The sequence below is a fragment of the Engystomops pustulosus genome, chromosome 8, assembly GCF_040894005.1.
Source record: "Engystomops pustulosus chromosome 8, aEngPut4.maternal, whole genome shotgun sequence".
Classification (NCBI taxonomy): domain Eukaryota; kingdom Metazoa; phylum Chordata; class Amphibia; order Anura; family Leptodactylidae; genus Engystomops; species Engystomops pustulosus.
The window spans coordinates 105579732-105723700 of NC_092418.1; the positions used below are offsets into that span (position 1 = coordinate 105579732).

The 143969-nt window shown below is 49.5% G+C and overlaps 1 protein-coding gene across 2 annotated transcripts; it reads right to left on the minus strand.

Moving 5' to 3' along the window:
- Nucleotides 1–29079: 29079 nt before the first annotated feature.
- On the minus strand, nucleotides 29080–84688 carry MARCO (macrophage receptor with collagenous structure). Of its 2 annotated transcripts, XM_072122176.1 has the most exons (23): nucleotides 84420–84688; nucleotides 76733–76834; nucleotides 73925–74167; nucleotides 72423–72494; nucleotides 69490–69579; nucleotides 67901–67945; nucleotides 67458–67538; nucleotides 66107–66160; nucleotides 64615–64686; nucleotides 61854–61943; nucleotides 47786–47830; nucleotides 47155–47235; nucleotides 46425–46478; nucleotides 44922–44993; nucleotides 42462–42551; nucleotides 40853–40897; nucleotides 40222–40302; nucleotides 38958–39011; nucleotides 34686–34775; nucleotides 30458–30502; nucleotides 30297–30386; nucleotides 29966–30142; nucleotides 29081–29746 (listed from the first exon to the last, which is right to left on the minus strand). In XM_072122176.1, the coding sequence occupies exons 1-23, from the start codon at nucleotides 84454–84456 to the stop codon at nucleotides 29616–29618; spliced, it is 1941 nt and encodes a 646-aa protein (XP_071978277.1). In that variant the 5' UTR covers nucleotides 84457–84688; the 3' UTR covers nucleotides 29081–29615. The 2 variants fall into 2 exon arrangements, with proteins under 2 accessions (XP_071978278.1, XP_071978277.1); XM_072122177.1 differs by lacking the exons at nucleotides 73925–74167; nucleotides 76733–76834 and having other exon boundaries at nucleotides 29080–29746.
- Nucleotides 84689–143969: the final 59281 nt, after the last annotated feature.

Genomic DNA, 143969 nt, shown 5'->3' on the forward strand with positions numbered 1-143969 from the left:
CACTGGCGCCCCCTGTGGGGAGAGAGGAGATGTACTGCAGATGATAGGACACTGGCGCCCCCTGTGGGGAGAGAGGAGATGCACTGCAGATGATAGGACACTGGCGCCCCCTGTGGGGAGAGAGGAGATGTACTGCAGATGATAGGACACTGGCGCCCCCTGTGGGGAGTGAGGAGATGTACTGCAGATGATAGGACACTGGCGCCCCCTGTGGGGAGTGAGGAGATGTACTGCAGATGATAGGGCACTGGTGCCCCCTGTGGGGGGAGAGGAGATGTACTGCAGATGATAGGACACTGGCGCCCCCTGTGGGGATAGAGGAGATGCACTTCAGATGATAGGACACTGGCGCCCCCTGTGGGGAGAGAGGAGATGTACTGCAGATGATAGGACACTGGCGCCCCCTGTGGGGAGAGAGGAGATGCACTGCAGATGATAGGACACTGGCGCCCCCTGTGGGGAGAGAGGAGATGTACTGCAGATGATAGGACACTGGCGCCCCCTGTGGGGAGTGAGGAGATGTACTGCAGATGATAGGACACTGGCGCCCCCTGTGGGGAGTGAGGAGATGTACTGCAGATGATAGGACACTGGCGCCCCCTGTGGGGGGAGAGGAGATGTACTGCAGATGATAGGACACTGGCGCCCCCTGTGGGGAGAGAGGAGATGTACTGCAGATGATAAGACACTGGCGCCCCCTGTGGGGAGAGAGGAGATGCACTGCAGATGATAGGACACTGGCGCCCCCCTGTGGGGAGAGAGGAGATGTACTGCAGATGATAGGACACTGGCGCCCCCTGTGGGGAGAGAGGAGATGTACTGCAGATGATAGGACACTGGTGCCCCCTGTGGGGGGAGAGGAGATGTACTGCAGATGATAGGACACTGGCGCCCCCTGTGGGGAGAGAGGAGATGTACTGCAGATGATAGGACACTGGCGCCCCCTGTGGGGAGAGAGGAGATGCACTGCAGATGATAGGACACTGACGCCCCCTGTGGGGAGAGAGGAGATGTACTGCAGATGATAGGACACTGGCGCCCCCTGTGGGGAGAGAGGAGATGTACTGCAGATGATAGGACACCGGCGCCCCCTGTGGGGAGAGAGGAGATGTACTGCAGATGATAGGACACTGGCGCCCCCTGTGGGGAGAGGAGATATACTGCTTATGATAGGACACTGGCGCCCCCTGTGGGGAGAGAGGAGATGCACTGCAGATGATAGGACACTGGCGCCCCCTGTGGGGGGAGAGGAGATGTACTGCAGATGATAGGACACTGCCGCCCCCTGTGGGGAGAGAAGAGATGTACTGCAGATGATAGGACACTGGCGCCCCCTGTGGGGAGAGAGGAGATGTACTGCAGATGATAGGACACTGGCGCCCCCTGTGGGGAGAGAGGAGATGTACTGCAGATGATAGGACACTGGCGCCCCCTGTGGGGAGAGAGGAGATGTACTGCAGATGATAGGACACTGGCGCCCCCTGGTGGAGAGAGGAGATGTACTGCAGATGATAGGACACTGGCGCCCCCCTGTGGGGAGAGAGGAGATGTACTGCAGATGATAGGACACTGGCGCCCCCTGTGGGGAGAGAGGAGATGTACTGCAGATGATAGGACACTGGCGCCCCCTGTGGGGAGAGAGGAGATGCACTGCAGATGATAGGACACTGGCGCCCCCTGTGGGGAGAGAAGAGATGTACTGCAGATGATAGGACACTGCCGCCCCCTGTGGGGAGAGAAGAGATGTACTGCAGATGATAGGACACTGGCGCCCCCCTGTGGGGAGAGAGGAGATGTACTGCAGATGATAGGACACTGGCACCCCTGTGGTCAGAGAGGAGATGTACTGCAGATGATAGGACACTGGCGCCCCCTGTGGGGAGAGAAGAGATGTACTGCAGATGATAGGACACTGCCGCCCCCTGTGGGGAGAGAAGAGATGTACTGCAGATGATAGGACACTGGCGCCCCCCTGTGGGGAGAGAGGAGATGCACTGCAGATGATAGGACACTGGCGCCCCCTGTGGTGAGAGAGGAGATGTACTGCTGATGATAGGACACTGCCGCCCCCTGTGGGGAGAGAGGAGATGCACTGCAGATGATAGGACACTGGCGCCCCCTGTGGGGAGAGAAGAGATGTACTGCAGATGATAGGACACTGCCGCCCCCTGTGGGGAGAGAAGAGATGTACTGCAGATGATAGGACACTGGCGCCCCCCTGTGGGGAGAGAGGAGATGCACTGCAGATGATAGGACACTGACGCCCCCTGTGGTGAGAGAGGAGATGTACTGCAGATGATAGGACACTGGCGCCCCCTGTGGGGAGAGAAGAGATGTACTGCAGATGATAGGACACTGCCGCCCCCTGTGGGGAGAGAAGAGATGTACTGCAGATGATAGGACACTGGCGCCCCCCTGTGGGGAGAGAGGAGATGCACTGCAGATGATAGGACACTGGCGCCCCCTGTGGTGAGAGAGGAGATGTACTGCAGATGATAGGACACTGGCGCCCCCTGTGGGGAAAGAGGAGATGCACTGCAGATGATAGGACACTGGCGCCCCCTGTGGGGAGAGAGGAGATGCACTGCAGATGATAAGACACTGGTGCCCCCTGTGGTGAGAGAGGAGATGTACTGCAGATGATAGGACACTGGCGCCCCCTGTGGGGAGAGAGGAGATGTACTGCAGATGATAGGACACTGGCGCCCCCTGTGGGGAAAGAGATGTACTGCAGATGATAGGACACTGGCGCCCCCTGTGGGGAGAGAGGAGATGTACTGCAGATAATAGGACACTGGCGTCCCCTGTGGGGAGAGAAGAGATGTACTGCAGATGATAGGACACTGGCGCCCCCTGTGGGGAGAGAGGAGATGTACTGCAGATGATAGGACACTGGCGCCCCCTGTGGGGAGAGAGGAGATGCACTGCAGATGATAGGACACTGGCGCCCCCTGTGGGGAGAGAGGAGATGTACTGCAGATGATAGGACACTGGCGCCCCCTGTGGGGAGAGAGGAGATGTACTGCAGGTGATAGGACACTGGCGCCCCCTGTGGGGAGAGAGGAGATGCACTGCAGATGATAGGACACTGGCGCCCCCTGTGGGGAGAGAGGAGATGCACTGCAGATGACAGGACACTGGCGCCCCCTGTGGAGAGAGAGGAGATGTACTGTAGATTATAGGACACTGGCGCCCCCTGTGGGGAGAGAAGAGATGTACTGCAGATGATAGGACACTGGCGCCCCCTGTGGGGAGAGAGGAGATGTACTGTAGATGATAGGACACTGGCGCCCCCTGTGGGGAAAGAGGAGTTGCACTGCAGATGATAGGACACTGGCGCCCCCTGTGGGGAGAGAGGAGATGTACTGCAGATGATAGGACACTGGCGCCCCTGTGGGGAAAGAGGAGATGTTCTGCAGATGATAGGACACTGGCGCCCCCTGTGGGGAGAGAGGAGATGTACTGCAGATGATAGGACACTGGCGCCCCCTGTGGGGAGAGAGGAGATGCACTGCAGATGATAGGACACTGGCGCCCCCTGTGGGGAGAGAGGAGATGTACTGCAGATGATAGGACACTGGCGCCCCCTGGTGGAGAGAGGAGATGTACTGCAGATGATAGGACACTGGCGCCCCCTGTGGGGAGAGAGGAGATGTACTGCAGATGATAGGACACTGCCGCCCCCTGTGGGGAGAGAAGAGATGTACTGCAGATGATAGGACACTGGCACCCCCTGTGGGGAAAGAGGAGATGCACTGCAGATGATAGGACACTGGCGCCCCCTGTGGGGAGAGAGGAGATGTACTGTAGATGATAGGACACTGGCGCCCCCTGTGGGAAGAGAGGAGATGTACTGTAGATGATAGGACACTGGCTCCCCCTGTGGGGAGAGAGGAGTTGCACTGCAGATGATAGGACACTGGCGCCCCCTGTGGGGAGAGAGGAGATGTACTGCAGGTGATAGGACACTGGCGCCCCCTGTGGGGAGAGAGGAGATGTACTGTAGATGATAGGGTACTGGCGCCCCCTGTGGGGAGAGAAGAGATGTACTGCAGATGATAGGATACTGGCGCCCCCTGTGGGGAGAGAGGAGTTGCACTGCAGATGATAGGACACTGGCGCCCCCTGTGGGGAGAGAGGAGATGTACTGTAGATGATTGGACACTGGCGCCCCCTGTGGGGAGAGAGTAGATGTACTGCAGATGATAGGACACTGGCGCCCCCCTGTGGGGAGAGAGGAGATGTACTGCAGATAATAGGACACTGGCGCCCCCTGTGGGGAGAGAGGAGATGCACTGCAGATGATAGGATACTGGCGCCCCCTGTGGGGAGAGAGGAGATGTACTGCAGATGATAGGACACTGGCGCCCCCTGTGGGGAGAGAGGAGTTGCACTGCAGATGATAGGACACTGGCGCCCCCTTTGGGGAGAGAGGAGATGTACTGCAGATGATAGGACACTGGCGCCCCCTGTGGGGAGAGAGGAGATGTACTGCAGATGATAGGATACTGGCGCCCCCTGTGGGGAGAGAGGAGATGTACTGCAGATGATAGGACACTGGCGCCCCCTGTGGGGAGAGAGGAGATGTACTGTAGATGATAGGACACTGGCGCCCCCCTGTGGGGAGAGAGGAGATGTACTGCAGATGATAGGACACTGGCGCCCCCTGTGGGGAGAGAGGAGATGTACTGCAGATGACAGGACACTAGCGCCCCCCTGTGGGGAGAGAGGAGATGTACTGCAGATGATAGGACACTGGCGCCCCCTGTGGGGAGAGAGGAGATGTACTGCAGATGACAGGACACTGGGGCCCCCTGTGGGGAGAGAGGAGATGTACTGCAGATGATAGGACACTGGCGCCCCCTGTGGGGAGAGAGGAGATGTACTGCAGATGATAGGACACTGGCGCCCCCTGTGGGGAAAGAGTTGTACTGCAGATGATAGGACACTGACGCCCCCTGTGGGGAGAGAAGAGATGTACTGTAGATGATAGGACACTGGCGCCCCCTGTGGGGAGAGAGGAGATGTACTGTAGATGATAGGACACTGGCGCCCCCTGTGGTGAGAGAAGAGATGTACTGCAGATGATAGGACACTGGCGCCCCCTGTGGGGAAAGAGATGTACTGCAGATGTTAGGACACTGGCGCCCCCTGTAGGGAGAGAGGAGATGTACTGCAGATGATAGGACACTGGCGCCCCCTGTGGGGAGAGAGGAGATATACTGCAGATGACAGGACACTGGCGCCCCCTGTGGTGAGAGAGGAGATGTACTGCAGATTATAGGACACTGGCGTCCCCTGTGGGGAGAGAGGAGATGTACTGCAGATGATAGGACACTGGCGCCCCCTGTGGGGAGAGAGGAGATGTACTGCAGATGATAGGACACTGGCGCCCCCTGTGGGGAGAGAGGAGATGTACTGCAGATGATAGGACACTGGCGCCCCCTGTGGGGAGAGAGGAGATGTACTGCAGATGACAGGACACTGGCGCCCCCTGTGGGGAGAGAGGAGATGTACTGCTGATGATAGGACACTGGCGCCCCCTGTGGTGAGAGAGGAGATGTACTGCAGATGATAGGACACTGGCGCCCCCTGTGGGGAGAGAGGAGATGTACTGCAGATGATAGGACACTGGCGCCCCCCTGTGGGGAGAGAGGAAATGTACTGCAGATGATAGGACACTGGCGCCCCCTGTGGGGAGAGAGGAGATGTACTGCAGATGATAGGACACTGGCGCCCCCTGTGAGGAAAGAGATGTACTGCAGATGATAGGACACTGGCGCCCTCTGTGGGGAGAGAGGAGATGTGCTGCAGGTGATAGGACACTGGCGCCCCCCTGTGGGGAGAGAGGAGATGTACTGCAGATGATAGGACACTGGCGTCCCCTTGGGGAGAGAGGAGATGTACTGCAGATGATAGGACACTGGCGCCCCCTGTGGGGAGAGAGGAGATGTACTGCAGATGATAGGACACTGGCGCCCCCTGTGGGGAGAGAGGAGATGTACTGCAGATGATAGGACTCTGGCGCCCCCTGTGGGGAGAGAGGAGATGTACTGCAGATGATAGGACACTGGCGTCCCCTGTGGGGAAAGAGGAGATGTACTGCAGATGATAGGACACTTCCGCCCCCTGTAGGGAGAGAAGAGATGTACTGCAGATGATAGGACACTGGCGCCCCCTGTGGGGAGAGAGGAGATGTACTGCAGATGATAGGACACTGGCGCCCCCTGTGGGGAGAGAGGAGATGTACTGCAGATGATAGGACACTGGCGTCCCCTGTGGGGAGAGAGGAGATGTACTGCAGATGATAGGACACTGGCGCCCCCCTGTGGGGAGAGAGGAGATGTACTGCAGATGATAGGACACTGGCGCCCCCTGTGGTCAGAGAGGAGATGTACTGCAGATGATAGGACACTGGCGCCCCCTGTGGTCAGAGAGGAGATGTACTGCAGATGATAGGACACTGGCGTCCCCTGTGGGGAGAGAGGAGATGTACTGCAGATGATACGACACTGGCGCCCCCCTGTGGGGAGAGAGGAGATGTACTGCAGATGATAGGACACTGGCGCCCCCTGTGGTCAGAGAGGAGATGTACTGCAGATGATAGGACACTGGTGCCCACTGTGGGGAGAGCGGAGATGTACTGCAGATGATAGGACACTGGCGCCCCCTGTGGGGAGAGAGGAGATGTACTGCAGATGATAGGACACTGGCGCCCCTGTGGGGAGAGAGGAGTTGCACTGCAGATGATAGGACACTGGCGCCCCCTGTGGGGAGAGAAGAGATGTACTGCAGATGATAGGACACTGGCGCCCCCTGTGGTGAGAGAGGAGATATACTGCTGATGATAGGACACTGGCGCCCCCTGGTGGAGAGAGGAGATGTACTGTAGATGATAGGACACTGGCGCCCCCTGTGGGGAGAGAGGAGATGTACTGCAGATGATAGGACACTGGCACCCCCTGTGGGGAGAGAGGAGATGTACTGCAGATGATAGGACACTGGCACCCCCTGGTGGAGAGAGGAGATGTACTGCAGATGATAGGACACTGGCGTCCCCTGTGGGGAGAGAGGAGATGTACTGCAGATGATAGGATACTGGCGCCCCCTGTGGGGAGAGAGGAGATGCACTGCAGATGATAGGACACTGGCGCCCCCTGTGGGGAGAGAGGAGATGTACTGCAGATGATAGGACACTGGCGCCCCCTGTGGGGAGAGAGGAGATGTACTGCAGATGATAGGACACTGGCGCCCCCTGTGGGGAGAGAAGAGATGTACTGCAGATGATAGGACACTGGCGCCCCCTGTGGGGAGAGAGGAGATGTACTGCAGATGATAGGACACTGGCGCCCCCTGTGGGGAGAGAGGAGATGTACTGCAGATGATAGAACACTGGCGCCCCCTGTGGGGAGAGAGGAGATGTACTGCAGATGATAGGACACTGGCGCCCCCTGTGGGGAGAGAGGAGATGTACTGCAGATGATAGGACACTGGCTCCCCCTGTGGGGAGAGAGGAGATGTACTGCAGATGATAGGACACTGGCGTCCCCTGTGGGGAGAGAGGAGATGTACTGCAGATGATAGGACTCTGGCGCCCCCTGTGGGGAGAGAGGAGATGTACTGCAGATGATAGGACACTGGCGCCCCCTGTGGGGAAAGAGGAGATGTACTGCAGATGATAGGACACTGGCGCCCCCTGTTGGAAGAGAGGAGATGTACTGCAGATGATAGGACACTGGCGCCCCCTGTGGGGAGAGAGGAGATGTACTGCAGATGATAGGACACTGGCGCCCCCTGTGGGGAGAGAGGAGATGCACTGCAGATGATAAGACACTGGCTCCCCCTGTGGGGAGAGAGGAGATGTACTGCAGATGATAAGACACTGGCGCCCCCTGTGGGGAGAGAGGAGATGCACTGCAGATGATAAGACACTGGTGCCCCCTGTGGTGAGAGAGGAGATGTACTGCAGATGATAGGACACTGGCGCCCCCTGTGGGGAGAGAGGAGATGTACTGCAGATGATAGGACACTGGCGCCCCCTGTGGGGAAAGAGATGTACTGCAGATGATAGGACACTGGCGCCCCCTGTGGGGAGAGAGGAGATGTACTGCAGATGATAGGACACTGGCGCCCCCTGTGGGGAAAGAGATGTACTGCAGATGATAGGACACTGGCGCCCCCTGTGGGGAGAGAGGAGATGTACTGCAGATGATAGGACACTGGCGCCCCCCTGTGGGGAGAGAGGAGATGTACTGCAGATGATAGGACACTGGCGCCCCCTGTGGGGAGAGAGGAGATGTACTGCAGATGATAGGACACTGGCGCCCCCTGTGGGGAGAGAGGAGATGTACTGCAGATGATAGGACACTGGCGCCCCCTGTGGGGAGAGAGGAGATGTACTGCAGATGATAGGACACTGGCGCCCCCTGTGGGGAGAGAGGAGATGTACTGCAGATGATAGGACACTGGCGCCCCCTGTGGGGAGAGAGGAGATGCACTGCAGATGATAAGACACTGGCTCCCCCTGTGGGGAGAGAGGAGATGTACTGCAGATGATAGGACACTGGCGCCCCCTGTGGGGAGAGAGGAGATGTACTGCAGATGATAAGACACTGGCGCCCCCTGTGGGGAGAGAGGAGATGCACTGCAGATGATAAGACACTGGTGCCCCCTGTGGTGAGAGAGGAGATGTACTGCAGATGATAGGACACTGGCGCCCCCTGTGGGGAGAGAGGAGATGTACTGCAGATGATAGGACACTGGCGCCCCCTGTGGGGAAAGAGATGTACTGCAGATGATAGGACACTGGCGCCCCCTGTGGGGAGAGAGGAGATGTACTGCAGATGATAGGACACTGGCGCCCCCTGTGGGGAAAGAGATGTACTGCAGATGATAGGACACTGGCGCCCCCTGTGGGGAGAGAGGAGATGTACTGCAGATGATAGGACACTGGCGTCCCCTGTGGGGAGAGAGGAGATGTACTGCAGATGATAGGACACTGGCGCCCCCTGTGGGGAGAGAGGAGATGTACTGCAGATGATAGGACACTGGCGCCCCCTGTGGGGAGAGAGGAGATGTACTGCAGATGATAGGACACTGGCGCCCCCTGTGGGGAGAGAGGAGATGTACTGCAGATGATAGGACACTGGCGCCCCCTGTGGGGAGAGAGGAGATGTACTGCAGATGATAGGACACTGGCGCCCCCTGTGGGGAGAGAGGAGATATACTGCTGATGATAGGACACTGGCGCCCCCTGTGGGGAGAGAGGAGATGCACTGCAGATGATAAGACACTGGCGCCCCCTGTGGGGAGAGAGGAGATGCACTGCAGATGATAGGACACTGGCGCCCCCTGTGGGGAGAGAGGAAATGTACTGCAGATGATAGGACACTGGCGCCCCCTGTGGGGAGAGAGGAGATGTACTGCAGATGATAGGACACTGGCGCCCCCTGTGGGGAGAGGAGATGTACTGCAGATGATAGGACACTGGCGCCCCCTGTGGGGAGAGAGGAGATGTACTGCAGATGATAGGACACTGGGGCCCCCTGTGGGGAGAGAGGAGATGTACTGCAGATGATAGGACACTGGCGCCCCCTGTGGGGAGAGGAGATGTACTGCAGATGATAGGACACTGGCGCCCCCTGTGGGGAGAGAGGAGATGTACTGCAGATGACAGGACACTGGCGCCCCCTGTGGGGAAAGAGATGTACTGCAGATGATAGGACACTGGCGCCCCCTGTGGGGAGAGAGGAGATGTACTGCAGATGATATGACACTGGCGCCCACCCGGGGGGAGAGATGTTCTGCAGTTTATTGGACACCAATGCCTCCTGATTTAACCCTACACTGGGGGCTGACATTATTAGATGTAAAATTAAATGTTTGGTACTATTGCAATTTAATAGGTTTGGTGATCTGTGCCTTTAAGATGTGTCCTCCACTCCTTCAGGAGGTTTGGGTTTATATGGCTGATGACTCAATGTTATCTCCCTCTTTGAGACGACACTCAAGCTGTCCATTTCTCTCCCTATGTTATTGAGATTTTATGTTTTTTTGTAATGTTTTACCTTTGAATTTTAGTTATAATTTCGAGTCACAGCAAGAGGAATGATGTAAGATGTGAGATGGTGGTTGTTCCGTTGGCCGACTTGCCAGCTGGGAGTCCAACTTGACATAAAGCTTCCTGAAAGCTTCTGAAATTCCTGATTTTTGGATATTACGGGTTAATATATAAAAAAAAATAAAGCTGTGACCTAAGTTTCGACCGAGCAAGAAGTGTCTCTTATATTTTGGAATTTACTTTTATGGTTAAAGTTTGCCGATATTTGTGTTTCAAGTGATTTATTTAAGTGCCCTTATAGGTGGTTTACATAAGGTGTTCTGTTGCCCTTCAGTCTTCTTGGGAAGATGCTACAAGCTTCCCAACCTTGGATTTTAGATCCTCTGGCTCTTCCATGCAGATTCTCTCCAGTTCCCTCATTTTAAATGGTGAACATTGGTGGAGGCCATTTTCCAGTCTCTCCAGAGATGATTAATTGGATTTAGGTCCAGGTTCTGCCTGGGCTGTTCAGGAATGGTAAAAGAGATGTTCTGAAGTGGGCTTGGAGTCATTGGGGGATATTTATCATACGATATCATCGCTGATAAGGGGTGTACCTAGCATCTCTGCTGCCTGAGGCGATTTTTAAAAAGATGCTCCCCCATCATCGCACCCACCGAGTTATTTATTGGATTTAGGGGTAATAATCAATTGGGGTACCCATGGATCACATAATTGGGAGAGAAGCCGGTGACACACGTTCCGTGCCATATAATGTGCCATTTCCAGCAGCTCTCAGGAAAAAAGGCCCCTTTCCTGCAGCTGCCCCCCTATCTAGCCCCTCCTGGTGTTTCTTTTTCTGATGTCTGTAGGGGCTACAGACAGCCCCTTGTCTTTGGCCTTTTTTACCTTAAGGATAAAAATATACATACAGTATATACCCAAGTATAAGGGGGGCCAGAAGGCATATTTCTGGAGAACAGAGTGCACATTACTGGGGGGGGCAGAGTGCACATCACAGGGGGCCAGAGTGCACATTACTGGGGGGCAGAGTGCACATCACTGGGGGGGTAGAAGGCACATTACTGAGGGGATATTGGACTCATTACTTGGAGGGCAGAGGGGACATTACTGGGGGGGGGGGGCGGTAGAAGGCACATTACTGGAGGAGAGAGGGGACATTACTGTGGGGCAAAGAGCACATTACTGGGAAGCAGAGGGCACCTTACTGGGGGGCAGAGGGCACATTACTGGGGGGCAGAGGGCACATTAATGGGGCAGCAGAGTGCACATTAATTGGAGGGTAGAGGGCACATTACTGGGGAGCAGAAGGAATACGGGAGGGGGGAGAGTGCACATTAATGAGCAGATAAATAACTTTATTGATTACCAATTTGCTGCAATGAAACAAAGAGTAAAAAATTTAAAGCGGTCTGAATATTTTCCTTACCCGCTGTATACCAGGGGGCTAGTGCAATGACCTTCGGATAAATGTGTGTGGTGCTGCGCTAGCAGTAATTTTATGTTTAAGCCGGCATTTCTTCGACTCGGTGGAGTCTCTGGGTCGCACTGATGTTGTAAGGTGCAGTTGTCACGCCTGCAGCATTGCGCATGTTGTGTGACTTTGTTCCCTATTTTTAGAATTTGTAAAACTTTTCTTTTTAAAAGCAGAAGAGAAGAATTTAGAATGTGACTCGGGAGAGGGGGGGGGGAGGATTTAGCATCACGCACTGAGAGGGACACATTAGGGTGGGGAGCAATTGGTTCACTATCACTGGAGTGATGATTTTAGGACTGTCAATAAGTTGATAAATCTAAGTAACAGTGATGTGAAATAAGCGTTTCCCATCCAATCCACGCTGGCCCTGAAAGCAACATAAATGTGTAATGAAAAAGTATTGAAACATGAAGAAAGTGAGTTGCAAAAAGCCACGAAAGGTCATGACACTGGCTGAATTCTATCAGTAATTAGAGACCAATCCTCATGGTGCGTTCACACCTGGCTTTTTGGATGCCTCAAATGCATTTGGCTACTCTGGAAGCATTTTTCTTCATTGTTGGAAGTGTAAGAAGCTTTGTAAACATTTTCACATCCGCCTACACTTCCAGCAATGAGGAAAAACCCTTCCAGAGTAGCCAAATGCATTCTAACATTTAAAAATTGCATGCGTTCTGATGCATGCGTCCTGACACACACGTGTTTTGCACTGCTGGTAGCCCGATCCCGAAGATGAAACACTTTTAAGTGACGTCCTGGCACTTGCTGGTCCTTCTTGGGCCCCTGGAGCCTTTTTGGCAACAATGGAAACTTTCTCCTTGAATAACTCGATGATGCGATAGATTGGTGACTGAGGTGCAATCTTTCTAGCTGCGATAATCTTCCCTGTTAGGCCAGTTTTGTGCAGTGCAATGATGACTGCACGTGTTTCTTTAGAGATAACCATGGTTATCAGAAGAGAAACAATGATGCCAAGCACCAGTCTCCTCTTATAGTGTCCAGTGGTGTGATTCTTACTTAATCATGCCAGATTGATCTCCAGCCCTGTCCTCATCAGCACCCGCACCTGTGTTACTGGAGACATCACTGACACCATGTTAGCTGCTCCATTTAAGGCGCCTGCAATGAAGTTGAAATGTGTTTTGGGGGAAAAAGTTCATTTTCTAGGCAAATATTGACTTTGCAATTAATTGCTGTTAAGCTGATCACTCTGTATAACACTCTGGAGTATATGCAAATTGCCATTATAATACCTGATGCAGTAGACTTAATTAACATTTGTATCATTCTCAAAACTTATGGCCATGACTGTACAGCCTGCAGGCCCCCCTCACTGTATACAGCCAGCCTGCCCCTCGTATACAGCCATCCAGCCCCGTGCATACAGCCAGCCCCTTGTATACAGCCAGCCTGCCCCTTGTATACAGCCAACCCTTTGTATACAGCCAGCCCCTTGTATACACCCACCCTGCCCCTTGTATATAGCCAGCCCTTTGTATACAGCCAGCCTGCCCCTTGTATACAGCCAGCCAGTCGAAAAACAAACCATGAACTCACCTTTACGTTGTTCCCCCCGAAGCTCCGCTACTTTATCCACTCCATCCGAAGGTGACAGCTCAGTGAGCGCTGGCGGCTCACAGACTGTGACGTCAGGCGCTTGCGACGCCAGCACACACAGAGCTGTTACTACAGGGCAGAGTGGATGAAGTATTGGAGCTTTGGGGGAAAGCCGGAAAGGTGAGTTCATGGTTCGTATTTTTTTCCGACCGGCCCCTCCAGCCCCGGCCCGGCACTGGCCCCAGACTGATCGGCCCACCAGGATTTTTTCATATGGCCAGTCCGTTCCTGGGTGGGGGATGTTGCACATGGAATAAAGTGGTCTCTGAGCCTACAGTCCAGTGATCCAGTGCGGGTTCCTTCTACATCACATGGGTTCCTACCACAACATTATAACTGGCGACGAGGAGTAACTATTATCAAGTAAAGATATTTCAGTAACACAGAAGAGCTACCTGGACTTTAACTAGTGTCCACCATGGCCATCTACCTGAATTTCCTTCCTTTGCTTTGCACCAGGGAAACTTGGGAGCAGCTGGAATAAGTGGCTAAAGAGCTTTGAAATCTTTTTACAGTGATGAACATCACTGACAATGCAAGAAAGAAAGCCATGCGGCTGCACTATGCTGGCACCATCTGCCAAACACAGGAGATGTGAGATACACCTGACTGTTTAAGGAAGGTACCCCTAGACTGTGGTCTAAAATGTGGGAACTATTGCACTTTAATAGGGTCAGTGATCTGTGCCTTTAAGATGTGTTCTCCCCCCTTACCTTCATATTTTAGAGATAATTTCGAGTCACAGCAGGGGGATTGGTGAGATGGTGGTTGTTCGGTTGGCCAATTTGCCACCTGGGAGTCCAGTTGGACATACAGCTTCGAGAGCTAAAAAATGTCTTATTCTATCCCAAGTGCCTGATTTTTAGATATTACGGGTTAATATATTAAAAATTAAAGCTGTGAGTGAATTTTCCACTCAGCAAGAAGTGTCTGTCATATTTTGGAAGTTACTTTTACGGTTAAAGTTTACTGTTATTTGTGTTAGAGGTGATTTCTTTAAGTGCACTCCATTTTGTCTAAGTGGGAAAATTTTGGGACTCCATAGAGAAGGCGCGGACTTCAGGTTGGGAATTTATCACAGTCTTAAACATTTGTATGTGATGTGGAGTAGTAGTATATGATGGGAAACTAATCACCACCGACAGTGAAGCGTGGAAGAGGGATCATTATGGTGGAGGAGGGATCATCATGGTGGAGGTGGGAGCATCTTGGTGGAGGTGGGAGCATCTTGGTGGAGGAGGGATCATCATGGTGGAGGTGGGAGTATCTTGGTGGAGGTGGGAGCATCTTGGTGGAGGTGGGATCATCATGGTGGAGGTGGGAGCATCTTGGTGGAGGTGGGAGCATCTTGGTGGAGGAGGGACCATCATGGTTGAGGTAGAATCATCATGGTTGAGGTGGAATCATCATGGTGGAGGAGGAATCATCATGGTGGAGGAGGAATCATCATGGTGGAGGAGGGATCATCATGGTGGTGGAGAAGGGATCATCATGGTGGAGGAGGGATCATCATGGTGGAGGAGGAATCATCATGGTGGAGCAGGGATCATCATGGTGTAGGAGGGATCATCATGGTGGAGGTGGGATCATCTTGGTAGAGGTGGGATCATCATGGTGGAGGAGGGATCATCATGGTGGAGAAGGAATCATCATGGTGGAGAAGGAATCATCATGGTGGAGGTGGGATCATCATGGTGGAGGTGGAATCATCATGGTGGAGGAGGGATTATCATGGTGGAGGTGGAATCATCATGGTGGAGGTATCATCATGGTGGAGGTGGGATCATCATGGTGGAGGTGGAATCATCATGGTGGATGAGGGATCATCATGGGGGAGGTGGAATCATCATGGTGGATGAGGGATCATCATGGTGGAGGTGGAGTCATCATGGTGGAGGTGGGCGCATCATGGTGGAGGTGGGATCATCATGGTGGAGGTGGGATCATCATGGTGGAGGAGGGATCATCATGGTGGAGAAGGGATCATCATGGTGGAGAAGGAATCATCATGGTGGAGAAGGAATCATCATGGTGGAGAAGGAATCATCATGGTGGAGAAGGAATCATCATGGTGGAGGTGGGATCATCATGGTGGAGGTGGAATCATCATGGTGGAGGAGGGATTATCATGGTGGAGGTGGAATCATCATGGTGGAGGGATCATCATGGTGGAGGTGGGATCATCATGGTGGAGAAGGAATCATCATGGTGGAGAAGGAATCATCATGGGGGAGGTGGAATCATCATGGTGGATGAGGGATCATCATGGTGGAGGTGGAGTCATCATGGTGGAGGTGGGCGCATCATGGTGGAGGTGGGATCATCATGGTGGAGGTGGGATCATCATGGTGGAGGAGGGATCATCATGGTGGAGAAGGGATCATCATGGTGGAGAAGGAATCATCATGGTGGAGAAGGAATCATCATGGTGGAGAAGGAATCATCATGGTGGAGGTGGGATCATCATGGTGGAGGTGGAATCATCATGGTGGAGGAGGGATTATCATGGTGGAGGTGGAATCATCATGGTGGAGGGATCATCATGGTGGAGGTGGGATCATCGTGGTGGAGGTGGGATCATCATGGTGGAGAAGGAATCATCATGGTGGAGAAGGAATCATCATGGTGGAGGTGGGATCATCATGGTGGAGGTGGAATCATCATGGTGGAGGTGGAATCATCATGGTGGAGGTGGAATCATCATGGTGGAGGGATCATCATGGTGGAGGTGGGATCATCATGGTGGAGGTGGAATCATCATGGTGGATGAGGGATCATCATGGTGGAGGTGGAATCATCATGGTGGAGGTGGAATCATCATGGTGGAGGTGGAATCATCATGGTGGATGAGGGATCATCATGGTGGAGGTGGAGTCATCATGGTGGAGGTGGGCGCATCATGGTGGAGGTGGGATCATCATGGTGGAGGTGGGATCATCATGGTGGAGGAGGGATTATCATGGTGGAGGTGGAATCATCATGGTGGAGGGATCATCATGGTGGAGAAGGAATCATCATGGTGGAGAAGGAATCATCATGGTGGAGGTGGGATCATCATGGTGGAGGTGGAATCATCATGGTGGAGGAGGGATTATCATGGTGGAGGTGGAATCATCATGGTGGAGGGATCATCATGGTGGAGGTGGGATCATCATGGTGGAGAAGGAATCATCATGGTGGAGAAGGAATCATCATGGGGGAGGTGGAATCATCATGGTGGATGAGGGATCATCATGGTGGAGGTGGAGTCATCATGGTGGAGGTGGGCGCATCATGGTGGAGGTGGGATCATCATGGTGGAGGTGGGATCATCATGGTGGAGGAGGGATCATCATGGTGGAGAAGGGATCATCATGGTGGAGAAGGAATCATCATGGTGGAGAAGGAATCATCATGGTGGAGAAGGAATCATCATGGTGGAGAAGGAATCATCATGGTGGAGGTGGGATCATCATGGTGGAGGTGGAATCATCATGGTGGAGGAGGGATTATCATGGTGGAGGTGGAATCATCATGGTGGAGGGATCATCATGGTGGAGGTGGGATCATCGTGGTGGAGGTGGGATCATCATGGTGGAGAAGGAATCATCATGGTGGAGAAGGAATCATCATGGTGGAGGTGGGATCATCATGGTGGAGGTGGAATCATCATGGTGGAGGTGGAATCATCATGGTGGTGGAGGGATCATCATGGTGGAGGTGGGATCATCATGGTGGAGGTGGAATCATCATGGTGGATGAGGGATCATCATGGTGGAGGTGGAATCATCATGGTGGAGGTGGAATCATCATGGTGGAGGTGGAATCATCATGGTGGATGAGGGATCATCATGGTGGAGGTGGAGTCATCATGGTGGAGGTGGGCGCATCATGGTGGAGGTGGGATCATCATGGTGGAGGTGGGATCATCATGGTGGAGGAGGGATCATCATGGTGGAGGAGGGATCATCATGGTGCGGGGCTGTTATCCAGCAGAAGGCACTGGGAGACGTGATATCGTTGATTGAAGGAATGGCCGAACCTGAATCTATAGAAAATCTATGGAAGGAACTGAGTCCATAAAAGGAGCCAGCATGTGGTGAATGGGCTGGGATCCCCCCTGAGTGATGCGGAACCCGTGTGTATCCGTACAGGACACTTCATGTGCTCCCTATCAGATACACGTCAGGAACGTGTTTAATGATAACAATTCACAATGGGGCAGATTTACCTACCCCGTCCATTTGCGATCCAGCGGCGCGTTCTCTGCGGTGGATTCGCGTCCGGCCGGGATTCACTAAGGCAGTTCCTCCGACGTCCACCAGCTGCGCTGAAGAGCATCGGACCGTCGTGTGCATGCCGGCGCCGATACGCCACAATCCGATTGCGTGCGCCAAAAACCCGGGGCAATACAGGGAAAATCGGTGCAAATTGGAAATATTCGGGTAACACGTCGGGAAAACGTGAATCGGGCCCTTAGTAAAAGACCCCCATTATGTGGTTCCCATCACATGAATAGAAAGACCAGCCCCTGAGTGCTGGGGTGTCTGTGTGACCCCATATATGAACTGACCTGGAGAATGCAAAGATCTGAAGACTATAGCGTGACCCATCACCCTCATCCTCCTCTGTCACATCCCCCTGGCCGCTCCTTCTTGAATACATCACCCCCTCTTACAGTATAGACCTCGCAGTGTGACCTTCTTCACAGTCGAGACTCCATAGTGTAACCCCCCCTTAAATTATAGACCCCATAGTGTAACCCCTCTTACAATATAGACCTTATAGTGTGACCTCCTCTTTCATTATAGACCCCATAGTGTGACCCCCTTCCTACAGTATAGACCCCATTGTGTGACCCCCCTCCTACAGTATAGACCCCATAGTGTGACCCCTCTTGCAGTATAGACCCCATAGTGTAACCCTTTTTACAGTATAGACCCCATAGTGTGACCTCCTTTTACAGTATAGACCCCAAAGTGTGAACCCCCTTTTTTACAGTATAGACCCCATTGTGTGACCCCTCTTGTAGTATAGACCCCATAGTGTACCCCTTTTTACAGTATAGACCTCATAATGTGACGTCCTTTTAAAGTATAGACCCCATAGTGTGACCCCCTCTTAGAGTAAAGACCCCATAGTGTGATCTCTTTACAGCCAAGACCCCAAAGTATGACCCCTCTTACAGTACAGAACCCAAAGTGTGACCTCCTTTTAAGGTATAGACCCCATATTGTGACCCCTCTTACAGTATAGACCCCATAGTGTGACCCCATAGTGTGACCTCCTCTCACAGTATAGACCCCACAGTGTAACCCCTCTTACAATATAGACCTTATAGTGTGACCTCCTCTTTCATTATAGACCCCATAGTGTGACCCCCCTCCTACATTATAGACCCCATAGTGTGACCCCCCTCCTACAGTATAGACCCCATAGTGTAACCCTTTTTACAGTATAGACCTCATAATGTGACCTCCTTTTAAAGCTTGACCCCCTCTTACTGTTAAGACCGAGACTCCATAGTGTGACCCCTCTTACAGTACAGACCCCATAGTGTGACCCCCTCTTACAGTACAGACCCCATAGTGTGACCCCTCTTACAGTACAGACCCCATAGTGTGACCCCTCTTACAGTACAGACCCCATAGTGTGACTCCCTCTTACAGTATAGACCCCATAGTGTGACCCCTCTTACAGTCTAGACCCCATAGTGTGACCCCTCTTACAGTATAGACCCCATAGTGTAACCCCTCTTACAGTACAGACCCCATAGTGTGACCCCTCTTACAGTATAGACCCCATAGTGTGACCTCCTTTTACAGTATAGACCCCATATTGTGACCCCTCTTACAGTATAGACCCCATAGTGTGACCCCCTCTTACAGTACAGACCCCATAGTGTGACCCCTCTTACAGTATAGACCCCATAGTGAAACCCCTCTTACAGTACAGACCCCATAGTGTGACCCCCTCTTACAGTATAGACCCCATAGTGTGACCCCTCTTACAGTATAGACCCCATAGTGTAACCCCTCTTACAGTATAGACCCCATAGTGTGACCCCCTCTTACAGTACAGACCCCATAGTGTGACCCCTCTTACAGTATAGACCCCATAGTGTGACCCCTCTTACAGTATAGACCCCATAGTGTGACCCCCTCTTACAGTACAGACCCCATAGTGTGACCCCTCTTACAGTACAGACCCCATAGTGTGACCCCCTCTTACAGTACAGACCCCATAGTGTGACCCTTCTTACAGTACAGACCCCATAGTGTGACCCCTCTTACAGCATAGAACCCATAGTGTGACCCCTCTTACAGTACAGACCCCATAGTGTGACCCCCTCTTACAGTACAGACCCCATAGTGTGACCCCTCTTACAGTACAGACCCCATAGTGTGACTCCCTCTTACAGTATAGACCCCATAGTGTGACCCCTCTTACAGTCTAGACCCCATAGTGTGACCCCTCTTACAGTATAGACCCCATAGTGTAACCCCTCTTACAGTACAGACCCCATAGTGTGACCCCTCTTACAGTATAGACCCCATAGTGTGACCCCCTCTTACAGTATAGACCCCATAGTGTGACCCCCTCTTACAGTATAGACCCCATAGTGTGACCCCTCTTACAGTATAGACCCCATAGTGTGACCCTTCTTACAGTACAGACCCCATAGTGTGACCCCTCTTACAGTATAGACCCCATAGTGTGACCCCTCTTACAGTATAGACCCCATAGTGTGACCCCTCTTACAGTACAGACCCCATAGTGTGACCCCTCTTACAGTATAGACCCCATAGTGTGACCCCTCTTACAGTATAGACCCCATAGTGTGACCCCTCTTACAGTACAGACCCCATAGTGTGACCCCTCTTACAGTATAGACCCCATAGTGTGACCCTTCTTACAGTATAGACCCCATAGTGTAACCCCTCTTACAGTACAGACCCCATAGTGTGACTCCCTCTTACAGTATAGACCGCATAGTGTGACCCCCTCTTACAGTATAGACCCCATAGTGTGACCCCTCTTACAGTATAGACTCCATAGTGTGACCCCTCTTACAGTATAGACCCCATAGTGTAACCCCTCTTACAGTATAGACCCCATAGTGTGACCCTTCTTACAGTATAGACCCCATAGTGTGACCCCCCTCCTACAGTATAGACCCCATAGTGTGACCCCCATCTTACAGTATAGACCCCATAGTGTGACCCCCTCTTACAGTATAGACCCCATAGTGTGACCCCCTCTTACAGTATAGACTCCATAGTGTGACCCCTCTTACAGTATAGACCCCATAGTGTGACCCCCTCTTACAGTATAGACCCCATAGTGTAACCCCTCTTACAGTATAGACCCCATAGTTTGACCCCTCTTACAGTACAGACCCCATAGTGTGACCCTTCTTACAGTACAGACTCCATAGTGTGACCCCTCTTACAGTATAGACCCCATAGTGTAACCCCTCTTACAGTACAGACTCCATAGTGTGACCCCTCTTACAGTACAGACCCCATAGTGTGACCCTTCTTACAGTATAGACCCCATAGTGTAACCCCTCTTACAGTATAGACCCCATAGTGTAACCCCTCTTACAGTACAGACCCCATAGTGTGACCCCTCTTACAGTATAGACCCCATAGTGTGACCCCTCTTACAGTACAGACCCCATAGTGTGACCCCTCTTACAGTATAGACCCCATAGTGTGACTCCCTCTTACAGTATAGACCCCATATTGTGACCCCTCTTACAGTATAGACCCCATAGTGTGACCCCCTCTTACAGTATAGACCCCATAGTGTGACCCCTCTTACAGTACAGACCCCATAGTGTGACCCCTTCTTACAGTATAGACCCCATAGTGTGACCCCCTCTTACAGTACAGACCCCATAGTGTGACTCCCTCTTACAGTACAGGCCCCATAGTGTGACCCCTTCTTACAGTATAGACCCCATAGTGTGACCCCCTCTTACAGTACAGACCCCATAGTGTGACTCCCTCTTACAGTACAGACCCCATAGTGTGACCCCCTCTTACAGTACAGACCCCATAGTGTGACCCCCTCTTACAGTATAGACCCCATAGTGTGACCCCCTCTTACAGTACAGACCCCATAGTGTGACCCCTCTTACAGTATAGACCCCATAGTGTGACCCCTCTTACAGTACAGACCCCATAGTGTGACCCCTCTTACAGTACAGACCCCATAGTGTGACCCCCTCTTACAGTACAAACCTTATAGTGTGACCCCCTCTTACAGTATAGACCCCATAGTGTGACCCCCTCTTACAGTATAGACTCCATAGTGTGACCCCTCTTACAGTATAGACTCCATTAGTGACCGCACATAGTACACAATAGTACACACATACCTCCCAACATTTCTGGAAGGGGAAAGAGGGACAAAATGGCGGCACCCCCCAATCACACGCTGGCCACGCCCCAAATTTTTACCATAGTATCATAATAATAATCAACTTCTCAATAATTAATATAATATTGAATAAATTCTGCCCAGCCCGGGGTTCGAATCCAGACCTCACAGCTCCACCTGCCATAGAGAGAGACACAGCATCCAACCCAGGGGTTCCCAAACTTTTTACATAGGGGACCGTTCACTATCCCTGTCAGACCGTTGCAGGGCAGGACTGAAGTTTAAAAATAAATAGCGGTACATGTGACCGCATCTGTAATACACTGGGCCACCCCTCAATTAATTTTTTAATATACTGCACCCCCTTGTGAACTATTTTATATATTGGCCCAATTAATAAATTAATGGGCCAATTAATTATTAAATATACTGGGACCCCTCTCCATTAATTATTAAATAATGCTCCCCCCCCCCATTAATTACTAATTGACTACCCCCCATAATTATTTCCTATGCCCCTCCACCATTAATTATTTCCTATCCCCCCCACCTTTAATTAATTACTATGCTGCCCCTCACCATTAATTGTTTCCTATGCTGCCCCTCATAACTAATTATTTCCTATGCTGCCCCTCATAACTAATTATTTCGTATGCTGCCCCTCATAACTAATTATTTCGTATGCTGCCCCTCATAACTAATTATTTCGTATGCTGCCCCTCATAACTAATTATTTCCTATACTGCCCCTCATAACTAATTATTTCCTATGCTGCTGTGAGGGAATGGAATCCATTTTCTTTTGTGTAACATGTATCTATACAAAGATTTTTGGCTCTATTGATAGAAAAGACTCCTATGTACCATTTCCCACCATCCCCCCGTGTACACGGATCATCTTTCAGTTACATCCTCTTGAAGGCTAATGGAATGTGGGTATGGTCAATAGGCTCCTTTGTCTCAAGAACCTATAAAAACTGTCTGCAACCTAAATAAATTGGAATCCTCTCAAACAACATGTGAAGGTCTGAGTGATTCACCGAGCAGCTCGTACTATACAATGATTTGGACCACCATCACATCGAGATAAAGGGATATTTCCCTGACAAAACATGGCGCCCGAACAGGGACCTGGGTTTGCATGACGCCTACCGGAGAATTTAGGGATCATCCTTTCAGGACAGACAGACCATGCAGCTGCACAAAAAGGTAAGAAGCTTTTTCTTACAAAATTGCTCTGTCGCTCCTTGATTAGATTGTTCCACGTCCGGTGAGTTGCATGCCTATATTGCCCAGTCCAAAGAATCTTGTTAGTTTATTTGAAAACTCCATGTGATGTGTGGTAGTGTATATGGATATTGTGTGAGTTTGAACATGTGTGTTTGATAGCGCTATTGTGATACTGTACTGTACTGGTTTTAAGAACGGAAAATTCTAGGGATTGCCCCTACCTAAAGAGTTTCCTAGACAAGCTGCTTTTTGGAACGTAATTCGCTTGAGACAAAGTAGACTGAGTTTGGACAGTCGGACTTTATAAATTTATTTTGTGTGGTAGGTTCCAGAGCTGCTTCATGGAAGGAGACTGCAGTCATCTCTTGACGGGCAAACGGTTTAAAAAAAAAAAAAAAAAAAATTTTAGAATTAGAAGTGGTTAAAACTGCCCTAAGGAAGAGTGGGGGACTGCGAGGGTGTGCCGGCACTAGAGATATAATATAGGAAAATTATGGGAAAAATTGCTAGGTAGGATGAGAGGCAATTCAGAGGGAAAACCAGACGTACGGATCTTGAATGATAAAAAAAAGAAAAGAAGCTGTAAAATGGATGTCAGAGAATGTTGGAAAAAGGACAAGTATATCAAAAAGATGGTTGTTTGTATGTTGGTAAATGGAAAGGTTCTTAAAAGAACAAAGTCTGGTTGCATAATGATAATGATATGATGGAAATTGCAAGTGGATAGAAGAAAGTTACAGAGGAAGTGACCAGAGGAGGTTATAAAGAAACAGCCATAGGAAATTGTATGTTGTATGAGTGTTATGACGATGACGGACAGAAACGTTGGACAGACAAAAGACAACATTTAGTAGAAAAAATTTCTGCCTCCACCCAAAAATGGTGGATGAATTGATGTATGGAAACAAAGAAACAGACTGGCGGAGACATGTGCATGCAATGTGGCACCTAGACCCAACCCCCACACTGGAATATATCCGGTCAAGACTAGATTTGAAAAAGTGCGGGCTCTGCAGAGAACAAAGACGTAGTGTTCAGATGTTTGTCCTGTAGGGGGCAGATGTTTCTCACAATGATGCATTGCCTAAAGATCTTTGGATTTGCATCCCACAGTCCGCTCAGCTGTATTTAGCTGTATTTAGCTGTATTGTTGTAACTTTGGAAGACAACTAAGATATAGTACCCAGGGAATAAATGTAGGAGACTGTGCCTGCTTATCTAAGAGTCACCTCTCAGAACTACAAGGTCCAAAAACCCGGGTAGTAACATATTTGTTACGGATTTTGGTCTTCTGTGGGGAGAGCTCCTGGACGGTTGTGCAGTCCAAATTGGATTCCCTGAGCTGACCCTTGCCAGATACTGTAGATGTTCTATGAGTTTATTCCTTTATACCGTCCTGCAGATTATGGCAAAGAGATAAATATGTGTTTTGCCTGTATCATGTGTAGTGCTAGTGGTATTTCATCAGTTACCAGATGTGAGGAAAGCACAGCACACAATTGTGGACATTGTTCATTGTAGGCTTGGACCTGAGAAATCCTGTGATTTATGTTTAAAAACATCAGAAATGTAGTGTAAAACTTTATAATACACCTAAAAGTTTGAAGGGTGTGGTCAAAAGTTTTAGCAATTTTGCAATTGGAGTGAACTTAGATGTTACAAATGGTGTGTTGGATTCTTTCTTTGTTCTCTTGGTATGCTGGGACAGGTAGTACTACAGACACCACAGGGAGAAGGAGGGGGCTGCCTCCCCCCTTGTCTCAGTGAACACAGGAGGGGGGGAGGGGGAGCACATGTTGGAATGTTAAGAGAAGAAAGGAACAATGAGAATGTGTGTTCATTATTGATAACCCTCATGGTCCTTAGCAGATTTTGAGTTTGATTCAAATGCAACATCTGTAATTTATTGTTTTAACCAGGAGTAAAAGCTCCCTATGATCCCTACACTATTACTCCTATTCAGCAGCTATGACTGAGATTATTATTAGGAGCTTTTTAGGCAGAAGTTATAACACACCTAGAAGCCTCCTACATCACTGTCTCTAGTGATGCTTCTGCTCAGTAACACTGTCTCCCAGTATGTGCCCCCAGCATGTGTCCCCAGTATGACTCTATAGTTTTATAATTATACAGCATTGATACATCGGCATTGGTCCCAAAACTGTGTTTTTTCTGGAACATATTGTTCACTTTTTATTGTTCTCATTTAAGTTTAAGCCAAGCACCTCAGAGGAGAGGAAACAGGCCGGAAGCTGCTGATCGTGTGTCACATGACAACCTGGATCCTTCTTGGTTTTGTATCCTACTGCTGCCTACGTATAAAAAGCTTCTGTAGTAGTTTTGGATTATCCTGTTACTATCATTTCACCTCTTCATGACTAGAAACCTTGGTTACAATGTGCCCTCTTTATGATGTATTACATTGAATCCAGCTCCACTATTTTCGCTAGATTCAAAGGGGGGAGACATGAGGTAGACGGGTTGTATTTAAAATTTTCTATTAACTTAATGATAAATGAACCAGTTACCTTTTTGTAATGTCAAAACTGAATATATCATTAATCTGCATTTTGAGTTTTTTGTAGATGGCTTTAGAAACCAGGAATGAGGTTAATTCTACATCAGATGTGCAGCGGTCACACAACATGAGGTAACAGCAGCAGAACCACTCCTGACCTACCTGTCTGTACAGGAGGCGGAGGTGAAGGCACTGATGGAGGGGTGTAAAGTGGCAGAGGGGAAGAATGTGAGTCTTGTGGTATTCCTTATGATTCCTAACCTCATATAGTAAGTTTATCAACAACTATGAGACTTTGAAATAGCTGATAGAGGCCTTAGTGTTACATAAAGGTCCATAATAGAAGGTAAAACCTATGAAGCTCTAACACATGAAGTGACCATACTGGTTACTAGAAAGCCTAGGGGAAAGGAGCCTGGATCAGTACAGTCCGTGACCCTCGCTGGCCCAGTAGATTTGTCTATACTTCAGACTTTACAAAAACAGGCTCCAGAAGGTGAGAAACAAGATTGGAGCAAAATAGGGGCCCAAGAGGCGGAGGGTGGACTATGGCAAAAAGGTGACAAGCAATGTCTGCCAAGGGCCCTTTACCCTATGATGGTTCAGTGCACCCACAGGGTGAGACACCAGTCTAAGACTCTATATGCTCCGTGGTGGATAAGTATTGAGTATCACTTAGATTCACTTTTGCTACTGTCCATTTACACAAGTATGTTTATATATACCTAGTACAATGTAGGGAGAGTAGTGAAGACCCTCATATATATACTCCGAAGCCGCTTTACCCCTTCCAGAGGTTGCAGACTATATACAGCTACCAAAGGTAAGTAGCTATGAATATGTACTTGTGTGTGTGGACCTCTTTTCTGGGTGGCCTGAAGCCTATCCTGTGACAAAAGCCACAGCAAAAAAAAAAAAAACACAGCACAGAAGTTAATGAGGGAGCTAGTCTGAAGATTTGGGATTCCAGAGACAATAGAGAGTGATAGAGGTTCCCACTTTACAGGGGAGGTGATGAGGGAGGTAATGGGAGCACTTGGGATTGAACAGGCCTTCCATACCCCCTATCATCCACAGAGTAGTGGGAAGGTGGAGAGGTTAAATGGGAGTCTTAAGTTAAAAATTCAGAAAGCCATGGAAGAGACAGGGATGAACTGGGTTGATTGTCTTCCTTTGGCCTTATTTTCTATAAGGTACACTCCCAACAGGAAAACAGGCCTCTCACCTTTTGAGATTCTCTTTGGATCTGCTCCTAGAATGGGCTTATATTTTCCACAAGTTTTACAGATGTACCATGGAGAATTGACAGGATACGTCCAAGCCCTGCAAAAACATCTAGCTATGGTGCATAAACAAGTTTTTGCTTCTATTCCAGACCATGATGCAGTAGGAGGATCACATAATCTACAACCTGGAGATTGGGTGGTCTTGAAGCGACATGTGAGAAAAAGCCTTGAGCCACGTTTTGAAGGACCATTTCAAGTCCTTCTGACCACATCTACTTCCGTGAAGTTACAAGGGAAGCCTAATTGGATTCACGCCAGCCATTGCAAAAGAGTATTGAATCCAGCTGCTCATGAAGATGAATCTGTATCTCCAAATGTTAATATTACTTAAGATACTATTGATATTACCCCTTGGAAGAACTTTCAACGAGATGTTGAGTGGGGATTGGGATAACTTGCTCATTAAGCATCACCAAGTCCTTTTAAAAGATATGAGAGATGATGTATTACCCAAAGATTGTTGGATTTGCAGGTTTCCTTTCAAATGACACCTTTTTCCAACAGGAAGTGAGTGAAATCCTGAAGGTGAACATGCTAGTCAGATGGGTAGCAGAGCTTTTTAATGGCACTGTCGTTGGAGTACCGAAAAACATATATGTTGTATGTGGCCATCAGGCTTATAAATGGCTTCCTAGCAATTTTACAGGAGTTTGTACACTGGCTCGCCTTACTCCTGCCACTTTTATTGTCCCCCATACCAAATGTGAATCTTATTCCCAAGCACACATTACACAAGAGAAAAGCAGATAATCTTCCTAGACCAGACGGACGCCCACATGTGGTGGAGATGGGAACAGCTAACACAATCTTCAGCACACTTTTTATTTATCCTATGATAATGCAGATGTGGGATAAATTGGTAGAAGCCACAGATTATCTAGATCAACAAATTTTTCAGATTTTGGGGGCTGTGAATAAGACAAATGTCATCCAGAGAGAGTTAATTGTGGTAACCAACCAACATACATTAGTTTTAGATTACATCACTGCGTTCCAGGGTGGCATGTGTCAAGTCATAGGGCCAACATGTTGTCATTACATCGATCCTCAAGGCAACATGCAAATTAAGACAAATTTAGCAAAAATTGCTGATTTTAGAGATAGATGGCTCAAGGAGCATGATAGTAATAAGGACAGCTGGTGGTCTGACACATTCGCATCCTTAAACCCCGCCAATTGGTTTAAGGGTACTTTTGGGTGGCTCATGGGAGTTTTGCAAGCAATATTTCGAATCATTTTGTTATGTGTATTTGTTTATATCTGCATAAGAGTAGTAATCTGGCTTGTTGTAAAACTGTGGCGAAGGAAACCAAGGATTGTGCGATATCAACCTAGGTATACACCTAATTCTACAGAGGGAGTGGTTATACCTATGTACAATTTGGCCAAGAGAGTGTAGAGAACCTACCATTAATATTAGGACCGAATTAATTGTGTTGTGATATAATGTTCAGGATGCTCAGGAGGGAAGCAGGTGAAGGGGTTAGATAAGTCCTGGATGTGTGACTAGCACATGTCAATGTACCACCTGAGCAGTACCTGAAATTATTCACAAAAGGGAGGAATTGTGAGGGAATGGAATCCATTTTCTTTTGTGTAACATGTATCTATACAAAGATTTTTGGCTCTATTGATAGAAAAGACTCCTATGTACCATTTCCCACCATCCCCCCGTGTACACGGATCATCTTTCAGTTACATCCTCTTGAAGGCTAATGGAATGTGGGTATGGTCAATAGGCTCCTTTGTCTCAAGAACCTATAAAAACTGTCTGCAACCTAAATAAATTGGAATCCTCTCAAACAACATGTGAAGGTCTGAGTGATTCACCGAGCAGCTCGTACTATACAATGATTTGGACCACCATCACATCGAGATAAAGGGATATTTCCCTGACACTGCCCCTAATAATTAATTATTTCCTATGCTGCCCCTAATAATTAATTATTTCCTATACTGCCCCTCATAATTAATTATGTTATATATAAGGGCCCCCGGCCGCCACAATCTTTCTCCTGGCCTTTTAGGTGTGCTCACCTCAGTCTCTGACGTCATCGCACGGCCGCGCATCCTAGGGGTTTTCTTCCGGCCACATTGCTCCAATAATAGTGCTCGAACGGCCATTTCCGTCCGCATCGAGCATTATACCGTGATAGGCAAGAGCTTCCTGTCCGGACGTACAGAAACCCCTGCTCGAGTGTCGAAGGCCACAAGGCCCCGGCGCTGGCACTCCAAACGTCAGGGGCTGGTTAGAAATGGTCCACGGGCCGCGTGTGGTTTGGGGACCCCTGCTCTAACCACTAAGCTATGGGCTTAGGGAATGTCTGGCAGTGGATTTTTGGTAACTAAGAGCTGTTACCTGCTACTGTTAAACTGTGACACAGACTTAATGCCCTGGTATATAGAGAGGGATTTTCTCAGAGATTATTATTGTAATTAATGAGACATTTATTATTATTATTATTATTGAGACAATTATTATTAATAATAATAAACGTACCCTGCACATGGTACACACCCTGCACATACTACATACCCTGCACACAATACACCCCCTCCACATAGTGAACACCCTGTACATAGTGTATGTACACAGCGTACATACACCGCGCACCCCCTGCACATAGCCCGCACCCCCTGCACATAGCACACACCCTACACATAGTACACACCCTACACATAGTACACCCCTGCACAAACTACACCTCCTGCACATAGTACACACCCTGCACATAGCACACACCCTGCACATAGCACACACCCTGCACATAGCACATACCCTGCACATAGCACACACCCTGCACATAGCACATACCCTGCACATAGCACACACCCTGCACATAGCACATACCCTGCACATAGCACACACCCTGCACATAGCACATACCCTGCACATAGCACACACCCTGCACCTAGTACAACCTGCACAGGTTTGGATAAATGTGACCCAATGTGGCATGATAGATGCTTCTCATAGTAAGACATTCAGCAGTATGGACCCTCACACATGTTTGGCCCAAGTGGTTGTCTTTTATTAGATGAATATGACTTGTGGAGGGTCCTAGGCACACTCTACCCCCGCATCCTCGCTGTGGCTGCAGTTATGTGTTTCCCATTCTGATTTCTTGCACTGAAGAATACTCTGCTCGCTCCCGCTGCACTGAACATCATCCAGCAAGATCTTCCCAGTCCCTAAAGGAAGAAATGAACAGGGTCAGGGGTGAATACAGGGGGACAAGTGAGATATATATCCCCTGCCTTAGACCAGTACACTCATACACTTAAATGTCATGTGGTGATGGGAGACGCCATGTACCCCCAGTATTTCTTTATCAGCATCAGCCTGCCCCTTTACGCTCCACTCTTTGTATATTTCCATGGGGGATGTGGGGGGGGGGAAGGGCCACTTACCTGCAGCTGCGGTGAACACAGACACAACTCTGGAATACCCCAGCATCCGACAGATGACTCTCCCATCGTTTGTGTCCCAGTTGTCATCGCAGATGGTCCCCCATTCTCCGTTGCGTTTGACCTCCACGCGACCTTTTTGTTTCCCCACAATCCGCACAATGTCACTGCCTGTGGCAACTGGATAGAAGTGAAAACTCAGAAGAAAGGATTATCCTGAGATGCCCGTCCTCCACTGACAGCCATGCTTGCATTATGGCTGTCAGTCACATGACACGTCCCCAGCCTAGTACCCTATTGCTGAGGTCATATGCACCTCCTTTCTTATATCTACCTGATGTTACAGAGGAGCCCATCTCCCCTTTCGGACCTGGTGGGCCAGGGTATCCGGGGTCACCTTTTCTCCCGGGTAGTCCATGGATGCCTGAGAAGAGAGGACAGAGGATAAGTGGGATATCAGTAACACACAGTAGGTGCCGGTATATAGGAACTCACCTGGGCTCCCAGTGTCTCCTTTCTCACCCACTTCCCCTTTTAGTCCTGAAAATACATAAAGAGAAAGTCACCTCTACGTGCAGTCATAAAGTATCTCTTGGTCCTATTAATCAATCAGTTCTCATACACGGGCAGCAGAACTTCCTAACTTCCGTGCCTTTAAGTGTCTCGCTTTGAACATCACCCTACTCCTATGATGTTCCTCAGGTCCCTTGCTCCACATTCTGCTTCTATGAAGCTGATGGGTTCTGGAAGCTTCAATATTCACCACCAATAATCTCTTAGGGCACAGCCAGATACAGTGCAAAATCTGCACCCTCCATGCTGCATCCTCCGTGTGCAACATCCCCCACCAGGCCTAGCCTTTTCTTGGGGCCTGGAGACAGCCGGGGCCCAGAATACCTGAGTGGCTGGTGGTTGCGGGCTAGAGCATGCTGTGGTCACGGTGCTTGGTATGGGGACCGGAGGGCTGTCCTACAGCCTGGCAGGTCTCCAGCTGGTGGTGTGTGCAAGAAATATTTATAAGCAAATGTTAATGAACTGCAGATAGCAGGCAATGGACCACAACGGTCAATCAGCAGATTAGGATTCTGGTTACTGGACTGTGCATGGAGGGTAGTCCGCAGGAATAGTGCACCAGCCACTAGTAGATGCAGACTGGGATAGTTGAAGTGGAACTGTGTTCAAATTGTGGAAGCTGCAGCTATGGGTTAGAGTTTCCTGACTCCGTTCCTGGAATTGGAATCTGTGACAGCACTGAAGGTGTGCTACACACTGGGGCAGATTTACTTACCCGGTCCATTCGCGATCCAGCGGCGGGTTCTCGGACACTGATTAGTGTCTTCCGGCGATTTACTAAGGTAGTGTCCACCAGGTTTAGCTGCTGCGCTGAAGTCTGCCAAGGTCCGCCGGAGTTCACCAAGCTAGGCTGGGTGCAGGTAAGTGCGTGACACTTTTTATTAAATACAGCGGTTTATCCGAATCCGTCTGGTTTTCCGACGGCCACGCTCCACGATTTCCGTTGCGTGCATGCCAGCGACACAATCCGATCGCGTGCGCCAAAAACCCGGGGCAATTCAGGGAAAAACGGTAATATTCGGGAAACATGTCGGAAAAAACGCAAGTCGGGCCCTTAGTAAATGACCCCTACTGTTTCTCTGTTCACTCTGACCATGTGGTAAGACCATGTGCTTCCCGACCTCTGCACAGCCGCCGGCCCCAATACCTCATAGATCACCTGATGTATCCAAAGATTATACATATATATACCTTATGAACTTTAAAGGGCTCTACAATATGTGAGTAAGGGGTAGCCCTGTGCCGAACTGTACTCAGTGACAGTTAGAATATGGGAGGATGGGAAGGATGGGAGCTGTATAAGCATCGCTAAGCTTATCTGGTGCAATATGCAAATAGAATGGCATTTCATAGGTTACAGCACACTGAGGACTCCACCGCCTAAAGATTAGGAGCTACGGTCCCAAAAAGGGAATCTGTTGCGTTAACACTCATAGACACATATAACACTAGGACTATACGTACAACAAGATGAGGGGGAAGAGGAGTAAAGGGAGTACAAAGGAGGAAGCCAAGAAAGAAACCATAGGGAACCAGTAATGGGTTGACGTACTTGGGTGTTCTTGCTCAGCACATGCAATCGAGAATTTGTGGGTGAAAAGAAAGGCTTTAGTCCAGTCTTTCAGAGATAAAGCTGTACTCAAGTCTTTCTCCCAGCCAGCTGTATACGGCAAGTTAGAGGAGTCTGACTCTTTCACTAAGAGGCTATAAATTTGCGAGATACAGTGCTCTGGAAGGGAATGTCAGGTGGAAGAGGTCCTCAAAAAGCGTCAATGGGGCATAGAAAGCTGTCTCACAGCTGGGACGCTTAAGAAAGGAACCCAACTGAGAAAGTTCTAGCCATAAGAGATGAGCAGTCTCAGGATTTGTAGCGAAGTCACTAAACAACGGCAGTGAGGCCTCCCCGAAAGGTCCTGATGGGCTGAGCGGCCCAGACTGAGAGAACTAGAGAAGTCTGGCAGGAAGTCTGGATTACGGAGTAGGGGTGTGTGTGGGCTGAATGGTCGAGAAATTACTTTATTCTGAATAAGGGATCTCCAGAGCTTCAATGTCTGTGCGAAGCAGAGTGTCTGCGACTAAAATTCCATCTGGCGTTGAGAGACCCAAGGGGACAGCCGTAACAGGTGGAACTATATTGCTCTACTGAACCCACTGTTTAGATTCTAGACGGACGGATGAGAAATCGCCAGCCGATCCTAGGGCGGTCTGTGGCCCAGATGAAACGTAACATAGCTGTATGGATGGATTTAAAGAAGGATAATGGAGGCTGTATCGTACCCCTTGGAATATATAGAGAAAACGGAGCAATATGTCCATTTTGATAGCATTAATGTGACCAAACCAAGATAAGTGTTTCTTGTCATATGTGGACATTTATAGTTCAAGGAGTATAGTTTGGAAAGATCGATAGGGACCTGTATTCCCAAGTATGTGATTGATGTAGCATGTCAATGGAATGGACGAACTGGGCGTCAGTGGGGGAAAGCGAAACATTTAAAGCCTCTGATTTGCTATAGCCAATTTTAGAATCACGCAGTTGGCTATAACGTTCAAACTCTTTGAGAATAGAGGGCAGTGATATACCGATGTTGACCTATCTGAATATAGTGGATGTTTAGATTATTCCGAATGGCATCATCACAATAACATCTAGTAAGGGGGAGAGAGGACAACCCTGGCGTGTGCCATTGCAGATTGGAATGGGGTCCGAGAAGTATTTATTAACTTGTGCCCTGGCTGTAGGGTGGGTATAGAGCGCCAGGACCTTCCCTAGGAACAACAGGCCAAACCCCAGCTGTGTTAGAGCCGCCAACATAAAACCCAATGGACCCTGTTGAAGGCCTTTTACACATCGATGGAGAGAAGGCAGAAGGGAACCGGGCATTTATGTCCAGTAAACTGGATTCTTCATCTGCAAACTTTCCCTTGATATTATTTAAATGGGAGTTATAAGAACCAAATTCCGAGCTCATTTCTATGAGTTACTCCCCCTTCCGCAGTGACGAGGTGAGGAATATGTGAGGTGCCCTCTCGTGGGTGCAAAAGATGAGTCAGTGGTCTCCCACATTTGTTGGAGCGATCATAGAGGCAGCTCTTAAACCGCCTGTAATTGGCTTAGGACTTCTGATCTAGCAAGGCCCAAATTTTATCCCGGGGAGCTTGTACTGATTTATAGTTCAGAGTTGAGTTGTTGAAGCAGGTATGTCAACTTGACAGCTTTCTCTCTGTTCAGTCTGACCCCATGATCAACAAATCGACTTCTAAGTTCCCAATTAGGTGCCAGCTTCATGAAAACTAAGGGAAGGAACTAAGGGAAGGAATTAACGGTGTTCTTAATATCTTGAACACAAAGGGTGTCTTTAAGCAGGATGTTATTAAGGTGCCAAGACCATGGGCGATTGAAAACAGAGGGTATTGTGATTGAAAGATATATCAGAGCATGATCCGATAAAACTATGTTGCCAATTGAGGCGGTTGGTTCCCAGGTCGGCCCCCTGTGTTGGAAGAGAAAGAAATCGATGCAACTGTAGGAAGCCTCTTCCTTCCTGTCCTTGCCTTCCTTCCCCTTCCTTTCCATCCCCATCCCTGTCTTCCTTCCAGCTTCTTACTTCCTGTCCTTACCTTCCTCTTCCTTTCTTCCCCTTCCTTTCTATCCCTGCCCCTGCCTTCCCCTTCCTTCCAGCTTCTTACTTCCTGTCCTTACCTTCCTCTTCCTTTCTTCCCCTTCCTTTCCATCCTTGCCCCTGTCTTCTCCTTCCTTTCAGTCACTTACTTCCTCTCCCTGCCTTCCTCTTCCTTCGTTCCTCTTACTTTCAGTCCCTTCCCTCCTCTTACTTTCCATCCCTCACTTTCCCTTCCTTCCAGCCTATTTCTTTCTTTCTTTCTTTCTTTCTTTCTTTCTTGCTTCCTTCCTTCCTTCCTTCCCCTTCCTTTCTGTCTCTGCCTCCTCTTCCTTCCCCTTCCTTTCTGTCTCTGCCTTCCTCTTCCTTCCCCTTCCTTTCTGTCTCTGCCTTCCTCTTCCTTTCCCTTCCTTTCTGTCTCTGCCTTCCTCTTCCCTTCCTTTCTGTCTCTGCCTTCCTCTTCCTTCCCCTTCCTTTCTGTCCCTGCCTTTCCCTTCCTTTCAGCATTGTTTCTAGTCATACTTTCTTACCAGATGGTCCTCTTTCACCAGGATCCCCTTTGTTTCCTTTGGGCCCTAATTCACCTTGGAGGCCTGAAGTTCCTGGAAGTCCTGCAGCTCCTGTGAAGGAATTGTGCATATTACAAATCCTTGAGATGGACGGTATCATCTGAATGTGAATAAAACCTTATACAGGCGGTCTCCTACTTAAGGACACCTGACTTACAGACAACCCATAGTTGCAGACAGACTCCTCTGACCTCTGGTGAAGCTCTGAATGCTTTACTATAGTCCCAGGCTGCAATGATCATCTGTAAGGTGTCTGTAATGAAGCTTTATTGATAATCCTTGCTCCCATTACAGCAAAAAAAATTTAAATTCAAATTGTCACGGAGGCCAAAATTTTTTTTGTCTGGATCTACAATTATAAAATATACAGTCCCCAGTCCTGGAAGATGCGTGTCACCTTATTTGTGGGAGTAGCAGGTCCTTATGTCTTGCATCAGTATAATGTCACTTATTACCAGCTACACAATGGGGCAGATTTACTTACCCAGTCCATTCGTGATCCAGCGGCGCGTTCTCTGCACTGGATTCGGGTCCGGCTGGGATTTAATAAGGTAGTTCCTCCGCCGTCCACCAGGTGGCGCTGCTGCACTGAAAAGCATCTGAACGCGCTGGAGTTCACCGGCTTGGGCTGAGTGAAGGTAAGCGCGTCCCGAGCGACACATTTTCCGTTCTTAAATGCGGCGGTTTTTCCGAATCCGGCGGGTTTTCATTCAGCCACGCCCCCGATGCGCCACAATTCGATCGCGTTCGCCAAAATCCCGGGGAAATCGGCGCAAATCGGAAATATTCGGGTAACACGTCGGGAAAACGCGAATCTGGCCCTTAGTAAATGACCCCCAATAAGTTTTAATACGTTTTTGGTAGTATTCAAGACCTTAAAGGAAACCTACCATTTCAAATGGTAGGTTTAAGCTGTAAACACCGAGCACCAGCTCAGGCTGAGCTGGTGCCGGTGCTTAGTTTCGTTAGTGTTAAAACCGCGGTATCGCGGTTTTAACACTTTTTAAACTTTATAGCATAAACTGCTTCGGCGCTGCGTGCGCACGATCGTGCGCGCGCCTACATAGGAAATGCCGCAGGCGTCGCGCGCGCACGGTCGCGCGCAGCGCTGAAGCGGCTTCTGCTATAAAGTTTAAAAAGTGTTAAAACCGCTTATAATGAAAAAGTTTACGTGCAGTTATTGATTTATGTTACATTGTAGCGTTAGGGTTCATTCCAAGAAGCTCATTTATCCCCCTGGAAATTGTTTAGCTGGAGCTTAGATCCCTGTATCACACGGTATTACCGGTCAGGAGGTGAAGGCACGGTATTATGCCACCTGTGTTTATTATATGGGACAATAATTCAGCACAAGATGGTTGTACATTAATATCCTTCATTCAGGACGTTAAATCAGTTTTACTCTGGTAACATCCCACACACTCAGAGTAATCACGTAGTCTCACCCAGTACAACTTTTCTAAGTGCAACTATTTAAGTGTACAGAATTTATCCAGAATTGAACCAGGTAATAAAGGGACACTATGGGGCATATTTACTAAGGGTCCGAGCGCCGCACTTTCGTCGGATTTCGCAATTATTTCCGGTTTGCAGCGAATTGCCTGGCGTTTTTGGCGCACGCGATCAGATTGCATGCGACAGAAATTGGGGGAAGGGGGGGGGGTTTGCTTCGGACAAAAAAAAAAAGCTGTGACCTAATTTTTCACTAAGCAATAAGTATCTGTTTTAGAACTTACTTATACAGTTAAAGTTTACTGATATCTGTGTTACGGGTAATTCATTAAATTGCCTTTACAGGTGGTTACATAAGGTGCTTGTTGCCCTCCAGTCTATTGAACCCCATTGCCATTTTGGAATACTATTTGGGTACATTACTTCTGTGAGATAAATACCTTATACAAAACATCCAGTGTGATACTACCCTGTACCATTTTGTGCTGGTGCTTTGGTTATTTTGAGAATACAATCTCTTTACTTTATGAATACATTTTTACTTGGTATCCTATTGAAAGGAGTGCTTGTATTACTTTTTACTTGCACATATTGGGGGAGGGAACCCTAGTTCTGTAACGCACACATTAATTCTTGAGGTACGACTGCAGAATTTGGATTATTATACTGATAAGTTTCGCAAGATCATCACCAGCAGATGGCAGCAGAGTCCCAGTACACTCCACACAGTCCCCTATTGCTCTCTGCCCCCCATTAATGTGCCATCTGCCCCCCCCCCAGTAATGTTCCCTCTGCCCCCCAGTAAGGGGGCGGGGGGGCATAGGATTTAACTTAAAAATTGGGACACATTTACTAACCTGGTCGTGTCGCCATCCCCACTGTGCGTTTTCCCGAAATCATGGACTCCGGCACAATTCACTAAGATCATGTGCCGGATATCCTGCATGTGTCGCTTCCCTGCTCAGGTCCGGCCCCTGATTTGTGTCGTGTGAAAGCCGGCGCGATTGCGATACAATCACCGTGCGTGCGACACAATCCCCGAAAAGTTGGGAAACCGTCAAAAATGCGGCCACGGAACCCTTCGTAAATAAGCCCCATTGGGGCACATTTACTTACCCGGTCCAGTCGCGTTCCAGCGGCGGGTTCTCCGGCGCTGATTCGGGTTCTGCCGGGATTCACTAAGGTCCGTGCGCCGATATTCACCAGGTGTCGCTGCTGCGCCGAGGTCCGCCGGAGTTCTCCTGCTTTTTTCTGGTGTATGTGAGTGCTTGATCTTGCGACACAAATGGCTTTTTAAATTCTGCGTTTTTTTCGAATCCTTCGGGTTGCCCGGTGGCCACGGCCCCTGATTTTTGTCGCGCGAAAGTCGCCGCGATTGCGCCAAAAATCAATCGCGTGCGCCACAATCCCGTGAAATACAGCGCAAAGAGGAAATATTTGGGAAAAACCCGACGGATTCGCGGCTGAGGACCCTTAGTAAATGTGCCCCCATGTGCCGGATATCCTGCATGTGTCGCTTCCCTGCTCAGGTCCGGCCCCTGATTTGTGTCGTGTGAAAGCCGGCGCGATTGCGATACAATCACCGTGCGTGCGACACAATCCCCGAAAAGTTGGGAAACCGACAAAAATGCGGCCACGGAACCCTTCGTAAATAAGCCCCATTGGGGCACATTTACTTACCCGGTCCAGTCGTGATCCAGCGGCGGGTTCTCCGGCGCTGATTCGGGTTCTGCCGGGATTCACTAAGGTCCGTGCGCCGATATTCACCAGGTGTCGCTGCTGCGCCGAGGTCCGCCGGAGTTCTCCTGCTTTTTTCTGGTGTATGTGAGTGCTTGATCTTGCGACACAAATGGCTTTTTAAATTCTGCGTTTTTTCCGAATCCTTCGGGTTGCCCGGTGGCCACGGCCCCTGATTTTTGTCGCGCGAAAGTTGCCGCGATTGCGCCAAAAATCAATCGCGTGCGCCACAATCCCGTGAAATACAGCGCAAAGAGGAAATATTTGGGAAAAACCCGACGGATTCGCGGCTGAGGACCCTTAGTAAATGTGCCCCCATGTGCCGGATATCCTGCATGTGTCGCTTCCCTGCTCAGGTCCGGCCCCTGATTTGTGTCGTGTGAAAGCCGGCGCGATTGCGATACAATCACCGTGCGTGCGACACAATCCCCGAAAAGTTGGGAAACCGACAAAAATGCGGCCACGGAACCCTTCGTAAATAAGCCCCATTGGGGCACATTTACTTACCCGGTCCAGTCGTGATCCAGCGGCGGGTTCTCCGGCGCTGATTCGGGTTCTGCCGGGATTCACTAAGGTCCGTGCGCCGATATTCACCAGGTGTCGCTGCTGCGCCAAGGTCCGCCGGAGTTCCCCTGCTTTTTTCTGGTGTATGTGAGTGCTTGATCTTGCGACACAAATGGCTTTTTAAATTCTGCGGTTTTTCCGAATCCGTCGGGTTGTCCGATGGCCACGCCCCCTGATTTCTGTCGCGCGAAAGTTGCCGCGATTGCGCCAAAAATCGATCGCGTGCGCCACAATCCCGTAAAATACAGCGCAAAGAGGAAATATTCGGGAAAAACCCAACGGATTCGCGGCTGCGGACCCTTAGTAAATGTGCCCCAGTGTGTCCCAAGACTTGCACTTACATACACCGGGAGGAAGATGGTGAACTCTGTTGGACCTGAGCGGGGAAGCGACACATGCAGGAAATCGGGCGCACGATCTACGGACAATGCACTTTCGGGAACTCCTCCGGACCGGGTAAGTAAATGTGCCCCTATTTACCTGTTTCTCCTTTCTGTCCCTTTTCTCCGGCTCCTCCGGGAATTCCTGGGGATCCTGTTCAGGGGAGAGCGGAGGGTTATTACCGTGTAGAGATGTGGCCCCGGGTCATCTGGACCTGATACCAAGTCTCTAGGGTCCAGATCACACTCACCCCCCTCTTACCTCTCATTCCTTGCATCACCCCCTCTTACCTCTCATTCCCTGCATCACCCCCCTCTTACCTCTCGTTCCCTGCATCACCCCCCTCTTACCTCTCATTCCCTGCATCACCCCCCTCTTACCTCTCATAACTTGCATCACCCCCTCTTACCTCTCATTCCTTGCATCACCCCCCTCTTACCTCTCATTCCCTGCATCACCCCCCTCTTACCTCTCATTCCCTGCATCACCCCCCTCTTACCTCTCATTCCCTGCATCACCCCCCTCTTACCTCTCATTCCCTGCATCACCCCCTGTTACCTCTCATTCCTTGCATCACCCCCTCTTACCTCTCATTCCCTGCATCACCCCCTGTTTACCTCTCATTCCTTGCATCACCCCCTCTTACCTCTCATTCCCTGCATCACCCCCCTCTTACCTCTCATTCCTTGCATCACCCCCTCTTACCTCTCATTCCCTGCATCACCCCCCTCTTACCTCTCATTCCCTGCATCACCCCCCTCTTACCTCTCATTCCCTGCATCACCCCCTGTTTACCTCTCATTCCTTGCATCACCCCCTCTTACCTCTCATTCCCTGCATCACCCCCCTCTTACCTCTCATTCCTTGCATCACCCCCTCTTACCTCTCATTCCTTGCATCCCCCCCTCTTACCTCTCATTCCTTGCATCCCCCCCTCTTACCTCTCATTCCTTGCATCCCCCCGTCTTACCTCTCATTCCTTGCATCACCCCCTCTTACCTCTCATTCCTTGCATCACCCCCTCTTACCTCTCATTCCTTGCATCCCCCCCTTATTCCTTGTATCACCCCTCCCTCTTACCCCTGATTCTTTGCTTCACCCCTCCCACCCTTCAATCCTTGCATCCCCCCCCTTATTCCTTGTATCACCCCTCCCTCTTACCCATCATTTGCTTGCATCACCCCTATCTTACCCCTCATCCCTTGCATCATTCCCCACCCCTAATTCCTTGTATGACCCCCTCCCTCTTATACTTCATTCCTTGTATCACCCCCCTTACCCCTCATTCTTTGTAGCACCTCCACTTACCCCTCATTTCTTCTATGACCCCTCACTCTTACCCCTTATTTTATGCATTTCTTACCTGGGGTACCATTCATTCCATTTCCCCCCTTAATTCCTTGTGGCCCTTGTGCACCCGGGGGCCCGGAAGGACCACGATCTCCTGCATGTCACATAATAAGAGGATGTATTACAAACAGGAGAAAACTGGAGGCTCCAGGAGCCACCTCCCACCACCTACAGGTAATTTCTCTACCAAGGTCATGTATCTGTTACTTTATGTCTAATGAAGGATTGATAGACTAATCAATATGGGCCGAAGAAGAGACACTGCGTGTTAGGGCAGGACACGGACATGTGACCCCCAAAACAAAACCCTGCTTGCCTAAAGGGTGCACCTTAAACTGTGGCCAGTAACTGGGCGCTGGTCCCTACCTGCACAAAAGTGAAGAAATGTAATAACACAGACAAACAGATAACACAAGGAGGAGTCCGACAGTCCGGGTCACAACAAGACAGCAAGTAAAGTACACAATCGAATACTCGTACTACGTTTTGGCGTGCATACATCGTGTGAGTGCAGCCTTATATGGTTAAAGTAGAATGGTATTTTTTGTTACGGTAATTTATTAAAGTCTCACGGTATACTACGACCCCACCACACACAGGTGCTGCATGTCCCCAATGCCCCCCACAGTCACCAGGCCTCTTACCCTTTGCCCCATCTTGTCCTGGATTTCCCATCTCGCCCTTTATACCTAAAGAAAACAGAAAGAACGTTTATTCTGTACAGTGCAGAGAGTTTGCAGTGCCATAAGACACCACCAGGGAGCAACAGGTGCCCCTTACGTGTGTCTGGACATCTTCCCCCTCTGATGCTTTAGTGTCTTTTAGCAGCAGGCCGTTGCCTCAGTGCAGACAGGACCAGGAGGGCAACTCCATGTGCAACATCCCCCACCAGGCCTAGCCTTTTATTGTGGGCCTGGAGGCAGCCGGGGCCCAGAATACTGGAGTGGCTGGCGGTTGTGGGCCGCGGCGCACTGATGCTTGGTATGGGGACCGGAGGGCTGTCCTACAGCCTGGCAGGTCTCCAGTAGGTGGTGTGTGCAAGAAATATGGAGGGAGAGGCTGATGTACTGGATCTCCCTGGGGAAACCCCTGAGTGTCTGTAAGATATGTTGTCCCTGGGTAATGGATGGGGAGCCCGTGGTGGTAACAGCCATATCCAGGGATTAGACGGAGGGAATCTTGTGCAAATCAACTTACAGTTCTTTATACAACAGCAGACAGCAGGCAACGGGCAAACAGCAGTAGATTCTGCAAGCTGGTGAGCTGGTGGGAGGTAGCTGGTCCGCAGGATGTAGGTAGAACTGTGTCCAATAATGGAAGCTGAAGTTCCGGGCTGGAGTCTCCTGACCCTCTGGGATCAGGCAGCAGCCTTGGGTACGGCTTCTTCCTGGCAGTGGGTCAGGACAGCAGCTCTTGGAGGGAGCTACACACTGGACCTGCTTCTCTATGTACTCACTGAATTCCAAGACCATGTGCTCCCACCCAGCAGAGGTTTTTATACTCCCCTGGTCAGGTGGTAGCACTCCTCCAACCAGCTTCCAGCTTGCTTAAAAGGTACCTATTTGGACAATACAAAAAACCTACAGAACCTACAGCTGCAATAACACCATGGGGCTTATTTACTTAACCGGACTTGCGCAGTTCACGAAAGTGCATTGTCTGGCTATAATGCACTGTGCCGCAATTTACTAAGATCGTGCGTTCCGAAATCCTGCATGTGTTGCTCAGGTCCGTCGGAGTTCACCTTCTCCTTCCTGGTGCATGTAAGTGCATTGTCTTGTGACACAATTTGAAAGTTAAATCTCACGCTTAGTCCGAATCAGTCGGATCGTCCAATGGCACGCCCCCTGATTTATGCCGCATGAAATCCAGTGCAGCATGCTACACTATCCCAGTGCAAACTCCTGTGAAATACCTGTCAAAGCAGCGCAAATCCCCAAAACCGCGAACAGTCCGACAAAAGTGCAATCTTACTCTTACACTTAGTAAATAAGCCCCAATGTCTAGATTCCAGAACCTTCGAAGAGAGGTGATGAGCCTCCCTAACAGCTCCTAGCCTAAAGAGGCTGCTATTCATAACTTCCCACATGCCTATGCATTGGCAGGGGTGTTGCACATGAATGCTCCCTTCCCCATCCTTCCATAGGTCGCACTGAGCAGGGACTATCTTGCTGTGTTGGCACTATTTGGGTTGCAGTTTACTCATCACTTGTCATCACTGCACTAATTCACAAACTCAATAATAATTCTCACCATCTTTCCCCGGAGAACCACTAAGTCCTGGTAGTCCCGGGGGGCCCACCATACCGCTACTCCCCACTTCTCCTTTCAGGCCAGCAGAACCTATGATAAAATATTGATGAACAAGCAAAAGGAGGGTACCGGTCCCACGCACAGCAACCTCCACCACACACCATGTGCAGTGCCCCCTCTACTAGACACACAGCGCTGCCCACCATACACATAGTGCCCTCTACCACACACACAACGCCCTCCACCACACACAGGGCCTCCCACCACCACACACACAACGCCCTCCAACACACACACAACGTCCTCCACCACACACAACGCCCTCCACCACACACCATATACATAGTGCCGTCTACTACACACACAGTGCCCCCACCATATACATAGTGCCGTCTACTACACACACAGTGCCCCCACCATATACATAGTGCCGTCTACTACACACACAGTGCCCCCACCATATACATAGTGCCGTCTACTACACACACAGTGCCCCCACCATATACATAGTGCCGTCTACCACAAACACAACGCCTTCATCCACACACAGCAACCTCCAGCACATGCGTAGCGCCCTCTCTACTACACACACAGCAACCTCCACACCATACACATAGTGCCCTCTACCACACAAACAGTGCCCCCGCCACCACACACAATGCCCTCCACCACACACAGCAACCTCCACCACATGTGTAGCGCCCCCTCTGCTACACACAGTGTCCCCCACCATACACATAGTGCCCTCAACTACACAAACAGTGCCCCCGCCACCACACACAACACCCTCCACCAAACACAGCAACCTCCACCACATGTGTAGCGCCCCCTCTACCACACACACACAACACCCTCCACCAAACACAGCAACCTCCACCACATGTGTAGCGCCCCCTCTACCACACACACACAACACCCTCCACCACACACAGCAACCTCCACCACATGCATAGCTCCCCCTCTATTACACACACAGTGCCCCCCACATACACATATTGCCCCCCACCACACACACAACGCCCTCCACCACACAAAGCAACCTCCACCTCATGCGTAGCACCCCCTACCACACACACAGTTTCCCCCATCATACACATAGTGCCATCTACCCCACACACAGTGCCCCCCACCAGCACACACACAACGCCCTCCACCACACACACAGTGCCCCCCACATACACATATTGCCCCCCACCACACACACAACGCCCTCCACCACACAAAGCAACCTCCACCTCATGCGTAGCACCCCCTACCACACACACAGTTTCCCCCATCATACACATAGTGCCATCTACCCCACACACAGTGCCCCCCACCAGCACACACACAACGCCCTCCACCACACACACAGTGCCCCCACTATTACCACACACACAGCAAGCTCCACCACACACCTTGCGCCCCTGTCTACCACACACAGAGTCCTCTCCCCCATTCATAGCAACATCCACCACACACACAGTGCCCCCAACATACACAGTAACCTCTACCACACACACAGTGCCCACACCATACACAGCAACCTCCAGCACACACACAGCAACCTCCACCTCACACACAGAAACCTCCACCACACACACAGCAACCTCCACCACACACAGTGCCCCCCACCATACACAGTGCCCCCCACCATACACAGTGCCCCCAACATACACAGCAACCTCTACCACACACACACAGTGCCCCCACCATACACAGCAACCTCCACCACACACAGTGCCCACACCATACACAGCAACCTCCAGCACACACACAGTGCCCACACCATACACAGCAACCTCCAGCACACACACAGTGCCCACACCATACACAACAACACCCACCACACACACAGTGCCCCCACCATACACAGCAACCTCCACCACACACACAGTGCCCCCACCATACACAGCAACCTCTACCACACACACAGTGCCCCCCACCACACACAGAGTGCCCCCACCACACACACAGCACCCTCCACCACACACAGCACCCTCCACCACACACACAGCACCCTCCACCACACACACAGCAACCTCCACCACACACACAGCAACCTCCACCACACACACAGAAACCTCCACCACACACACAGCAACCTCCACCACACACAGTGCCCCCACCATACACAGAAACCTCCACCACGCATACAGCAACCTCCACCACACACAGTGCCCCCACCACACACACAGCAACCTCCACCACACACACAGCACTCTCCACCACACACAGCACCCTCCACCACACACACAGCACCCTCCACCACACACACAGCGACCTCCACCACACACAGCGACCTCCACCACACACACAGCAACCTCCACCACGCATACAGCACCCTCCACCACACACACAGAAACCTCCACCACACACACAGCACCCTCCACCACACACACAGCAACCTCCACCACACACAGTGCCCCCTACCATACACAGCAACCTCCACTACCACAATGGCAACACCATGTCCCTCACCTTTTTCTCCTTTGGGTCCTGGTATTCCCTGGGGTCCTCGCTCCCCTGGTCTCCCATCTCTTCCCGGATGCCCTGAAATAATACATGTGTTATCATATGAACAAATCCCAGTCCGCCATGTGTATAAATGTGATACTGTGTTTCCCCGAAAATAAGGCAGCGTCTAAAGAGGCGCAAGGTCTTATAGCAGGGGACGTCTTATCTTCCATGACCAAGAATTCACTTTTATTGTTAAAGAAAAACTGAATATATATGAATCTACTGCAGTCATGTGATCACCTGAGCCCCAGCAAGTCCTGTGCCTCTATGTCCCGGTACCACAATCTCTGGCGCATTTATCAACAACTTCTCTCACGTCTTATACGTCTCGTAAATAAGCCCCATTGGGGCACATTTACTTACCCGGTCCAGTCGCGTTCCAGCGGCGGGTTCTCCGGCGCTGATTCGGGTTCTGCCGGGATTCACTAAGGTCCGTGCGCCGATATTCACCAGGTGTCGCTGCTGCGCCGAGGTCCGCCGGAGTTCTCCTGCTTTTTTCTGGTGTATGTGAGTGCTTGATCTTGCGACACAAATGGCTTTTTAAATTCTGCGGTTTTTCCGAATCCTTCGGGTTGCCCGGTGGCCACGCTACCTGATTTTTGTCGCGTGAAAGTCGCCGCGATTGCGCCAAAAATCGATTGCGTGCGCCACAATCCCGTGAAATACAGCGCAAAGAGGAAATATTCGGGAAAAACCCGACGGATTCACAGCTGAGGACCCTTAGTAAATGTGCCCCCATGTGCCGGATATCCTGCATGTGTCGCTTCCCTGCTCAGGTCCGGCCCCTGATTTGTGTCGTGTGAAAGCCGGCGCGATTGCGATACAATCACCGTGCGTGCGAGACAATCCCCGAAAAGTTGGGAAACCGACAAAAATGCGGCCACGGAATCCTTCGTAAATAAGCCCCATTGGGGCACATTTACTTACCCGGTCCAGTCGTGATCCAGCGGCGGGTTCTCTGGCGCTGATTCGGGTTCTGCCGGGATTCACTAAGGTCCGTGCGCCGATATTCACCAGGTGTCGCTGCTGCGCTGAGGTCCGCCGGAGTTCTCCTGCTTTTTTCTGGTGTATGTGAGTGCTTGATCTTGCGACACAAATGGCTTTTTAAATTCTGCGGTTTTTCCGAATCCGTCGGGTTGTCCGATGGCCACGCCCCCTGATTTCTGTCGCGCGAAAGTCGCCGCGATTGCGCCAAAAATCGATTGCGTGCGCCACAATCCCGTGAAATACAGCGCAAAGAGGAACTATTCGGGAAAAACCCAACGGATTCGCGGCTGCGGACCCTTAGTAAATGTGCCCCAGTGTGTCCCAAAACTTGCACTTACATACACCGGGAGGAAGATGGTGAACTCTGTTGGACCTGAGCGGGGAAGCGACACATGCAGGAAATCGGGCGCACGATCTACGGACAATGCACTTTCGGGAACTCCTCCGGACCGGGTAAGTAAATGTGCCCCTATTTACCTGTTTCTCCTTTCTGTCCCTTTTCTCCGGCTCCTCCGGGAATTCCTGGGGATCCTGTTCAGGGGAGAGCGGAGGGTTATTACCGTGTAGAGATGTGGCCCCGGGTCATCTGGACCTGATACCAAGTCTCTAGGGTCCAGATCACACTCACCCCCCTCTTACCTCTCATTCCTTGCATCCCCCCCTCTTACCTCTCATTCCTTGCATCACCCCACCTTACCTCTCATTCCTTGCATCACCCCCCTCTTACCTCTCATTCCCTGCATCACCCCCCTCTTACCTCTCATAACTTGCATCACCCCCTCTTACCTCTCATTCCTTGCATTATCCCCTCACCCCTCATTTCTTGTGTCACCCCTCCCTCTTACCCCTGATTCTTTGCTTCACCCCTCCCACCCTTCAATCCTTGCATCCCCCCCTTATTCCTTGTATCACCCCTCCCTCTTACCCCTGATTCTTTGCTTCACCCCTCCCACCCTTCAATCCTTGCATCCCCCCCTTATTCCTTGTATCACCCCTCCCTCTTACCCATCATTTGCTTGCATCACCCCTATCTTACCCCTCATCCCTTGCATCATTCCCCACCCCTAATTCCTTGTATGACCCCCTCCCTCTTATACTTCATTCCTTGTATCACCCCCCTTACCCCTCATTCTTTGTAGCACCTCCACTTACCCCTCATTTCTTCTATGACCCCTCACTCTTACCCCTTATTTTATGCATTTCTTACCTGGGGTACCATTCATTCCATTTCCCCCCTTAATTCCTTGTGGCCCTTGTGCACCCGGGGGCCCGGAAGGACCACGATCTCCTGCATGTCACATAATAAGAGGATGTATTACAAACAGGAGAAAACAGGAGGCTCCAGGAGCCACCTCCCACCACCTACAGGTAATTTCTCTACCAAGGTCATGTATCTGTTACTTTATGTCTAATTAAGGATTGATAGACTAATCAATATGGGCCGAAGAAGAGACACTGCGTGTTAGGGCAGGACACGGACATGTGACCCCCAAAACAAAACCCTGCTTGCCTAAAGGGTGCATCTTAAACTGTGGCCAGTAACTGGGCGCTGGTCCCTACCTGCACAAAAGTGAAGAAATGTAATAACACAGACAAACAGATAACACAAGGAGGAGTCCGACAGTCCGGGTCACAACAAGACAGCAAGTAAAGTACACAATCGAATACTCGTACTACGTTTTGGCGTGCATACATCGTGTGAGTGCAGCCTTATATGGTTAAAGTAGAATGGTATTTTTTGTTACGGTAATTTATTAAAGTCTCACGGTATACTACGACCCCACCACACACAGGTGCTGCATGTCCCCAATGCCCCCCACAGTCACCAGGCCTCTTACCCTTTGCCCCATCTTGTCCTGGATTTCCCATCTCACCCTTTATACCTAAAGAAAACAGAAAGAACGTTTATTCTGTACAGTGCAGAGAGTTTGCAGTGCCATAAGACACCACCAGGGAGCAACAGGTGCCCCTTACGTGTGTCTGGACATCTTCCCCCTCTGATGCTTTAGTGTCTTTTAGCAGCAGGCCGTTGCCTCAGTGCAGACAGGACCAGGAGGGCAACTCCATGTGCAACATCCCCCACCAGGCCTAGCCTTTTATTGTGGGCCTGGAGGCAGCCGGGGCCCAGAATACTGGAGTGGCTGGCGGTTGTGGGCCGCGGCGCACTGATGCTTGGTATGGGGACCGGAGGGCTGTCCTACAGCCTGGCAGGTCTCCAGTAGGTGGTGTGTGCAAGAAATATGGAGGGAGAGGCTGATGTACTGGATCTCCCTGGGGAAACCCCTGAGTGTCTGTAAGATATGTTGTCCCTGGGTAATGGATGGGGAGCCCGTGGTGGTAACAGCCATATCCAGGGATTAGACGGAGGGAATCTTGTGCAAATCAACTTACAGTTCTTTATACAACAGCAGACAGCAGGCAACGGGCAAACAGCAGTAGATTCTGCAAGCTGGTGAGCTGGTGGGAGGTAGCTGGTCCGCAGGATGTAGGTAGAACTGTGTCCAATAATGGAAGCTGAAGTTCCGGGCTGGAGTCTCCTGACCCTCTGGTATCAGGCAGCAGCCTTGGGTACGGCTTCTTCCTGGCAGTGGGTCAGGACAGCAGCTCTTGGAGGGAGCTACACACTGGACCTGCTTCTCTATCTACTCACTGAATTCCAAGACCATGTGCTCCCACCCAGCAGAGGTTTTTATACTCCCCTGGTCAGGTGGTAGCACTCCTCCAACCAGCTTCCAGCTTGCTTAAAAGGTACCTATTTGGACAATACAAAAAACCTACAGAACCTACAGCTGCAATAACACCATGGGGCTTATTTACTTAACCGGACTTGCGCAGTTCACGAAAGTGCATTGTCTGGCTATAATGCTCAGCCCGCAGGCTGTATAAGCGTGGGGGCTGCAGGACTGGCCGTGCTCTGCTCCTTTAAGGGGCACGGACCCTCCTGCTCTCCCCCTCCCCTTTTCCCCCGCTGTAAGTTCTCATTGGTGGCCAGTGAGTTCCGCTGGCCACTGGGGGGCAGCGGGCCAGGATACTTATTCTTGAGCGCGGAGCTAGCCAGCCTCTTTGACTGCTCCGCGCTCAAGAGATCCTGGACCCGCAAGTATAATGGCGGACCCCGCGTTGTTGGCTTTATTGGAGGAGAAGCTGAGGAGAGAGGGCTCCGGCTGGTTAACTCCGTTGCTGTCCCAGCCGGCTCCCTCTCTCCCCGTGTCGGCTCCTCCGGTGCCCGATCCCCCCGCTGCCCGGCCTGCACGGCGCGGTCGTGCGCCGTGCAGGCTTAGTCCCTCCCCCATTAAGACTCGGAGCCGAGCGCGGGCTCCGTCTCGGAACCCTGCCTCGGCTCCGCGGCCGGCAGAGCGCATGTCGCGCTCTGCTAAGGCCAGTAGCCGTGCGTCGGCCGCAGCAGGCGGGCCGACGCCGGCAGTGACAAGGTCCCCGCGTGGGGAGGAGATGCAGGGCACGCCTGCTCCTGCGTCTCCTCACCCAGTTAACCTGGCTGTGCCTCCAGGCGCAGCACAGGTTGCAGCAGCTCCCCCTGCTGGTTCCCTGCCCAAACAGCCTGGCCGTTTAGCTAGGTGGTTTGGGCTGGGTGCCAGCAGTGATACAGTTACAACAACACATACTGACACAGCCCCCGCTTCCGACACACGCATGTCACATAGTGCGGTGGCTCAGCAGCCACCGTTTGCACCAAGCACCACACACCCCCCTTCGTCCACATTCACCCCCCCCGCCCCCCTCCTACCCCTCGGGTACTGCCTTGGCGGGTGACGAGGTCGATAGTGATGAGCCCGCGGACCGCCGGCACGCTGTTTCGGCGGCCGGCGCTCCGCGGGACCGGCGCGACAGGGGTCATAGCCGCTCCAGCGTGGCCTGCAGCTGTTCGGAATTTCCGCAGCGTGGGTACCGCTCGGGGGCTGGGCCTCGGCCGCACAGCCCGGAGGGACGGTGTAGACACCGATCCCGATCTTCCCGTTCCTTTTCCCGCGCAACTTGGGTGAGCCGTAAGCGGTCCAGGTCTCGTGACAGAGACAGCAGGCGGTCTGGTAGATCCAGCTGGGGCCGGACTTATTCCAGGCGCTCTTCATCCTCGTCCAGCGGTGGTCACACCCGCTCCAGAGAGAGGCGGTCGCGGAGACGGCAACACTCTTCTACACCTCATGGGGTGGAAGAGGCGAGGGTACCGCCAACGGTCCCATCCTCAGCGCTGCCTAGCGCACCCATGGCGCCTCCTCCTACAGTGGTTCTACAGCAGGTCGTTCCTCCAGCGGGTGAGTTGTCCTGTGAGACTGCATGGAAAAAATCTGCTATTGCTGGTGATGATGTGGTGGGCGCCCTTAAGGCGGTTGTGGCAAGAATGGAGGCTGGTGCCTCCGGGTCGTCCCCAGGGGTGACATCGTTGCCGCCTGTGCAGGCCCTGGGGTCAGCAGGGATGCTTTTTAGAGATTCCTTGTTTTGTGGCGTAGCTCCTTTGGGCACGCGGGTGGCTGCTGACCTCCGGGAGAAAATTGTTAATTTTGAGTATATTGATATTTGGTCATTGTTATCTCCTGATCAGTTGACAGTAGATAAGGAGAAGCGTTTTGAGAAGGGTGATGACAAGAAGCCTAAGGTCGCAAGGACCTTTGGTAATTGGCTTCAAGCTTTTGCGGTTATGTCGAGTATCATTGTGCGACAGAAGCCGGCCTGTGCGCAGGATATGTTTGTGTATTTGGATACTATATATACTGCGCATAAGTTGCATGGCGGTTCAGCTTGGTGGAGATATGACGAGGAGTTCCGGCGTCGCTTAGCGGCGAGTCCGGAGGTTGGATGGGCGACTAAAGCGACTGATGTTTGGATTCAGTTTATGATGACACAGAAGCCGCAGGCTCCCTTTCCTTCGGGAGCCGTCTCGGGCTCACAGTCCGGGGCGGCTTCCAGGCGTCCGGGATCCTGTTGGTTGTTTAACGAAGGCCACTGCCGCTTCTTTGCATCCTGTAAGTTTAAGCACGAATGCTCCATTTGTGGCGGGGCCCATTCCGCTCTCCGGTGTTTTAAAAGGCAGAGAACCCCTGCGAAATCTTCCACAGCTGTCAGGGGGGAGGACGCCGGTCCGGGTGCAAAGGATGCGGCCGTGGTTAGACAGTTACCACCTGAAACAGGAGGCAAAAGTGCTGCTTGATGGTTTTACCTTTGGTTTTGTGATTCCGTTTGTGCCGCGTGACGGTTTGATGTTGTCAAACAATCTTAAATCGGTTAGGGACAACGAGTCACTGGTTGAAGAAAAGTTGTTAAAGGAGGTTGAGTTGGGCAGGATGGCGGGCCCCTTTTTGTTGCCGCCTTTTGAAAACTTGCGGGTCTCCCCGCTTGGTTTGGTCCCGAAGAAAGAATCGGGTAAGTTTCGCCTGATACACCATTTGTCGTATCCGGAGGGTGACTCAGTCAACGATGGTATTCCCCAGGAGGAGGTGGCTGTTTCTTACACTTCTTTTGACAAAGCGGTTCTCCTGTTGAATAAAGCCGGTCCGGGGGCCCTTATGGCTAAGTCGGACATTGGGGCACATTTACTTACCCGGCCCATTCGCGATCCAGCGGCGCGTTCTCTGCACAGGATTCGGGTCCGGCTGGGATTTAAGATGGTAGTTCCTCCGCCGTCCACCAGGTGGCGCTGCAGCGCTGAAAATAATCTTAACGCCCCGGAATGCACCATCCCATAGAAGGTGAAGGTGAGCGCTCCCCAAGCGACACATTTTCGGTTTTTAAATGCGGCGGTTTTTCCGAATACGTCGGGTTTTCGTTCGGCCACGCCCCCCGATTTCTGTCGCGCGCATGCCGGCCCCGATGCGCCACAATCCGATCGCGTGCGCCAAAAACCCGGGGCAATTCATGTACAAGCGGCGCAAATCGGAAATATTCGGGTAACACGTCGGGAAAACGCGAATCGGGCCCTTAGTAAATGACCCCCATTGAGTCGGCTTTCCGCCTCCTCCCGGTGCATCCGTCCTGTTTTCATCTACTGGGTTGCAAAATTAACGATTCTTTCTTTGTGGACATGTGCCTTCCCATGGGTTGCTCTATATCCTGTAGGTTTTTTTTTTTTTTAAAAGTATTTATTTTTGCAGTTTTTTGAATTTTTATACAAACATAATAAACAAAACCGAAGAACAAGATTGTCTGTTACATATTTCCTTCCCCCCAATACAGGATTATTATACAACAGCCATGGTAACAGTCAGGTTCTTACTGCGTTTCAAAACTAACTGAGGGATATTACACTGTAGATAACAGCAGGATACTGTAGCCAGACATCTTGATACAACACAAATAACTATTGACACATAGACAATCAGTCACACACACACACACACACACACCAGCACGCTCAGTCTCCTTCATCATGGAGAAGAGTATATATCACACGTGATTATAAGGCTGTATGGGGAGTCACGCACCATCTGGACCAGATGCGATCAAACTTCTGGGGACACTTCCGGTTGGTATACAGAGACCGGTAGTGGGGAATGACACTATTAATGAGTAGTATCCATCTTTTTAATGGAGGGGGCTCCTGGTCCTTCCAGGTCATCACCACCACTTTTCGGGCGTAGTATAGGACAAACCTAAAGAAAATTTTGTCATAGTGGCCATTGACAACTTCGTTTATGATGCCGAGGAGACACACAGAGGGAGACAGTAAGCGTGGGAAATCAAAGTGTAGATTAAGGAACTCCAGCACTTCGGACCAGAAGACATGGACCCTAGGGCAGGACCATACACAATGCAGGAAGGATCCGACTTCAGCCTGACAGCGAAAGCAAAGGTCATTGGGCATTGCTCCCATGCGGAATAGTCTAGCAGGGGTGAAATATACTCGATGGAGGAATTTAGATTGGATCAGGAAGTGCCTCGCGCTCACTACAGATGTGAAGTAGGACAGTTCGACCTCCCTCCAGTCATCATCTGACAGGTCAGGGATATCCTGTCTCCAGCGTTCACAGGCTCTATCAAACGGTCTGGACTTTTGCTCTTGTAGAAGAGCATAGCACTGAGTGAGTGGCTTAGGGAGGTCCGGGGTACTCATCAGAGTCTCTAGTTTGGAGAATTTCACTGTCAGGCTGAAGGAGCCGAATTGGGCTTTGAATGCGTGTCGCAGTTGCGTGTAATGGAAGCTAGCCGTATTGGGTACCGTATGTCTCTCCCTTATCTCGTTGAAGCTGAGTAATTCTGCTTCCGGGGATAATAGCTGGCCTACAAATTTCACCCCCGCCGCCCCCCACATTGTCCAGCCCGGGAGTGAGAGGAAGTGAGAGAGCCACGGATTGAGCCACAATGGAGTCCTGGGCGAGAGAGGGGGAGGGCTGCCTATTTCTACCAGGGATTGCGCCCTACGCCAGCACACCGCTACCGTACGTAGGGGAAGTGGGGTATCAGATGGGGACTTGTATCTGTACAGCAGGTTTGTAAGGGCCTCGTAGGAACCCACCAGGGCACCAGCCAGTGCAGTAGCTGCATTACCCATGTCTATATCTATCCACCACTGGGCATATACTAGCTGGGAAGCCAGGTAATAAAGATACAGATCCGGGGCAGCCAGTCCACCCCTAGACTTGGGAGCCTGAAGCAGCGCTAAACTGAACCGCGGGGCACTACTCTGCCAGTAGAAGGACCTGAGAATGCCGTCCAAGCGTTTAAACAGACTCTTAGGAAGTAGTATAGGGCAGGCATGGAAAAGGTATAGAAATTTTGGGAGAAAAATCATTTTAAATATATTAATACGCCCGTACAAAGACAAGGGGAGAGTGGACCAGGCTTTTAGGCGCGATTCCGTTGCAGCTATCAGGGGTGTAATGTTTAACTCCGTAAATGCCTGGACCTTGCGTGACACCTGGACTCCCAGATATTTAAAGGTGGACACCACCCGGACTGGGACGGGGAGGGAGTGTACCCCTACATCAGATAAGGGAAAGAGGGCCGATTTGTCCCAGTTAACCCGAAGGCCTGAGAACCCCCCATAACGTTCTATCAGGGACAGAAGGGATTCCAGAGAGGGGCCCACGTCTCCAAGGTATACAAGTGTATCATCAGCATATAGAGATACCTTTTCAATAATAGTACCTCTAGTTATGCCCTTAATGCCCTCAGAGTGGCGGATCGCCAAAGCAAGGGGTTCAATGGCGAGTGCAAAGAGAAGGGGAGATAGTGGGCAACCCTGCCTAGTGCCCCTGGCCATAGGGAGAGTAGGTGAGATGTTAAGATTAGTCCGTACCCTAGCCTTGGGGTCGTTATACAGTAGCTTAACCAATGCTGTAAATCGAGGGCCAAAACCCATTCTAGGCAAAAGGGTCCACAAATAGGGCCACTCCACAGAATCAAATGCCTTACAATTATCTAAGGATAATATAAACCCAGGGTCTGGAGACCGCTCTGCCTCTGCAATGTTCAGGTGTAGTCTTTGTATATTTATGTCAGTTCCCCTCCCAGGCATAAAGCCCGTCTGGTCCGGGTGAACCAATGATAGTATTACTTTGTTAAGCCTTGTTGCCAGAATTTTTGCTAGTATTTTAACATCTGAGTTTAGGAGGGAAATTGGGCGGTACGAGTCAGGAAGCAGGGGATCCTTGCCAGGCTTAGGAAGAACTACAATAAGGGCCTCTCGCATGGAGTCGGGGAGGGAACCGCTATCAAGCGCATCGGAGTACAGGCTGAGGAGAAGGGGGACCAGAGTCTCACAGTTATCCCTATACCACTCACCTCCCAGCCCATCAAGTCCAGGTGTCTTACCGGGGGGCAACGATTGGATGGCCAGTTCCACCTCCTCTGCCGAGAGCGGAGCATCAAGCTCCGATGACTGTGCCTGTGTGAGCCTCCAAAGTGGAAGACTGTCAAGGAATCCGGAGATCTCGACGGAAGAGGCGGACAATCTGGAGCTGTAAAGAGATGAATAGTATTCATGAAATACCATGTTAATGGCCCGGGGTTCTGTGATCAATGTTCCGTTACCATCAATAATAGAGGGAACGGAAGCACAGGGGCGTTCAGCCCGCGATAAATACGCAAGCAGCTTCCCGTTTTTATCTCCAAATTCAAAGATGGACGCTTCCCTGGCTAGCAGGCGTTTGCTGGTGCGCTCCTTCACCACAGCTAGATGGTTCCTCTGCGCCTGAGCCCAAGTCTTTTTTTTCCCCGGAGTAGGTTTCTCTAGATACTCCTTTTCTGCAGTCACCAGTACCGCCGTCAGCCTTTCCTCCTGGGCATTTAAGGACTTCCTATGGCCAGCTACCCCCGACATGAATGCCCCCCGCACAGAGGACTTGTACGAGTCCCAGACTAGAAGAGGATCAGGATGGGTTGAGTGTACATCCCAGAACTCGCCATGCGCTGCCCTAACAGTGCTCTGGACCGCAGGGGACAGGAGCCAAGCCGGGTGCAGGCGCCATAAGCGGGAGTCGCTGGGGGGGCCTATAAGGAAACTGATGAGCAAGGCGGAGTGGTCTGACGCACTGCGCGGGCAATAGGATACCTGGTCAACGTGCGGCAACATATCAGGGGAGACAAAGGCCAGATCAATCCGAGAGAAGCTCTTATGAACAGAGGAATAGAATGAATATTCTCTCTCTTGAGGGTGTTTACTACGCCAAACATCGGCGAGGTCTAGAGAGGTGAGCCACTCATTCAGACGGACCGAGCCTGTGTCAAGACCACTTGTACGATCCAAGGAGGGGTTAGGGACTGCATTGAAGTCACCAATACATAGTATCGGACTTGGAGGCATAGCAGCCAGCTTACTGGATATTAGGTGCAATACAGCTGGATCAAAGGGAGGGGGGACATAAATAGACGCAATAGTAAAGGTAAAGCCCCACAAGGCACAATGTATGACTACGTAACGGCCAAAGTGATCCGGTGCTACCTGTATGACCTCTATGGGAAGCGCTTTGGATATGAGTATGGATACTCCCCTAGCGTAGACAGAGTAGGAGGAATGGTAACCTCTAGCCACCCAGGCCCGCTTCAGAGAGAGGACCTTCTGACCCGTAAGGTGTGTCTCTTGGATACATACAATATGGGGGGCCTGACGCTTAATGACATCTAACATCAGAGCCCTCTTGAATTTGGAGTTAAGTCCCCTCACATTCCAACTCATTACCTTAAGTGAACACATCTTAGCGGAAGGGAAAGGGGTGTGGGGAAGTAGACGTGAGCAACCAAGCATTCATCCTTTCATACCACAGAGACATAGACAGACAGACAACAGTGAGCATAACAACTATAACAGAACTGAACTAACAATCCCAAGAATACAAACCCCCTGTCTAACACCCTAACAGCAGTAGTGTAGACCTATACCCACTAACAGTCAAATAGTAGAACAGTGGTCCCTAACTCAAGACAAACCTACACCATTTGTCCCGGGACCTTCAACCCTTAATGAATAGATGATCAGGAGGTTATTAGGCAGCCATATTTAGAGAGAACCAAGGGGAAATAGGGGAGGGGGGGGGAAAGGAGGAAGACGCAGGGAGGTAATGGTAAGGGGGAGGGGGGGAGGGGGGGGGGAGGGAGGGGAAGGGGAGGAGGGAGAGAGTGGAGTGCCATAAATGGCGCACTGGTCAAGATGACCAAGAAGAAAGCGCAAATCAATCACAGGGTACATTTGTGAGGCACGTAAAGTGTAAACAAATATTAGAAAACTGTAACAGTGATTTGGGACCCCTGGATAACTATTCAGGACTAAGTCTAGCACTGTCATTGCATATCAGATAAAAGGATATATGAGTCCAGTCACTCAGGAGGTGCGGGCCTTCCAGCAGGAGCCCGAGGGGCTGCATCAGCCCAGTGAAGTGCTTCGGTTGGGCAGGTGAAGAACCGAGTCTTCTGGCCATCCACAATTCGGAGCTTGGAAGGGTACATCATGGAGTATTTATACCCCTTGTCACGGAGCCGGGCACGGACCTCGGTGAATTGTGCTCGCTGTTTCCTGACGGATGCAGAGAAATCAGGGTAGAAGGACACTCTGCTGTTGGCATAGAGAATTTCTCCCTTGGTACGGACAGCCCTGAGGATAGAGTCCCTGTCCCTAAAGTGCAGCAGCCGGGCCAGGAAGGGTCTTGGATTGCCCCCTGGGGGGCCAGGGCGGGATGGCACACGATGGGCCCTTTCCACTGTGAAGAACGGGGAGAAGGTATCTGCAGGCAGCATATTTTTGAGCCAATTTTCAAAAAAGGATACAGGGTCAGACCCCTCCACTTTTTCGGGGAGGCCAACCACTCTGACGTTGTTCCGTCGCAGGCGGTTTTCGAGGTCATCAGCTCTGTCGATGGAAGCAGACATTTGGCGCTGAAGCTCTCTGATCTGTGTCGGCATGGGCCTCTGGACATCTTCCACCTCAGATATTCTGCGTTCAGTTTCAGTAATTCGCTCTTTAGCTTTGTGGACATCATGTCGTAATAGAACAAAGTCCTGTCGCAGCTCATCCACCTTGGTGACCAGTTTGGATTGGCATCCGTTAATGGCCGCCAGCACCTCTGCAAATTTCCGATCCAACTCCGTGGCCGCGTCAGACGGATCAACACCCTCTTCATAGCTTACAAGCTGCGGCGGACTCTGGGAGCCTTCAAAGAGGGAGGGAGAGGAGTTTGGGGACCCCTGAGGAGAGCAAGGCTGTGTGCGGGAGAATCTCCCTAACTTTTTGGCAGCGTTCGACTGTATCTGTGCAAGAACGGCTTGGGATGTGGAGCAATCCTGCGCGTCCAGGGGTTCCAGGGACTGGAATGGAGGATCTTCATGGACGGATTCATCATCCGATGGAGGCGCAGACACCCCGGACGCTGTTTTGAGCATTTTAGCCGTCCTCCTCCGGTTACCCATGGCGTCTGGGCAGGGGGGGGGCCAGTGATAAACAATCAAGGAGCCTAGCGTCCAGTAGTTAGCAGAGATACAGTCCAAACCCACGTGGAGTATTGCAGCGGCACTGCAAGGGTTAATATAAAACAGAACCCAGGAGCAGGGGATCACTGGGAGTATGGAGGACTCAGTGCTGGGCTGTATAGCTTGGGGTCCCCAGGGCAGAGGTGGGCAGCAGCAGGGGAATTTCTTCCCTACCTGGTCCTGGATCGGTCCAGCAGTGTCAGGGTTAACCCTGCGCGCCTAGGCCTCAGGCAGCGCAGGGGAGTCCACAGGATGGCGCCTCCAGCAGGATGCAGTGCTAGCTGGAGCGCTGTCACAGTGCCTCCGGTAGTGGGAACGGCGTCTCAGGCTGCCGGAGAGGAGGATGATTTCCCCGGTGATCGTTACAGCTGCACCGGGCGGCTAGGAGCGGGCCGCCGCGCGGGTCACGTGGTCGGCCGCGGCGAAGTACGGAGGAGCGGCGCGGAGTCCGCAGCCGCCTCCAAATCGGGACCGGAGGACAGCGGCAAGCGTGTGGGGCACCCCGGAGCTGGAGGGAACAGGTACAGGTGGGGGATGGCTGCCTTAGAAGGGAGATGGGGTGTCGGGTCCCGGGAGCTCCGCGGCGCACGTCTCCTCAGTCCGGCATCAGGCCACGCCCCCCATCCTGTAGGTTTTTTTGAAATGTTTAGCAGTTTTTTGGAGTGGGTTCTTCGTTTTGAGGCTGGTTCGAATTGGGTCATTCATTATTTGGATGATTTTTTGTTTGTGGGTCCGAAGGACTCTCATGAGTGCTTGAGACTATTGAACATGTTCCGTCACTTCGCAGAATTTTTTGGTGTTCCTTTGTCAGCAGAGAAGACGGAGGGTCCCACTCACCGTCTGACCTTTCTGGGTATTTTGATTGACGCAGAAGGAATGACTCTCAGCCTCCCTGCTGATAAATTGGAACGTTTGCGGGGTGACATTGACTTGTGCCTTTTGTCAGATAAAGTGACCTTGCAGCGACTGCAGTCCGTGCTGGGCCAGTTGGCCTTTGCGTGTAGAATTTTTCCCATGGGTAGAGTTTTTGCCAGGAGGTTGTCGCTGGCTACGGCCGGTGTTGCGAAGCCATATCATCATGTGCATTTGACGGCGGTTCTGAAAGACGATTTGCGGGTCTGGAGGTCTTTTTTGACGGATTATACTGGTGTGTCAGCATTCCTTGAACAAGAGATTGACAACGCTGACTTGCAGTTATTTACGGACGCGGCAGGATCGGTGGGGTACGGTGCCATATTTGGTAAGCAGTGGTCAGCGGAGCGGTGGCCGCCACAGTGGTTGGAGAGGGATTTCACAAAGAATTTGACCTTGCTAGAGCTCTTTCCGGTTGTGGTGGCTGTGGAACTTTGGGGTCATGAGATGGCAAATAAAAGGATTCGTTTTTGGTCGGACAACGAAAGTACGGTCCGGGCCCTGAATGGTCTCACCTCCAGTTCTTTGCAGGTTCTTGCCCTGCTTAGGCATTTGGTTCTGCGATGTTTGCAGTTGAATATAGTCTTCAGGGCTAGGCATGTTCCTGGCGAGTTTAATGTGGTTGCTGATGTGCTATCTCGTTTTCAGCTACAGCGTTTCAGGGATTTCCACCCCCTGGCGGACCCGGAGGGGTCCCCCTGCCCCCCCTTCCTGTGGGACCTGGTGGTGAACAGTTGACACCGTTGATCCAATCCTCATTGGCGGAGAGCACCTGGAACAGTCATGGTAAGGCGTGGGGCGAGTGGTACAGCTTGCTGTCAGAAGAACGAGGGGATCGGGTAACAGTAGCTAAGACTACTACACTGCGCTACCTGTCCTGCCTACGTGCGCAGGGTCTGTCGTTCACAGCAGTTAGAAAACGATTGGCCGGGGTTTCCTTTGTTTTTAAATTGTGGGGTATTCAGGATGTCACTTAGGATGTTCAAGGACTAATTGTTTTTTCTTTTTAGGTTTTCCCCGGCCTAGGGTTTGGCTGGTCGGCCACTCCTATATATATTGGGCGGCTCGGCGAGCAGCAGTTCGGCCGGGAGGTTTAAACCTGGGGTTCACCAATGCGGATCTGTCCTGGAGGGGAATCAGGGGCCTGAAATGGCTGCAAGTGCTACCTGAGGTGGTGGCAATCAGCAAGTCCTCCCCGGGTCCGACGGTGCTTGTGGTGCATGCCGGAGGGAACGACATGTGTTCAACACGTCTGGCGGAATTGATTTCAGTCATGAAGTCGGACTTTGAGCGTTTCGCAGTTTTCTTCCAGGACTTGGTGGTGGTATGGTCGGAGATCGTGCCGCGAGGAATCTGGAATGGTGCCCGTAACCCAGAATCCATCGAAAGGGCGAGGAGGATGCTGAATATGAGGGTTGCGCGTTTTGTTAGGTCCAGGTGTGGGGTAGTGGTTAGGCATCGGCAGTTGGAGGGAGATAATGCAGGCCTCATGAGGGAGGACGGTGTTCACCTCAATGACATCGGCCTGGATATTTTCCTTTCTGGTTTGCAGGACGCTATCGAGAGGGCCTTATTCCTTTTGTGTGGGGGTCGGAGCACAGTGTAGGGTTACACTGTTCTCCTAGTGGCCTGTGGTGGAATCTTGACCCTCTCGGCGGTTAGTTAAATCACCTGACGGAACAACTAGGACATGCCCCCGCGGAGGCGGGGCCAGGCATGCAAGGTGAAGTTAGGGTAAGGGTCAGGGTTCTTCCCACAGGTCATTTAATTTTTGTTATGTAAATAATAAAGCTGTGGCCGACCCCCTGTTTTTTATCCCAAGAATTGGTAGTTGCGTTGGTTTTTGGGAAGGGGGGAGTGGGGTACATTTTTGGTTGGGTAACGTTAATACGGTCAGTCTGCTCAGCCCGCAGGCTGTATAAGCGTGGGGGCTGCAGGACTGGCCGTGCTCTGCTCCTTTAAGGGGCACGGACCCTCCTGCTCTCCCCCTCCCCTTTTCCCCCGCTGTAAGTTCTCATTGGTGGCCAGTGAGTTCCGCTGGCCACTGGGGGGCAGCGGGCCAGGATACTTATTCTTGAGCGCGGAGCTAGCCAGCCTCTTTGACTGCTCCGCGCTCAAGAGATCCCCACCCACCCTCCCTATGTTCATATTGTGTTATTGTTTTTGTTAATTTTTATTCGATCTTTGTTATTCTGTTATTCATGTTTGTTGTTGGTAGTCACAGCTTGGCCTGTGGTGGAATCTTGACCCTCTCGGCGGTTAGTTAAATCACCTGACGGAACAACTAGGACATGCCCCCGCGGAGGCGGGGCCAGGCATGCAAGGTGAAGTTTGGGTAAGGGTCAGGGTTCTTCCCACAGGTCATTTAATTTTTGTTATGTAAATAATAAAGCTGTGGCCGACCCCCTGTTTTTTATCCCAAGAATTGGTAGTTGCGTTGGTTTTTGGGAAGGGGGGAGTGGGGTACAATTTTGGTTGGGTAACGTTAATACGGTCAGTCTGCACTGTGCCGCAATTTACTAAGATCGTGCGTTCCGAAATCCTGCATGTGTTGCTCAGGTCCGTCGGAGTTCACCTTCTCCTTCCTGGTGCATGTAAGTGCATTGTCTTGTGACACAATTTGAAAGTTAAATCTCACGCTTAGTCCGAATCAGTCGGATCGTCCAATGGCACGCCCCCTGATTTATGCCGCATGAAATCCAGTGCAGCATGCTACACTATCCCAGTGCAAACTCCTGTGAAATACCTGTCAAAGCAGCGCAAATCCCCAAAACCGCGAACAGTCCGACAAAAGTGCAATCTTACTCTTACACTTAGTAAATAAGCCCCAATGTCTAGATTCCAGAACCTTCGAAGAGAGGTGATGAGCCTCCCTAACAGCTCCTAGCCTAAAGAGGCTGCTATTCATAACTTCCCACATGCCTATGCATTGGCAGGGGTGTTGCACATGAATGCTCCCTTCCCCATCCTTCCATAGGTCGCACTGAGCAGGGACTATCTTGCTGTGTTGGCACTATTTGGGTTGCAGTTTACTCATCACTTGTCATCACTGCACTAATTCACAAACTCAATAATAATTCTCACCATCTTTCCCCGGAGAACCACTAAGTCCTGGTAGTCCCGGGGGGCCCACCATACCGCTACTCCCCACTTCTCCTTTCAGGCCAGCGGAACCTATGATAAAATATTGATGAACAAGCAAAAGGAGGGTACCGGTCCCACGCACAGCAACCCCCACCACACACCATGCGTAGTGCCCCCTCTACTAGACACACAGCGCTGCCCACCATACACATAGTGCCCTCCAACACACACACAACGCCCTCCACCACACACCATATACATAGTGGCATCTACTACACACACAGTGCCCCCACCATATACATAGTGCCGTCTACTACACACACAGTGCCCCCACCATATACGTAGTGCCGTCTACTACACACACAGTGCCCCCACCATATACATAGTGCCGTCTACTACACACACAGTGCCCCCACCATATACATAGTGCCGTCTACCACAAACACAACGCCTTCATCCACACACAGCAACCTCCAGCACATGCGTAGCGCCCTCTCTACTACACACACAGCAACCTCCACACCATACACATAGTGCCATCTACCACACAAACAGTGCCCCCTCCACCACACACAGCAACCTCCACCACATGTGTAGCGCCCCCTCTGCTACACACAGTGTCCCCCACCATACACATAGTGCCCTCAACTACACACGCAGTGCCCCCACCATACAAAGCAACCTCAACCACACACACAACACCCTCCACCAAACACAGCAACCTCCACCACATGTGTAGCGCCCCCTCTACCACACACACACAACACCCTCCACCACACACAGCAACCTCCACCACATGCATAGCTCCCCCTCTATTACACACACAGTGCCCCCCACATACACATATTGCCCCCCACCACACACACAACGCCCTCCACCACACAAAGCAACCTCCACCTCATACGTAGCACCCCCTACCACACACACAGTTTCCCCCATCATACACATAGTGCCATCTACCCCACAAACAGTGCCCCCCACCAGCACACACACAACGCCCTCCACCACACACACAGTGCCCCCACTATTACCACACACACAGCAAGCTCCACCACACACCTTGCGCCCCTGTCTACCACACACAGAGTCCTCTCCCCCATTCATAGCAACATCCACCACACACACAGTGCCCCCAACATACACAGTAACCTCTACCACACACACAGTGCCCACACCATACACAGCAACCTCCACCACACACACAGCAACCTCCACCTCACACACAGAAACCTCCACCACACACACAGCAACCTCCACCACACACAGTGCCCCCCACCATACACAGTGCCCCCAACATACACAGCAACCTCTACCACACACACACAGTGCCAACACCATACACAGCAACACCCACCACACACACAGTGCCCCCACCATACACAGCAACCTCCACCACACACAGTGCCCACACCATACACAGCAACCTCCATCACACACACAGTGCCCACACCATACACAACAACACCCACCACACACACAGTGCCCCCACCATACACAGCAACCTCCACCACACACACAGTGCCCCCACCATACACAGCAACCTCTACCACACACACAGTGCCCCCCACCACACACAGAGTGCCCCCACCACACACACAGCACCCTCCACCACACACACAGCAACCTCCACCACGCATACAGCACCCTCCACCACACAAACAGAAACCTCCACCACACACACAGCAACCTCCACCACACACAGTGCCCCCACCATACACAGAAACCTCCACCACGCATACAGCAACCTCCACCACACACAGTGCCCCCACCACACACACAGCAACCTCCACCACACACACAGCACCCTCCACCACACACAGCACCCTCCACCACACACACAGCACCCTCCACCACACACACAGCACCCTCCACCACACACAGCGACCTCCACCACACACACAGCACCCTCCACCACACACACAGCAACCTCCACCACGCATACAGCACCCTCCACCACACACACAGAAACCTCCACCACACACACAGCACCCTCCACCACACACACAGCAACCTCCACCACGCATACAGCACCCTCCACCACACAAACAGAAACCTCCACCACACACACAGCAACCTCCACCACACACAGTGCCCCCACCATACACAGAAACCTCCACCACGCATACAGCAACCTCCACCACACACAGTGCCCCCACCACACACACAGCAACCTCCACCACACACACAGCACCCTCCACCACACACAGCACCCTCCACCACACACACAGCACCCTCCACCACACACACAGCACCCTCCACCACACACAGCGACCTCCACCACACACACAGCACCCTCCACCACACACACAGCAACCTCCACCACGCATACAGCACCCTCCACCACACACACAGAAACCTCCACCACACACACAGCACCCTCCACCACACACACAGCAACCTCCACCACACACACACAGCAACCTCCACCACACACACAGCACCCTCCACCACACACACAGCACCCTCCACCACACACACAGCACCCTCCACCACACACAGCGACCTCCACCACACACAGCACCCTCCACCACACACACAGCAACCTCCACCACGCATACAGCACCCTCCACCACACACACAGAAACCTCCACCACACACACAGCACCCTCCACCACACACACAGCAACCTCCACCACACACACACAGCAACCTCCACCACACACAGCACCCTCCACCACACACAGCGACCTCCACCACACACAGTGCCCCCTACCATACACAGCAACCTCCACTACCACAATGGCAACACCATGTCCCTCACCTTTTTCTCCTTTGGGTCCTGGTATTCCCTGGGGTCCTCGCTCCCCTGGTCTCCCATCTCTTCCCAGATGCCCTGAAATAATACATGTGTTATCATATGAACAAATCCCAGTCCGCCATGTGTATAAATGTGATACTGTGTTTCCCCGAAAATAAGGCAGCGTCTAAAGAGGCGCAAGGTCTTATAGCAGGGGACGTCTTATCTTCCATGACCAAGAATTCACTTTTATTGTTAAAAAAAACTGAATATATATGAATCTACTGCAGTCATGTGATCACCTGAGCCCCAGCAAGTCCTGTGCCTCTATGTCCCGGTACCACAATCTCTGGCGCATTTATCAACAACTTCTCTCACGTCTTATACGTCTCGTAAATAAGCCCCATTGGGGCACATTTACTTACCCGGTCCAGTCGCGTTCCAGCGGCGGGTTCTCCGGCGCTGATTCGGGTTCTGCCGGGATTCACTAAGGTCCGTGCGCCGATATTCACCAGGTGTCGCTGCTGCGCCGAGGTCCGCCGGAGTTCTCCTGCTTTTTTCTGGTGTATGTGAGTGCTTGATCTTGCGACACAAATGGCTTTTTAAATTCTGCGGTTTTTCCGAATGCCCGGTGGCCACGCCCCCTGATTTTTGTCGCTCGAAAGTCGCCGCGATTGCGCCAAAAATCTATCGCGTGCGCCACAATCCCGTGAAATACAGCGCAAAGAGGAAATATTCGGGAAAAACCCGACGGATTCGCGGCTGAGGACCCTTAGTAAATGTGCCCCCATGTGCCGGATATCCTGCATGTGTCGCTTCCCTGCTCAGGTCCGGCCCCTGATTTGTGTCGTGTGAAAGCCGGCGCGATTGCGATACAATCACCGTGCGTGCGACACAATCCCCGAAAAGTTGGGAAACCGACAAAAATGCGGCCACGGAATCCTTCGTAAATAAGCCCCATTGGGGCACATTTACTTACCCGGTCCAGTCGTGATCCAGCGGCGGGTTCTCCGGCGCTGATTCGGGTTCTGCCGGGATTCACTAAGGTCCGTGCGCCGATATTCACCAGGTGTCGCTGCTGCGCTGAGGTCCGCCGGAGTTCCCCTGCTTTTTTCTGGTGTATGTGAGTGCTTGATCTTGCGAAACAAATGGCTTTTTAAATTCTGCGGTTTTTCCGAATCCGCCGGGTTGTCCGATGGCCACGCCCCCTGATTTCTGTCGCGCGAAAGTCGCTGCGATTGCGCCAAAAATCGATCGCGTGCGCCACAATCCCGTGAAATACAGCGCAAAGAGGAAATATTCGGGAAAAACCCGACGGATTCGCGGCTGCGGACCCTTAGTAAATGTGACCCAGTGTGTCCCAAGACTTGCACTTACATACACCGGGAGGAAGATGGTGAACTCTGTTGGACCTGAGCGGGGAAGCGACACATGCAGGAAATCGGGCGCACGATCTACGGACAATGCACTTTCGGGAACTCCTCCGGACCGGGTAAGTAAATGTGCCCCTATTTACCTGTTTCTCCTTTCTGTCCCTTTTCTCCGGCTCCTCCGGGAATTCCTGGGGATCCTGTTCAGGGGAGAGCGGAGGATTATTACCGTGTAGAGATGTGGCCCCGGGTCATCTGGACCTGATACCAAGTCTCTAGGGTCCAGATCACACTCACCCCCCTCTTACCTCTCATTCCTTGCATCCCCCCCTCTTACCTCTCATTCCTTGCATCACCCCCTCTTACCTCTCATTCCTTGCATCACCCCCCTCTTACCTCTCGTTCCCTGCATCACCCCCCTCTTACCTCTCATTCCTTGCATCACCCCCCTCTTACCTCTCATAACTTGCATCACCCCCTCTTACCTCTCATTCCTTGCATCACCCCCCTCTTACCTCTCATTCCTTGCATCACCCCCCTCTTACCTCTCATTCCCTGCATCACCCCCTGTTACCTCTCATTCCTTGCATCACCCCCTGTTACCTCTCATTCCCTGCATCACCCCCCTCTTACCTCTCATTCCTTGCATCACCCCCTCTTACCTCTCATTCCTTGCATCACCCCCCTCTTACCTCTCATTCCTTGCATCACCCCCTGTTACCTCTCATTCCTTGCATCACCCCCTCTTACCTCTCATTCCTTGCATCACCCCCTCTTACCTCTCATTCCTTGCATCACCCCCTCTTACCTCTCATTCCTTGCATCACCCCCTCTTACCTCTCATTCCTTGCATCACCCCCTCTTACCTCTCATTCCTTGCATCACCCCCCTCTTACCTCTCATTCCTTGCATCACCCCCCTCTTACCTCTCATTCCTTGCATCCCCCCCTCTTACCTCTCATTCCCTGCATCACCCCCCTCTTACCTCTCATTCCTTGCATCACCCCCTCTTACCTCTCATTCCTTGCATCACCCCCTCTTACCTCTCATTCCTTGCATCACCCCCTCTTACATCTCAATCCTTGCATCCCCCCTTACCCCTCATTCCTTGCATCACCCCCTCTTACCTCTCATTCCTTGCATCACCCCACCTTACCTCTCATTCCTTGCATTATCCCCTCACCCCTCATTTCTTGTGTCACCCCTCCCTCTTACCCCTGATTCTTTCCTTCACCCCTCCCACCCTTCAATCCTTGCATCCCCCCCTTATTCCTTGTATCACCCCTCCCTCTTACCCATCATTTGCTTGCATCACCCCTATCTTACCCCTCATCCCTTGCATCATTCCCCACCCCTAATTCCTTGTATGACCCCCTCCCTCTTATACTTCATTCCTTGTATCACCCCCCTTACCCCTCATTCTTTGTAGCACCTCCACTTACCCCTCATTTCTTCTATGACCCCTCACTCTTACCCCTTATTTTATGCATTTCTTACCTGGGGTACCATTCATTCCATTTTCCCCCTTAATTCCTTGTGGCCCTTGTGCACCCGGGGGCCCGGAAGGACCACGATCTCCTGCATGTCACATAATAAGAGGATGTATTACAAACAGGAGAAAACAGGAGGCTCCAGGAGCCACCTCCCACCACCTACAGGTAATTTCTTTACCAAGGTCATGTATCTGTTACTTTATGTCTAATTAACACAAGGAGGAGTCCGACAGTCCGGGTCACAACAAGACAGCAAGTAAAGTACACAATCGAATACTCGTACTACGTTTTGGCGTGCATACATCGTGTGAGTGCAGCCTTATATGGTTAAAGTAGAATGGTATTTTTTGTTACGGTAATTTATTAAAGTCTCACGGTATACTACGACCCCACCACACACAGGTGCTGCATGTCCCCAATGCCCCCCACAGTCACCAGGCCTCTTACCCTTTGCCCCATCTTGTCCTGGATTTCCCATCTCGCCCTTTATACCTAAAGAAAACAGAAAGAACGTTTATTCTGTACAGTGCAGAGAGTTTGCAGTGCCATAAGACACCACCAGGGAGCAACAGGTGCCCCTTACGTGTGTCTGGACATCTTCCCCCTCTGATGCTTTAGTGTCTTTTAGCAGCAGGCCGTTGCCTCAGTGCAGACAGGACCAGGAGGGCAACTCCATGTGCAACATCCCCCGCCAGGCCTAGCCTTTTATTGTGGGCCTGGAGGCAGCCGGGGCCCAGAATACTGGAGTGGCTGGCGGTTGTGGGCCGCGGCGCACTGATGCTTGGTATGGGGACCGGAGGGCTGTCCTACAGCCTGGCAGGTCTCCAGCAGGTGGTGTGTGCAAGAAATATGGAGGGAGAGGCTGATGCAATGGTTTCTCCCTTGGGATATGTTGTCCCTGGGTAATGGATGGGGAGCCCGTGGTGGTAACAGCCATATCCAGGGATTAGACGGAGCGAATCTTGTGCAAATCAACTTACAGTTCTTTATACAACAGCAGACAGCAGGCAACGGGCAAACAGCAGTAGATTCTGCAAGCTGGTGAGCTGGTGGGAGGTAGCTGGTCCGCAGGATGTAGGTAGAACTGTGTCCAATAATGGAAGCTGAAGTTCCGGGCTGGAGTCTCCTGACCCTCTGGTATCAGGCAGCAGCCTTGGGTACGGCTTCTTCCTGGCAGTGGGTCAGGACAGCAGCTCTTGGAGGGAGCTACACACTGGACCTGCTTCTCTATCTACTCACTGAATTCCAAGACCATGTGCTCCCACCCAGCAGAGGTTTTTATACTCCCCTGGTCAGGTGGTAGCACTCCTCCAACCAGCTTCCAGCTTGCTTAAAAGGTACCTATTTGGACAATACAAAAAACCTGCAGAACCTACAGCTGCAATAACACCATGGGGCTTATTTACTTAACCGGACTTGCGCAGTTCACGAAAGTGCATTGTCTGGCTATAATGCACTGTGCCGCAATTTACTAAGATCGTGCGTTCCGAAATACTGCATGTGTTGCTCAGGTCCGTTGGAGTTCACCTTCTCCTTCCTGGTGCATGTAAGTGCATTGTCTTGTGACACAATTTGAAAGTTAAATCTCACGCTTAGTCCGAATCAGTCGGATCGTCCAATGGCACGCCCCCTGATTTATGCCGCATGAAATCCAGTGCAGCATGCTACACTATCCCAGTGCAAACTCCTGTGAAATACCTGTCAAAGCAGCGCAAATCCCCAAAACCGCGAACAGTCCGACAAAAGTGCAATCTTACTCTTACACTTAGTAAATAAGCCCCAATGTCTAGATTCCAGAACCTTCGAAGAGAGGTGATGAGCCTCCCTAACAGCTCCTAGCCTAAAGAGGCTGCTATTCATAACTTCCCACATGCCTATGCATTGGCAGGTGTGTTGCACATGAATGCTCCCTTCCCCATCCTTCCATAGGTCGCACTGAGCAGGGACTATCTTGCTGTGTTGGCACTATTTGGGTTGCAGTTTACTCATCACTTGTCATCACTGCACTAATTCACAAACTCAATAATAATTCTCACCATCTTTCCCCGGAGAACCACTAAGTCCTGGTAGTCCCGGGGGGCCCACCATACCGCTACTCCCCACTTCTCCTTTCAGGCCAGCGGAACCTATGATAAAATATTGATGAACAAGCAAAAGGAGGGTACCGGTCCCACGCACAGCAACCTCCACCACACACCATGTGCAGTGCCCCCTCTACTAGACACACAGCGCTGCCCACCATACACATAGTGCCCTCTACCACACACACAACGCCCTTAACCACACACAGGGCCTCCCACCACCACACACACAACGCCCTCCAACACACACACAACGTCCTCCACCACACACAACGCCCTCCACCACACACCATATACATAGTGCCGTCTACTACACACACAGTGCCCCCACCATATACATAGTGCCGTCTACTACACACACAGTGCCCCCACCATATACATAGTGCCGTCTACTACACACACAGTGCCCCCACCATATACGTAGTGCCGTCTACTACACACACAGTGCCCCCACCATATACATAGTGCCGTCTACTACACACACAGTGCCCCCACCATATACATAGTGCCGTCTACTACACACACAGTGCCCCCACCATATACATAGTGCCGTCTACTACACACACAGTGCCCCCACCATATACGTAGTGCCGTCTACTACACACACAGTGCCCCCACCATATACGTAGTGCCGTCTACTACACACACAGTGCCCCCACCATATACATAGTGCCGTCTACTACACACACAGTGCCCCCACCATATACGTAGTGCCGTCTACCACAAACACAACGCCTTCATCCACACACAGCAACCTCCAGCACATGCGTAGCGCCCTCTCTACTACACACACAGCAACCTCCACACCATACACATAGTGCCCTCTACCACACAAACAGTTCCCCCGCCACCACACACAATGCCCTCCACCACAGACAGCAACCTCCACCACATGTGTAGCGCCCCCTCTGCTACACACACAGCAACCTCCACACCATACACATAGTGCCCTCAACTACACACGCAGTGCCCCCACCATACAAAGCAACCTCAACCACACACACAACACCCTCCACCAAACACAGCAACCTCCACCACATGTGTAGCGCCCCCTCTACCACACACACACAACACCCTCCACCACACACAGCAACCTCCACCACATGCATAGCTCCCCCTCTATTACACACACAGTGCCCCCCACATACACATATTGCCCCCCACCACACACACAACGCCCTCCACCACACAAAGCAACCTCCACCTCATGCGTAGCACCCCCTACCACACACACAGTTTCCCCCATCATACACATAGTGCCATCTACCCCACACACAGTGCCCCCCACCAGCACACACACAACGCCCTCCACCACACACACAGTGCCCCCACTATTACCACACACACAGCAAGCTCCACCACACACCTTGCGCCCCTGTCTACCACACACAGAGTCCTCTCCCCCATTCATAGCAACATCCACCACACACACAGTGCCCCCAACATACACAGTAACCTCTACCACACACACAGTGCCCACACCATACACAGCAACCTCCACCACACACACAGCAACCTCCACCTCACACACAGAAACCTCCACCACACACACAGCAACCTCCACCACACACAGTGCCCCCCACCATACACAGTGCCCCCAACATACACAGCAACCTCTACCACACACACACAGTGCCAACACCATACACAGCAACACCCACCACACACACAGTGCCCCCACCATACACAGCAACCTCCACCACACACAGTGCCCACACCATACACAGCAACCTCCAGCACACACACAGTGCCCACACCATACACAACAACACCCACCACACACACAGTGCCCCCACCATACACAGCAACCTCCACCACACACACACAGTGCCCCCACCATACACAGCAAACTCTACCACACACACAGTGCCCCCCACCACACACAGAGTGCCCCCACCACACACACAGCACCCTCCACCACACACAGCACCCTCCACCACACACACAGCACCCTCCACCACACACACAGCAACCTTCACCACGCATACAGCACCCTCCACCACACACACAGAAACCTCCACCACACACACAGCAACCTCCACCACACCCAGTGCCCCCACCATACACAGAAACCTCCACCACGCATACAGCAACCTCCACCACACACAGTGCCCCCACCACACACACAGCAACCTCCACCACACACACAGCACCCTCCACCACACACAGCACCCTCCACCACACACATAGCACCCTCCACCACACACACAGCACCCTCCACCACACACAGCGACCTCCACCACACACACAGCACCCTCCACCACACACACAGCAACCTCCACCACGCATACAGCACCCTCCACCACACACACAGAAACCTCCACCACACACACAGCACCCTCCACCACACACACAGCAACCTCCACCACACACACACAGCAACCTCCACCACACACAGCACCCTCCACCACACACACAGCACCCTCCACCACACACACAGCACCCTCCACCACACACAGCGACCTCCACCACACACAGCACCCTCCACCACACACACAGCAACCTCCACCATGCATACAGCACCCTCCACCACACACACAGAAACCTCCACCACACACACAGCACCCTCCACCACACACACAGCAACCTCCACCACACACACACAGCAACCTCCACCACACACACAGCACCCTCCACACACACACAGCACCCTCCACCACACACACAGCACCCTCCACCACACACAGCGACCTCCACCACACACAGCACCCTCCACCACACACACAGCAACCTCCACCACGCATACAGCACCCTCCACCACACACACAGAAACCTCCACCACACACACAGCACCCTCCATCACACACACAGCAACCTCCACCACACACAGTGCCCCCTACCATACACAGCAACCTCCACTACCACAATGGCAACACCATGTCCCTCACCTTTTTCTCCTTTGGGTCCTGGTATTCCCTGGGGTCCTCGCTCCCCTGGTCTCCCATCTCTTCCCGGATGCCCTGAAATAATACATGTGTTATCATATGAACAAATCCCAGTCCGCCATGTGTATAAATGTGATACTGTGTTTCCCCGAAAATAAGGCAGCGTCTAAAGAGGCGCAAGGTCTTATAGCAGGGGACGTCTTATCTTCCATGACCAAGAATTCACTTTTATTGTTAAAAAAAACTGAATATATATGAATCTACTGCAGTCATGTGATCACCTGAGCCCCAGCAAGTCCTGTGCCTCTATGTCCCGGTACCACAATCTCTGGCGCATTTATCAACAACTTCTCTCACGTCTTATACGTCTCGTAAATAAGCCCCATTGGGGCACATTTACTTACCCGGTCCAGTCGCGTTCCAGCGGCGGGTTCTCCGGCGCTGATTCGGGTTCTGCCGGGATTCACTAAGGTCCGTGCGCCGATATTCACCAGGTGTCGCTGCTGCGCCGAGGTCCGCCGGAGTTCTCCTGCTTTTTTCTGGTGTATGTGAGTGCTTGATCTTGCGACACAAATGGCTTTTTAAATTCTGCGGTTTTTCCGAATCCTTCGGGTTGCCCGGTGGCCACGCCCCCTGATTTTTGTCGCGCGAAAGTCGCCGCGATTGCGCCAAAAATCTATCGCGTGCGCCACAATCCCGTGAAATACAGCGCAAAGAGGAAATATTCGGGAAAAACCCGACGGATTCGCGGCTGAGGACCCTTAGTAAATGTGCCCCCATGTATATATGAATCTACTGCAGTCATGTGATCACCTGAGCCCCAGCAAGTCCTGTGCCTCTATGTCCCGGTACCACAATCTCTGGCGCATTTATCAACAACTTCTCTCACGTCTTATACGTCTCCAAACTGTGAATTTCTTGTGACTCCATTTCTATTGGAATCTTTGTCCCCATCTCTCATGTTCTGCGCTGGCCGTCTTCTTAGATGCCCCCTTCTACTCCGGGCAGCTGCCCGTAGCACATGTGCACTGTAAAAGCCAGCGAGGGGGGGGGGGTATTATCTTAAGGCTTTGTTTATGTTTCGTTGTTTTAGCGCAGTTCTGGTACAAATGCCGTTTTGCATTTCCATTGCACTAAGTGAACACAGGCTGGTCCCTGTGACCCTGCTGTTTTTCACAATACCACTAAATTCATGATTTGTGATTTGGCGCAAATTTCTGTGTGGGCGCAAGTTTTGGAGCAAATTTACGCTCTATGTTGTGACTTTTGTTGTATTTTTTTGTGACTTTTCATGCGACAGTTGTAAACAACTTACACAGCAAAAATCACAGCCAGCAGATTAATCAAGGGCCAGAGCCACTTTGCTGAATGTGAGAGATAGACGTGTTGTGAGGAGTCGCCTAATGATAAATGACCCCCAGTGATTCTATCTTATGAAGGTCTTATTTTCAGGGAAATGGGTAGTATCCTGCAGGGTGTGTATCCCTCCTGCAACTCCTCGTTACCGGTCAGTGATGTGACGTTGTTGATTCTCATGTCCAGCTCCATGTTCATAATATGTATAAGGCGAATCTCCTGCTCCAGAGCTGACAGAGAACTTCTGTTCAGACTGTGCATTGTCTCCTCCACATCAATTTTTATAGTGGACTCCTTTGCTTCCCTTCTGTGGGCCCACGAGGACCCTTCCGGACATTTCTGGCTGCAAACACCTTCTCTGAAGGCTGCTAGTTCCTTCTCTAGAGCAAATTCTGGAAAGAGCAAAAAGAAGACCATATGTGTGTAACAGTGAGGTTCAGCCATGATGTACAGTGTGTGTGTGTATGTGTGGTGTAAAGTGTGTGTATGGTGTACAGTGCATACGTGTGGTGTACAGTACCTATGTGTGGTGTACAGTGTACATATGTAATGTGCAGTGTGTGTATATGCAATGTACAGTTTGTGTGTATTTACGTGTGGGGTGTGTGTAGATGTGGTGCACAGTGTATGTGTGCGCGATGTATGTGTGGATGTGGTGCACAGTGTATGTGTGCGGGATGTACGTGTGGATGTGGTGCACAGTGTGTGTGTTTGCGTATGCGTGGGGTGTGTGTGTAGATGTCCACGGTGTGTGTGTATTTGTGGGTTGTGTGTGTAGATGTGGTGTACAGTGCGTATATGCTGTGTACAGTGTGCGTTTGTGTAGTGTACAGTGCATGCATGTTTGGTGTACAGTGTGTGTATATGGTGTACAGTCGTATGTGTACTGTAGTGTGCAGTGTTTGTATATGCAGTGTGTGTATGTGTTGGTGTGTGTGTAGATGTAATTCACAGTGTGTGTGGGATGTGTGTAGGTGGGGGAGGAAGTGTGTGTATATAATGTACATATTTGTAGTGTAAATGCAGTGAGTATATGTTGTGAACAGTGTGTATGGGGTGCACAGTATGCATGGAATGTGTGTAGGTGGGTGCACAGTGTGTGTGGGGTGTGTGTAGATGTGGTTCGCAGTGCATATGGTGTGTGTGGGGTGTGGGTAGTTGGGTGCACAGTGGGGGTCATTTACTAAGGGCCCGATTCTCGGTTTCCTGACGTGTTACCCGAATATTTCCGATTTGCGCAGATTTTTCCTGAATAGCCCCGGGATTTTGGCGCACACGATCGGATTGTGGCGCAACGGCGCCGGCATGCACGCGGCGGAAATTGGGGCCGTGGCCGAACGAAAACCTGGCGGATTCGGAGAAACCGACGCATTTTTAAAAAAAAGTGTTGCTGGACACGTGCTTACCTCCACCAGGAATAGGATCGTGAACTCCGGCGGTCCTCGGTGGACTTCAGCGCACCTGGTGGACGTCGGAGGAACTGCCTTAGTGAATCGCCGGAAAACCCAAATCCACCGCAGAGAACGCGCCGCTGGATCGCGAATGGACCGGGTAAGTAAATCTGCCCCAGTGTGTGTGAGGTGTGTGTAGGGTTTGTGTACATATGGTGCACTGTATGTGTGAGTGGGTTGCACAGTGTGGGTTGCGTGTAGGTGGGGTGCACAGTGCGTTTATGTGGGTGTGTAGAGGTGGGGTGGGTAGATGGGGTGTGTGAAGTTGGTTTATGTGTAGGTGAGATGAACATTGTGTGTGTGTAGGGTTTGTGTAGATGTGGTGCACAGTGTGTGTGAGTGGGGTGGACAGTGTTTGTATGTGGGGTGTGTGTAGGTGGGTGTGCACAGTGTGTGTATGTGGGGTGTGTAGAGGTGGGGTGGGTAGATGGGGTGTGTGAAGTTGGTGTATGTGTAGGTGAGATGAACATTGTGTTTAGGTTGGGTATGTGTAGGCAGCGTGTAGAGTGTGTAGGTGGATTGTGTGTTGGTGGGGTATGTGTAGGCAAGGTGTGTGTAGGTGCAGTGCAGTGTGTGTAGGTGGGGTGCACAGAGTGTGTAGGTGGGGTGTGTAGGGGGCATGTGTGTAGGTGTGGTGCAGTGTCTGTCTGGGTGGGTGGGACATGTGTAGGTTTTGTGTGCATAGGTGTGGTGCACAGTTTGTGTAGGTAGGGTGCACAATATGGGTGTAGGAGTGGTTCACAGTGTGTATAAGTGGGATATGTGTAGGTGGGGTGTGTGTATGTGGCGTGTGTGTAGGTAGGCTTTGTTTAGTTGGAGTGCACATTGTATGCAGGTTGGGTATGTGTAGGTCAGGTTTGGGTATGTGGGGTGAAAAGTGTGTGTAGGTGGGGTGTGTGTAGACTGGGTTTGTTTAGGTGGGGTACACAGTGTGTGTTGGTGGGGTGCACAGTGTGTGAAAGTGGGGTATGTGTCGTGGAGTGCACAGTGTGTGTAGGTGGAATGTGTGTCATGGGGAGCACAGTGTGTATGGGCGGTTTGTGTAGGTTCATGTAGGTGGGGTATGTGTAGGCGGGGTGCACAGTTTGTGTAGGTGGGGTGTGTGTAGGTGGGATGGACACTGTGTGTAGGTGGAATATGTGTCAGTGGGGGTATGTATGGTTGGTTTATATAGGTGGGGTGTGTGCAGCAGAGGTGTGTGTAGGTGGGTTGTGCATATTAGGGTTGTGTGTAGGTGGGTTGTGCATAGGTGGGGTTTATGTAGGTGGAGTGCACAGTTTGTGTAGGTGGAATATGTGTCAGTGGGGAGTATAGTGTGTATGGTTAGTTTATATAGGTGGGGTGTGTGCAGGAGAGGTGTGTGTAGGTGGGTTGTGCATAGTAGGGTTGTGTGTAGGAGGGTTGTGCATAGGTGGGGTTTATGTAGGTGGAGTGCACAGTTTGTGTAGGTGGGGTATGTGTCGGAGGGGAAAACACAGTGTATAGATGTTGTACAGTTGTTTATACCTTTATAAGCCAAGTATACAAGTCCCCCTGTCAGTAGTAGTAGATATACAAACTGGAAAACTGGCAAAAATTTAATTTTATGGGATTTGTGCGGCTTCACATCTACAAAAAAAAGGAATATAATTATCAGTATTATATCCCTATCATCACAGGGTTATTACTATCAGTATATTATCCCTTTTATCAGGGGGGTATTACTATCAGTATTATATTCCTATCATCAGGGGGGTATTACTATCAGTATTATATTCCTATCATCAGGGGGGTATTACTATAGGTATTGTATCTCTATCATTCCGGAGGTATTACTATCAGTATTAGATCGCTATCATCAGGGGGTATTATGTTCAGTATTATATTCCTATCATCAGGGGGGTATTACTATAGGTATTGTATCTCTATCATTCCGGAGGTATTACTATCAGTATTATATCTCTATCATCAGGGGGGTATTACTATCAGTATTATATCTCTATCATCAGGGGGGTATTACTATCAGTATTATATCCCTATCATCACAGGGTTATTACTATCAGTATATTATCCCTTTTATCAGGGGGGTATTACTATCAGTATTATATTCCTATCATCAGGGGGGTATTACTATCAGTATTATATCTCTATCATCAGGGGGGTATTACTATCAGTATTATATTCCTATCATCAGGGGGGTATTACTTTCAGTATTATATCTCTATCATCAGGGGGGTATTACTATCAGTATTATATCTCTATCATCAGGGGGGTATTACTATCAGTATTATATCTCTATCATCAGGGGGGTATTACTATCAGTATTATATCTATATCATCAGGGGGGTATTACTATCAGTATTATATCTCTATCATCAGGGGGGTATTACTATCATTATTATATCTCTATCATCAGGGGGGTATTACTATCAGTATTATATCTCTATCATCAGGGGGTATTACTATCAGTATTATATCTCTATCATCAGGGGGGTATTACTATCAGTATTATATCTCTATCATCAGGGGGGTATTACTATCAGTATTATATCTCTATCATCAGGGGGGTATTACTATCAGTATTATATATCTATCATCAGGGGGGTATTACTATCAGTATTATATCTCTATCATCAGGAGGGTATTACTATCAGTATTATATCTCTATCATCAGGGGGGTATTACTATCAGTATTATATCTCTATCATCAGGGGGGTATTACTATCAGTATTATATTCCTATCATCAGGGGGGTATTACTTTCAGTATTATATCTCTATCATCAGGGGGGTATTACTATCAGTATTATATCTCTATCATCAGGGGGGTATTACTATCAGTATTATATCTCTATCATCAGGGGGGTATTACTATCAGTATTATATCTCTATCATCAGGGGGGTATTACTATCAGTATTATATATCTATCATCAGGGGGGTATTACTATCAGTATTATATCTCTATCATCAGGGGGGTATTACTATCAGTATTATATCTCTATCATCAGGGGGGTATTACTATCAGTATTATATATCTATCATCAGGGGGGTATTACTATCAGTATTATATCTCTATCATCAGGAGGGTATTACTATCAGTATTATATCTCTATCATCAGGGGGGTATTACTATCAGTATTATATCTCTATCATCAGGGGGGTATTACTATCAGTATTATATCTCTATCAGCAGGGGGGTATTACTATCAGTATTATATCTCTATCATCAGGGGGTATTACTATCAGTATTATATCTCTATCATCAGGGGGGTATTACTATCAGTATTATCTCTCTATCATCAGGGGGGGTATTACTATCAGTATTATATCTCTATCATCAGGGGGGTATTACTATCAGTATTATATCTCTATCATCAGGGGGGTATTACTATCAGTATTATATATCTATCATCAGGGGGGTATTACTATCAGTATTATATCTCTATCAGCAGGGGGGTATTACTATCAGTATTATATCTCTATCATCAGGGGGGTATTACTATCAGTATTATATCTCTATCATCAGGGGGGTATTACTATCAGTATTATATCTCTATCATCAGGGGGGTATTACTATCAGTATTATATCTCTATCATCAGGGGGGTATTACTATCAGTATTATATCTCGATCATCAGGGGGGTATTACTATCAGTATTATATCTCTATCATCAGGGGGTATTGCCATCAGTTTTATTAGTACATCTTTCGCCTTCCCGTTTTGGGGGAGTCTTGTGTTACATAGAGGATATAATTTTAATAATTGTCTTTTCCTTTATTCTAAGTTCAGTCAGAATTATTGGGGAATGATGGCTCTTCCCAGCATGCTCTGGGCTGCAGTTCCTCCACACTCAGTGACACATCTCATATACTTTCTCTTCTCACTTCTTTCTACACTTTTATGGTTCTGCTTTCCAGGATATCTCTGGAGTCTCGTCCCTACTGTCCCCCGCTATTTCCTCTTTTTGTCATTTCCAGATGATGGGGGTCATTTACTAAGCGCCCGAATTGCGTTTTTCCGCCGGGTTACCCGAATATTACCGTTTTGCGCCGATTTTCCCTGAATTTCCCCCTGATTTTGGCGCACGCAATTGGATTGTGGCGCCAACATGCACGTGATGGAAATGGGGGGGGGGGGGGGTGGCCATAAGAAAACCCGACGGATTCGGAAAAACCACCGTATTTTTTTTAAAAAAGTGTCGCTTGCCACGCGCTTACCTTGCCAGTGAGCTCCGACGGACTTCAGTGCAGCAGCGACACCTGGTGGACATCGGGCGCACTACCTTAGTGAATCGCCGGAAGACCCGAATCCTCCACCGAGAACGCGCCATTGGATCGCGACAGGACCGGGTAAGTAAATCTGCCCCGATGTGTTCCACCACTGGCCAGGGAGCTGACACTAGATATTGGAACCCCTAGAAGGGGCACCAGTGACCTGGGAGCTCCAAATAGAGGTGCTTGTGCACTGGGAACCCTATATAGAGGTGGTGGTGACCAAAGAGCCACTTAGAAAGGTGCTTGGAGCTTGGAACCTTCAAGAGAGGAGCCCGCGACCTGGGAATTCCTAATAGAGGGGCTAATAAACTTGGAACTCCTAATATAGGCACAAACATAGAGCATGTAAAAGAGCAGCTGAGAGAGAGGCGCAAGTGACTGAGGACCCCCTTAGCGATATGCCAGTCACCTGAGGATCCTGTCGCCAAGGAACCCCTAAGAGAGGCACCAGTAAACTTGGATCCCCTAATAAAGGCTCCAGTGAGCTGGGAACTCCTAAGAGAAGTGACCTGCGAACACCTGAGAGAGGTTCCAGAGAGTTGGAACCTCTAAAAGAGGCGCCAATGACCTGAGAACCCTTAAAGGACATCTACCACCAGGATGTAGAACAAGCACTGACATACTGGTGTGTGCCCCTTCTGGCAGGGTCTGCTCTTCTTTAAGCCGGCACTAGTAAGTTCTCTTCATCTAGTAGTGCTGGCTCGCTGCAGTACACAGCTGTCCCGTGGTAAGGCTTGATCGACCAGGACTGCTGTGAAGCTACTGCGCATGCCCAGCAGCCATCCTGATCGAGCGAGGTATATATGAACTGCGCGTGCACTAGCTGAGTGCGTTCACACACTCCGTGCGTTCAGAGAAGCCACATTCTAAGCGCTTGCAAGGCCACTGCTGCTGAAGGGCGGTGGTGGCCGCATCTAGTGATAGCAGAGGGCCGTTACTAGGGGGCAGGTAAGTCCCATTTACACTGTTTTGGGAATAAAGGTAATTTTTTTTTTAAATAACAATGCATTGAAGAAATGTTTTTTTTTGAGTAGGGTTAGGGATTAAATTAACTGTAGTAGCTGAGGTGGTAATACCACTTTAAATGCATTTTTTAATCATTTCAGTGAATCCGCAGAGGATGGAACCCAGATTTAGGAGTGTTGTAGTAAGGAGCTTGCAGTTACATTGAGGGAGTAACTGTAGGGTACATAATGAGAATGAGGCATATTTACTTACCCGGTCCTGTTGCGATCCCCACTGTGCATTGTCCGACAATCATGCACTCCGGCGTGATTCGCAAAGATCGTGCGCCCCATCTCCTGCATCCGTCACTTCCCCACTTAAATGTGATGAGTACAGGCGTACCATAGATAGATACAGGGGTACACAAACTATTCAGAGCCCCTAAAATTTTTCACTATTTGTTTCATTGCAGCCAATTGGTAAGATCAATAAAGTTATTTTTTTGCTCAGTAATGTGCCCTCTTGCACCCAGTAATGTGCACTCTGCCCCCCCCAGTAATGTGCACTGAGCCCCCCCAGTAATGTGCACTCTGCCACCTAGTAATGTGCACTCTTCCCCACCAGTAATGTGCACTCTGTCACCCAGTAATGTGCACTCTTCCCCACCAGTAATGTGAGCTCTGCTCCCCAGTAATATGCTCTTCCCCCTGGTAATGTGCCCCCTGCCCCCCAGTAATGTGCCCTTTACTCCCCAGTAATGTGTTCTCTTCCCCACCCCCAGTAATGTGCACTCTGCCCCCAATAATGTGCCCTCTCTTTCCCCAGTAATGTGAACTTTGCCAACCTGTAAGCTGCCCTCTGCCACCCACTAATGTGCACTCTGCCCCCCAGTAATGTGCACTCTGCCCCCCCAGTATTGTGCACTCTGCCCCCCCAGTATTGTGTGCTCTGCCCCCCCAGTAATGTGCACTCTGCCCCCCCCAGTAATGTGCACTCTGCTCCCCACTAATGTGCACTCTGACCCCCAGTAATGTGCGCTGCGCCCCCAGTAATGTGCACTCTGCCTCCCAGTATTGTACGCTCTGACCCCCCAGTAATGTGCACTTTGCCCCCCCATCAATGTGCACTCTGCCCCCCCAGCAATGTGCACTGCTTGAGATGGCTCTACTCCTTCATTGGAGTTTAGTTGTGTTTAATTAAACTAATTGGATTTGATTAGGAAAGGCGCACACCTGTCCATATAAGACCTCATAGTTCACAGTCCATGTTAGAGCACATGAGAATCATGAGATCTAAGGAACTGCCCAAGGAGCTCAGAGATAGGATTGTGGCAAGGCACAGATGTGGCCAAGGTTACAAAAGATTTTCTACAGAGCTCAAGTTTCCTAAGAGCACAGTGGCCTCCATAATCATTAAATGGAAAACGTTTGGGACAACCACAATTCTTCTGCTCCCTGGCCGTCCAGCCAAACTAATCAATCCTGGGAGAAGAGCCTTAGTAAGAAGTAAATAAGACCCCGGGATCCCTGTGTCTGAGCCCCAGAGATGCAGGAGGGAGATGGGAGCCTCCTATCACTGCAGCCTCCAGCAGTCGGGGCTTTATGGCGGGGTTCGGAAGCTTCTCCTCAGTACAAGACATATGAATGCCACATGCAGGGCACTTTTACACATTTCCGTCGGGTTTCCCGACAACTTCCAAATTGCGCCGCATTTAACAGGGGTTTTTGGCGCACGTGATCGGACTTTCATGCTACAGAAATGGGGGGGGGGCTGGCGGACACCCCTAAGCGAGGTGCAAGTGAACTAATAACCCATAAAAACCCCTGAAAGAAACTACAGTGATTGGGAAACCCCTAAAAGAGGTGCCAGTAACTTGAGAAACCCTTAGAGAGGCACGAGTGACCTGGGTACCTATAAAATGGGTGCCAGTGATCCGAGAACCCCTAAGACAGGTGTCATTGACCTAGTAACCCTTAAGTGATGCGACAGTGGCTTTGAAACCCTGAGGAAAGATGCCACAGACCACTGAAAAACCACATGAGTGGTGCCAGTGACCAGAGAACACCTAAACGAAGTGCCAATGACCATGAAACTCCAATAGAAGTGCCACTGAGCAAAGAGAGGCTCCATTGACCTGGGAACCCATATGACTGCTGCAATGTGAGGGCCTCAGGACAGATGCTGAGTGACACATCTCTTCTCACTTTTTGCTACACTTTATGGTTCTGCTTTCCAGGATATCTCTGGAGTCTCGCCCATCCGGTTCCCCATTATTTCCTCTTTCTGTCATTTCCAGATGATGAGTTTCACCACTGGCAAGAGAGCTGCCACAATTGACAACCCCTAAAAGAGGCCCCAATGAAATTATAACCATATAAGTTGTGCCAGTGACTTGATAACCCCTGAGAGTGGCACTAGTGACCTAAGAAACAATAAGATACCTGGGAACCCTTAAAAGAGGCACCAAAGACCAGGATACTTCTAAGAGAAGCACCATTGACCTGGAAACCTTTACAAACAGCATCAGTGAGCTGGGTACCCTTAGGAGAGGTGCCAGTGACCTGTGAATCCCTAAGAGAGGTGCTAGTGTCTGTGAACCCCTTAGAGAGGTGCCAGTGACCTGGGAACCCCTATGTAAAGTGCCAGCAACCTGGGAACCCCTAAGAGCGGTGTCAATGACCTGTGAACCCCTAAGAGAGGTGCCAGTGACCTGGGAACCCCTATGTAAAGTGCCAGTGACCTGTGTACCCTAAGAGAGGTGTCAATGACCTGTGAACCCCTAAGAGAGAAGACAGTGACCTGGGAACCCCTATGTAAAGTGCCAGTGACCTGGGAACCCCTAAGAGAGGTGTCAATGACCTGTGAACCCCTAAGAGAGAAGACAGTGACCTGGGAACCCCTATGTAAAGTGCCAGTGACCTGGGAACCCCTAAGAGAGGTGTCAATGACCTGTGAACCCCTAAGAGAGAAGACAGTGACCTGGGAACCCCTATGTAAAGTGCCAGTGACCTGGGAACCCCTAAGAGAGGTGTCAATGACCTGTGAACCCCTAAGAGAGAAGACATTGACCTGGGAACCCCTATGTAAAGTGGCAGTGACCTGTGTACCCTAAGAGAGGTGTCAATGACCTGTGAACCCCTAAGAGAGAAGACAGTGACCTGGGAACCCCTATGTAAAGTGCCAGTGACCTGGGAACCCCTAAGAGAGGTGTCAATGACCTGTGAACCCCTAAGAGAGAAGCCAGTGACCTGGGAACCCCTATGTAAAGTGCCAGTGACCTGTGTGCCCTAAGAGAGGTGTCAATGACCTGTGAACCCCTAAGAGAGAAGACAGTGACCTGGGAACCCCTATGTAAAGTGCCAGTGACCTGGGAACCCCTAAGAGAGGTGCCAGTGACTTGTGAACCCCTTAAAGAGAAGCCAGTGACCTGGAAACCCCTATGTAAAGTGCAAGTGACCTGGTAACCCTGAGAGAGGCGCCAGTGACCTGGGAGCACCTAAAAGAGTCAATTTAAAAAGAAAAGTTCCTTTTACTGAGAATTTTCTCTGCCTCTATAATAAGAGGTCAAGAAATAAATGTGTATAGGAATGGGAAATACAACTTACCTTGGGCAATAATAATAATAGATCTACACTGATTATCATATATAATAATTGCAGAAAAGTAAGAGAAGATAAAACTATAATAACTACATTTTCAGGATGAGGATAAAAATGAGATCAAGTCTAAGTACAAAACAATAATGATAAAATTCCTGACCATAACTATATAATTATATAACTAAAGCCCAAAATAACCTAATAATAATAATAAAGCCAAAGGTCATATTATGAGCTATTCTAATAACAATATGATCAAATCACAGATTATATGTATAAAATTAGAAGAAAGAAAGCCGTGATTGCTCTGCGTTGGATCGTTGATGGGGTAACAACTTTCCTTATCCCCTCCTTATTAGCTAATAATCTTCTGTACTGAAGCATTTTGTATGATTACCATTTATTTCGAATGTCGCCATGTCAGACGTCGCCATGCTCCCGATCTTGGATCTGTACTGATGGGTCACCACAAGGACCAAGAAGACTTGGGAGACAATCAGGCGCTGTTAAAGCCTCTTCTGCTCCACCCAAAAGTAAATCCCAACCAAGAGTCAGCATCTCGGAAATAGGAAGAGAGGAACTTCTCAGAGTCGGGGATTTTCCACTCAGCATTGGGCGACACACACTGCGGCTTTCACATCTACCGTCCAGAAAAGGTCTTACTCCCCAACTTCTGCTATTGATGAGTATGAGATAACTGAGAAACAACACACTGTGAGAAAAGCCCCACAGGAGGGTAAAAAATGGGAACAGAGGAGGTGAGTGCTAAGATAGGGAAGGAAGGGAAGGGCATAACAGAAGAGAAATATAGGAGGGGGTAATAGTATGGAAAGAGAGGAGGAGGATACTAAAGGAGTAATAGAGGAGGGGGTAATAATATGGAAACAAAGGAAGAGGGTAATAAAGGAGTAGTAGAGGAGGGGGTAGAAGTATAGAAACAGAGGAGGAGGGTAATAAAGGAGTAATAGAGGAGAGGGTAATAGTATGGAAACAGAGGAGGAGGGTAATAGAGGAGTAACAGAGGAGGGAGTAGAAGTATAGAAACAGAGGAGGAGGGTAATAAAGGAGTAATAAAGGAGAGGGTAATAGTATGGAAACAGAGGAGGAGGGTAATAGAGGAGTAACAGAGGAGGGAGTAGAAGTATAGAAACAGAGGAGGAGGGTAATAGAGGAGGGAGTAGAAGTATAGAAACAGAGGAGGAGGGTAATAAAGGAGTAATAGAGGAGAGGGTAATAGTATGGAAACAGAGGAGGAGGGTAATAGAGGAGTAACAGAGGAGGGAGTAGAAGTATGGAAACTGAGGTGGAGGGTTGATAAAGGGGTTTGGGTTTAGGTTCCTAGAGGTTACCTTAGTTCTATCGAGCCCCTTAGTCTTTGCTATTTATCCTAGGCCCCCACTCCAGTCCTGCATACAGCACAGGAGTAACATACAACTCTTGCAGATATTTATATATAAAAAGACTTTACTAATAATATACATGGGACAAAGTAACTACATAAAATACAATACAAAATACATAGAAAACAACTACACACAGAGGCCTCCTTTCCTGCCCCTTCTGGACCCCCCAGTTATGTGTATATATATATATATATATATATATATATATATATATAATATAACACTACAGCAGCTCCTGGATATATCACATCCAGTACCTGACCCTATACATGTACATATAGAGGCATCTGCAACATTCCCCTTTCTTGGGGACTGGAGGCAGCCGGGGCCCGCAGTACCTGAGTGGCTGGCGGTTGCGGCCTGAGCACGCTAGTGTCACGGTGCTTGGTATGGGGACCGGAGGGCTGTCCAGGTCTCCAGCAGGTGGTGCGTGCAAGAAATATGGAGGGAGAGGCTGATGTACTGAATCTCCCTGGGGCAACCCCTGAGTGTCTGTAAGATAAGTCCCTGGTTGATGGATGGGGAAGCCCGTGGTGGTGACAGCCGTATCCAGGGATTAGATGGAGGCAATGTTGTGCAAATCAACTCCCGGTTCTTTATTAAACAACAGGTAGCAGGCAACAGGCCAGTACGATAAAACAGCAGATTTGGATTCTGGTACTGGAGTGATCATGGAGAGTGGTCCTCAGAAATAGTGCACCAGCCTGGTAGTAGATGTAGGCTGGGAGAATTGAGATGGAGCTACCTTAAAATGTGCTGTGCAGACCCTTGGTAAATGAGCCCCAATCTTTCAGTGCTAGAAACTTACTAGAGGGTTCATGACTCCCTCTGACAGCTCCTATCCTGGAGAGAGCGATATTCGCAACTACCAGCCTGCCTATGTATTGGCAAGGGTGTTGCACATCTATATCTACTCCTCCAATACACGTGCAGGGCACAGATCCACCTGTGAATGGGATACGGCTACAGGTTATAGTTACACTGATATATACACTCACTGCAGACCCTTTTGTATATATGATAGAACACAGAACACATGGAATATCTATAGGTACACATATAGAGTGTCACACAATATAACCTGGGTCTTTGGGGTAAGTGCTTGTCCAGGAGGGTCAGGAAGCAGAGCCCAAGATTTCTGGTTTCACAAGCCTAAATATCCCTCTGGGCACCTCTGCCCAGCCCCATAACTTCACCCTAAGACCCCTCTGGATGGACCCCCCAGTGTGCACTTGGTTTATGGTGGCTTCTTCCTGCTGAAGGCCTTTGTGATACTAATGACCAAATAGCCTCCGTACACACTGACATCTCACTACAGAATATCAGTGACTGCTGTCAGTATATACTGTATCCATTTACCCTGTATGTAATATACATAATCATAGAGCAGAGGGTCCAGCTAGGGACAATGTTCCCCTATAACTAAGATAATAAAAAAATTCATAGAGGAGGGAATGATAGTATAGAAACGGCTGAAGAGGGTAATAAAGGAGTAATGGGGGGGGGGGATAATATGGAATCAGAGGGTAATAAAGGAGTAATAGAGGGTGGGTAATAAGAAGGAAACAGAGGAGGAGGTAATAGAGGAGTAATAGAGGGGGTAAAATATGGAAACAGAGAAGGAGGGTAATAAAGAAGTAATAGAGGGGGGTAATAATTTGGAAACAGAGGAGGAGGTAATAGAGGAGTAATAGAGGGGGGTAATAGTATGGAAACAGAAGAAAAGGGTAATAAAGGAGTAATACAGGAGGATGTAATAGAGGAGGGGGTAATAATATGGAAACAGAGGAAGAGGGTAATAGAGGAGTATTAGAGGAGGAGGTAACAATATGAACAAACAGATCTCCTGCAAGCAATTATATCATTAAAAACTCTTTACATTTATTTCACTTTTCTGTAAAAAAAAAGGGATAATACATCATCAAACGTCTTTTCACTCATCGTCCATAGTTTTATGGTAACATATTCTGGGTATAGTGTCTAAGTGTTCATGAGGCTTCACAGATTGAACAGGTGTGGTGAAGACTACGGGAGCCTTGAATGTATAGCCGGATTGAGTATAGCGTCCAGAAAGACTTCTTACTGTTGTTTTTGAAATGGTAATAATATGAAAACAGAGGAGGAGGGTAACAGAGGAGTAAGAGAGGAGGGGGTAATAGTATGAAAACAGAGGAGGAGGGTAACAGAGGAGTAAGGGAGGAGGGGGTAATAGTATGAAAACAGAGGAGGAGGGTAACAGAGGAGTAAGAGAGGAGGGGGTAATAGTATGAAAACAGAGGAGGAGGGTAACAGAGGAGTAAGGGAGGAGGGGGTAATAGTATGAAAACAGAGGAGGAGGGTAACAGAGGAGTAACAGAGGAGGGGGTAATAGTATGGAAACAGAGGAGGAGGGTAACAGAGGAGTAACAGACGAGGGGGTAATAGTATGAAAACAGAGGAGGAGGGTAACAGAAGAGTAACAGAGGAGGGGGTAATAGTATGAAAACAGAGGAGGAGGGTAACAGAGGAGTAACAGAGGAGGGGGTAATAGTATGAAAACAGAGGAGGAGGGTAACAGAGGAGTAACAGAGGAGGGGGTAATAGTATGGAAACAGATGAGGAGGGTAACAGAGGAGTAACAGACGAGGGGGTAATAGTATGAAAACAGAGGAGGAGGGCAACAGAAGAGTAACAGACGAGGGGGTAATAGTATGAAAACAGAGGAGGAGGGTAACAGAGGAGTAACAGAGGAGGGGGTAATAGTATGAAAACAGAGGAGGAGGGTAACAGAAGAGTAACAGACGAGGGGGTAATAGTATGTGTTAAGGAGGTCGCACTTGTTTCGGACGCCATCTTGACTACTGTCTGCCATCTTAGATACAGCGGCCATGTTCCCTAACCATTGTCAAGTTAATGTCATGATTCAAACTTCATTTTATGTAACCTGTTTGCTCGCCTGTCAGCTAATACCCTGTGACATGTAATGAGAAGCCAGTCTGTCCTCGAAGCTGCATAATAATATGATTCTGGAGCCATCTCCTTCTCAGCAAACTAGTATAAACAATATCTGTGTACAAGGTCTCTGAGAACTGCGCACAATTAATTCACTTTCTTTTCCCAGAATTTGCTGATGACCAATAGCTTTGCAGTATACTATTCACGCCCCTTTGATGATTCTTGTGTTTGATATATATTATGCATTTTCATTATTAAAGTAGAAGATCTTGACTAAGAGATTGACGTATGTCTTGGTCTCTATGTTCAATCATGAAAGGGTTAATTAGGACTCACCTTACAAAAGTCAAGAGGGCTGTTGGGGCCCTGCATAAAAATCCCTAACAATATTTGGCGTCCCTGGGTGGGCTTAGGAGTAAGCAACAACAACACCGAGACAGCCTCCGTGAAGTGTCCCCGCCGGCTCGGAGAACAGAACTGACCAGAGTCAGACCAGAGGATAAGCTGTTTTTTATTGTCTACCTTGATATGTCACTTCTGGTTCACTGGTTGGACGGATCGGGTAAGACTGTCTCTGTGTTATGTATTTGCCACTGTTGTTCACTGTAACCTAAGCTCATAGTTTTTGGCAAAGAACCACTTTGTAAGGTGATGGACAGAGACTGGACAGAGACTGGACAGAGACTGAACAGAGACTGGACAGTGACGGATGGTCAGACAGTCTGTGATGTTAGCTGAAACTGTGGGACGGGAGGGAGTAGCCCTTAGAGGTCCGCACTGCTAAAGTAGGAGATACTTTGTTGTGATTGTCGGATTATCATAGTGTCTATAGTACTGTTTGACTAGTGTCAATAGGGTTACCCATAGAGGTAGAGAGCTCAATTTGTGCACGTACAGCGGAGACCCACTCTGATCAAGTGTGCGTTTAGCTTCATTTTGGAGTCTGAACGACTTTGTGGATGACTGTAAGAACTAGTAGTGACTTGGTAAAGAGTCAGTAAGAGAGTTGACTTGGTAAAGAGTCAATAAGGGAGACTTGGTAAAGAGTCCTCTGTGGAAGTCTGGTATCTAGTTTCTTTGGGGTCGGTCACACAAGGTGTCGGATTCGTTGTATCTGTGGGGGACAGGTTTGGCAGTGTTGCAGTTGTAGACATTTGTGATGGGAAGTAAGCAAAGTAAAGTAAGCCAAGGGTGCGGACCTAGAAAAGCTACTCAGATTGTGTCCCACATGATGTGGAAAGATGCACAGAGATAGAAGGTTGTTGAGTTCAGTAGGACTGATGGAAAAGTGCAAGTTGACATGATCGGACATAAGGGCTGGTAGTTTTGGGTTTGAAGTAGAAAGTATTGAAGGTTTGAAGGTTTTGGGATGTGTCAGATGATCTGATGATTGTACAAGTGAGAAAACTTGATCAGATTTGCAAAACAGACACTTATAGCCTCTGACTTTGACGGACGGACCAGGACAGAGTGACTGGGATTCTTCTGAGTGCCCAATGAAGAAAGAGACAGGCGATAAGGGACATTTCAAAGTTTTTGATGTGGAAAGAATTTGAGGAAAAAGAGATTTTATTATATTTTCCTTGGAGTGAAAAATGGCCCCTGTAATCCAGACTCCACCCCTGTATCTGGTGGTTAGAGAAGATGACACGCCCTACCATTCTTCAGTGGCGGCCATCTTAAGACAGTTTATTTTTCAGTGGCGGCCATTTTAAGTTATATTCCCTTCAAGTCGATGAAAGTTGATTGCTGTTGGCAACCATAAAAGTTGTTGTGGGGCTTTGTAGGAGAGCAGCTGACCATGCTTGGGGCGTCTGCTAGGGGTCTTGGAGTGTGGGAGGTTGTTTGAGTATTATTAAAATTTATTGATCCCGACAATTAGAGAAAAATTTCTATAAAAAGTGTTACAATGTCTCCGGTACCTGCTTTCTGGCATTAAAGGGGTTAACAAAAGGGTGGGGGCTGTTGGAGCTGCGTTTTGTTTTGTGAAGAACTGACATGTGCTGTGTCTTATCTACGAGAGAGACGATAGTGACCTTGATGTTCACGGAAAACTGAATTTCTCCATATTGAGTTGCTTGGAATCTGTGTTCTGTTATCTCGTGGTTTACAGGCTAGTGAGAACATTTACATTTGGGAGGGGCAGATCGCTGCGTTTAGACTTCTCCCTGACAATCTAAAAAAAGACTTGAAGGAATTTATTTGGTTGTGGAACAAGAATACAGTATGATGTGATGTCCTCCTGTGTACCCCATGAACAGACTAAGCAAGAATGAGCCCCCCAACTGTATTACATAGCCTATGACTGACTTTTGTTCCTTTTTGATTAACAATCAACACAAGTGTACCGGGATTTTATTGAGACGTTGGAGTCTGGCCAGAACTTTATAGGTAGCACAGAACACTGGGCTGGAGATGTGGTGGAGGGACTCTGACACATTGACGTACAGAGGGAATAGAGGATGTTTCACATACCACGCCGAAGTGAGATTGACAACATCTCCGGAAGTCTCAACCGACCAACCCAAGTGGGCGTTGCGGGGAGGAGACATTACTTTAGTGAGTGGCGGAGACGGCCCCCACAGGGCAGGACAAGGGGTGGTTACGGACAAGGATGTTAGCGAGAACAGTCCCCCTTCTGAACGGCCCCCCCAAACAGAGTTATCGCCTTTCATTGTAGAACTCTCCCCTGCTAGTCCGATGATGATTTTAGCCCATTCCCGGTCAAGAAAAGACTCAGAAAGAACAGCTGGATACATGTTGGATGGTCCATGACCTTTAAGTTGCCAATGAGTGCACTGAAGCCCAGTGGTCCCTAGCCCAAACTGGCAGCAGTCCCTGAGAGTGACATATTATTCACTGTTATTGATTTGGCAAATGTTTTCCTCTCTGTGCCCCTACATGAAGATTACCATTACCTTTTTGCCTTTACCAGTTCAGTATTCCAGTATACCTGGTGCAGATTCCCACAAGGGGGGGTAAAACTCACCCAGCCAATACCCCACGGCCCTACAGGGAGTAGACTGACAGACTAGCCCCTTACTGGATGTTCTCCTTTCAGTATGCGGAGGACCTACTGTTTTTGTTTGCCAGGATGCATTTATTAACCATATGTGTTTTCTGTTTCAGAAGGGTTGCAAAGTTTCCTGAGACAAACTCCGGTACTGCCAGGAGAAGGTGGTCTTCCTAGGCCACTGCTTCTCAGCCACAGGCAGATACCTGACAGAGGAAAGAAAGCTGGCAGTCCAGAATGTGCCCCTGCCCTGAGGCCCTAAGCCTCTTCACATGTTTCTAGCACTGGCCAGCTCCTGCAGCCTGGGATAAGGTCTGCTGCCCCCAGCCTGATGCTGCCCCTTTCTGACTGAATTGCCTCTTCCCCATTTGCCCTTACTCAGGAGGCAATTGATGCATTCCATATCCTTAAGCTGGTAAATCCTGTCTGCCCCGGCCCTAGGCACATGCCACTGAACCAGACCTTTTATTTTATTTTGCACGGAGTATCTAGGCCACAGGTGTCCTAGCCCAGGAACGTGGTGGCCTCCCCAGTGGCCCACTATTAGGCCCGGTTAGACTCAGTTGTGAGGGGAGTCCCGCATGTGTCAGTAGCTGCAGCCAGCAATCTGCTCAGCAAGGCCAGTGAGTTGATCGTAGATCACTCAGTTACAGTGCAAACCCCACATACCTTGCACATTGTCCTCACCCAAGTACAGCCCAAGCATCTGAGCAAAGGCCAGACAGCTCAGACTCCAGTGTGCACTCCTGATGCCCCAGGATACACTGATAAGGTGCACAGCTCTGAATCCTTCGTTCTATCGCCAGTCTTCCAGGATTCAGAGAGGGGGAGAGAAGGGTGATTAACGCAGATGTTGAGTTTTTTCTCATAGATGGCTCCAGGTTTGCAGGAGAAGACAGACGGTTCTACACTGGATATACAGTGGTCAGTGGTGCACATGAGGTAGTACAAGCAGAACCATTCCCTCCACACAGGTCAGCGCAGGAGGTGAAGTGACGGCACTCAGGGAAGTGCTACAGCTGGTGGAAGGTAAAAGGGCGAACATCTATACTCAAGGTATAGTTCTGGGGTCTAAACACGACTATGAACCCTTATGGAAGGCTAGAGATTTCCTCACCTCTGCAGGGACCCCCTTTAAGCATGGCACGCTGGTTAAAGAGCTCACGGATGCTCTCTTACGTCCACAAGAGGTGAGGATAGTAAAACTAAAAGCACACACAATTTGGTAACTCCACAAGCCAAGGGCAAGTATGTGGCTGACGGGATGGCGAAGGCGGCTGCACAGATGGAGCCTGGAGACTGTCCTGAAGTCTCAGCGGTGAGTTCTGAGCTAAAAGTTTGATCCACAGGTGTTCCAGTCCCTGGTGGCCCAAGTGTCATCAGAAGTGAAGGAAGAGTGGAGGAAAGCTGGAGCCCAGATGCCAATGGGACCTGGATGCTGGGAGAGAGGGTGTGCCTGCCAGGAGCCCTGCACCCGACAGTAAGTCAAGTAGCCCACGGACACACACACACATCCAAAATGGCCATGCTAGTGCTCATAAACCACCAGTGGTTTGCCCCGGGTATTACTACCCCTGTCACTAGACTAGTGAAAGCCTGTATAGTCTGTGCCCGCCACAACCCGGGTAAGGTGGTAAAGACCCCACGGAAGGTGACACCCAAGCTGCTGTATCCCTTCCAGAGACTGCAGATGGATTTTATCCAGCTACCAAAAAGTGGTACGTAGGAGTACGTGCTTGTGTGCATTGATCTCTTTCCAGGGTGGCAAGAAGCTTCTCCCATGACCAAGGCTACTGCCAGAGCTGCAGCCAAGAAGTTGGTGAGTGAGATTTTTCTGCAGGTTTGGACTTCCAGAGACCATAGAGTCCGGTCGCAGAACCCACTTCACTGGACAGGTAAAGACCTGAAACCTTGTCCCTCCTGGGTGTAGAACAGGCCCTGCACACCCCTTGCCCTTCCCAAGTTGGTGGTGCGTTTGAGATACTTTATATGGCAGTTAGAGATGTGGGAGGCCATGGAAGTAACAGAGAAACCATGGTGCGAGTGCTTTCCTGCTGCCCACTATTCAGTTAGGACCACACCCAACAGAAAGATGGGATTGTCCCCCTTTGAAGTACTTTTCGGCTGTGCACCCAGACTAGGCCTCTACTTCCCACAGACTCTCTATAGCTGATGGCAGGAAACCAGGTGGAACATGCCACACAGTTGAGCCAGGCCTTGGAAAAGGTCCGCAAAAGTGTTTCTGATTCCTTTTTCAGATCCGGACAGAGACCTCAGGATGCATACTCTGAAGCCTGGAGACTACGTGGTGGTGAAGAGACACCAAAGAGAGAGTCTGGAGCCTTGCTACGACAGTCTTTTGCAAGTCCTGCTGACCAGCGCCACGTCTGTGAAGCTAGAGGGAAGTCAGCATGCTTCCACGCTTTCTATTCCATGCTTACTTATTCTTCTTGCTAGCTGGTCTCTTCTGACTGACTGTATGCTCAGGGACACCCCAACCATGACTATCACTGTATCTATAGGGCTGACCAGGATGCCCCCAGGGTAGGAGACTTTACCTACGGTTGGAGCAACAAGACAATGACCTTCTTTAACATTGGCAGCACAGGTAACCCTGTATTAGCAGTGTCTGATGTGTACAGGATTTGTGGGGATAGGAGAGTCAGGTCAGGCCTAGAGGCTGGGAAGGTGAGTGTACTGTGATAAGATTTGTGCATCCCTTCCTCGTGATCCCCAGGGATAAGGTTGATCAGACACATAAGAAAAGGTGGAGAATCCTAAAGGATTCTGGAGGTCTGAGAGAGAAGCACCTAGATGACAACGTTTATATAGATACAGTGGGAGCGCCAAGGGGGGTCCCAGATGAGTACAAGGCCCACAATCAGATATGGACAGGTATTCCCCATGACAGATCATTATTTCCCAGATAGCTATAAGCAAAGATGTTGGTTGGGTAACTGTTTTTTATTGTAATCAACAGAGATATGTGAATTATATCGGAGATGCTTCCCAGAACCGCATGGCTTTGGACATGACCCTTGCTGAGAAGGGAGGAGTCTGTAAGATGGTGGGAGTGGCTTGTTGCATATACATCCAAGATGACATCGCCCCCTATGGATCCATTACCCATGCTCGTGAAAAGATTGAAGGACTGTCCAGGGAACTCAAAAGAAACTCTGGGGTGGACACTTTGCCCTTCACTTTGTGGGTGGGGGATTGGAAGGGTTTCCTGTAAGTGGGGGTGATATTGGGGATTGTGATTTTGCTCTTGTCACTTATGGCGTGCTGTGTGGTCCCCCCCATCAAGTCCACCATGTCCCAGATGTCCGTCCAGGTGGTAAGAACCACGACAGGAGAAGTGCCCGGAGCGGAGGATGATGCTGCCTGTGTACAAACCTATGGACTATGGGGACTCAGTGATGCGATTTGAGTGTGCAGGCCTGTAACCCCTGAGTGACCAGCCTCCAGGGGATCTGGTGAAGAGTTAACAAGTCCAGCAGGTACGGGCTTAGCCTACCTGTGGGTACCTGGAGCTTGAGGAGGTCGCTCGGGATGGAGTTACAGGCCAGCAAAGCTCAAAGGGGGGAATTGTTAAGGAGGTCGCACTGGTTTCGGACGCCATCTTGACTACTGTCCGCCATCTTAGATACAGCGGCCATGTTCCCTGACCATTGTCAAGTTAATGTCATGATTCAAACTTCATTTTATGTAACCTGTTTGCTCGCCTGTCAGCTAATACCCTGTGACATGTAATGAGAAGCCAGTCTGTCCTCGATGCTGGATGATACTAGGATTCTGGAGCCACTTATCATATTCTTAGTATAAACAATATCTGTGTACAAGGTCTCTGAGAACTGCGCACAATTAATTCACTTTCTTTTCCCAGAATTTGCTGATGACCAATAGCTTTGCAGTATACTATTCACGCCCAGGGGGGGAACTAGGAGAGGAAGGGCCCCATAGCAGACTTCTGAATAGGGCCCCCCTTATCCCTTAACTCACACATGTAAGTTACAATCAAACACACAGGGGAACATTTACTTACCCGTCCCGTTGAAGCTGCCGATCCGGGATGTCCGACGAGGATTCGGAGCTGCCGCGATTCACTAAGATCGTGCGTCCAATTTCCTGCATGTGTCGCTTACCCCGCTGAGGTCCGCCAGAGTTCACCTTCTTCTTCCTGGTGATGATCTTGCGACACAATTTTGAAAGTTAAATTCCGTGGTTTGTCCGAATCAGTCGGGTTGTCCGATGTCCACGCCCCCCGATTTGTGTTGCATGCAAGCCGGCGCCACAATCCGATCGTGTGCGCGAAAAACCCAAGACAATTCAGCGCAAAACGGAAAAATTTGCAAAACCCAACGGAAATGCGTCCAACGGGCCCTTAGTAAATGTGCCCCAGTGTATACATACCATATATACATACATACAGCAAGTAAATATATACAGAAATATAGCATATACATATCACATATGAACACACATATATAGCATATACACATCCCATATGCACACACATATATAACATATACACATCACATATGCATATACAAACAGCACATACACACATGCATTCAATACCATATATTCAGTATATGCACAGCCAAAACCCCAAAAGTCAGGGCCCCCTGACACTGTGGGCCCCATAGCAGCTGCTATGGCTGCTACCCCTGTAGTTACGCTCCTGTTCATGCCCCTTTGATGATTCTTGTGTTTGATATATATTATGCATTTTCATTATTAAAGTAGAAGATCTTGACTAAGAGATTGACGTGTGTGGCTTAGTCTTTATGTTCAATCATGAAAGGGTTAATTAGGACTCACCTTACAAAAGTCAAGAGGGCTGTTGGGGCCCTGCATAAAAATCCCTAACAGTATGGAAACAGAGGAGGAGGGTAACAGACGAGGGGGTAATAGTATGGAAACAGAGGAGGAGGGTATCAGAAGAGTAACAGAGGAGGGGGTAATAGTATGAAAACAGAGGAGGAGGGTAACAGAAGAGTAACAGAGGAGGGGGTAATAGTATGAAAACGGAGGAGGAGGGTATCAGAAGAGTAACAGACGAGGGGGTAATAGTATGAAAACGGAGGAGGAGGGTAACAGAAGAGTAACAGAGGAGGGGGTAATAGAATGGAAACAGAGGAGGAGGGTATCAGAAGAGTAACAGACGAGGGGGTAATAGAATGGAAACAGAGGAGGAGGGTATCAGAAGAGTAACAGCGGAGGGAGTAATAGAATGGAAACAGAGGAGGAGGGTATCAGAAGAGTAACAGAGGAGGGGGTAATAGTATGAAAACAGTGGAGGAGGGTAACAGAAGAGTAACAGAGGAGGGGGTAATAGTATGAAAACAGTAGAGGAAGGTAACAGAAGAGTAACAGGAGGGGGTAATAGAATGGAAACAGAGGAGGAGGGTAATAGAAGAGTAACAGAGGAGGGGTAATAGTATGAAAACAAAGGAGGAGGATAACAGAAGAGTAACAGAGGAGGGGGTAATAGAATGGAAACAGAGGAGGAGGGTATCAGAAGAGTAACAACGGCGGGGGTAATAGTATGAAAACGGAGGAGGAGGGTATCAGAAGAGTAACAGAGGAGGGGGTAATAGTATGAAAACAGAGGAGGAGGGTAACAGAAGAGTAACAGAGGAGGGGGTAATAGTATGGAAACAGAGGAGGAGGGTAACAGAAGAGTAACAGAGGAGGGGGTGATAGTATGAAAACAGTGGAGGAGGGTAACAGAAGAGTAACAGAGGAGGGGGTAATAGTATGGAAACAGAGGAGGAGGGTAACAGAAGAGTAACAGAGGAGGGAGTAATATTATGGAAACAGAGGAGGAGGGTAACAGAAGAGTAACAGAGGAGGGGGTAATAGAATGGAAACAGAGGAGGAGGGTAACAGAAGTGTTAGGGATTTTTATGCAGGGCCCCAACAGCCCTCTTGACTTTTGTAAGGTGAGTCCTAATTAACCCTTGATTGAACATAGAGACCAAGACATGTCAATCTCTTAGTCAAGATCTTCTCCCCTTTAATAATGAAAATGCATAATATATATCAGACAGAAGAGTCATCAAAGGGGCGTGAATAGTATACTGCAAAGCTATTGGACATCAGTATATTCTGGGAAAAAAGTGAATTAATTGTGCTCAGTTCTCAGAGACCTTGTACACAGATATTGTTTATACTAAGAAGAAGATAAGTGGCTCCAGAATCATATTATTATGCAGCTTCGAGGACAGACTGGCTTCTCATTAAATGTCAAAGGGTATTAGCTGACAGGCGAGCAAACAGGTTACATAAAATGAAGTTTGAATCATGACATTAACTTGACAATGGTCAGGGAACATGGCCGCTGTATCTAAGATGGCGGACAGTAGTCAAGATGGCGTCCGAAACCAGTGCGACCTCCTTAACAATTCCCCCCTTTGAGCTTTGCTGGCCTGTAACTCCATCCTGAGCGACCTCCTCAAGCTCCAGGTACCCACAGGTAGGCTAAGCCCGTACCTGCTGGACTTGTTACCTCTTCACCAGATCCCCTGGAGGCTGGTCACTCAGGGGTTACAGGACTGCACACTCAAATCACATCACTGAGTCCCCATAGTTCATAGGTTTGTAAACAGGCAGCATCATTCTCCGCTCCGGGCACTTCTCCTGTCGTGGACGGACATCTGGGACATGGTGGACTTGACGAGGGGGACTACACAATGCGCAATAAGTGACAAGAGCAAAATCACAATCCCCAATATCACCCCCACTTACAGGAAACCCTTCCAATCCCCCAACCACAAAGTGAAGGACAAAGTGTCCACCCCAGAGTTTCTCTTGAGGTCCCTGGACAGTCCTTCAATCTCTTCAAGTGCATGGGTAATGGATCCATAGGGGGCGATGTCATCTTGGATGTATATGCGACAAGCCACTCTCACCATCTTACAGACTCCTCCCTTCTCAGCAAGGGTCATGTCCAAAGCCATGCGGTTCTGGGAAGCATCTCCGATATAATTCCCAAATCTCTGTTGATTACAATAAAAAACATTTACCCAACCAACATCTTTGCTCATAGCTATCTGGGGAATAATGGACTCTAGACCTGCCCATATCTGATTGTGGGCCTTGTACTCATCTGGGACCCCCCTTGGTGCTCCCACTGTATCTATATAAACGTTGTCATCTAGGTGCTTCTCTCCGACCTCCAGAATCCTTTAGGATTCTCTACCTTTTCTTATGTGTCTGATCAACCTTATCCCTGGGGATCACGAGGAAGGAATACACAAGTCTTATCACCGTACACTCACCTTCCCAGCCTCTAGGCATGACCTGACTCTCCTATCCCCACAAATCCAGTACATCAGACACTGCTAATACAGGGTTACCTGCACTGTCAATGTTAAAGAAGGTCATTGTCGTGTTGCACCGACCATAGGTAAAGTCTCCTACCCTGGGGGCATCCTGGTCAGCCCTATAGATACAGTGATAGTCATGGTTGGGGTGTCCCTGAGCATACAGTCAGTCAGAAGAGACCAGCTAGCAAGAAGAATAAGTAAGAATGAAATAGAAAGCGTGGAAGCATGCTGACTTCCCTCTAGCTTCACAGACGTGGCACTGGTCAGCAGGACTTGGAAAGGACCGTCGTAGCGAGGCTCCAGACTCTCTCCCTGGTGTCTCTTTACCGCCAAGTCGTCTCCAGGCTTCAGGTTATGCGTCCTGAGGTCTCTGTCTGCATCTGAAGAAGTAATCAGAAACACTTTTGCCGACCTTTTCCAAGGCCTGGCTCAACTGTGTGGCATATTCCACTTGGTTTCCTGCCATCAGCTATAGGGTCTGTGGGAAGTAGGGGCTTAGTCTGGGTGCACAGCCAAAAAAAAAAGTACTTCAAAGGGGGACAATCCCATCTTTCTGGTGGGTGTGGTCCTAACTGAATGATGGTCAGCAGGAAAGCACTCGCGCCATGGTTTCCCTGTTTCTTCCATGGCCTCCCGGATCTCTAACTTAAGAGTGCTGTTTAAAGTATCTCAAATGCACCACCAACTTGGGAAGGGTATGGGGTGTTCAGGGCCTGTTCTACACCCAGGAGGGACAAGGTTTCAGGTCTTTACCTGTCCAGTGAAGTGGGTTCTGCGACCGGACTCTTTGGTCTCTGGAAGTCCAAACCTGCAGAAAAATCTCACTCACCAACTTCTTTGCCTCAGCTCTGGCAGTAGCCTTGGTCATGGGAGAAGCTTCTGGCCACCCTGGAAAGAGATCAATGCACACAAGCACGTACTCCTACGTACCACTTTTTGGTAGCTGGATATAATCCATCTGCAGTCTCTGGAAGGGATACAGCAGCTTGGGTGTCACCTTCTGTGGGGTCTTTACCACCTTACCCGGGTTGTGGCGGGCACAGACTATACAGGCTTTCACTAGTCTAGTGACAGGGGTAGTAATGCCCGGGGCAAACCACTGGTGGTTTATGTGCACTAGCATGGCCATTTTGGATATGTGTGTGTCCGTGGGCTACTTGACTTACTGTCGGGTGCAGGGCTCTGGGCAGGCACACCCTCTCTCCCAGCATCCAGGTCCCATAGGCATCTGGGCTCCAGCTTTCCTCCACACTTCCTTCACTTCTGATGACACTCGGGCCACCAGGGACTGGAACACCTGTGGATCAAACTTTTAGCTCAGAACTCACCGCTGAGACTTCAGGACAGTCTCCGGGCTCCATCTGTGCAGCTGCCTTCGCCATCCCGTCGGCCACATACTTGCCCTTGGCTTGTGGAGTTACCAAATTGTGTGTGGTTTAACTTTTACTATCCTCACCTCTTGTGGAAGTAAGAGAGCATCCATGAACTCTTTAACCAGCGTGCCATGCTTAAAGGGGGTCCCTGCAGAGGTGAGGAAATCTCTAGCCTTCCATATGGGTTCATAGTCGTGTTTAGACCCCAGGACTATACCTTGAGTATAGATGTTCGCCCTTTTACCTTCCACCAGCCGTAGCGCTTCCCTGAGTGCCATCACTTCACCTCCTGCGCTGACCTGTGTGGAGGGAGTGGTTCTGCTTGTACTACCTCATGTGCGCCACTGACCACTGTATATCCAGCATAGAACCGTCTGTCTTCTCCTGCAGACCTGGAGCCATCTATGAGAAAAAACTCAACATCTGCGTTACTCACCCTTCTCTCCCCCCTCTGAATCCTGGAAGACTGGCGATAGAATGAAGGATTCAGAGCTGTGCACCTTATCAGTGTATCCTGGGGCATCAGGAGTGCACACTGGAGTCTGAGCTGTCTGGCCTTTGCTCAGATGCTTGGGCTGTACTTGGGTGAGGACACTGTGCAAGGTATGTGGGGTTTGCACTGTAACTGAGTGATCTACGATCAACTCACTGGCCTTGCTGAGCAGATTGCTGGCTGCAGCTACTGACACATGCGGGACTCCCCTCACAACTGAGTCTAACCGGGCCTAATAGTGGGCCACTGAGGAGGCCACCACGTTCCTGGGCTAAGACACCTGTGGCCTACATACTCAGTGCAAAATAAAACAAAATGTTTGGTTCAGTGGCATGTGCCTAGGGCCGGGGCAGACAGGATTTACCAGCTTAAGGCTATGGAATGCATCAATTGCCACCTGACTAAGGGCAAATGGGGAAGAGGCAATTCAGTCAGAAAGGGGCAGCAGACCTTATCCCAGGCCTGCAGGAGCTGGCCAGTCCTAGAATCATGTGAAGAGGCTTAGGGCCTCAGGGCAGGGGCACATTCTGGACTGCCAGCTTTCTTTCCTCTGTCAGGAAGACCACCTTCTCCTGGCAGCACTGGAGTTTGTCTCTGGGAACTTTGCAACCCTTCTGGAACAGAAAACACATAAGGTCAATAAATGCATCCTGGCAAACAAAAACAGTAGGTCCTCCGCATACTGAAAGGAGAACATCCAGTAAGGGGCTAGTCTGCCAGTCTACTCCCTGTAGGGCCGTGGGGTATTGGCTGGGTGAGTTTTACCCCCCTTGTGGGAATCTACATCAGGTGTACTGGAATACTGAACTGGTAAAGGCAAATAGGTCCTGGTAATCCTCATGTAGGGGCACAGAGAGGAAAACATTTGCCAAATCAATAACAGTGAATAATATGTCACTCTCAGGGACTGCTGCCAGTTTGGGCTAGGGACCACTGGGCTTCAGTACACTCATTGGCAGCTTGGAGGTCATGGACCATCCTACATGTATCCGGCTGTTCTTTCTGAGTCTTTTCTTGACCGGGAATGGGCTAAAATCATCATCGGACTAGCAGAGGAGAGTTCTACAATGAAAGGCACTAACTCTGTCTGGGGGGGCCGTTCAGAAGGGGGACTGTTCTCGCTAACATCCTTGTCCGTAACCACCCCCCTTGTCTTGCCCTGTCGGGGCCGTCTCCGCCACTCACTAAAGTAATGTCTCCTCCCCGCAACGCCCACTTGGGTTGGTCGGTTGAGACTTCCGGAGATGTTGTCAATCTCATTTCGGCGTGGTCTGTGAAACATCCTCTATTCCCTCTGAACGTCAATGTCAGAGTCCCTCCACCACATCTCCAGCCCAGTGTTCTGTGCTTCCTTCTTGCCTATGTCTGCAATGCACTTGGCTCTATTCCAATTCACTCTGCTGTGCTCTCTGTATCTACAACTATGATACCGTTACAGGGACACATCCCCAAAGATTCAGCGGATGCCAACATCTCGATTTATTGACAAACAAAGAAACTAGCTACCAGAGAATATCTCACAAAGGACGCTACACCAAGCCACTGCCTGACTAGACTGACTAAAACATGCCGCCATCCTCCACTAGTTCTCACAGCCACACGAGACCGCTCAGACTCCCGAAGAAAGTCTAGCGCTCACCTGATCAGGGCGGGTCTCCGCAATCTGAACTCTGTCACAATCTATGGGAAAAACCAGTCCCAAACAAACAGTATCCCAGACACTATGATAATCCGACTATCACAACAGAATATCTCCCACTCTAGCATTGCAGATGCAACACCCTCGCCGATGCAATGGCGAGGGAGGGTTTGCGAATACGTCCCACCTGCATGTAATCCCATTACACTACATGGTCCTGACAGGACATAGGGATATTGCAGTGGTGAATCCTGCCTGGCAAGGCAGAGGTTAAGTATTTTGTATAATGCCAGATGCTGTTTGTCCAATGATCTGTGTTACATCCTGTGCTTTGTGAGCTGAGATGTGATTGGAGGAGCAGCCACCACCTGACCAAAGGGAGGTAATAAAACCTCTGGCCAGGAATGTTCTGGATTATTCTAGTGTGGAATCCTAGGAGAATCAGTGAGTGAGTGAGTAATCTCTGTCTAGCCCATACCAGAGCAGGAAGAGCCTAGCCCCTGCCTCTGAAGAGTGGAGCTAATAGAATAGAGTTAGTGTAGTGAGGAAAAGGGGTATCATCTTACCTTTAAAGGTGATACCTGAAGCCCTACAGGACAAGCTGAAGCTTCCTACCAGGACACAGCTGCCTCCCAGCCTGCCCTCTACATCCAGGCTGGTGAACTATCTCCTGAGGCTCCCTCCAACTCACATCTCAGCACTCCATCTACCTGTTAAAGGCACGTTGCTGCGGTTCCTGCCGGTTCAAATAAAGAACTGTAAGTTGTTTTCTTCAACTTCTGTCTCCGTCTGGTCCCTGCTAATACGGCTGCCTTCATCACCGGCACCCTGTCCATCACCCAGAGACTCACACTCGGGACATTAAGGGGTTGCCCCGGGGAGATCCGCTATAGCAGCCTCTCCCTCATCATTTCTTGCCAACACCACCCTGCTGGAGACCTGCCAGGCTGTAGGACAGCCCTCCGGTTACCCCGTACCAAGCACCGTGACAATAGCGTGCTTAGGCCGCAACCGCCAGCCACTCCGGTACCGCGGGCCCCGGCTGTCTCCAGGCCTCACCTCAAGGGCTAGGCCCCGGTGGGGGATGTTGCAAGTGGCGTCACGAATCACAGGATATTTACTTCTGTGCCTTATCCTGGCACTAAAGACTGTACTTTATTAAGAAAAAGACTGTGCTGCCTAACCCTACTGCCATCCGGGTTTAGGCCCAAGTGATTGTGTGTTTCACATTGAACTGTTATACTGCTGCCACGTGCTGTCGAGCGCCGCTCCAGCACTCAAGAGGTTAATTCCTGCAAGAACTGTTTCAGCTCTGCTACATCCGGCACTGCTGCGCCTGAAGCATTTACCTCAGAGGCGTGTGGCGCAGCAAGTATTTCAAGCCCGCCAAATCTTCACTGGCGGGAACTCCAGAGGTGTCACTAGGCTCCGCCCCCTGCGCGAGTGGCGCGAAGCACCGTGGAGGAGGAGCTGGAGCGTGTGCGGCCGGCAACGAAGAGGGTTAATCGGCCATCTTGGATTTCGGCGCAGGCCGCGCCTGAAGCCTGCCAGCAGTGTGCGCCTCATCCGGAGTTCCGGCGCACGTGTCCTGCGACTGGAGAACACCGCTGAGCATCACCAAGCCCTGCTGCCTGCCGGACATCGGGAACGGAGATCTTCGTGCACCGGAGCTGTCCTGTCACCGCGGCTGATCCTGAGTGAGTACCGCTGGGGAAGTTAAAGGGGGGTAGAGATTGTTTCCGACGCTAGGTTATTGGCTCACCTCCCAGGGAATAGTGACTGTGTCTTAAAGTGCCCACGTCCCATTCTAGCCATCGCCCATAGCAACGGACATTGTGTAACCCTACAGACTTCCCTCAGCTAGGCCAGTCATGTCCACCCAGGACGAAGATACGGGACTGGCGCAAGTCCCGTCCCCTGGTCCCTCCTCAGGGTACCGGAGCATGTTAAGTCCTCCAGAGAGTCCCTTCAGCCCTGCTACAGCTAGTGTCCCTGGGACTCCCACCATGATGCCTCTGACTATGCCCTACTATCTGGGGGCCCCCTGGTTACCCTACTACGAGGGAGAAGCACATACTCTCCCTGAATTCAGGGACAAGTTGTTAGCCACCTTCGCCTTGCTCCCATTCACAGAGGAACAGAAAGTGGGCATCCTCATCGGGCAGTTGAAAGGACCCGCTCTCCGGGAAGTCAAGTCTTGGCCCCGAGAACAGTGTCAGAATGTGGTCCAGATTCTTGATAGGCTACGTAACACCTTTGACAAGTGTACTGTCTCCGAGTTGAAGCAGAAATTCTTCGGGAAAAGGCAGAAGCCCCAAGAGTCCCTCCGAGACTTTGCCCTCTCCCTACAGGAGACATGGAAGGCCATCACCTGCCTTGAGCCCAAAGATGCTGAAACCTCTGATCAAACCTTAAGGGAACAATTTATTAATGGACTTGTTGATAGAAATCAAAGGTGTCAACTAAAGATCATCTCTTCTCAACATGCCCAGGCCTCTTTCCTTGAGTTTAAGGAAATTGCCATTGACATATTAGGAGACCGACCACCTACTGGGCCGCAGAAAGAGTCTGAATCCGTGGAAATGGAAGAATCTGCTCTCGCTTGCCATCCCACGCAGTCAGCATCACCTACTCCTGCGGCTATGGAAGTTATTGGCATATCAGGACCGGTCCCTAATCTGGCGGACACCCTGCATCAAATCCTCGATCGGTTGACCCAGTTGGAAGTAACTGTCTCCGCTATGAGGAGGAAACCTCCAGAGAACCCGGTACGGTCAGCTACTCCTCGTGAATCTCCGACTAAACAGCGCCCAAAAGAAGCGAAGTCGTTAAGCACCTGGAGTCAGAAGAAACCCCGCCAGCGGTGCAGCTACTGCCATAAATATGGGCATGAAGAGAATGACTGTCGTCAGTTAAACGACAAACCCTTGGAGCTAAGGGACGACCTCCAAGGGAAGAACTTGTAAGTCCCCGAGATGCTAACTGGATGCCCAGGTTCGTGGGGACTCGCCCCATGGTTCATGTAACCATCAATGGAGTTACCCTACCGGCCTTAATTGATACCGGCTCTCAAGTGACCACCCTCCGGAGTGCTGCCTTCGAGAAATGCCGAGGAAAAGCATCCTTAATCCAACCTCCCAAGGCTTACTTGAACATCATTGCTACGAACGGAAAACCCGTACCCATCCGCGGCTACTGGGAGCCCACGCTAACCATTGGAGACACTGAGTTAACCAGACAGGGCGTAGTGGTGACACGTGTGCCCGAAAACGGTAACTTCTCCCTGGTACTGGGTACCAATGTCCTCCGCAACTGCTACCCTGAAGTGCTGAAGGCTCTCCACGACTCCCTGCCAACAGTGCCCAACGGTTCCCGGAAGGTAATTCAGGAGACTATGCAGGTTCTAGCGGCGCAACAGAAGTTTGCTGTCCCTAATGGGGAAATCTGCAGAGCCCGGATCAAGGATCCCCAACCTGTCCGCCTTCAACCTGGGACTGAGACGTTAGTATGGTGTCATACAGCCAGATGAAGACAGCCAACGTTATCCGGGAGAGTCGCAGCCCATGGGCTGCCCCGCTGGTCCTTGTGAAGAAGAAGGATGGAACCCTTCGATTCTGTGTTGACTATAGGAAGATCAACAATATCACCCACAAGGACGCCTATCCTCTGCCTCGAATCGAGGAATCCCTCGCAGCCCTAGGGTCAGCTGCCTACTTCTCTACCCTGGACCTGACCAGTGGCTACTGGCAAGTGGCCATGGCGCCGGAAGACAGAGAGAAGACGGCTTTCACCACCCCAATGGGCTTGTTCGAGTTCAACAACATGCCGTTCGGGCTATGCAACGCCCCAGGCACATTTCAACGGCTGATGGAGAGATGTTTGGGTCATCGCAACTTCGAGACCGTCCTGCTATATTTGGACGACATTATCATCTACTCCAAGACTTATGAAGACCACCTCCACCATCTGGCTGAAGTCTTCCAAATCCTGACCCAACATGGGTTGAAGGTCAAGCCATCCAAGTGCCACCTGCTACAACCTAGCGTCAAGTACCTGGGACATGTGGTGAGCGCTCATGGAATTGAGCCAGATCCAGAGAAGATTGCAGCTGTCTACGACTGGCCTACCCCATCCACCGTACGGGACATCAAAAGCTTCCTGGGATTTGCCAGTTATTACAGGCGTTTCATCCCGAAGTTTGCCCAGCTGGCGGCTCCCCTGCAAGAGCTTCTAAGGGGCCTGCCAAAAGAGAGCCAACGTTCCCGAGTAGCCATTGAGTGGACGGCCGAACGAGAAGCTGCCTTCCAGATGCTCAAGCAACGGCTGACTGAACCTCCGGTGTTGGGATATCCAGACTATAGTCTGCCTTTCACCCTATACACTGATGCCAGCAAGCAAGGTCTAGGGGCGGTACTATCCCAGCTCCAAAACGGAACTGAAAGGGTCATAGCCTACGCCAGCCGTTCCCTCCGAGAACCGGAGCAAAACGACCAGAACTATAGTTCCTTCAAGTTGGAGTTTCTGGCGTTAGTCTGGGCTGTGACCGAAAAGTTCAAGGACTACCTAGCTGCATCATCTTTCACTGTCTTCACAGACAATAATCCGTTGGCGCATCTGAACACCGCACGTCTTGGAGCACTGGAACAACGGTGGGCCTCCAGACTTGCCAATTTCAGCTTTACCATCAAGTACCGGGCTGGTAAGACCAATGACAACGCCGACGCTCTGTCCCGTCTCCCTGACCAGTGGGAGGGACCCTCCACGGATGCTCAGTGGGAAGATGTCGAGATGCCCGCATTCTATGCCCGGTTTGTGCGTCAAGATGCCCAGAGAGTTTACTCCCTACCGACAGAGGCAGCGCCAGCTACTCCTCAAGAAGAGTCAGAGCCCCCTGCGGAAAAGGACCTCTGGATGAGTCTTCAGGCTGATAGCCGTGCCATAGGAGAAGTAATGGACTATCTCTCTAGTGGGCGAGTGCCTGAAAGAATCCGGCGCAGAAGAGCTGATGGAGAACTGTCTCAATTGTGGCGCCAGAGAAAGACTCTGAGCATGCACCAGGGTCTGCTAAAGAGAAGAACTCTGGACCCTATCACTTATGATCGGATATACCAGATTCTGATTCCCAGGAGGGACGCCAAGATAGTACTGGAAATGTACCATGACCAGTCCGGACACTTTGGCGCTCAGAAGACTGAAGCCACCCTCCGAAGGCGATTCTTCTGGGTCAACATGAAGTCCGACATTGAAGCCTGGTGTCGAGAATGCCCAGCCTGCGCCATCGCTCGAGGAGAGCGACACAATCAAAGGGCCCCTCTACGTCCCATTGTGAGCCAACGGCCCTTGGAGATCCTGGCATTGGACCACGTGAAGTTGGAGCCCAGCAGATCCGGTCACAGTTATGCCCTTACTATCATCGACCACTATACCAAATTTGTGGTTGCAGTACCTGTCAGAGATCTGTCTGCAAGGACTACCGTAGCGGCCCTGTGGAAGAGCTTCATCCTCCCTTATGGCTGTCCGGACCAGATCCTTACAGACCAAGGAACAGCATTTGAGTCCCAAGTCTTCCAGGAGCTGTGCAATCTATATGGCTGCAAGAAGCTGAGGACCACAGCTTATCATCCCCAAGGCAACGGGCTTTGTGAAAAGATGAATCAGACTCTAATCAATATGCTGAGGACTCTGACCCCTGCAAAAAGGGCTGACTGGCCAAAACTATTGCCCGAACTAGTGTACCTGTACAACAATACCACTCATTGCTCCACAGGGTACACCCCGTACTATCTGATGTTCGGGAGACACGGACATCTCCCTGCTGATATGACCTGGGACATGGAGTCCCCTGATTCCCAGTCTTTACTCCCCCAGACTGACTGGGTTCACGAACACCAGAGGCGCCTGGCGGATGCCAGAGAAGTTGTGGATCTGCGGTTGGAAGAGGCCCGAGAGAAACAAAAAAGGGACTTTGATCGTAATGCCTGTGCTGAGCCTTTTGCCCCAGGAGATCGAGTGTGGCTGCGCAACAACCATCCTACCAGTAAGCTAGATGGGCGTTGGGAGCGTGAGCCATACCTAGTTAGGGACAGTCTCTCCCCTGAAGTCTACGAGATTTCAAGAGGAGACCGTCCATCACTCCGGGTACATAGGAACCGGCTGAAGAGATGTCTTCGTCCTTTTGCCCCTATGTCCACACCTCTCACCTCGACTCCCAACTTACAGACCTCCTTGTGTTCACCTACCCCCAGTTTCTTGGAACTTGTGACTGTGCCTCAATTCTGTTTTGTTTCCACTCCAGTAAGAGGTACCCCAGAGAGACCATCATCCCCGCCGCAGTCTCCAATACTGCTGCCTGTGGAGGATGATCCGGCTCCAGTGTCTGCAACCCCTGAAGCATCAGAGGCAGCTGAGACTCCGACTCCAGCGCTTGACTCAGAGGAGGACGATGAGGAGGTTGTTATCTTCTCCAGGCCGGAACTTCGAAGGTCTCAAAGGGAAACAAAAGGTAAAGCTCCTGCGTACCTGCAGGAGTACCAGCTGGTGACACGCAGAAGCAGGAGGCAGGTACGCTTTTCTGACACCGAAGTACTTACCACCGAAGAAGATGCAGAGTAACCCCTGAAGGGCTGTAGCCCACTTCAGGTATTGTACATATTGTGTATACTTCTGTCCTTTCCCCAAAGAGCCAGAGACTTTCCTGAGACTCTTACCCTTATTTATCTCAGTCAAGAGACATACCTTGAACTGATTATTGTCCTGTGCTATGATAGCACCCCTTCCTCTGCCACAGCAGAGATTCCTCAAAGGACTCTGTCCCTCTACACAAAGAGGAGACCCTTTGCTTCTCAGTGCACTTTTCCCCACATCAAGGGCTGTACCCAGAAGATGGACTTTGCCATTAAAGACCTTCTGTGAGACTTTTGCCAACTCTAAGGAAAAGTTGCTACTTCATTGACTTATTATCATTTTGCACTTAATGCCTTCCTTTTTAGGTATGGACATTCTGCTTGCACTTCCATGCCTTTTCTTTGCAGGAAAAGAGACATTTGCTATCGCGCTACCCTGAGTAGCCTATCCACCTCTGTAACGTTTGCAATGTTATAAGATGTGTACCCATTGGGCTCCTAAGCCAATGTGAATTAACCTGTTTGCACACTGTCATATATGCCAGTAGTCTGCATTAACCCTTTCATAGGCTTTTCAGGTTGTAGTGTGGCTGTGTCGGACCGTCTTTTTGTGTAAAACACTGACCGCTACCTGATCCCTCAAACTGAGGTTTGCACATGGGGGTAGTCCGTAAACTGCGGGTCTTTAGGGGACCGGGGGTGTTACAAAGATAGCACCTGGATACCACCCATACATGGGTAAGGATATCAGTCAGGAGGTACTTGTGTCGCATATGCTAACGCAATGCAGATAGACACCTTATATAATTGCCGCCAGGGAAGAAGCGTTGATAAAACAAATATACAGGCCTTGGTGCAAGGAGTGGATTACAGGACATGACACCACACCTTTCCTACTGTACAGTTCGGTTTAATGGCGTCAGCGACCAACTGTCATACAGCTATATGTTTTGTCTTAGTCCGACACCAACCCAGGTGCCTGTCTCCAGGACCATGGGCGGTTTGTCCCTACACCTCACATAGCCTGCACTTCCCAGAAGTGCCCTTAGCCCCCTCTGTGCCCCAAACCATCTGTAGTCGAGCCGAGGGCGGCTCTTTCAATTGCCCCCGGGGTATGCAACACCCTCGCCGATGCAATGGCGAGGGAGGGTTTGCGAATACGTCCCACCTGCATGTAATCCCATTACACTACATGGTCCTGACAGGACATAGGGATATTGCAGTGGTGAATCCTGCCTGGCAAGGCAGAGGTTAAGTATTTTGTATAATGCCAGATGCTGTTTGTCCAATGATCTGTGTTACATCCTGTGCTTTGTGAGCTGAGATGTGATTGGAGGAGCAGCCACCACCTGACCAAAGGGAGGTAATAAAACCTCTGGCCAGGAATGTTCTGGATTATTCTAGTGTGGAATCCTAGGAGAATCAGTGAGTGAGTGAGTAATCTCTGTCTAGCCCATACCAGAGCAGGAAGAGCCTAGCCCCTGCCTCTGAAGAGTGGAGCTAATAGAATAGAGTTAGTGTAGTGAGGAAAAGGGGTATCATCTTACCTTTAAAGGTGATACCTGAAGCCCTACAGGACAAGCTGAAGCTTCCTACCAGGACACAGCTGCCTCCCAGCCTGCCCTCTACATCCAGGCTGGTGAACTATCTCCTGAGGCTCCCTCCAACTCACATCTCAGCACTCCATCTACCTGTTAAAGGCACGTTGCTGCGGTTCCTGCCGGTTCAAATAAAGAACTGTAAGTTGTTTTCTTCAACTTCTGTCTCCGTCTGGTCCCTGCTAATACGGCTGCCTTCATCACCGGCACCCTGTCCATCACCCAGAGACTCACACTCGGGACATTAAGGGGTTTCCCCGGGGAGATCCGCTATAGCAGCCTCTCCCTCATCATTTCTTGCCAACACCACCCTGCTGGAGACCTGCCAGGCTGTAGGACAGCCCTCCGGTTACCCCGTACCAAGCACCGTGACAATAGCGTGCTTAGGCCGCAACCGCCAGCCACTCCGGTACCGCGGGCCCCGGCTGTCTCCAGGCCTCACCTCAAGTGTTGCACAGACATCTAAGGGTTACTCCCTCCCGTCCCACAGTTCCAACCATATAACACCACAGACTGTCTGTCCATCCGTCACTGTCCAGTCTCTGTCCAGTCTCTGTCCATCACCTTACAAAGTGGTTCTTTGCCAAAAACTATGAGCTTAGGTTACAGTGAACAACAGTGGCAAATACATAACACAGAGACAGTCTTACCCGGTCCGTCCAACCAGTGACACAGAAGTGACATATCAAGGTAGACAACAAAAATTAATCTCTTACCCTGAGAGTGCTCTGGTCAGTTCTGTTCACCGAGCCGGCGGGGACACTTCACGGAGGCTGTCTCGGTGCTGTTGTTGCTTACTCCTAAACCCACCCAGATGGACGGCAAATATTGTTAGGGATTTTTATGCAGGGCCCCAACAGCCCTCTTGACTTTTGTAAGGTGAGTCCTAATTAACCCTTGATTGAACATAGAGACCAAGACATGTCAATCTCTTAGTCAAGATCTTCTCCCCTTTAATAATGAAAATGCATAATATATATCAGACAGAAGAGTCATCAAAGGGGTGTGAATAGTATACTGCAAAGCTATTGGACATCAGCATATTCTGGGAAAAAAGTGAATTAATTGTGCGCAGTTCTCAGAGACCTTGTACACAGATATTGTTTATACTAGTTTGCTGAGAAGGAGATGGCTCCAGAATCATATTATTATGCAGCTTCGAGGACAGACTGGCTTCTCATTACATGTCACAGGGTATTAGCTGACAGGCGAGCAAACAGGTTACATAAAATGAAGTTTGAATCATGACATTAACTTGACAATGGTTAGGGAACATGGCCGCTGTATCTAAGATGGCGGACAGTAGTCAAGATGGCGTCCGAAACCAGTGAGACCTCCTTAACAAGAAGAGTAACAGAGGAGGGGGTGATAGTATGAAAACAGTGGAGGAGGGTAACAGAAGAGTAACAGAGGAGGGGGTAATAGTATGGAAACAGAGGAGGAGGGTAACAGAAGAGTAACAGAGGAGGGAGTAATAGTATGGAAACAGAGGAGGAGGGTAACAGAGGAGTAACAGAGGAGGGGATAATAATATGGAAACAGAGGAGGAGGGTAACAGAAGAGTAACAGAGGAGGAGGTAATAGTATGGAAACAGAGGAGGAGGGTAGCAGAAGAGTAACAGAGGAGGAGGTAATATTATGGAAACAGAGGAGGAGGGTATCAAAAGAGTAACAAGAGGGAGTAATAGTATGGAAACAGAGGAGGAAGGTAACAGAAGAGTAACAGAGGAGGAGGGTAGCAATGTAGCAAAAGGGTAAGAGTGGAGGTATATATGGGGAGGAGGCTAATAAAGGGGGTAGACAGAAGCAGAAGATAATACAAGAGTAATAAAGGCGGAGGAACTTACCTCAGAAAAGAAAACAAATAAGGATGAAGGTCCCGCGCTGAGGAGCCTCCAATCCTGGTCATGTCTCGCCATCTAGTGGAGGAGATGAAGATTATCACTTACATTTACTGCTGCTCTGTGTCCAATGTTTATACAGGGGTATATTTATGCACCTATAAAATGGTGATGTCAGCTCCCTGTTTGTGGCATATTAGGATTTGGGAGGGTGAACTTTTCAGGATGGTGACCTGGGAAGAAGGTCATGTCCCGCATCAAACTTATTGAGACTTTCACAAGTAAAACGATGGTTCTGGGTTTCTCTTTTGCCCTGAATTGCCCCGAGATTTTGGCGCACGCGATCAGATTGTGGTGCCACAAGCTTGCATGCGACAGAAATTAAGGGGAGGGAATGTGTTGCAAGATCAGCACCCACATGCACCAGGAAGAAGCAGGTGAACTCCGATGGACCTCGGCGTAGAAGCGACACATGCAGGAACTCGGACGCACGATCTTAGTGAATCGCGCCGGACCCAAATCCTCGTTGGACAATGCACCGCGGGATCACAACAGGACCGGGTAACTAAATCTGCCCCATCATGTGTATAATACATGGGAGTCACATACATGATGTGTATAATACATAGGGTCACATACATGGGGGGTCATTTACTAAGGGGCCGATTCGCGTTTTACCGACGTGTTACCCGAATATTTCCGATTTGCGCCGATTTTCCCTGAATTGCCCCGGGATTTTGGCGCACGCGATCGGATTGTGGCACATCGGCGCCGGCATGCACGCGACGGAAATGGGGGGGGGGCGTGGCCAAGCGGAAACCCGACGGATTCGGAAAAACCGCCGCATTTAAAAAAAGAAATGTGTCGCTTGGGACACGCTCACCTTCACTTGGTCCGGCCTGGTGAACTCCAGCGCGTTCAGATGCTTTTCAGCGCAGCAGCGCCACCTGGTGGACGGAGGAGGAACTACCTTGATGAATCCTGGCCGGACCCGAATCCAGCGCAGAGAATGCGCTGCTGGATCGCGAACGGACCGGGTAAGCAAATCTGCCCCAAGATGTATAAAATACATGGGTTCACATACATGATGTGTATATAACACGGGGTCACATACATGACGTGTATAATACACGGGGTCACATACATGATGTGTATAATACACGGGGTCACATACATGATGTGTATAATACACGGGGTCACATACATGATGTGTATAACACACAAGATCACATACATGATGTGTATAATACAAGGGGTCACATACATGATGTGTATAGTACATGGGGGTCACATACATGATGTATATAATACACAGGGGTCACATACATGATGTATAAAATACAAGGGGTCACATACGTGATGTATAAAATACACTGAGTCACATACGTGACGTATAAAGTATACAAGGTCACATACATGATGTGTATAATACACTAGGACATATACATGATGTGTATAATACACTAGGACATATACATGATGTGTATAATACACTAGGACACATACATGATGTATAAAATACACTGGGTCACATACGTGACGTATAAAGTATACAAGGTCACATACATGATGTGTACAATACACAGGGTCACATACATGATGTGTATAATACTCGGGGTCACATACATGATGTGTATAATACACAGGGTCACATACATTATGTGTATAATACACAGGGTCACATACATGATGTGTATAATACACAGGGTCACATACATGATGTGTATAATACACAGGGTCACATACATTATGTGTATAATACACAGGGTCACATACATGATGTGTATAACACACAAGATCACATACATGATGTGTATAATACAAGGGGTCACATACATGATTTGTATATAACACAAGGTCACAAACATGATGTGTATAGTACATGGGGGTCACATACATGATGTATATAATACACAGGGGTCACATACATGATGTGTATAATACACTAGGACATATAAATGATGTGTATAGTACACAAGGTCACATACATGATGTGTATAATACTCGGGGTCACATACAAAGATGTGTATAACACACGGGGTCACATACATGATGTGTATAATACACGGGGTCACATACATGATGTGTATAATACACGGGGTCACATACATGATGTGTATAATACACGGGGTCACATACATGATGTGTATAATACACGGGGTCACATACATGATGTTTATAATACACGGGGTTACATACATGATGTGTATAACACACAAGGTCACATGCATGATGTGTATAACACACAAGGTCACATACATGATGTGTATAACACACAAGGTCACATACATGATGTGTATAATACACGGGGTCACATACATGATGTGTATAACACACAAGGTCACATACATGATGTGTATAACACACAAGGTCACATACATGATGTGTATAATACACGGGGTCACATACATGATGTGTATAATACACAGGGTCACATACATGATGTGTATAACACACAAGATCACATACATGATGTGTATAATACAAGGGGTCACATACATGATTTGTATATAACACAAGGTCACAAACATGATGTGTATAATACAAGGGGTCCCATACATGATTTGTATATAACACAAGGTCACAAACATGATGTGTATAGTACATGGGGGTCACATACATGATTTATATAATACACAGGGGTCACATACATGATGTATATAATACACAGGGGTCACATACGTGATGTATAAAATACACTGGGTCACATAGGTGATGTATAAAATACACTGGGTCACATAGGTGACGTATAAAGTATACAGGGTCACATACATGATGTGTATAATACACTGGGACATATACATGATGTGTATAATGCACAAGGTCACATACAGGATGTATATAGTACACAAGGTCACATACTTAATGTTTATAATACACAGGGGTCACATACATGATGTGTATAATACACGGGGTCACATACATGATGTGTAAATTACACAGGGTCATATACATAATGAGCATAGCTCCCATCTGTCCCAGATTTGGCGGGACAGTCATGGTTTTTCACCCGCCGTCACGGGCAGCAGGGAGATTATTCCCTCCAGGTTCCACACTGGCTGCGGTTGTCTGGGTGGTCCCCCCATGGTTTCTGTCAATTGATTCATACACACGGCCCCGATAATGAGCCAACGGCGCAAACAGCAAAAATGGGAAGCAATAGGAGCGGAAGTTAATTTTGTGGCTTGGGCAGTTGGCTTATGGAAACCCTTGCACTTACTAGGGTCATTGACGTGTGGGCATCTGAATCACAGCATTAATATCTGGAACTCATGCAGTTGTATTTATAATAATTCTAGATGTAGCCGCATGTAGAAAATACTATTCAGAATCGAATGGAGCTGTAGCCACATGTTGCCTTAAACCAGGAATGCACACTCTCAACTCACAAACTGGCTGTGTCCTAAAAGGGTTAATGGCCATGGCCAAAACCAAAGAGCAGGACAGAAAGCCGCGATATGCTGCAGGGCAATAGGCAACTGAGAATGGAAGAAACACAACATGATGTCGGGGCCCGGAATACCTGAGTGGCTGGCGGTTGCGGCCTAGGCACGCTAGTGTCACGGTGCTTGGTATGGGGAACCGAAGGGCTGTCCTACAGCCTGGCAGGTCTCCAACAGGGTGGTGTTGGCAAGAAATGATGAGGGAGAGGCTGCTATAGCGGATCTCCCTGGGGCAACCCTTTGGTATCTGGAGTATGAGTCTCTGGGTAGTGGACAGGGTGCCCGTGATGGGGACAGCCGTAGTAGCAGGGACCAGACGGAGGCAGACGTTGAACAAAAATAACTTACAGTTCTTTATTGGATCCGACAGGAACAGTAGCAACGTGCCTTGACAAATGGTAGAATGCTGGAGATGCAGTTGAAGGGAGCCACAGGAGTAGATCACCAGTCTGGATGCAAAGGCAGGCTGGGAGGTAGCTGTGTCCTAGTAGGATGCTTCAGCTTGTCCTGGGTTGCTTCAGATATCACCCTTGAAGGTAGGATGATACCCCTTTCCTCTCACTAACTAACTCTTCACTCCACTGAGGCAGGAAGCTGAGCTCTCCTGCTCTGGTCTCACTTGCTAGCTGTACTGAGTCCAGCCTAAGACTGACTCACTTGACTGGATTAACTCTTATGCTCTGTTCAGACTCCCTGGTCTGACTGCACTCTAGAACTTTCCTGACCAGGGGTTTTATTACTCCCACTGGTCAGGTGGTGGTTACTCCTCCAATTGCATCCCAGCTTACAGATACAAGGTATAACACATGTGATTGGTTGCTGGAATTGCATCACATAAATAATTAACTCCTGCCTTACCAGGCAGACTCTACCGCTGCAGTGTTCACCTGTGTTATGTAGTGACATGCTGTGGGGCTGACCAGACCCTAGACAGGCTGCAAGCTACATGGTGGGATGTATTCGCAACAGCCCCTCTGCCTTGCATCGGCAGGGGTGTTGCATAAGTAAGACCTCACCTTGTGCGTCTCACAGATTACTGCTCGTAACACACTACAACATCATGGATTTCAATCCTGCAGGAAGCTTAAGGTCCCTGTGCTAACACCATGACCAGATCCAATGATTACCTGGATGATCCAGAGGAGGCCATGGAGAAGGTTGTGTGGTCAGATGAGACCAAAATAGTACTTTCTGGTGTCTGCTCCAATCGCTGTGTTTGCAGAAAGAAAAAGGATGCGAACAACCCCAAGAACAGTGTCCCAACTGTGAAGCCTAGGAAGAACATCATACTTTGGGGGGTGGATAGGCTGACTGTACTGTAAATGTAGGATTGATGGGGCCAAGTATCTAAAAATTTTGGTCAACAACCTTCCCAAGAGCATTAAAGATGGGTCATGTCTGGGCCTTCCAGCATGAAGATGGGTCGTGGCTGGGCCTTCCAGCATGAATATGGGTTGTGGCTGGGCCTTCCAGCATGAATATGGGATGTGGCTGGGTCTTTGAGCATGAAGATGGGCGTGGCTGGGTCTTCCAGCATGAAGATGGGTCGTGGCTGGGCCTTCCAGCATGAATATGGGTCGTGGCTGGGCCTTCCAGCATGAATATGGGTTGTGGCTGGGTCTTCGAGCATGAAGATGGGAAGTGACACACAGACAGGACAATTAAGGAGAGCCCCATAAGAGACATCCTAAGGTCCAGGAGTGGCTCTGCAGTGCCCAGACCTGAACCCATTCCAATGTCTATGGAGGAGCTGGACCTCAATGTTACCTAGTGACAGCCCTAAAACGTGCAGGATCTCGAGATGGTCCTGTATGGAGGAAAGGGCCAAGCTAAAGAAATACGGGAGAAGTCTGACTTCAGGAACCACAAACAAAGGTCTGGACCAAATATTACATTGTTTTTGTATTGTATCTGTGCTTATTTCATGGAATAAGACATAGAATTGTAATTTATATATCCTACAATGTGATTTCTGGATGTTTTGAGATTCTGTCTCACAAGTGAAGTGAACTATGATGGTGCAGGGGGTTTGCGGGTTCATTATCTACATGTAACACACTTGGTGCTGCTCCTAGGACGCTCTTCCCTGTCGCATCATCCAATGGAGTCAAGACACATCAAATAATAAGGTGTGAATGCAGCCTCAGGACCGGACCTCCATGCCAGGCTGTGTGTTTTCTCTTTGGCACATAGAGGGTTAAGGTGTATATTTGGGAGCGCAGGGTGCATTGTGCTCAGATGAATAGGGACATTTATCATCCCATTAGCCCTCCCCAAACATGAAGGGGAAATGAATCACTGGCCCCAGCGGCCGTCACTCCCGTCACCCGTGTGAATGCGCAGCTTTTATCTACATGGGGGGAGCCGTGCGCCCACCCTGCGGATACTGACAGCTCCTCTATCCAACGCACTGACGGACGGGAGTAATTAACACCTATAATAAATGATCATCCTCCTGCTCCGGAGATAACACCCCCCAGACGCCACAATTAGGATACCCCATAACAACATCATATTACCTGCAGGATGAAGATTTCACTTCTCTTCCCGCTCCAAAACATCACCCCAACAATCTCCAGAAGATGGTGACCCCACCAAATCACCAGACCCCAGGACATGGATAATGGCTCTACATGGAAGCAGTGTATAGAGAACTATGATACAGAAGATACAGTAAATATATACTGTCTGTATATATCAGGCTGCAGTGTATACATGAATGCAATACAGAGGATACAGTATGTATATACAGGCAGTCCCCGGGTTACGTACAAGATAGGGTCCAGAGGTTTGTTCTTAAGTTGAACTTGTATGTAAGTCGAAACTGTATATTTTATAATTGTAGATCCAGACAAAAAAAATTTTGGCCCCAGTGACAATTGGAGTTTAAGCATAAAGCTTTATTACAGACACCTTACAGCTGATTATTGCAATCTGGGACTATAGTAAAGCATTCAGAAAGCTTCACCAGACGTCAGAGGGGTCTGTTTGTAACTATGGGTTGTCTGTAAGTCGGGTGTCCTTAAGTAGGGGACCGTCTGGATCTGGCTGCAGTGTATACAGGACTGTAATACAGAGGATACAGTATATATATAACACACTCCACACTGCTAGCCCCACACTCCTCACTGATGCTGACACTGCTAGCCCCACACTCCTCACTGATGCTGACACGGCTAACCCCACACTCCTCACTGATGCTGACACTGCTAACCCCACACTCCTCACTGACCCTGACACTGCTAGCCCCACACTCCTCACTGATGCTGACACTGCTAGCCCCACACTCCTCACTGATGCTGACACTGCTAACCCCACACTCCTCACTGACCCTGACACTGCTAGCCCCACACTCCTCACTGATGCTGACACTGCTAGCCCCACACTCCTCACTGATGCTGACACTGCTAACTCCACACTCCTCACTGACCCTGACACTGCTAACCCCACACTCCTCACCGACCCTGACACTGCTAACCCCAGACTAATCACTGACATTAACACTGTTAACCCCACACTCCTCACTGATGCTGACACTGCTATGCCCACACCCCTCATTGACGTTAACACTGCTAACCCCACACTCCTCACTGACCCTGACACTGCTATGCCCACACTCCTCACTGACCCTGACACTGCTAACCCCACACACCTCACTGACCCTGACACTGCTAACCCCACACTCCTCACTGATTGTGACACTGCTAACCCCACACTCCTCACAGACCCTGACACTGCTAAGCCCACACTCCTCACTAACACTGACACTGCTAAGCCCACACTCCTCACTAACACTGACACTGCTAACCCCACACTCCTCACTGACCCTGACACTGCTAAACCCACACTCCTCAATGACCCTGACACTGCTAAACCCACACTCCTCTCTGATGTTGACACTGCTAGCCCCACACTCCTTTCTGATACTGACACTAATAAACCACTCTCCTCACTGACACTGACAAAGCTAACCCCACCCTTCTTACTGATGTTGGCACTGCAAACCCCACATTACTCACTGACCCTGACAATGCTAACCCCACACTCCTCACTAACACTGACACTGCTAACCCCACACTCCTCACTAACACTGACACTGCTAACCCCACACTCTTCACTGACCCTGACACTGCTAACTGCACACTCCCCATTAACACTGACACTGCTAACCCCACACTCCTCACTAACACTGACACTGCTAACCCCACATTCCTCACTGACCCTGACACTGCTAACTGCACACTCCCCATTAACACTGACACTGCTAACCCCACACTCCTCACTAACACTGACACTGCTAACCCCACATTCCTCACTGACCCTGACACTGCTAACTGCACACTCCCCATTAACGCTGACACGGCTAACCCCAGCCTCCTCACTGATGTTGACATTGCTAACTCCACACTCCTCACGAACACTGCTAAATTCACCCTCCTCACTGACATTAACACTGCTAACCCCACACTCCTCACTGACCCTGACACTGCTAACCCCACACTCCTCACTGACGTTAACACTGCTAACCCCACACTCCTCACTGATGTTGACACTGCTAACCCCACACTCCTCACTGATGCTGACACTGATAACCCCACACTCCTCACCGACCCTGACACTGCTAACCCCACACTCCTCACTGACATTAACACTGTTAACCCCACACTCCTCACTGACCATGACACTGCTATGCCCACACTCCTCACTGACGTTAACACTGCTAAACCCACACTCCTCACTGACCCTGACACTGCTATGCCCACACTCCTCACTGACATTAACACTGCTAACCCCACACTCCTCACTGACCCTGACACTGCTAACCCCACACTCCTCACTGACCCTGACACTGCTAACCCCACAGTCCTCACTGATGTTGACACTGCTAGCCCCACACTCCTTACTGATACTGACACTAATAAACCCACTCTCCTCATGTCAGAAGGTGGGGGGGAAGACAACCAGACAGTGAGCCCTGAAGCTGAACCCCCCCCCACTGTCCCTACCTACTTGCCTCAAGACAGTTCTAGCAACTGCGGACAACCACGGTGGCGGTCCCTATACTATGTAAGTGACACACGTAACTGGACAAGACAGACAACACAATAAGGGGTAGTCGACAAGCCAGAATCAAAACCAGAAGAATCGCAGTACAAATACAGTAGGCAAAAACGGTAGTCAAAGTCAGGCAGAGGTTCGGCAACGATAACAGAAGGTACAAAGAGGTCACAGGGAAATATGGGGAGCTGGGATATCCAGGTAAGAACTAGACAATAGCCAGCCTTGAGCCACTGGCAGCCTTATAAGTAAAGCTGGAGAGACAGACAAGAAGCTGATAGGACTAGTGCTGATTGGAGCTGAAATCAGCTGCATCAGTCCAGCAAAGACCAGGTAACTCATTAACTGCTGGACCATAGTCATCGGGTGTGTCCAGACTCCAGAGGCACAATTCACACTGAACGGTTCTGACAGTACCCCCCCTCTTATGAGGGGCCTCAGGACCCTTAATCATTGGACCAGGCTTAGAAGGATTATGTAAATGGTACCGCCGGACCAGACGGGGCGCATGCATGTCCTTAGCAGAGACCCACGTGCGCTCCTCCGGTCCGAAACCCTTCCAGTGGACCAGATACTGTAAGGAGTCCTGTACCCAGCGGGAATTCAAAATTTTCTCCACCTCATACTCCAATTCCCCCTGGACGATGAGTGGAGCCGGAGGAGGTGAAGGCAACACCGGTGGCACATATCTTTTAAGAAGAGACTTATGAAACACAGGATGGATACGAAGAGCATTGGGTAGTATCAACCTAAAGGTTACCGGATTAATGATTTCCACAATGGTATAAGGTCCAATATATTTGGGTGCCAGTTTCCCTGACTGCACCCTAAGTTTCAAATTTTTAGCTGAAAGCCAGACCTTCTCACCTAGTACATATTGCTGACCAGATATACGTCTTTTATTAGCATGTCTTTGATAAGCCTCTTGGGCTTTTACCAAGTTCTGATGAGCTTGGGCCCAAACTGTGCACAGTTTAGAGAAAATGGCCTCGGCTGAGGGATTAATAGATTCTGCAGAATGAACAGACGAGTACCTGGGGTTAAAACCATAATTACAGAAGAAAGGTGACATCTTAATAGAACGTTGTTCATGATTGTTTATAGCAAACTCTGCTAGAGAAATGAAGTCTTTCCACTTATTCTGAGTATCAGCCACAAAACATCTTAGAAATTGCTCTAACGATTGATTGGTCCTCTCTGTCTGTCCATTTGTCTGAGGATGGAATGCAGACGAGAAGGACAGAGAGATACCTAATTTGCCACAGAACTCCCTCCAAAACCTAGCCACAAACTGGACACCCCTGTCGGAAACAACATTCTCAGGCACCCCATGAAGACGTAGAATATGATTAATAAAAAGTGTGGCGAGTGTGCGAGCGTTAGGCAGTTTACGTAGTGGAATGAGATGACACATCTTAGAAAATCTATCCACCACTACCCAAATGACTGTCTTACCCTTAGATAGTGGCAAGTCGGTAATAAAATCCATAGAAAGATGCGTCCAAGGTCTCGTAGGAACCGGTAGAGGATGTAACAGACCCTCGGGTGGTCTACGAGGGACCTTGGACCTAGCACAAACCTCACAAGCTTCGACAAAAGCCTTGACATCTCGAGCCCAAGATGGCCACCAGTAATGGCGTGAGAGCAGATACTTAGTACCTGCCACACCTGGATGACCAGACAAAACTGAACTATGAATCTCTTCAAGAACTCGGAGTCGAAGGTTAGGCGGTACATACAACAAAGAGTCTGGAGTGTTATGAGGTGCTTGACCCTGAGATTCTGCAATCAGGGTCACCAAGTCAGGTTGCAAAATAGACACTACTACCCCGGGTCTTAAAACAGTATCAGATTGAGTCCTGGGGGAACTTTCTATATCAAAGCTACGAGACAAGGCGTCAGCCTTGATATTACGGGAACCAGGTCGGTAAGTGACTTCAAAATCGAATCTGGTAAAAAACAAAGCCCATCGGGCTTGACGTGGCGAGAGACGTTTAGCATTGTCTAGGTAAACCAGATTCTTATGATCAGTGAGTACCACTACCTTATGTTTGGCACCTTCAAGGAAATGCCTCCATTCATCAAATGCCAACTTGATGGCCAATAGTTCTCTATTACCGATATCATAGTTACATTCAGCTTGAGAGAACTTCTTTGAGAAGAACGCAATAGGTCGCAGGTTAGTAAGAGTGTCCGATCCTTGGGACAACACCGCTCCTACCCCTACCTCTGATGCGTCCACCTCCACAATAAATGGACGTTCAAAATTAGGTTGAGTCAATACTGGGGCCTCTGAAAAACACTTACGGAGCTTGTCAAAAGCTCGGATAGCCTCATGAGACCAGTTGACAAGATCTGCCCCCTTCCTGGTGAGATCAGTAAGTGGTTTGGCTATAACAGAAAACCCCTTAATAAATTTCCTATAATAATTAGCGAACCCCAGAAATCTTTGTAAGGCCTTCAAATTATTGGGACGTTCCCACTTTTCGATGGCCACCACCTTAAGGGGATCCATACGGAAGGAATTAGGGGTGATGTAGTAACCTAAAAAAGAGACCTCCTGGATACCAAACTGACATTTAGACAACTTAGCAAACAGACTGTTTTGTCTAAGCAGTTCCATCACTACACGAACATGTTTTATGTGTGAAGCCCAGTCGGGAGAAAAAATCAAAATGTCATCTAAGTAGACCACAAGAAAACGACCTAGATGCTGACGAAATATATCATTCACAAAATGTTGAAAGACCGCCGGGGCATTACATAGACCGAAAGGCATCACTAGATATTCAAAATGACCCTCTGGTGTATTGAAAGCGGTCTTCCATTCATCACCCTCTCTGATTCTAATCAAATTGTAAGCCCCTCGCAAGTCTATCTTGGAAAACCATTTGGCCCCCACAATTTGGTTAAATAAGTCAGGAATCAGGGGTAGAGGGTGTTGATTCTTAACAGTGATTCTGTTAAGTTGTCGATAATCTATACAGGGTCGTAATCCCCCATCCTTCTTTCCCACAAAAAAGAACCCTGCTCCCAATGGGGATGAAGATGGGCGAATGTGACCCTTCTGGAGACTTTCCTTAATATACTCCCGCATAGCCTCCCTTTCCGGACAAGACAAGTTAAAAATACGACCTCGAGGAAACTTGGCGCCGGGAATTAATTCAATGGCACAGTCGTATGATCTGTGTGGCGGCAATCCGTCCACAGTTTTTTCATCAAATACATCCGCATAATCGGACAAAAAACTCGGAATACCCTCTTCCATGGAAGAGCACTCAGCAAAAGAAACCACCTCACAATGGGAGTCACATTCAGTACCCCATTTCACCAGTTCCCGGTTTGCCCAATTAAAAACAGGATTGTGCTTCTCCAACCAAGGCAAACCTAAGATCACATCAGACGACAGGTTATGCAGACACAAAAACTCCATACGTTCCACATGAACTGCCCCCACCTTAACCTCAAGGCAGGGAGTGATGTAACGTATATCCCCCTGAGCAAAGGGGGCTGAGTCTGCTCCTGTGACATTAACAGGAGATTGGAGCAGAAGGGGACACACCTCTAGACCGGAAAAGAACATAGGGTTAACAAAATTAGCAGAAGACCCCGAGTCAATCTGAGCATAACCAGAGATGTTTCTCCCTCCCAAAGACAATGAAATAGGCAATAATAACTTATTCTTATTGGTGAAGGTTACCTGGTCGCCTGAGTGACCCCCTCGATAGTCACTCAGGCGTAGAAGTTTTCCGGCGGTGGTCCAGGAAGGGATGGACATTGCCGGACTCGATGTCCTGCTTTCCCACAGTAGAAACATAAGTTGTTCAACACACGATATGCACGTCTGGTCTTGGCATCAGTAGAATCCACTTGCATAGGTTCCTCTGATGGGGGTATAGCAGGAGGGGAAGGACTAGGGATGGTAACACGAATAGGTGAAGGTCTTAAAGCGTCTGATGTACCTCTCTCCTTTAGCCTGTCTCTCAAGCGTCTGTCAACTCGGATAGCTAATGTCATGCTATCCTCAAGTGAACTAGGAGTGGGATAAGCTACCAACAGATCCTTCAACCGATCATTCAGTCCGACACGAAACTGAAATCGGAGTGCCGAGTCATTCCAAGTGGAGGGACCACTCCACTGCCTAAACTCCGAGCAATATTCCTCCACAGGACGCCTACCCTGCCTCAGACCTGTCAAGTGACGTTCAGCATTAGCTGCACTATCCGGGTCATCATACAGTAGCCCTAGGGCCTGAAAAAACCCATCCACCGTCTGCAACTCAGGAGAACTAGGAGGTAACGAGAAAGCCCATTCCTGTGGTGACCCCTGGAGTAGAGACATAACTATGCCCACCTTCTGGACCTCATCCCCAGAAGAGCGGGGGCGCAATCTAAAAAACAATTTACACCCCTCCCGAAAGGCACAGAATCTCTTTCTATCCCCACTGAACTTATCTGGGAGTTGTACAGGTGGCTCAGGTGGTGCTGGGGAAGCCATGGTAAACTGACGTGGGGCCGTCTCCTGCTCATGAAGCCGAACAGCTAGTTCCTGCACCATGGTGTTGATTTGCTGCATCTGTTCCACAATATTTGTCAACGCAGTTCTGCTGTCCATGACAGCGACAGTATATTTTTGGGCTGGCTATTCTGTCAGAAGGTGGGGGGGAAGACAACCAGACAGTGAGCCCTGAAGCTGAACCCCCCCCCACTGTCCCTACCTACTTGCCTCAAGACAGTTCTAGCAACTGCGGACAACCACGGTGGCGGTCCCTATACTATGTAAGTGACACACGTAACTGGACAAGACAGACAACACAATAAGGGGTAGTCGACAAGCCAGAATCAAAACCAGAAGAATCGCAGTACAAATACAGTAGGCAAAAACGGTAGTCAAAGTCAGGCAGAGGTTCGGCAACGATAACAGAAGGTACAAAGAGGTCACAGGGAAATATGGGGAGCTGGGATATCCAGGTAAGAACTAGACAATAGCCAGCACGCAATTGAGCCACTGGCAGCCTTATAAGTAAAGCTGGAGAGACAGACAAGAAGCTGATAGGACTAGTGCTGATTGGAGCTGAAATCAGCTGCATCAGTCCAGCAAAGACCAGGTAACTCATTAACTGCTGGACCATAGTCATCGGGTGTGTCCAGACTCCAGAGGCACAATTCACACTGAACGGTTCTGACACCTCACTCCTGATACTGCTAACTGCACACTCCCCATTAACACTGACACTGCTAACCCCACATTCCTCACTGACCCTGACACTGCTAACTGCACACTCCTCATTAGCGCTGACACTGCTAACCCCACACTCCTCACTGACGCTGACACGGCTAACCCCGCACTTCTCAGTAATGTTGACACGGCTAACCCCAACCTCCTCACTGATGTTGACATTGCTAACCCCACACTCCTCACGAACCCTGCTAAATTCACCCTCCTCACTGACATTAACACTGCTAACCCCACACTCCTCACTGATGCTGACACTGCTAACCCCACACTCCTCACTGATGTTGACACTGCTAACCCCACACTCCTCACTGACATTAACACTGTTAACCCCACACTCCTCACTGACCATGACACTGCTATGCCCACACCCCTCACTGACGTTAACACTGCTGACCCCACACTCCTCACTGACCCTGACACTGCTATGCCCACACCCCTCACTGATGTTAACACTGCTAACCCCACACTCCTCACTGACCCTGACACTGCTAACCCCACACTCCTCACTGACCCTGACACTGCTAACCCCACACTCCTCACTGATGTTGACACTGCTAGCCCCACACTCCTTACTGATACTGACACTAATAAACCCACTCTCCTCACTGACACTGACAAAGCTAACCCCACCCCTCTTACTGATGTTGGCACTGCAAACCGCACATTACTCACTGACCCTGACACTGCTAACCCCACACTCCTCACTAACACTGACACTGCTAACCCCACACTCCTCACTGACCCTGACACTGCTAACTGCACACTCCCCATTAACGCTGACACTGCTAACCCCACACTCCTCACTGACGCTGACACGGCTAACCCCGCACTCCTCACTAATGTTGACACGGCTAACCCCAACTTCCTCACTGATGTTGACACTGCTAACCCCACACTCCTCACTGACACTGCTAAATTCACCCTCCTCACTGACATTAACACTGCTAACCCCACACTCCTCACTGACCCTGACACTGCTAACCCCACACCACTCACTGACGTTAACACTGCTAACCCCACACTCCTCACTGATGCTGACACTGCTAACCCCACACTCCTCACTGATGTTGACACTGCTAACCCCACACTCCTCACTGATGTTGACACTGCTAACCCCACACTCCTCACTGATGCTGACATGGCTAACCCCAACATTCCTCACTAACACTGACCCTGCTAACTCCTCACTGATGTTGACAGTGCTTACCCCACCCTTCTTACTTATGTTGGCACTGCTAACCCCACACTCCTCACTGATGCTGACACTGCTAGCCCCACACTACTCACTGATGCTGACACTGCTAACCCCTCACTCCTCTCTGATGCTGACACTGCTAACCCCACATTCTTCACTGATGTTGACTCTGCTAACCCCACACTCATCACTAACACTGACACTGCTAACCCACACTTCTCACTGATGTTTAAACAGCTAACCCCACACTCCTCACTGACGCTGACACTGCTAGCCCCACACTCCTCACTGACGCTGACACTGCTAACCTCACACTTCTCACTGATGCTCACACTGCTAACCCCACACTCCTCACTTATGCTCATATTGCTAACCCCACACTCCTCACTGTCACTGACACTGTTAACCCCACACTCCTTGCTGACAAACTAACCCCACCTTTCTTACTGAATGTTGGCACTGCAAACCCCACACTCCTCACTAACGCTGACACTGTTAACCCCACCCTTCTTACGGTATGTTTCTCTGTATGTAACTGTCTCTGACTGCCTCTCCATCTTTCTTTGACTGTCTCTCTGTCTGTGCTAACTGTATCTCTCTCTATATATCTGTATGTGACTATCTCTGACGGTTTCTCTGTACGTTACTGTCTCTGAATGTCTTTGTCTGTCTCTCTGTACATGAGTGTCTCTCACTGTCTCTTTGTCACTCTGTATGTGACTGTCTTTGACTGTCTCTCTCTATCTCTGCCCATATTATCTCACACATAAGCTGTCTTAGACTCATTGCCTATAGTAACTAATCAAAGCTCAGAACTCATATTAATGACCTGTGGCAAAACAGCAATCAATCATGGCTCAGCTTATAACTGTAACAGCAGCAGAAGATGGCTCCTGCATAAAGTGGTTATTAAGTGTATGTGAATGTCTCTGACTGTCTCTATGAATGTGAATGTCTCTGACTGTCTTTCTGTTTGTCTCCGTCTCTCTTTCTATCTCTGACTGTCTCTCTGTCTGTCTGTCTCTATGTATGTGAATGTCTCTGACTGTCTTTCTGTTTGTCTCTGTATCTTTTTCTGTCTCTGACTGTCTCTCTGTCTGTCTCTGTATGTGACTTTCTCTTACTGCCTGTCTATGTCTCTGTCTATCTCTTTGTAACTGTCTGTGACTGTCTCTCTGTTTGTCTGACTGTCTCTATGTCTGTTTTTCTGTATATGATTCTCTCTTTGAACTGTCTCTCTCTATCTCTATCCTTCTTACCTCACACATAAGCTATTTAATACTCATTGCAGCAACCAATCACGGCTGACCTTATAACCAATCTCTGACTGTCTCTATGTATGTGAATGTCTCTGACTGTCTCTATGTATGTGAATGTCTCTGACTGTCTTTCTGTTTATCTCTGTCTCTGTATTGTCTCTGTTTGTGACTGTTTCTCACTGTCTCTCTGTATGCGACTGTCTCTGACTATCTCTGTTCATGACTGTCTATGACTTTCTCTCTGTCTCTGCCTTTCTGTATGTGCCTGTCTCTCTGTCTGTCTCTGGACCGTCTCTCTGTCTGTCTTTAGACTGTCTCTGACTGCATTTCAGTTTGTCTCTGATTGTCTCTCTGTCCGTCTCTCTGTACTGTTTCTCTCTATCTCTATCCATATTACGTCACACAAAAGTTGTCTTATACTCATTGCCTATAGTAACCAACAAAGCTCAGAGCTCATAATAATGACCTGTGGCAAACCAACAACCAATCAAGCCTCAGCTTATAACTGTCACAGCAGCAGCAGACAGTGGCTCCTGTAGATGGCGGTTAATAATAGGATTTTGGAAAGAGCAGGGTAAATATTTTGGTTCAAATCCAAGTCTACGACGTACCCTAAGTCACAGAGAGGGCTGTGCAAAATTTGGTGATTGTAAATGAGATGGTGCAGATTCTCTGCAGTGTTCATACATACGCACACACATACAGGTACACACATACATACATACACATGCATACACACACCCATACACATACACTTACACACACATGTACCCACATACATACACACACCTACATCCATAAACAAACACATACATGTACACACACACACATATATGCACTCAGATTTATATATTGTATATTAGATAATAGTAATGATAATCTGGTGATATGGGCGTAGAAGGAAAGAATATCATGGCCTTGTACTCAACCCTGTAGAGCTGGGTCTTCAACCCCTAGCACTCCTCTTCAAACTGTAATCCAGGCTTCTTCTGTCCTCAGCTTTCTGGCAGTGCGGGCAGAGGCACGTAAATACAATCTGTCCGCGCGCAGCGGCTATGATGTCATCAGTCTCTGACATTTTATTGGAGAGAACTGCTAGGTACATTTTATGGGGGAGCACAGCTGGGTACATTTTATGGGGGAGACATTATATGGGGGAGCACTGCTAGGGACTTTTTATGGGGGAGCACTGCAATGAACTTTTTATGGGGGAGCACTGCTGGGGACATTTTATGGAAGAGAATTGCTTGGGACATTTTATGGGTGAGCACTGCAGGGGACATTTTATGGGGAGCACTGCTGTGGCCATTTTATGGGGGAGAACTGCTGGGGAGATTTTATGGGGGAGCACAGCTGGGTACATTGCATGGGGGGCACTGCTGGGGACATTTTATGGGGAAGCACTGTTGGGGACATTGTATCGGAGAGCACTGCTGGGGACTTTTTATGGGAGAGAACTGCTAGGTACATTTTATAGGGGAGCACTGCTGGGGACATTTTATTGGGGAGCACTGCTGGGGACATTTTATGGGGGGGGCTGCTAAGTACATTTTATGGGGGAGCACTGCTGGGGACATTTTATGGGGGGGGCTGCTAAGTACATTTTATGGGGGAGAACTGCTGGGGACATTTTATGGGGGAGACATTGTATGGGGGAGCACTGCTAGGGACTTTTTATGGGGGAGCACTGCAATGAACTTTTTATGGGGGAGCACTGCTGTGGCCATTTTATGGGGAGCACTGCTGTGGCCATTTTATGGGGGAGAACTGCTGGGGACATTTTATGGGGGAGAACTGCTGGGGACATTTTATGGGGGAGAACTGCTGGAAAGATTTTATGAGATAGAACTGCTGGGGACATTTTATGGGGGAACACTGCTAGGGACATTTAAAGGGGGTGCACTGCTTGGGACATTTTATGGGGAGCACTGCTGGCGACATTTTATGGGAGAGAAATACAAGGGACATTTTATGGGGGGCACTAAAGGGGACATTTTATAAAGGAGCACTGTTAGGGAAATTTTATGGGGAGTACTGCTGGGGACATTTTATGGGGGTGTACTGCTGGGGACATTTTATGGGGGTGTACTGCTGGGGACATTTTATGGGGGAGCACTGCTGGGCAGATTGCTTGGGGGAAGCACTGGTGGGGATATTGCATGAGGGGAGCACTGCTTGGGACATTTTATGGGGGAGCACTGCTGCAGACATTTTATGGGGAGCACTAATGCAGACATTTTATGGGGGAGCACTGCTAGGGACATTTTATGGGGAAAAATCTGCTAGGGACCTTTTACGGGGAGCACTGCAAGAGACATTTTATGGGGGAGCTCTGCTGGGGACATTTTATGGGGAGAGCACTGCTGGGGACATTTTATGAGGGAGCGCTGCTAGGGGCATCTTATAAGGGGAGCACTGCTGTGGACATTTTATGGGGGAGCACTGCTAGGGACTTTTTTGGGGGGAGCACTGCAAGGAACTTTTTATGGGGGAGCACTGCTGGGGACATTTTATGGAAAATAATTGCTTGGGACATTTTATGGGGGAGCACTGCTGGGGACATTTTATGGGGAGCACTGCTGTGGCCATTTTATGGGGGAGAACTGCTGGGGAGATTTTATGGGGGAGAACTGCTGGGGGAATTTTATGGGGGAGCACTGCTGGGGACATTTATGGGGGAGCACTGCTGGGGACATTTAAAGGGGGTGCACTGCTTGGGACATTTTATGGGGGAGCACTGCTGGGGACATTTTATGGGTGGGCACTGAACGGGACATTTTATTGAGGAGCACTGCTGTCGACATTTTATGGGGGAGAACTGCTAGGCACATTTTATGGGGAGCACTGAAGGGGACATTTTATGGGGGATCACTGCTGGGGACATTTTATAAAGGAGCACTGCTAGGGACTTTTTTGGGGGGAGCACTGCAAGGAACTTTTTATGGGGGAGCACTGCTGGGGACATTTTATGGAAAATAATTGCTTGGGACATTTTATGGGGGAGCACTGCAGGGGACATTTTATGGGGGAGAACTGCTGGGGAGATTTTATGGGGGAGAACTGCTGGGGGCATTTTATGGGGAGAGCACTTCTGGGGACATTTTATGAGGGAGCGCTGCTAGGGACATCTTATAAGGGGAGCACTGCTGTGGACATTTTATGGGGGAGCACTGAAGGGGATATTTAATTGGGGAGCACTGATGGGCAGATTGCATGGGGTTAGCACTGCAGGAGACATTGCATGGGGGGAGCACTGCTAGGGAAATTTTATGGGGGAGCACTGCTGGGGACATTTTATGGGGGAGCACTGCTAGGGACTTTTTTGGGGGGAGCACTGCAAGGAACTTTTTATGGGGGAGCACTGCAGGGGACATTTTATGGGGAGCACTGCTGTAGCCATTTTATGGGGGAGAACTGCTGGGGAGATTTTATGGGGGAGAACTGCTGGGGGAATTTTATGGGGGAGCACTGCTGGGGACATTTATGGGGGAGCACTGCTGGGGACATTTAAAGGGGGTGCACTGCTTGGGACATTTTATGGGGGAGCACTGCTGGGGACATTTTATGGGTGGGCACTGAACGGGACATTTTATTGAGGAGCACTGCTGTCGACATTTTATGGGGGAGAACTGCTAGGCACATTTTATGGGGAGCACTGAAGGGGACATTTTATGGGGGATCACTGCTGGGGACATTTTATAAAGGAGCACTGTTAGGGAAATTTTATGGGGGAGCACTGCTGGGGACATTTTACGGGGGTGTACTGCTGGGGACATTTTATGGGGGTGTACTGCAGGGCAGATTGCTTGGGGGAAGCACTGCTGGGGATATTGCATGAGGGGAGCACTGCTTGGGACATTTTATGGGGGAGCACTGCTGCAGAAATTTTATAGGGAGCACTGCTAGGGACTTTTTATGGGGGAGCACTGCAAGAAACTTTTTATGGGGGAGAACTGCTAAGTAAATTTTATAGGGGAGCACTGCTGGGGACATTTTATGGGGGAGACATTGTATGGGGGAGCACTGACATGGACATTTTATGGGGGAGCACTGCAATGAACTTTTTATGGGGGAGCACTGCTGGGGACATTTTATGGAAGAGAATTGCTTGGGACATTTTATGGGGGAGCACTGCAGGGGACATTTTATAGGGAGCACTGATGTGGCCATTTTATGGGGGAGCACAGCTTGGTACATTGCATGGGGGGCACTGCTGTGGACATTTTATGGGGGAGCACTGCTGGGGACATTGTATCGGAGAGCACTGCTGGGGACTTTTTATGGGAGAGAACTGCTGGGTACATTTTATAGGGGAGCATTGCTGGGGACATTTTATGGGGGAGCACTGCTGGGGACATTTTATGGGGGAGCACTGCTGGGGACATTTTATGGGGGGGGACTGCTAAGTACATTTTATGGGGGAGCACTGCTGGGGACATTTTATGGGGGGCATTTTATGGGGGAGCACTGCTGGGGACATTTTATGGGGGGGAACTGCTAAGTACATTTTATGGGGCAACACTGCTGGGGACATTTTATGGGGGAGACATTGTATGGGGGAGCACTGCAATGAACTTTTTATGGGGGAGCACTGCTAGGTACATTTTATAGGGGAGCACTGCTGGGGACATTTTATGGGGAGCACTGCTGTGGCCATTTTATGGGGGAGAACTGCTGTGGCCATTTTATGGGGGAGAACTGCTGGGGACATTTTATGGGTGAGCACTGCTGGGGACATTTTATGAGGGAGCACTGCTGGGGACATTTAAAGGGGGTGCACTGCTTGGGACATTTTATGGGGGAGCACTGCTGGGGACATTTTATGGGAGAGAAATGCAAGGGACATTTTATGGGGGGGCACTGAAGGGGACATTTGATTGTGGAGCACTGCTATCGACATTTTATGGGGGAGCACTGCTAAGGACATTTTATGGGGAGCACAGAAGGGGACATTTTATAAAGGAGCACTGTTAGGGAAATTTTATGGGGAGCACTAATATCGACATTTTATGGGGGAGCACTGCTGGGGACATTTTATAAAGGAGCACTGTTAGGGAAATTTTATGGGGAGCACTGCTGGGGACATTTTATGGGGGTGTACTGCTGGGGACATTTTATGGGGGTGTACTGCTGGGGACATTTTATGGGGTAGCACTGCTGGGCAGATTGCTTGGGGGAAGCACTGCTGGGGATATTGCATGAGGGGAGCACTGCTTGGGACATTTTATGGGGGAGCACTGCTGCAGACATTTTATGGGGAGCACTAATGCAGACATTTTATGGGGGAGCACTGCTAGGGACATTTTATCGGGAAAAATCTGCTAGGGACCTTTTATGGGGAGCACTGCAAGAGACATTTTATGGGGGAGCTCTGCTGGGGACATTTTATAAGGGGAGCACTGCTGGGACATTTTATGGGGAGAGCACTGCTGGGGACATTTTATGAGGGAGCACTGCTAGGGGCATCTTATAAGGGGAGCACTGCTGTGGACATTTTATGGGGGAGCACTGAAGGGGATATTTAATTGGGGAGCACTGATGGGCAGATTGCATGGGGTTAGCACTGCAGGAGACATTGCATGGGGGGAGCACTGCTAGGGAAATTTTATGGGGGGCACTGCTGTGGACATTTTATGGGGAAGCACTGCTGGGGACATTTTATGGGGGAGCACAGCTGGGTACATTGCATGGGGGGCACTGCTGGGGACATTTTATGGGGAAGCACTGCTGGGGACATTGTATCGGAGAGCACTGCTGGGGACTTTTTATGGGAGAGAACTGCTAGGCACATTTTATAGGGGAGCACTGCTGGGGACATTTTATGGGGGGAACTGCTAAGTACATTTTATGGGGGAGCACTGCTGGGGACATTTTATGGGGGAGACATTGTATGGGGGAGCACTGCAATGAACTTTTTATGGGGGAGCACTGCTAGGTACATTTTATAGGGGAGCACTGCTGGGGACATTTTATGGGGAGCACTGCTGTGGCCATTTTATGGGGGAGAACTGCTGTGGCCATTTTATGGGGGAGAACTGCTGGGGACATTTTATGGGGGAGCACTGCTGGGGACATTTTATGAGGGAGCACTGCTTGGGACATTTTATGGGGGAGCACTGCTGGGGACATTTTATGGGAGAGAAATGCAAGGGACATTTTATGGGGGGGCACTGAAGGGGACATTTGATTGTGGAGAACTGCTATCGACATTTTATGGGGGAGCACTGCTAAGGACATTTTATGGGGAGCACTGCTGGGGACATTTTATAAAGGAGCACTGTTAGGGAAATTTTATGGGGAGCACTGCTGGGGACATTTTATGGGGGAGCACTGCTGGGGACATTTTACGGGGGTGTACTGCTGGGGACATTTTATGGGGTAGCACTGCTGGGCAGATTGCTTGGGGGAAGCACTGCTGGGGATATTGCATGAGGGGAGCACTGCTTGGGACATTTTATGGGGGAGCACTGCTAGGGACTTTTTTGGGGGGAGCACTGCAAGGAACTTTTTATGGGGGAGCACTGCTGGGGACATTTTATGGAAAATAATTGCTTGGGACATTTTATGGGGGAGCACTGCAGGGGACATTTTATGGGGAGCACTGCTGTGGCCATTTTATGGGGGAGAACTGCTGGGGAGATTTTATGGGGGAGAACTGCTGGGGGCATTTTATGGGGAGAGCACTTCTGGGGACATTTTATGAGGGAGCGCTGCTAGGGACATCTTATAAGGGGAGCACTGCTGTGGACATTTTATGGGGGAGCACTGAAGGGGATATTTAATTGGGGAGCACTGATGGGCAGATTGCATGGGGTTAGTACTGCAGGAGACATTGCATGGGGGGAGCACTGCTAGGGAAATTTTATGGGGGAGCACTGCTGGGGACATTTTATGGGGGAGCACTGCTAGGGACTTTTTTGGGGGGAGCACTGCAAGGAACTTTTTATAGGGGAGCACTGCAGGGGACATTTTATGGGGAGCACTGCTGTGGCCATTTTATGGGGGAGAACTGCTGGGGAGATTTTATGGGGGAGAACTGCTGGGGGAATTTTATGGGGGAGCACTGCTGGGGACATTTATGGGGGAGCACTGCTGGGGACATTTAAAGGGGGTGCACTGCTTGGGACATTTTATGGGGGAGCACTGCTGGGGACATTTTATGGGTGGGCACTGAAGGGGACATTTTATTGAGGAGCACTGCTGTCGACATTTTATGGGGGAGAACTGCTAGGCACATTTTATGGGGAGCACTGAAGGGGACATTTTATGGGGGATCACTGCTGGGGACATTTTATAAAGGAGCACTGTTAGGGAAATTTTATGGGGGAGCACTGCTGGGGACATTTTACGGGGGTGTACTGCTGGGGACATTTTATGGGGGAGCACTGCTGGGCAGATTGCTTGGGGGAAGCACTGCTGGGGATATTGCATGAGGGGAGCACTGCTTGGGACATTTTATGGGGGAGCACTGCTGCAGACATTTTATGGGGAGCACTAATGCAGACATTTTATGGGGGAGCACTGCTAGGGACATTTTATCGGGAAAAATCTGCTAGGGATCTTTTATGGGGAGCACTGCAAGAGACATTTTATGGGGGAGAACTGCTGGGACATTTTATGGGGAGAGCACTGCTGGGGACATTTTATGAGGGAGCGCTGCTAGGGGCATCTTATAAGGGGAGCACTGCTGTGGACATTTTATGGGGGAGCACTGAAGGGGATATTTAATTGGGGAGCACTGATGGGCAGATTGCATGGGGTTAGCACTGCAGGAGACATTGCATGGGGGGAGCACTGCTAGGGAAATTTTATGGGGGGCACTGCTAGGGAAATTTTATGGGGGGCACTGCTGGGGACATTTTATGGGGGAGCACAGCTGGGTACATTGCATGGGGGGCACTGCTGTGGACATTGTATCGGAGAGCACTGCTGGGGACTTTTTATGGGAGAGAACTGCTAGGCACATTTTATAGGGGAGCACTGCTGGGGACATTTTATGGGGGGAACTGCTAAGTACATTTTATGGGGGAGCACTGCTGGGGACATTTTATGGGGGAGACATTGTATGGGAGAGCACTGCAATGAACTTTTTATGGGGGAGCACTGCTAGGTACATTTTATAGGGGAGCACTGCTGGGGACATTTTATGGGGAGCACTGCTGTGGCCATTTTATGGGGGAGAACTGCTGGGGACATTTAAAGGGGGTGCACTGCTTGGGACATTTTATGGGGGAGCACTGCTGGGGACATTTTATGGGAGAGAAATGCAAGGGACATTTTATGGGGGGGCACTGAAGGGGACATTTTATGGGGGGAACTGCTAAGTACATTATATGGGGGAGCACTTCTGGGGACATTTTATGGGGGAGCACTGCAAGGAACTTTTTATGGGGGAGCACTGCTGGGGACATTTTATGGAAGAGAATTGCTTGGGACATTTTATGGGGGAGCACTGCAGGGGACATTTTATGGGGAGCACTGCTGTGGCCATTTTATGGGGGAGAACTGCTGGGGAGATTTTATGGGGGAGAACTGCTGGGGACATTTTCTGGGGGGAGCACTGCTGGGGACATTTTATGGGGGAGCACTGCTGCGGACATTTATGGGGGAGCACTGCTGGGGACATTTAAAGGGGGTGCACTGCTTGGGACATTTTATGGGGGAGCACTGCTGGGGACATTTTATGGGAGAGAAATGCAAGGGACATTTTATGGGGGGGCACTGAAGGGGACATTTTATTGAGGAGCACTGCTGGGGACATTTTATAAAGGAGCACTGTTAGGGAAATTTTATGGGGGAGCACTGCTGGGGACATTTTACGGGGATGTACTGCTGGGGACATTTTATGGGGGTGTACTGCTGGGCAGATTGCCCACCATATGAGGGAGTGTAAAGGACAGGAGGCCAATATAAGGAAGGATAGAGGATAGGAGGCCACAATATGAGGGAGAATGGAGGCCAAGGGGATACAGTATGAGGAGGATATTGGCCGGGCCATTATGAGGGAGGATGGGGGATAGCAGGCCACAATACGAGGGAGGATAGAGGCCAGAGGGTCACATTATCAGAGAGGATGGAGGACAGGGGACACAATATAAGGGAGAACTGAGGCCAGGAGGCCAAAATATGAGGGAGGATGGAGAACAGAGGACCACAATATGAGGGAGGATGGATGACAGAAGGACAAAATATGATGTAGCATGGAGGACAGGAGGCCATGATATGTGTGAGGGTGGAGGACAGGAGGCCACAATATGATAGAGTTTGGAGGACAGGAGGCCACAATATGAGGGAGGATTAAAAACAAGGGGCCACAATATGGGGGTTGGAAAACAGGAGTCAGCCATATGAGGAGGGATAATGGACAAGAGGCCACCATATGAGAAATGATGGAGGACAGGAAGCCACAATATGAGGAATGATGGAGGACAGGAGGCCACAATATGAGGGGGGTGGAGGACAAGAGTTCACAATATGAGGAAGGATGTTGGAAAGGAGGCCACAATATGAGGAAGAATGGAGGACAGAAGGTCACAATATGAGGGGGAATAGAGGACATGAGGCCACAATTTGAGGGAGGATTAAAAACAAGGGGCTAAAATATGGGGGCGTGGAAAAAAGGAGGCAGCCATATGAGAGAGGATAATGGACAGAAGGCCACAATATTAGGGAGGATAGAGGTTTATAGGCCACAATATGAGGTTGAAGGACAGAACACTAAAATTTGAGGGGAACGGAGGGCTGGAAGCCACAATATGAGGAGGATGGAGGACAGGAGGCCACAATGTGAGGGAAGATGGTGGACAGTATTCCACAAAATAAGGGATGATGGAGAACAGAAGGCCACAATATGAGGGAGGATGGTGGACAGGAATTCACAATATGAGGGAAGATAGAGGACAGGGGGCTACAGTATGAGGAGGATATTGGCCGGGCCATTATGAGGGAGGATGGTGGATAGGAATTCACAATATGAGGGAAGATAGAGGACAGGGGGCTACAGTTTGAGGAGGATGGAGGCCAGAAGGCCACACTATGAGAGTGCATGGAGGCCATTGGGCCACAATAAAAGGGAGGATAGAGGCCAGTGGGCCACAATATGAGGTAGGAAAAAAGGGGCTTAATATGGTGGTGGGTGGAAAACAGGGGGCAGCCATATGAGGGAGGATAATGGTCAGGATGCCACAATAAGAATAATGATGAAGAACAGGAGGCCACAATATGAGGGGGTGGAGGACAAGAGTTCACAATATGAGGGAGAATGGAGAACAGGAAGCCACAATGTGAGGGACGATGGTGGAAAGGAGGCCACAATATGAGGGAGTATTGAGGACATAAGGTCACAATATGAGGGAGGATTAAAAATGAGGGACCAAAATATGGGGTAGTGGAAAACAGGAGGCAGCCATATGAGAGAGGATACAGGACATAAGGCCACAACATTAGGGAGGAAGGAGAATTAGAGACAACAATACGAGGTAAGATGAAGGACAGAACACTACAATATGAGGGGAATGGGGAACTGGAGGCCACAATATAAGGGGGGATATAGGATAGGGGACTACAGTATGTGAAGGATGAGAAGGATGGAGGCCAGAAGGCCACACTATCAGAGTGCATGGAGGCCAATGGGCCACAATATAAGGGAGGATAGAGGCCCAAGGAACACAATATGAGGGAGTATGGAAAACAAGGGGTCACAATTTGAGGGAGGGTGGAGGACAGGAGGCCACAATGAGAGGGAGGATGGAGGACAGGAGGCCACAATGTGAGGGATGAGGGAAAATAAGGAGACACAATATGATGGAGAATGGAAGACAATGGGGGTCATTTACTTACCCGGTCCTGTTGCGATCCAGCGACACGTTCACTGACGAGGATTCGGGTCTTCCGGCTATTCACTAAGGTCGTGCACCCGATGTCCACCAGGTGTCACTGCTGCGCCGAGGTCTGTTTGAGTTCACCAACCTATTCCCGGTGCATGTGAGTGATAGATTTTGCGACACAATTCGTTTTTTAAATTCCGCGGTTTTTCCGAATACGTCGGGTTTTCCGACAGCCAGGCCCCCTCCATTTTTGTCACATAAAGGCCGGCACCGATGCGCCACAATCCGATCGCGTGCACAAAATCCCGGGGAAATTTGGCACAAATTGGTAAAATTCGGAAAACCGGGCGGAAAAAGCGATTCGGACCCTTAGTAAATGAGCCCCAATAGGCCACAATTTGAGGGAAATGAGGCCACAATAAGAGTGGGGATTGAGGCAATATTTGAGGGAGAGTGAAGGACAGAAAGCCACAATATGAGGGGGATAGAGGAAAGGGAGTCACAATATAAGGAACGATGGAGGACAGGGGGCTACAGTATGACAAAAATGGAGGCCAGAGGGCCACAATACGAGGGAGGATGGAGGCAAGAGGGCCACAATATGAGGGCCAGGGAGCCATAATATGAGGGTGGAGGACAGAAAGCCATAATATCAGGGATGATAGAGGACAGGAATATGAGTGAGCATGGAGGGCAGTGGTATACATTATGAAGAGGATCAATGACAGGAAATCGCAATATGAGGGAGCTTAAAAAACAAGGGGCCACAATAAGAGGGAGGCTGGAGGACACGAAGCCATATTATGAGAGAGGATGGAGGACAGGAGGGTGAGGGTTAGGATGCTCGAGGACAGGAGGCCACAATATGAGAAAGAAGGACAGAAGGCCACAATATTAGGGAGAATAGAGGACAGCAAGGCACAATATGATGGTGGATGGAGGACCGGGTGGTACATTATGAGGAAGATGGAGGACAGGGGGCCACAATATGAGGGGGATAGAGTTTAGGCAGTCACAACTGGAAGTGGGGAAAGAGAAGGGCCACAATATGAGGAGGGCGGCAGTAGTAGAGAAAGTTAGGACATTTTAAGTTTGAGGAGGTAAATAAAAGTGGGAGAATTGAACAGAACTTTTCAACAGGAGCCCTTTTTCTGGGCTTCCCCATACCCATGTAGATAAGCAAGGTGGATAAAATATAACCTTTATTAAAGTAATTTTAAAAAAAAACCAATAATAAACAAACCACAATTAGAAAAGAGTAGCTATCATCATATGGGCAGCATCATGTAAGGTCATGAACCATAAAACGTGATGCCCCAAAAAAGAGCTGCTATCGGACAGCCATAAATAGCTATCCTACAGTAGATTGGAGAACTATCTGTGTGTAGTAAGGTAGCTAAACACATGTAGGGAACACATTAGGAATATAGCCCTTAGTAGATCACATGCATAAAGTGATTGATGTAATCCAGAGTTATGCATAGATATTCACCAAAAGTACAGTTTAAGTACAAAACACGGCTATATACACTCAAAAGACAGATGGCATGCTCTTACCGTCTGTTCATCCATGTGGAGAGGTGGAAAACAGTTTAGGGTAATCTTACCATTCTTGTCGGGTTCAGGTCAGTGGTTCCTATACATCATGCGGTGACCCTATATAGCCCTAGGCTCGGAATGACCCTCTAGGTACCCACAAACTCCCGTCCTCACAAGGACAGTCCACAACTTTCCCTGTTCAATACCTCACCCTCACTTGATGATCTCCAAAAATCAGCGATTTGGGATCGCTGATTTTTGGAGATCATCAAGTGAGGGTGAGGTATTGAACAGGGAAAGTTGTGGACTGTCCTTGTGAGGACGGGAGTTTGTGGGTACCTAGAGGGTCATTCCGAGCCTAGGGCTATATAGGGTCACCGCATGATGTATAGGAACCACTGACCTGAACCCGACAAGAATGGTAAGATTACCCTAAACTGTTTTCCACCTCTCCACATGGATGAACAGACGGTAAGAGCATGCCATCTGTCTTTTGAGTGTATATAGCCGTGTTTTGTACTTAAACTGTACTTTTGGTGAATATCTATGCATAACTCTGGATTACATCAATCACTTTATGCATGTGATCTACTAAGGGCTATATTCCTAATGTGTTCCCTACATGTGTTTAGCTACCTTACTACACACAGATAGTTCTCCAATCTACTGTAGGATAGCTATTTATGGCTGTCCGATAGCAGCTCTTTTTTGGGGCATCACGTTTTATGGTTCATGACCTTACATGACGCTGCCCATATGATGATAGCTACTCTTTTCTAATTGTGGTTTGTTTATTATTGGTTTTTTTTTAAAATTACTTTAATAAAGGTTATATTTTATCCACCTTGCTTATCTACATAATTCTACGTTGGTGGTAGGTACGGCTGGAGGCCCTGATTCAATCCCCTTGGTTACGGTGGTTCTCAGCCTAGTCGATTATAGCTTCCCCATACCCCCTTAGAGAATAGTGTACACACTGACAAAGAGTTTTTTCTGGAAAAAGGATAAGTTCTGTATGCAGAGCTCTCTCCCTAGTCCTATGGGAGTGGCCAGTGAGGAGGGGTTTCCCCCCAACCTTGGGAAACTGCTCGGTCATGCATCAATATCAAATTTTAAAAAACTCCCATGTCTCCTCCCCCCATACTTGCATGTCCCCCCCTCCTGTCACTCCCATGGGATTAGGGACACAGCTCTGCATACAGAATGGTAAACTTTGATCTAACTTGCCTTATTTTCTGAAAAAAGCCAGTTTTACTATAAAAACTCTTAGGCTATGTGTACACTATTTTCTACGAGGAGCCAGAAAATGGGCTCCTGGTGACAGGTTTGCTTTTAAGTAAAGGGAGGATTAAATGAAAATAAGGACATATATACATTGCTTCATTGCCCTACAGGGTACTATAAAGGTCCATAGGGGGGTGCCCACAGGAATGGGTCAATATACTATGTGGCGACCCTTAATGTTGTTATTATACTACGTTTGGGGGTGGGGCTAGGGAAGTGGTTTAGGAAAAATGGAGGGACTTTTTGTCCCTATTTCTACGGTCCAAAAGTTGGTAGGTATGTTACACTGCAAACCTCCTCTCTTCACTAATGCTATTACTGATCACCCAGCCCTCTTCACTGATGTTGATAGTGCTAACCCACCTAAAGAGAATTCCTGAGGGAGGGGTGAGCATCAATCTCTTCACATAGCCAGCATCAATCTCACCCCCTCCTTCCTGAGGATCACATCTATCTCTCTCTCTCTCTCTCTCTCTCTCTTAAAGGGGTTGTCCAACTTTTTTTTTTTTAATTGTGGAGGCTGGCAGGGGAGGGATTTAAAAAAATAAAAAAAACTGTGAATCCAGTGCTTACTCAATGGCATAATTTTCAAGTCAAAATTATGTCCCAAAAAAATCAATATATAGAGAGTAATGCAGAGACCTTTAACAGCTTACAGTTCCTTCTATTGACAGGCTAATAACAGTAATGCTGGTAACAACTCCTTCCTTTAAGGTTAGCAGGGCTGTAGATGCGATGGGGCAGTATTGAACACCAGTGGCTTGCAGGAACGTTAGCGTAGATGAGTGGCCAACTTTGCTGGGCAGAATCTGTTATAGAGCCAGGTGGGCTCTGCTACATCAGCGGCATGGCAGCAATCTCTATGTTGGCAGCACATCGAGACATAGTAACCTCATTAAATTCTAAAGACAGAAACAAATCCAAAAAGGATTGACACCCTGGGTTGCCAGTCAATCATTAACCTGGGAGATCACAGGAAGTGACATTATGTAACTATTATACTATAAATACAAACATTAACCCTAACAGGTTGCACACACTAGACATAAAAAAAAAACATTGCACAAGTATTTTCTTATTTCAATGACTAGGTGGTAGTGTGAAACCAGGATTCAGCTTAACCAAGAAGAATGTATGTCATACATAAAATGATATTAGTAAAATAATACATAATATACACTGTGGTATTAGGAGTATTATACAATGTATGCAGAGGGTAGTATTTCATGTTATATACACAGAGATATCAGTAGTATTATATACACATTGGTATTAATAATATTACATAGTATCACGGTATCATTTGTTATACACACAGAAGTATCAGTGGTAATAAATGTTATATACACAGTTGTAGTATAATTTGTTATATACACAGATGTATTAGTAGCATTACATATGATATACAAAGTGATATTAGTAGTTATACATGTTATATATACAGATGTATTAATAGTATAATTTGTTATATACACAGAAGTAACAATAGTAATACCTGTCATATACACAGAAGTATCAGTAGTAATATATGTTATATACACATATGTATTACTAGCATTACATATTATATACACAGTGGTAGTACTAAATGTAATATACACATATTAATAGCATTATATATTATATACACAGTGGTATAAGTAGTACTAAATGCAATATACACAGAGATATTAGTAGCATTGCATATTATGTACACAGTGGTATTAGTAGTAATATATATTATTGGTATAATATATCTTATAATAATATATTCACAGAAGTATCAGTAGTAATATTTGTTATATAAACTGAGGTATTAGTAGAATTACGTATTATATACATAGTGGTATTAGTAGTATTATATGTCATATACAC

Coding starts and splice junctions, on each gene's coding strand:
- MARCO (XM_072122176.1), bottom strand. CDS start 84,456: ATGGCGACGTCTGACATGGCGACATTCGAAATAAATG. Junction 64,687..66,106: donor GGGACAGAAAGGAGAAACAG/GTAAATAGGGGC, acceptor GTATTATTTCAG/GGCATCTGGGAAGAGATGGG. Junction 40,898..42,461: donor TGGTTCTCCGGGGAAAGATG/GTGAGAATTATT, acceptor TGTTTTCTTTAG/GTATAAAGGGCGAGATGGGA.